Here is a 113,862-nt window from a genome sequence, read left to right on the forward strand (position 1 = left end):
AAAGGAAATAGAGTATAAAAGCAATAAAATATCATCAAAACTTAAAGTGGTATTTTTATCCTCAATGAACATAGATGCTAAAATACTCAAGCACTGCATTATCTCCAACTGTGGCACAGTCAAAAATCACTGCCACCAGGGAGGGCAGGGAACAATGTCACAAAGAGAAGGTTAAAAATGGCAACCTTTCTTCTGGCACTTGGCGCTCCACTTTGAGTGAACTCAGCCAGGGTAAGGAGGCATGGCTTTCTTGTGAGAGGAGATTTGAAGTGCTCTTCAATATACAGCATTTAGCATTCTCCTTTCTAACAGAGAACTATAGTTTACAACTTACCATTAACTAGGAATTAACAGAAGAGTGAATAGACATGTCCAGTTTTAATCCATTGTCAGAGAAAGAAATTTCCAAGTGAGCTTGTTTGAAGAGACAATGGAAAACAAAAATAAAGATGTTTTCTAACTTTATCCAATGTGTTTTACCAGTCCAGTGTACTGGTTTCAAATGCTAATGTATATAACATTAATAGAGAGAAAAATTGGGGAAAGTTATATACTAAATAGTTAACAGTAGTCACATTTGGAGATGAATTAGAAAAAGCAGGTACATTTAAAAGGAGATCTTTACTCTTCATGCATATCTACTATTTGAATTATTTGCAAGGAGTGTATATTCATATACACTTATGTAAGGGATGTGGGGTTTTTAACATGTTATGGAGGTTTATTTCTTATAGGTAATGGTTCTGCCTAAACATTGCCCAGTTTGTTATAAGCAGATATTATTAGTATAACTCTTCACAAACTTTTTTTGAAATTTTTAGAACCCAGCATTGATAATAGGGCTAGGTGTAAAGACTGTTTTCTAGATCTCTCTTTTTTTTTTTTTATAGCAAAAAGAGGAAAAAGGTAGGAAGGAAGGGAGGGAGGGGGTAAGAGAAGGAGGGGAGAAGAGAAAAGGGGAGGGGAGGGGAGGGCAGAGGAGAGAGAGAGGAAGGAAGGGTGAGGAAAGAAGGTTGGTCTAATCTTCTTCTCTTATAAATTTTTAAACAGTCTAATTTAAAAAATACCCCACTAACTCTATTAGTTCCTGCTAATAGTAGATGAGTTTAACAAGAACAAATACTGAGCATCATGGTGCTGTTTGCTTGCATTATTTTCCTTTTTTTAAAGCACTTTTATGGGTAACATAATTTTATAAAGAAATTGTACATCACATGGTACTTCCAAATGTTAAGAATTGCTAACGGTGCTCCTACTTGAATTCCATTCTTTCTTTAATATACAAACAACATCAGGTTACACAGATGGTTCAAAAAAAACCTAAGGAACCCCCCAATAAGTCACAAAAGCAAATTGGAAAACTTCCTTTAAAAATAATTAATGATAATGATAAACATTGTTTTCCTGGATATTCTGCCATTATTTTGGCCTTTCCTCACATGTTACCACTGGAATCTTACAGGAGCTGCTTCCTGCCAACATAAGCATTGTGTGAAGACTTTACAAACATAACTGGGAAGAACAGACCAATGACCTTTCTTTGACTTCTTAGCAACTTTGCAAAAGAGAGGCTGAATTTTATATGTGGATTTGGTGGTTTAACTGGCCTGGGCTAACATCAGGTCCACATGTAAGGGGGGCGCAGTGGCTCCCTACCCCATGGCACCAGCTCAGTCTCATGTGCCATGAGTCATAGTGGCGGAAGACAGCCTCCTTCCTGGTTGTCTTGACTCACTTGGGAGCAGAAGAGGATGCTCACTGGGGTTGTGGTCCTGTGTAATGTGAGAGACCTCAGTGAGCCAAACAGCTTCCCAACATGCAACCAAATCCCTCAAATTAGGAGAGAACAGGATGAGAGTGACCAAATTCACTGCTGGTTTGGGCTGGCAAAGTTCAATGAAGTTCTAACATTAGCTCTGGGCTCATAAAGCATGTTTTACTTTGTCTTTTCAACTTCTAACAGTTAAATTGCTGAAATTAAAGTTTCCTTTTCAATAGATTCTATAGGAATTTACATTTGTTTATGAGTGAATTCATATGCAAACTATCCCTTAGATCAGACCTAAATTCCCCAATTTGCCTAGGAACACATGTCTCTTTGGACTCTATGAATACTGCCAACAGCTATCTACTACTGCATTCTTCTCTAGATTAATGTACTTTTCATTTTTAAAATTGAAACCACCAATCCAAGGTTTTTCACCTTTCACCATTTTATTTATACAGCAGGATAATTTATTTAATTATTTAATAGTAACTATTCATAGTGAGCACTACATGCACTGGTGTTTTGTCTATTTATCAAATTACTAAACATCTGTCCATTTTAGACAAAAATCCTAAGATGATTTTAGTTGCAAACTAATAATAAAGGGCATACAACAAAAATGTTAGGACAAATTGAATCAATGCCCAGCCATAGGTCCTTACAGAATCTACAGTGATTTATCAATTTAGATGATTCAGGAACCTATAGTTTCATGTACTGCTAATCAAGGCTATCCCTCAAGGCTGCTCAGTTATATTGGGTGGACCCAAAAGTCTGTGTGGTTTTTCTGTAAAATAAAAGACACATTTCTCATTTTCACCAATAACTTTATTGATTTGGATATTTTCAGTACATCAGCTCTCTCCTGCATGGTATATCATTGATTATTTTCAGTTAATGTCTCCATTTGATCACTATCAACTTCAACTCGTCTGCCTGACCACAGAGCATTGTCCAGTGAGGAATTTCCAGCATGAGTCTTCGCAAAGCACTTTTGACATGTTTGATCAGTCATAGCATTTTCTCCATACACTGCACAAATCTTTTTTTGCATTTCAGTTTCACTTTTATCTTTTTGGAAATAATAAATCATAATATGCTGAAAGTGTTACATATTTTCTTTTTATCTTCAGTATTAAAATGGCTGTATAAAACTTCACCAATTTTGATGTTTTTTTAAATATACATGGATATGACAGCTGTCACAGTACAATCTAATAAAATTGTTTTGAGTGAAGTTAAAGACAACTAAGTGCTACTAGAGACATCTTATGGAAAAAACCAAAGGGATCTTTTGGCCTGTTCAATACATTGCTGACTCCCCTGGTTTTCCTATAATGCTGTTCTCCAACTTTCACCAGCTTTCTTCCTGCTTTGAGTTACAATTAATCTCTCTAAGTAAATGTGTGCATATTTTTCTTGTTTTATTAGGATTTTTTTCTGTTTTCTGTTAATTCTTGCTCACTCTGACAAAACTTCATTACTGGATCATTTTCAAAATACTTCTTGTGTTTTTTCTCTAGTCTTGCGTTCACCGTATCTGAATTTCGTTTTGGTCTCTTCTGCTTCCACCCACCCCTTAAATAATGATATTCCCTAGGATTCAGCCCTGGGTTCTCCGTCTTCAATCTGTACACTCTCCCTGGATGATATTGTCTTGAAGTGTCTCTCCTGAAAACTCCAGGTTTAGAATCTAGATGCCCACTAGACACATTGCCAAATGAACCATGCCTATTTTAAACACAAAATGTCCAGAAGTGAGTTTATAACGCAGTCCCTGTCCAATGCAGCTTTGCTCCAGATACCCTGATTTAAGTTAATGGCAAATTCTCCAAATAGTCACCCTTCTCCTTTTCCTATGTTTTCAAATAAAGTAAACTGTTACATCTTCTCCATTCTACCTCTTAAGAGCTTACATATTCATCATTTCCTTTCCAATCCAAACTAATATATATTACTGATTTGCATTATAAACAAATCTATTTTAGGACTTCAAGCTTTCATCACGTCTCATAACTAGTGGCAGTGTGGAGGATGGATTAGATGGGAACATTGTATTTGAATGACTTTATAAAATATATATACATTGCATCAACATTCAACAAATATTTAATTTTTTCAAATAAGATATTTTATTGTTGATATTCAGAAAATTTCATAAATATGCTTTAGCTGTTATATTGATACTTTTAAAATTTATTTTTAAATTACAACTTACAGTCAATGTAATTCTGTATTAGTTTCAGGTGTACACCATAGAGGTTAGATAATCATATACTTTACAAAGTAGTCCCTGGATATTTCCAGTACCCAGCTAGTTCCACACATAGTTATTACAATCACATTGACTACAATCCCAATGCTGTATTTTACATCCCCGTGACTATTTTGTAACTATCAATTTGTACTTTTTAATTCCTTCAGCATTTTCACTGAGACCCCAATACCCCTCACCTTTGGCAATTATCAGTCTGTTGTCTGTATTTATGAGTCTGTTTCAATTTTGTTTATTTCTTTATTTTGTTCTTTATATTCTGAATGTAAGTGAAATCACATGGTATTTATCATTCTCTGACTGACTTATTTCACTTAGCATAATACCCTCTAGGTTCTTCCACAAATGGTCACAAGTGGTAAGATTTCATTCTTTTTATGGGTAAGCAATAATATTCCTTATATAAACATAACCACTTGTTTTCCACTCATCTATTGATGGATACTTGAATTGCTTCCATATCTTGGCTATTATAGATGACACTGCAGTATACATAAGTGTACGTATGTCTTTTCAATTAGTGTTTTATGTTTCTTTGGATATGTACCCAGAATTAGAATCACTAGATCTAAGGAAGTTCCATTTTTAATTGGAGGTATTTCCACACTGTTTTTCATATAGACTGCACCAGTCTGTATTCCCACAAACAATGCACTAGGGTTCCCTTTTCTCCCCATCCTCACCAACACTTGTTTGTTGATTTATTCATGATAGCCATTTGGACAGGTGTGAGGTTTTAATTTGTGGTTATAATTTGCATTTCTCTGATGATTAGTGATCTTGAGTGTCTGTTCATATGTCTATTGTCCATCTGTATGTCTCCTTAGAGAAGGATCTGTTCAGGTCCTCTGCCCATTTTTAAAATGAATTATTTGGGGTTAGGGGTTTTTTTTTTGGTGTTCAGTTCTATGAGTTCTTTATAAATTTTGGATATTAACCCTGTATCACATGTGTCATTGCTTTTTCCATTCAATAGGTTACCTTTTCCCTTTGTTAATAGGTTCTTTTGTTATACAAATAAATTTAGCTTAATGCACTCCCATTTATTTATTTTCTTATGGAAAAATAATGCCAAAAAATCTCCTAGAAGTCAATGAGACATATAACTTAATTTAAAAATGGGCTAAGTAATTTTTTCCTCTTCCTGTCCTGGAGAACGCCCCACCCATCCCCCGTGTGGGAAGCAGCAGCAGTCATGGCAATATTTGAGCAGATGAGAGCTAATGTATTGCTCAAGCTGCTCAAAGGTATTGACAGGTACAATCCTGAGAATCTGGCCACTGTGGAGCACTATGTGGGGATGCAGGCCAAAGACAATGCCTAGGATTTGGAAGCCAACTTGGCTGTCCTGAAGTTGTATGAGTTTAACCCGGCCTTATTTCAGACCACAGTCACTGCCTAGATGCTGCTGAAGGCCCTCACTAACCTGCCCCACACTGAAATTTACTTTGTGCAAGTGCATGATGGACCAGGCCCATCAAGAAGAATAGCCCATGTGACAGATTTTGTACCTCAGAGACTTGCTGGAGACCTGTCATTTCCAGGCCTACTGGCAAGCCCTATAGGAAAACATGGACTTTTTGGAAGGTATAACTGGTTTTAAAGATTCTGTACAAAAATTTAGCTGCCATGTTGTGAGTATCACTTATCAGCACATTGATTGCTGGCTGCTGGCTGAGATGCTTGGGGACCTGATAAACAGCCAGCTAAAGGTGTGGATGAGCAAGGATGGCTGGAATACTGATGAGTCAGGCCAGATCTTCAACTGTAGCTAAGAAGAGAGCATTAAGCTCAAGAACATCATGGAGAAGATTAACTTTGACAGTGTGTCCAGCATCATGGCCTCCTCCCAGTAACTTTGGAGGCATTTAACAAAGATTTGTTGCCTTGACAAAAATGGGCAAAAGGTTTGAAGAAGCATTTTACAAAAGAGGGTATCCACATGACATGTGAACATGTGAAAAAGTGTGAAACTCTTTTTGTCATCCATGAAATGCAAATTAAATCCTCATGAGATACCCGTATATGTGTATCAAAATGTATAACAAAAAATCCCCCCTTTTTGCTATTTTTCATGGTGGTTGCTGCACCATTTTACATTCCCTCTTATAGTACAAGAGTTACAATTTCTCCATACCTTTGCCAACACTTGTTATTTTTTGTTACTATTTTTCCTAACTTGTATGAGGTGCTAGCTATCTCATGGTGGTTTTAATTAGCATTTCTCTGACAACCATCAGAGGTGGTTAAGCACCTTTTCATATATCTGTTGGTCATTTGTATGTCTCCTTGGGGGAAATGTCTATTCAAGTCTTTTGCCAATTTTTTAAATTGGTTTATTATTATTATTATTATTATTGCTAAAACATTGTAGGAGTTCCTTATATTGTTTGGAAGTTAGTTTTGAAAATATTTTCTCCCATTTTTAGGTTGCTTTTTCACTGTCAATTTTTTTTATCTAAGATTTTTAGATTGATGTAATCCTACTTGCTTGTTTTTCTTTTTCTCTTTTTTTTTGGTGTCATATTCAGAAATCATTGCCAAGATTAATGTCATGAAGCTTTTCTTATTTTATTCTAGAAGTTTCATAGTTTCAGGTCTTCCAATTAAATATTCAATCCATTCTGAGTTGTATTTTGTGTGTGTTGTAAGACAGGGGTCTATTTTCATCCTTTTACATGGAGATACCCAGTTTTCTCAGCACCATTTGTTGAAGAGGCTATCCTTCCTCATTATGTATTTTTGGCACTGTTGTTGAAGACCAGTTGCCTTTGTATGTGTGGGTTTATTTCTGAGATCTCTATTCTGTTTTACTAGCCTGCCTTTCTGTCTTGGTGCCAGAATCATACTGCTCTTACAATGGTAGATTTATATTATATGTTGAAATAAGGAGGTGTGGTGCTTCTATTTATGTCTTATTTCTCAAGGTTACTTGGGCTATTCTGTATCGTTTGCTAATCTATCTGAATTTTAGGATTGTTTTGCTATTTCTGTAAAAAAATGCCGTTGGAATTTTGATGGGGATAGCAGTAAACATGTAGATTGCTTTGGATAGTATGGATAGTTTAATAATATTAAGTCTCCCAATAAATGACAGAGTTCTAATTTATTTGTCTTTTCTTTAATGTTTTTCATCAGTGTAGTCTAGTTTTCAGTGTACAAATTTTTCACTTCCTTGGTTAAATTTATTCCTAAATGTTTTATTGTTTTTGGTGCCATTGTAAATGGGACTGTTTTTAAAATTTTTTAGAAGTAGCTCATTTTTAGTGATGGAAATAGATGGAAATACAACAATTTTTTTGTATGTTGACTTTGTATTCTGTAACTTTTCTGAATTTGTTTATGCTAAGAGGTATGTGTGTATATATGTGATTTTTAGGATTTTTCTATATGGAAGACCATGTCATCTGCAAATAGAGACAATTTTACTTCTTCCTTTCCTATTTGGATGCCTTTTTTTCTTGCCTAATTGCTCAGGCTAGGACTTCCAATACTATGGTGAATAGAAGTGGTGAGAGTTGGCACCCTTGCTTTGTTACAGACCTTAGAGGAAAACTGCATTTTTCACAATTGAGTATGATGGTAACAGTCAGCTTGTCATATATAGTCTTTGTTACATTCAGATGCATTCTCTCTATTTTGCATTTGTCCAGAACTTTTGTCATGAGGGAAAATTAAATATTTACAAGGGCTTTTTCTGCATCTATCAAAATGATGATATAATTTTTATCCTTCATTCTGTTAATGTGGTGTATTACATATATTGATTTGCATATGTTGAACCATCCTGGCATCCCAGGGATAAATTCCATTTGATCATGGTTTATGATCCCTTTAATGTGATGTTGAATTCTGCTTGCTATGATTTTTGTCACAGAGTTTTGCATCTACATTCATCAAAGATATAGACCTGCAGTTTCCTTTTCTTGTAGAACCTTTTTCTGGTTCTGGTATCAAGGTAATACAGACCTTTAAAATGAGTTTGGAAATGTTGCTTTTTCTTCAATTTTTTTGAAGTTTGAGATGTACTGGTGTTACATCTTCTTTAGATGAGATTGGGAGCTTTCAGGGTGGTATGGCCATAGACTAATTCTTCTTTAAATGTTTGGTGGAATTCACTAGAAAAACCACTGGGCCCTGGGCTTTTGTTTGCTGGGGGCGGGTTTTCATGACTGACTCATTTTCTTATGTGTTATTATTTTTAAAAAACATTTTATTAATTTATTTCTAGAGAAAGGGAGGGAGAAAGAGATGGAGAGAAACATTAATATGTGGTTGCCTCTCATGCGCCCCCTATTGGGGTGTGCATGACCCAGGCATGTGCCCTAAATGGGAATCGAACCAGCAACCCTTTGCTTTGCAGGCTGACGCTCAATCTACTGAGCCACACTAGCCAGGGCATCCTTATGTGTCATTGATAATTCCACTCATCAGTATATTAAAAATAATTGAAATCAATATCTCAGAGATATGTATATTGCCATGTTTATTGAATGATTCATAATTGTCAAAATTTGGAACCAATCCAAGCTTTTGTTAACAAATGGATAAAAATAATATGCATTTATACAATAGAATGCAATTCAGCCTTAAAGAAGAAAGAAGCCTTTCTATTTGTGACATCTTGGACCAGGAAAACATTGTGCATTTTTCAAGCATTTAAACAGTACAAGTGAATATTATCAATACCTGCACATTTTAATCAAAATTTATTTCTTATTTTAAATGTCTTTTTATCTAAATAACAATTGCTTTCACTAAAGCAAATGCTAAACCATGCATTTCTGGCCTTTCAAAATTAGTTGGGTGACAAGTGACTGCATTATCTAGTTCTAATTGCTTAAAAGGCACATGAGAGATCAGTTGCACAACCAGAGACATTTTCTTACTTTAACATTGCCTCACTTGTTTCAATCATTACTTTTTCTTTACAGCATCTGTCTTGTCTGGATAATTCCTAGAGATTTGTGAATACAAAATTCAGGGTTAAAACTTCTCCATGACCACCTGGGTATCAGTGGAGACCCAGAGCCTGAACCTGGAAGGGCCAGAGAAGTTCACAGGTTCAGGTGCTGGACCTGGGGGAATTCATGTGAAGGCTGGATGAGGCTGCACCACAGGGTGGGGAGAGGATAACTAGCAGTCCCAGTGGTGCCTCTTACCTACTTGAGGCCCATTCATGGCACCAATCATATGAAAGGCAGACATGGGAAGCCAACCTAGCTTTAGGCTTCCGAGGGATTTGGAGGAAGGAGCCAGAGTCTCTGTTTTGCCACGGAAAACATTATGCTCAGAAATAAGTCAGTATAGAACAAATACTGCATGATTCCACTTATACAAAGTATTTAAAATAATCAAACTCGTGTATACAAAGAATACAGTGGTAATTGCCAGAGGATGGGGGAGGGGAAATGAAGAGTTTTTCAATGGTGATAAAGTTATAGTTATATACAAGGTGATTCTAGAGATCTGCTGTGCATTATGTAGCCCATAGTTAATAGGGTGTTGTGCACTTAAAAGCTTGTTAAGAAGGTAGATCTCATGGTATGTGCTCTTACCACCATTTTTTTTAAATGAAAAAGCAAGGTAACACAAGAGATCTTTGGTCATGATGGATATGTTCATTACCTTATTTGTGGTAATAGTATCACAGGTGTATGCATCTGTACAAACTCATTAAAATGTATACATGAAATATAAGCAGTGTTTTGTATATTCAGTTTGATAAATAAAGTTGAAAACAAAAAAGAAGACAAACACAAATAACAGAATATCAGTATTGGCAAAGATGTGGAAAACTGGAATTTTCATTCACTGCTAGTGATTTATAAATTGGTAAACTAAAAAACAATGTGGCACTATTTTCTAATACTGAATATATGCATATCTTGTGGCACAGTAATACTAATACTACAAATACTACACAGTAATTGTTACCTCCTAGGTAACAACGTGCATCAACAGACTGGTACAAAAATATTCATAGCAGCATCATTTATAGCTATTCAAAAGTTTAAACAACCTAATGTTAAGCAATATTAGAACAGATAAAGAAATTTTGAGATTATACACAAACATGAAAGTGAATAAACTACTACTACATTCTTTAATATGGCTCAATCTCACAAATATATTATTGAGTGAAAAGGCCACACTGGAGTACACACTAAGTGTGGCCATTTATAAGTTTTTTAAAGCTGGCAAAAGTAATTTTGGTAAAATTCAGAACAGTGGCTATTTCTGTGTAGGCACACAATAACTAAGGAGCATATTTTCTGAATAGTTGGAAAACATTTCAAATCTTGATCTAGGAGGTGGTTACACAAGTTCATTCACTTTGCTACTAAGATATACAATTATGATTGTTGCAGTTCTTTCGTACATGTTATCCCTTAAAATTTTTTTCACACCCATTAATTCAGAAAATTTTAAATATTGTGTTTTATCAGTTTTTGCGAGGTGCGAGAGAAAGGTCTTCCCATATATTAGTGGTAGGAATGTAAATTGTAATAACTACTTAAAGGAGCAAGTGGAGGAAATCTACTAAGATTTAAAATGTCCACACTGAGCAGGCTAATAGCCTAATTTGTGATGGTTATGTGTAATTTAAAATTAATAACAAACCTTAGAATGTCTTTGGAAGAATATCCAAGATGTCAACAACGCTAGTTCACTCCAGTAGGTGAATTTAGTGCCTCGGAAACTAAAAATAGAAGATGAATTTTCACTGTATAAACCCTCGATTTCCCTAAATATTTGAAAAATATTTGTAGCATCTATTGGGGGAAAAGTTTGATTAAAATGTATAGATAAATTGAATTAAGACAATAATGAAAAGACACTATCTTAGGGGAAATATACACAAATATAATTAAATGTTACTACTATGAAGATCGCAGTGTCAGTTATGTGATAGGAGCTTAGCAAAAAAAGGTCTCCTAAGGAGATCTGGAGGACTTGAATAGAATTTAAAGTGGAGGTGAACCTTGAGCAGAGAAAGAAAATGCCCCACTTTCTCATTGCTGAATTGCTTAGTGCGAGATGCCCAGGGACCCTGAAATCCAGTCCCGCGGTTATTTTCCGAGAGCTGGAGACTAAATCCCCACTAACAGACTGGAGAAAGGTAGAAGCAAAAGTGTCGACGAGGGGAAAGCAGCCGCTTCATAAACTTCAGCAGTATCGGATTTAGATTAGCTAAACTAGCTCTGCAGTATCAAAGCTCAAATTCCAAATTCCCACCCTCTCCAAAGGGCAGGTCAGCCCGCCCTCTCTTGCCTTTCTACTTTGCTTACTGGGCAGTGGATGATTGACACATAGGTTCACCAATCAGTGACTCTTCTAGGTAGGCCCAAACCGGGTCTTCGGTGGCCTAGAGCAAGATGCGGCCTCCATGCGTCTACGTCAGCGTGATGACGTCAAGGGCCAGGCAGTGGGGGAGGTCTAGGGTGGCTGGCTTCTGGCTGCGGGCAACGGGCTAAGCGTCACCTGCCGGGCTGGATCTCAGGTCCCGCCCCATCGAGCCCGCCCCTGCCCCCTGGCTCCCAAGGCCCCTCCTGCGCGCGACCGCGGAGTTTCTGCTCGCCGGCCAGCCTGGGGCGGCCGGCCCATATCCACCCTATGAGGTAGGCTGGGTTTCTCCTCAACCTATTTGACAGATTGGAAAACTGAGTCAGTCACCCGGAGTCAGATGACTTACTTCCCGGGCCTCACTGGAGATCGGTCAACTGAGGCCAGAGCCCCAGCATCCGGTTCTGTTTTCTGTGTCCTGCGGCGTCCTCCGTAGAGGAGGAGGATGGGCTAGGCAAGGCTTTGTTTATAAAAGATACACAACAATGAAGTTGCAAATGCTTACTTAGCCCGTTTTCACTCGGATCTTGGGCTGGGATTCAGGGGATGTTTGCAGGAGCAAAGTCTCTGTTCTAGCACCCTGCAGACCCCGAGGAGTGCTGAGTGGGGTCCAGCCTCATGCTGGCACCCAGGGCCTTCCAGAGCGACCAAGAATGGTGACTCAGATGATGCCTGGGTAATACAGACAATTGTAACTAGCATCTTTTATTCATCAATAAAGCTGTGTTCAAAACAAAACGAAATTTATAAATTAAAGTACAAGTCATGAATGTGCTGGCTATGGTTTTAGTTAACTGCTTTGGCCACTCAGGGGCCACCTGGCCATATTTTGAAATCTCAGTAGCATGCTTACTTTGGTTTAGAATTAGAAAGGGATTTTTTTTCTCTTTCGTTAATACCTGGGTTAACATTGAGAACTTTACTTACCATTCCTTTACTGTGCCAATTGTTTACCATGTCATTTGTCTTTATTTCACAGATGGAATCACTGAATTTATCACTCAGTAATAGTTTGGATAAAATTCCAAATAGTTTGGATAAAAATAGTTTGGATGTTGTTACTTTGAAAGGTTTAACCTCTCAAATGTACAGGGATTAGTTCAGTTTGTTTATCTCAGAACTCTTTGTTCAGAAGCTTCTGAAAGATAAAGTGCCATCCTCATAACATCTACTAATACACTCTTTTTCTAGAAACAACATCTCACAAAACAACTTATGGTACTGTTGCTTTTTCCATAAAGTAAAAATGTGTTGTATAATTTATACATACCTATATATTTTCTATTATTTTGAAGAATTCATTCTCTCTAAATCTTGCTTTCTCAAACTTTGACCTTTAAAAATGGTTATTGAATAAAACTGCATTAAAGAAATGAAACTAAGGCCACTGCTGGGGACTTTTTCTAGCTTAGGTTTGCACAAGTATGGTAATTATTATCATTTGAATTCATCCTTTGGAAAATTTATCTGATGAGTGCATCATCTATGCCACGCTTTGTTATAGCTATTGGGCACTGAGTGCTGAAAAATTCAGATAAGGTTTCTGCCTTCTTGACAACTTTAGATAATGATCAATGCTAGAAAAAATATTACAGGTAAGAGACTAGAGAGTGACTGGGAGGTAGGAAGAAATTTAGGAACGGTGGTCAGTGAAGACTGCTTTGAAGATGTGACAGTTTGAGTGAGACCTGAATGTTTAGAATGAGTTGGCTGTGGGAAGATCCATTGGAAGTTTTTGGGCAGATGTACAAAAAAGCTCAAGGAAAAATGTTTGGCACGTTCCAGGGATAGGAGAAAAGCCATGTGACTGGAGTGGAGTAAACCTAGGGGAGAGTGGAGTTAAGGAACAGTGGTAGGAGATGACACTCGAGGTTGGCTGGAGTGGGATCATTTGAACCCCATATAAGAATTGTGAACAGGCAAAGGAAATTGGATTTGGGTACTGCCAAAGCCCTTTTGTTCTTTAGTGACACTCATGGACTCTAACCAGCTCCCTGCTTTATTTTGGTTATGAAATTATTGCAATAATTTGTTACAGTTTTTTTCATCAAAGGTCTTCTTTCTTAATGAAAAAATGTCTTCTTCCTTCAAGTACAGTATCCCATGTTTCTTCCTTGTTCATTGTTATTATGTGCAGGACTCTAAGCCTCTGTTTATCTTCAACTTCCTGGTTTTACCCTTCGTACTTCCAACCATGCGTCCTCTCCAGTATCGTTTTTATGTGCTTGCCTTTTGTAAAGGACTGGAAGTCAATTCCTGCTCTTCTCCAGGCTGAATTCTAGGAAACTGCATTGTGAAGTAGATAACCATTTTCTATTTTATTACCAACCAAGGACTTAATGTCTGCCTTTATTTAGTGCCTGCGGTGTGCCAGGTGCATTATGTACATTTTAATCCTTCCAACATATTGCAGGGGTAAGTATTAGCCCTTCCTTATGGAAAAGGAAACCTACACTTAAAGCCGCCAGCTAGTACTGAGGGAGCCTAGAGCTGAACACTCTAATTAGCCCGCCCCCAAAGCTAAATCAGTGCTACTCCATTGCTTCCCTGAGTGTATGACAGCCGTTAAAAATCTCTATTATTTCAAATCATATTCTATCACATGGCATTTGAAGATGATGATTCAGTACTCTTAGCTGAAACCTGGGGCTGTGGAGACTCATAGATGTTCACTGATTTTCAAAATGTAACTGACATCAAATTCTCTCCCTGCTGATTCTCAGCCTAACGTTTTTTGAAGGTTTCATCTCAGAGGATTTCTATAAATATAAAACTGTAGCATTCAACTATGAAAACTTAAACAAGGTAATTTTTAAAAGATTAAACAGTGCTGCTTTGGGGGCTAAAAATCCTTTGTTTTATTTCTCTTCCCTTTTCTAAGCACTAAACAAGTATACACTTTCTAGATGCAGCTTTGGTTTCTGTTAGGAGAAGGTGGATTTTAAAATAACTTTAAAATTTAAGTTTTATTGCTCATATCTTTGAAAGGTAATTTAAAGCTGTTACTGTTTTCTCAGCTTCAGCCTTATGCTTACAGCCTTATGCTAGTGGAATTAGCACCTTCTTTCTTAAATGTTGGAAGATACTTAAATTTAGACAGAAGAGAGCCTTTGATCATTAGCCTCTGCTATACGTTTTGACCTAGTGTCTCTGACCTTTCAGATCAGTCATGCAGCTAAATCCACATTCTGATGATCCAGGCTGTTGCGATTTGGCCTCAAATCATAGTGCCCCCCTTCCACCATGAACCCAGTGCTCCGAACTGGACTCATGGCCTTTCCAGCTTCAGTGCCATTGCTTGTACTCTGCTTGAAGCCTGGAATGATTTCTAGATGCACATATCCAGCCAATCAAAGCTTTACCTCTCCCTCTGAATCCATCTGTGCTACATTCTTGATGAGATATTTCCTGTGACTCTCTAATGGAAGTCTTCCCTTCCATAGCGCTTTTGGGAGTCTTTCTCTGTAATGCATGTTACCAATCTTGACATCTTTGGTAATGTACTATTTTATTCATGGGTGTTTAAATAAGTTTTGGCTTGAGCTTAAAAGAGATGTAACAATTTGTGTTATACACATGGCTGTTCAAAAAATGTTAGCTTGAACATCTATTTGATGAGACTTAATTCTAATTGAAAGAGACTTAATTCGTGTTATACATGCATAGTTTTTTGTGGATTGTAAATTTTTGTAGAGCTCTTTACCTTTAGTTTTATTTGTGTTTTTATTATCTCACATTTGAGAGAATCAGTGGTATGCTTTTCATGGCTTTGATTCAACAGAACTTTTTTCCTGTTTCAGTTAAGTGTCTAACCTTTATAGTTCCCAAGGTGTCCCTTGAGAGGAACTCAAATCTTAGGGTTGTAAATGCTGAAGAGAAACGATCGCAAATAAAAATCAGTGTTCTATGTGTTTATGGATAACAGCTGTTCCACATTTTAATATTAAAAATATGAAAACTGAGGCCCCAAGAGACTAGCCAGAGGCCCCTGCAATGTTGGGCTAAGAACCTTGGGCAGTACCCCAGGTTCACAGCGGCTGGAGTGTGTGCAGGCCATTGTTGGTTCCGACTCCTGAAAGCCTCTCCCAAGTATATAAGCACAACTCAGTCATTTCTGGACTGTTTTGCTTGCTTTTCTCGTGAGTTGACCTGGGTCTGGCAGATACCTCTTGTGCTGACTCAAGAGCAAAACAGGACCTCTAACCTTGGACCCCCAACTGAGCTGTTCAGTGGGGCAGGCGTTGGTGTAGTATCAGGTTTGGTGGGCTCTTTAATATACACTTGCTTCTCCTTCCCATTTTGTTAAAGTTTTCCAGAAAACCGTCTTGGGACTGGTGGGTATCTTCAGTGTATTAAACTTGGAGTTTGGACGGATTTGGCCTAGTGTCTTATAAGTTGTGGTAATCCAGGTTTTTGTGTCCTGTATTTTCCAGAACATTATACTTTTCACATATTGTGCATTGTTGCTTGCCAAAGTATATTCTTGTCTGCTTTTTGTTTCAGGAAAATATATTCTCATACTTCTATAATTAATCACTTGCTTTTTGAATTAATGATGTGGAACCATAGAATTTTAAGTATATTTTCTAATTTGTATGGTAGTTAAATTCATCAAAGGTAACACAAAGAGCTCTTGAGCTATTAAATGTTTCTTCAGCTGAGGTAGAAACACCAGCCAGGACTTGTCATTATTGATAGTAACTAACACAGAGAGCTTCCTCTGTGCTAGGCGCTGTTCTAAACGCTTTCATGTCCAGATTTCTCATCGTCTATTGATGTTTTGAGCTGGATGCTTGTTTGTTGGGGGGGCTGTCCTGTGCAGTATAGGATGTTTGACAGCATCTTTGGCTTCTACCCACTAGGTGTCAGTGACACTTCCCCGAATTGTGACAACCAAAAATGTCTCCCCATCCCCCGATGCCTTGAGAACCCCTGTTTTATCTAAACTAATTTTATTCTTCCCAACAACCCTCTGAGGTTAGTTGTATTATTATTGTCTTCATTTTATAAAAGGAGAAGCTGAGGCATAGAGAAGTTAAGTGACTTGTCTAAGGTTACACAACTAGTAAGCAGTAGTACGGATTGTGAAACTAGGCAGTGTCTTTGTGAATCCTATTCTAAGCGCAACTAGCTCAGACTGGACACCAACTGTTAGGGATCCAAAGACCCATGTATGTAAACAGGGAACAAGACACATGTCAGCAGGTACCACACAGGACTGTAAGTGAGGTGACTGGGTGGCAAATGGGGGAATATTGCCAGAATTACGTATTTCTAGAAATCTGGATTTTATTTGTATGAAAAATTCTCATCTCTTAATATAAGCAAAAATTTTGGTGTTTTAAAAACATTATTTAAGCCAGCAGATGAACACTGTTACCTATATACAGTGAACATTTGACCCCGGGCCATCAGTTTACAGTTATCTCTGTGTAAACTTCACGGCAATGTAACATTATAGAGAAGTGCACATTCATTTTATTCTGTGTGGAGAGCAAAAGTTTCCCTTCTTCGAAAGCTCTGGAAATGAGGATAGAGGGGGCTTCTAGACTAGATGTGCTTTCTTTTCAGCCAAAAGAATATGAGAATTAAAGTTGGCCATCCACTACTCTTTACCAGGGGTGCCCAACCTTTTGGTGTCTCTGGGCCACCCTGGAAGAAGAAGGGTTGTCTTGGGCCACATGTTAAATACATTGCTCCACGTAATCACCAATAAATTTCATAATGTTTTAAGTAAATTTACGATATTGTTTTGGGCCACATTCATAGCCATCCTGGGCTGCATGTGGCCCGTGGGTCACAGGTTAGACGCTCCTACAAACTGTCAGTGCTCTGCTGCTCAGTGCAGACTCAGCTTGAAAGTTCTGTACCTTTAGATCCTTTCGCAGCATCATTCCTATTTCATGACCTCTGCTTGTCCAGATGTTAATGTAAATACTTCATGGAACATTGAGAAAACATGAATTCTGGAATTCAATGGCTGTATCCTGGAGAAACGAACTACAACCATACTTCACTTTGTTGACACCCAGTAGACAGCTGAGTCTGGGTTTAACTCTCTTTGAATGACCAGGCTCTCTGCCTACATTTCAGGAGCAGAAGGACTCCCGATGGCCTTTGAAGTGTTTTCCCTTGTCCTCAGAACCCTGGCCTCTTTAGTTGAGCCTGTATGCCATCATCCCCCTAGTGCTGCTGTGAAAAATGAGCTCACATTCACATGCCGACTTTCCATGGCCCTTGTAATCTGTTCACACACTTATGTCCAGCTACACTTCCTGAGCCTCCCTCCTGTGCAGTCTCTGCCCAACTGTGGGTGGCTCACTGCTCCAGGACATGCTTCTGCTCCTGTTTTCTGTTTACTCTGGCCTACCTCTTCCTTTCATTACATTACCCTTTCATAGCTTTCAAAGTCATACATTTTCTCTCCAGCAAGCCTTTTCTGGTCATGTGACCTAAAGTTCAATCTTCTATGTATTGTAATTGTCTTGGGCTTTGATTTCTAATTGTATAATCATTTTTACCTCCTTTAAAACTGGATTCTATTTGAGGACAGAGACAGAGTCTCCTCTCCTGTGTACGGCTGCTAGCATAGTGTTTTACTTGTGCTAGATACTTACTGCACATCTGCATTCATTTGGGTGGGTTCCCACTCAGAGGTTTCTTTCTCTTTTTCCATATATTTGTATCAGTTTATATAGTGTGACATCAGAGTAAATTCACTAAATAGCATTCATTATATGTTAGGAAAAAATATGACCGAATTAATTAACTTAGGGAGGTTGGGAATTTTTATTACTGCTATTGTCATTTATAGTAATGAGAGATTAAATATTCTTGGTTTATCGAATATGATGAAACTCCAGACATGTGTAAACTTGCCTAACTTGAGTCACCAAGTACCCAGTATCCATACATTTATACAGTGCTATTTGTATACATTTATACAATGGTAATTCATGAATTTTACAAAGAAATTGAATACCTAACAAACACATGGCCAGGCATTTCCCTAGGTGCCAAGGATACAGAACTGTCTTCTAGGAACATCGGATGTACTGGTGAGAAAAAGACATGTAAAAATATGCGAAGTATAGATGAAAGATTACAGGTATTATTAAAGATATATGGAATGTATATTATATGAGTGATTTTCAACCTTTTTCATTTAATGACACACATAAACTAATTGCTAAAATTCTGCAGCACACCAAAAAATATGTTTTTGTACTGATCTGACAAAAAATAGGTATAATACTTATTCACACTGTGGTTGTTGTTGTATTGGCTGCTATCATGTTTTTGTTTTAATTTGATACTCTAAGGGAAAAGAGGTCAGTGGCCCTGACTAAATAGTCAGATGTTGCGCGTTTTAAAAATCGTGGTGCACTAGTTGAAAATCGCTGTATTGTACCATTGGGATCAGAGGTTTCACTGAGGAAGTGATACTTAAACTTCCTTGAACAATGAATAGGAAAGCTTATTTTTGCTGTTAATTGGTTAGTGGTTGGAGGAAAAGGCACTCCGGGCAGAGGGAGTATCAGGGCAGAAGCACGGATGGCGAAACCTCCGGGGACGGAGATACAAGGGAAGTACAAACAGGTTGGTACAGCTGGAGCACTGGGTGTGCAGGAAGTGGGGCTCTCAGTGGAGGGATGAGGGACTCGCTCAGGTTTCCATCCTAGAAAAACTAGCATGGTACCAGTGTGGAGGATGGTTTGGCGATGAGTGAGACAGCATCACTGGATTAGTGCGAATGAGTGATGATTGGGAAAACCGTGGAAAAGACCAACGGGAGATGTTAGGGGGAATGGCGTAGTCACAGGTTTGACATGTTTGGAACATGGAGTCAGCAGCAGGATCCACTTCAACATTGTTTTAATGATAAAAGCTGTAAATAAGATCTTAATTAGTTATTATTCGTTCATTTTTTCTTAACAATTTTGAAGTGTTTATAGGCAGAGTATGTATTATATATCAGTATCTGTATTTTTAAGTCATTTATCATTTCCTTTTTAATTTTGTAATTGCATATCTCTTGTTAAATAATTTGAAAGCAAATTTTTTGTGAGAAGAGCTAGTTTCAAACCTTCATTGAGAACTTTGTAATCTGAAAGAGATCCTACTACTTTTGTGATATTTTCTGCCTCTGTAACATGTGCTCTGAGCCCTTTTTCATTATTAGGCTATAATTCATAATCTGTTTTCTGGTTATATTGGCCTGTAGTTGCATTGAGCTTATGTTTATTTGATTTTATTTTTTGAAGCATGAGCTAGGTTGATAAAGTCATCCGATGCTGATCTGTTGAGGATCTGGTTTCTTGTGTGTCTGCCTAAGAAGTCTGATGAGAAAAGATAAGATTACTGATATTTTTTAAATCTAGGCATCAAGATTTTAAAAAAATTTTATTTACTTATTTTTCAAGTACAGTTTTCTGTCTATTTCTCCCATCCCAGCCCACCCCGCCCTGTGCTCTCCACCTCCCTCCCATTTCCACCTAGGCATCAAGATTTTAAGATTTCCTTATTTGTCACATGCACCAAACTTTAGACCTCAAACCTTCATTCATGGTAGAGATTAGTATTTTTTTAATGAACTCTGTCATCCTTGTATATCAAAGTATAGGGGATAATATAGGTAACTTCTGCCTGTAGATATTCCTGGGCAAAGGTGTAAATAGCTTTCCCTTTTATTGACTCCCTCTAGTTTGTGAAATAGGAAGTTAGCCTTGGAAAATTCCAGGGGCAGTCGATGTTACGTCTAACCTAACATCGCTGTTGGTGTACCACTTCTACCAACTCTAGAGCCACTGCAGGAGCAGTGAGGAGAAGATGGCTCTGTCAACTAGCGTGACCCGTGCGGGATCCCTTCTCTCTCCAGAGAAGAACTCTTGTGTTGTCGAATGAAAGGAAACCCAGTTTGACTCTGAATAGTCATTGCCTTGGCTTTGCTATCTACTTATCAGTTGGCTACTTGGTATTTAGCTTCTGTTTACTCTGTATAGAGAAAATAGGTCTGGGGAGGCTGTGAAGAATGTGGGACGAACATATTCTTAATTCTAGTCTTTAAGATGAAGAAAGTAGTTACTAAAAGAAGTGTCTACTTTTAGCTTTCCTCTTAGGAAGTTATAACTGTATTCCTTCCTCTTCCTGGAGAGCAGCGAGCTCACTGCCTTGAGATATTAATCACTAGTTCTATCTTTAGAATTGGGAGTATTTGTTTGAAAATTGCTTGTAGAAAACTGCTTCAGTAGTAAGTACTGAAGAAGTGGTGTTACATGGTAAAGAGATGTCCAGGTGGGCATTAGAAAGTATTTTGAGTTCCTTAGTTGAGGGACCTTCATCTGTCTAGATAGTAATGTGATTGTTGACTTGATCACAGCTAAAGCTGGCAACACATCTCTTAAGAGGAAACTTAATTTTTTAAAATATTTTATGAGAGAGGGGAAGGGAAGGAGAAAGAGTAGGAGAGAAATGTCAGTGTATGGTTGCCTCTTATGCGTCCCCTGCTGAGAACTGGCCTGCAACCCAGGCATGTGCCCTGACTGGGAATCGAACCGCGATACTCTGGTTCACAGGCCCACGCTCAATCCACTGAGCTATGCCAGCCAGGGCCAAGAGGAAACTTTAAATATTCATGAGAATATGTGCACCAAGAAGCAACATGATTCCTCAGCAGTTATCATCTGCTGGTGGGTGACAGTGTTAATGAGGTCAAAATTGGGAATAATAACCATCAGGTATTTTTTAAGTGATATATTGCAAAAACTTTTGTAAAAGAAAAACTAAGAGTAGATTTTGTTCTGTAGGGACAGGAAGAAGTTTTGGAAAATGATGGATAGTCAGCAACCAAAAAAATCAGCTGTCTTTTACACTTGTGGAAATGACTTTGTTGGCTGTGGAGAAAATATAGGAGTGTACAAGTTGGAGCTGAAGCTAAGAAAGAGAAAAAAGCTGCAAAATCAATTTGAGCACCAGAAGCGATCTAGGAAGAGAATCAGAGATTGGAGAGAGAGAGAGTAGAAGCTGGAGGAAGACAGCATAGTAACCCTGTGTTCCCAGTTATTCTGGGCCACTTGACAGCAGCTTCTGAAAAAGATGAGAAGTAAATGAAAGAATATTCTTGTTTTTCCCTACCCATCCTGAGAGAGATTTTTTTGAATATAGCTATAACATGCCAGCCATCTGATAGTGCTAGCTGGTAAAATGAGTATCAAATTATTAACCCCTGCAGGGGTGGTGAGTTAAAAACATAAACCACCCAAAAAGACTTGTCAGTCCATGGCATGCTGCCATTTTGCCAGCCTGTGATCCATGAAAGAACAAATACAAATTGTCAAATGTCCTTCCTCTATCCAGCTGGCTCATCTTCCCCTGGACCAACAGCATCCAAGTGGCATAGTTATTGTCAAGAGTATACACTTGATTTCTTTCCCCTCTCTTCAGTTATTCCTGTGGACTATTTCTCTCCTCTACTAGGTGGATGTTCTGCTGAGAGCAGGGGAACTCTTGCATTACCTTTTGAATCCTCTTGAATATGCTGTTTGAGTTTTCCATTTTGTAGGTGTTTATTGCTTATTATTTAATAAAATAGTGGACTTGAGGAGGGCCCACCTCATAATTATTTTTGTTCTACAAATAAATGCATTTTCTTTTTTCCCACCTTTTATAGAGAGAAGGGAGAACCTTCAAATTTCTATTATAGCTCAGGTTTTGACTTCTATGTACTGTTGACTCCCAAATTTCTATCTGTATCTCAGACCTCTCCTCTCAACTCCTAGTTTATATTCAACCACTCATTTTATCTGCACCTCTGTCTTCTCTATTTCAGTAAATAATCCCATCCTTCCTTTTCTTCAGGCTGTACATCTGGCAGTTCCTTCAGCCCCTCCTTTCTCCCCCGCACCATCCCCATTCCATCCCCAAATGCTTCGGGCACTGTATTTAGAACCAATCAGTTCTCACTACCTGCACTGCCACCACCCAAGTCTACTATGTCAATATGCCATTTCTCTTCTTGAATTATTGCCACAGTGTCCTAACTGGTCTTGCTGCTGCTTTGGTTCTTAGCTGGAGAGTCTCTTAAAGCCTTAGCTAGACCATGTTTATCTTCTAGTGAAAACCTTCCCATGACTTCCCATCTCATTAGAGGCTTTCCCATGGAGTATAAAGTCCCTGCCTCTTGCTGCCTTCCCTGTTACTGTCTGCTACTACTTGTCACTTAGCTCCAGCAGAGCTCATGGCCTGGATGAAGTCTCGTATGGCCAATTCTGCTTCTCTTCAGGGCTTTGCTCTTACCCTTTCCTCCACTTTTGGTGGTGTTTCTCCTTGTGCCTACCTGGCATTTCTCTCTTCTCTCCTGATGGTCTTTGCTCCATCTTCTCATTGAGCTCACCCTCACCACTCAGTTTAAAATTACACTGCTCTTTATTTATCCCGTCCCCTTACTCTAGAAGGTAAGTTCTGTGAGGGTAGGAAATGTTTTTTAGTTTATTTTTTGCTACATTCTCCAGTGCTCAGAGGAAGACCTGACACATTTTTGGTGCTCAGAACATATTTGCAGAGTAGATAAATTAGATGTAGTATATTCTTGGCAAACTCTGAAATTTCAAAAATTATCAAGTGCAGTTCTTACATCTTGTGGTATACATCTGGATTCAGTTTGTCAGTATGTTTTAGTTTGCTTCATAAACTATGAAAACATTGGTGTGCATTTATTCAACTCTCTTTAAAGCTTAATATTTCTATGTTATGTGTCAAATAAAAGTTCATTAATGTTTTAAGTACTACTATAGAAACTGGTCACTTAGAAATTAAGTTGCTATAAGAACAGGTTTGAGCTTGGGAGATAAATTAGTGTCTGTTAGAGGAGTGACTTAAATAGCACAACATACTTGTTTTCTGCTTTAATTTTTCCAGGTCATAATAATATTTAAGTAAAAATCTTGAAGCAGGTTGTCAAAAGGTTAAATTATGGGCACACAATTACTTTCATCAGCTGATATTAACAGAAATTAGTGGATGAGACAGGACTTAAGAAATGATGTAGAACTTTAGTGAGGAGCCTTTAATATGTGGGAGGAGGAGGGCAGAATGCATAGCAACATGACAATGAACACATTTATTGGGATGCAATGAAAGCTTTCATCCCATCCCAGACAAATGCAAACGGCACTAGAAAATATTTGATATAGAAAATAGATATTTTGAAAAAAACCACTGGAAATAATATATACAGATACTATTTTGTAGATGTACTTTTAAACTCTTAAAGAAAAGCAAGAGAAGGAACAGAGGGAAATGCTATTGAAATGTAGGTGGTACCAGTGTAGTAAATCAGTTGACTAAAACAGCACAAGGTGTTCCTGACCCTTGATGTGTGATGCCTTGCTTACCATTTTAGAGGAAGGGGAAGGAGAGGGAGGGGGAGAGAGACATTGATTTGAGACACAGCCATCCCTTGCCTCCAGTACAAGTGCTGATAGGGGACAAAACTGCAACCCTAGGCTGTGCCCTGAACAGGAATTGAACCTGCTGGTTTACAGGACGACACTCCAGCCAGCTGAGCCTTACTAATGGGTGGTGCTTTGTAAAAAATCAGTTTCCCTAAGAGTCCTAATGTATGGAACAAGTGAAGGACAAATTTGGCTTTTAAATGCTTAAAGTGGTATCTACACATTTTCAGTAAAGAACTGAGGAAACTAGATCCCAGGCTGGTGCACAGTGTATACTCCACTGTTTCGTTTAAGCCTTAAAACACTAATGAAAAGACCTTCTTAGGTACCTGACATTGGCTGAAGATTCAAACTGAATGACCCCTGTCTGCAGTCACAGCACTTTCGAAGCTTTTAACTTACACACTCAAATCTTCATTTGTGTCTAAGTGATTTAATAGCTACATAAAAGGCAGAGTGATTTGGATACCCAGAAATGTTACATGGTTTTTCATCTTAATCTATTATGACATCCCAAGCTGTTGTGAACAGAATTATTATACAAAGATGTGTACCAAATCCATGTCCATTCTATTTTATAGTATTATTTAAGAGGTTTTCTAGGTAATTCTGGTTCTTTAGTCTGCTTTTATAAGCTTATAATCATAGCACAGTTAATGATTTTTTTACAATGAAAATCTGCCTTTACTCTTTAATAATATGTATACTACATATGCATATGCATACTGTTAACCAAATAAGAGGTTTGGGCTGTAATAAAGAACAAAGGCATTTATTTGAGCAAAAGGATTGCAGTCTTGGAGATGCAGATTCAGCAACCCAAGATGTTCTCTTGACAGAACAAAGAAAGGGTTTATAAAGGCAAAGTCCACAAAATATAATTCATTGGCAAATGAGGGACTGCTTGCTAGGTTAACAGGGATTGGTTAGTTCTAATATGCAAACAAGGGAGGTGAAAACTACAAGAAGGGAAATGAATTCCATATATGTCCATGTAGCAGTTGTTCGAGGATGTATATGGCTCCAAGGATGTTTATGGTTTAGCAGGGTGCTGAGTTCAGCAACAGGTTTAACAACTTAATAGCAGCTCTAGGAACTGAGGCACAAGGTGTGCACAGGCCCCACTTCCTTTCTTAGCCTCCTGACTCTACTTTGTGTGACTTGCTTTGACAATATTTATTCCATTTTGTTTTTTCCATTATCAATACTATATACACATTGTGTTTAAGTATATTCATTGTGTACATATGTTTATGTATACTGGATGGGTGGATGAGTGGATGGTTGGACCGAGTGAATGACCCCATTCCAGTGAAGTTCTGTACTTCACGGCACTGACCACTCAGTACTCCAGCATTCACCTCCTAAGAATAAAGGCATTCACCTCCATAACTAGGATTCTGACCCATAATCAACTCTTCACTTGTCTTTCGTAGCTTTTTCTCTCTTTCTTCCTTTTTTTTTAAATTCAAGAGTCAGTTTTGGTTTGCGCATTGCAGTTGATGCTTGTGCCTCTTTATGCTTTTTTAAGTTTGAAGAGTATCCATCACACTTTTCCTTCTTTTTTTTTTTTTGTTTGGTTTTCACTCTCTTGATATCTCTTAACAGCCCATGATAACTGTCTTGTAGAATGCATCACATGCAGTGTTTGAGTATTTCTTTATGACTAAATTCAAATTAAACATTATTTGGTAAAGGTGTGTCATAGTATACCCTTGATAATTGATATAATGTACTTCTCACTGCATTACAACAGAAGGCAGGTGATGTCAGCCTGTTTTGGTATTGTTGATACTTTTGCATTACTTGGTTTAAGTGGTGACTGCAAGTCCTACCACTGAAAAGGTGTATTATCCCTTAATGAATTTTAGTAATCTGAGGGGTAATACTTTGAGATATAAAGATTCTATTCCCTAACAAGCTTTTAATAATTTTTAGCATATATTAAAAATCTTTGCCTAAAGCAGCAACTTCACCTGGGGGTTACAAACTGTTGATTTTTGTAATTTTATTATTTTTTTCTACCTTTTTTATTGGACATTTTTTCTGTAAAGGATAACTTCTCCATCTCACGTTTTTACTATTTTACTGGCAGCCGATACAGTTTTTTTAGATGAATATGGCTTTTTGCATCTTTTATAAGAAATCTTTGCCTTCCACAATGCTGTAAAAATATGTATTCTCCTGCATCTTCTTATTTATTGCATGTTGTGAGTTAGGGTTCTTTTTTAAATTTATTTTTTCAACTTTTATATCTGGTTAACCCAGCATCATTTGTCGAAAACACATTTTGTTTTCATCTTGGATTGCTTTGACATCTTTGTTAAAATCAAGTCATCATATTAGTGCTCTTCTAACTCTAGACTCTCCCTTATGTTCCATTGATTCTTATGTTAGTTTCACACTTTTCATTACTGAAGCTTTAGAGAAAGTCTTTACATTAGTGTGAATTCCAGTCTTGTTCTCTTTCAAAATTGCTTCGGCTCTTCTCATTTCCTTGTATTTCTATATGTATTTTAGTATTGCCTGGACAGTTCTACAGAAGATTTGATGGGATTATGATTGGTATTGAGTTGGATCTGTAGATCAGTTTGGGGAGAATTTAAATATTAACAATATGAATTATTCATACCCATAAACACAGTATATCTCTCGATTTATTTTTATCTTCTTTTATTTCTTTAAGTGGTGTTTTGTAGTTTTTAGTGTTAGGACCTTGCACATTTTTGTGAAATTTATTTCTTAGTGTGTTATATTGTAACTGAACAAAAATGGGAGTTTAGCTGCCTATCGCCCTGAAGACCAAACTAGTGAGGCAGATGCTGGTGAAAGAGGAAGGAGGTCCCATTTAGGTGCTGCACAGTCTGGGAGAATGGGGGACTCCTGTCTCAAAGCCCATCTCATCGGCAAGAGCAAGACAAAAGCCAATGTCTGTAGGTGTTGCTCCAATTTTAAGTACAGTTCTTTGGACCCCGCCGGCGACTGTTAGGTGGTCTTAGTTCCCATCTTGGTAGTTTAGCTTGTTCCTGGCTGCTGCTCATTTCAAGCTTCCGACTGGAACCTGTGTGTGGAGGCCTGTAGCCATGGCCTTGTGGCTGCTGGGCTGCACAGTTACATAGCCCCGGGCAAAAGAGCACTCAAGTGCACAAGCCAGTGCATAACCTGGTGGGCGAGAGAGAGCGAGAGGAGCTCCCTGCTAGAGGCACTGGCACATGGCTCCTGGAGAAAACAGGGGAAGGCACGGTGGGTGCAAGTCACCAGCAAGAGCAGCCTCTTTGTTCCCTAGGGAATTTCCCTTTTTTCCTTTTGATTCCTTGGGTGTGGGACAGACCAGGTGGTTTCTCCACATGACCAATCACCTTCCCAAACCTTCATGTGCTTATTAGAGTGGGACCACCTCCCAACTAATACCTTCTTTCCCCAGGCTACATTGACAGGCCATTTTGGTCCAGAACCTCCCCTGTATCATTTTGACTTCTGTGTGGCTTGTGCCTGCCTTCTGATCTGGGAGGGTGGGTGGGGAAGGCTTTTTCTCTATCCAGTTATCTTGCTAGGGCCCTGTCCATTGATATTTCTAGTTTTCCATGTGCTCATTATAAGAACCTCCCCCTGCTGCCATCTTGACCAATGGGGGAGACTCCCCAGAGCTCCAGACAGAACGTCTACCAGTAACAGTGGTATTTTTTATACTATTTTAGTTGCCCCTCCCCCCAATTTTCTTGTCTTTAGTGTCTTCCCACTTCTACAATGAAACTCAGAATGAAGGAACTGGTCAATAGGTGAATCACAACATCCTAAGTGAGCTGTGGCTTTTTAAAGAAAAAATGTAAAGCAAAAATAATCTTAATGTTGTATAATAGAAATTATTATAGAGGTCTTTGTGCACTATTCTCTGATAAGTGTGGAAGAAATAGTAGGAGGAAGCAAAACCTATAAGAAAGTGACCTTTGGGTTAAAGCTTGTAGGAAGAGTAAGAGCTGTAGAGATAAGGAGAGGAGCGCTCCATGTGGAGAGAAAAGTGCAAACAGAGGTTCCAGAGAATGTGACGTTTTTTAGGAAAGTGCTTGTTTTTAGTGTGGTGAAGTGGTACTGGAAAGTACATAGAAGTGGGCCACATGCTTGGTTAAGCAAGATTAAAGAGTTTGAGGTCTTTGGAAGGTCTCAGGAAACTAATAAATAATTCAATAACTTTAATTTGATTTTCCAAAAACTGTTAGGTGAGGTTTTTTTTGTTTTATCAATACATTTATTTTTCTTGTGTGCCTTGTCTTTTTTTTGCTTATTTTTCTAGTTGAGTTGTAAGGATTTCATTATGTTTTTTATCATTTTTGTTTTTTAATCATTTTTAAGTATTTACTTTTATGTTTTTTTTTAAGATAGAGAAGTTTTGATTTTTTATGTATGAGATCTGTTTCCCTTTTTAGAATTTTTTACAAGTAGAAGATTTTCTTCTCATCCTAAAATTATCTATTCCTTTATCTACAATGTCTTCTATTACATTGCCTATGCCAATGGTTACTTTATTAACTTTTGAAGAAAAACTTCAGTATATTTTGATGTTTAGATCTGATGTTTAGATCTTTCTCCATGTGCTAAAATGACTCTTTAATAGTTTTATTCCTTTGCAACTTAGTTTTGATGACATCTTTATCATCTGTAGATATTTTTTTGGTTTATACAAGGTTTTCTTCGCAGAAAACCTTAGGAAAGTAAAGGTTAGATGGTGATTTTTAAGTTATGAGTTTTCCTTTTTTTAAAAATTGAATTAATGCTTGATGCTTGGTAAATTTGCTCTCACAGTTCAGATTTCTGGCTTATACTGATAAATCACCAATGTGTCTCTGTCCACGTGTGTGGTCCATGAAGATCCCACACACACTCCTCTCCTGCTTGCCTGAGTTCCTCCCACGGCTCATTGTCGGTTGCCAATTTTATTTCAGCTTACACTGTTTTTCTTATATCACTAATGTATTTCCCTACATCTCTTTCAAATCACGGAGGATAAAAAGCTTGAGAGACACACCTTATAAGAAAAGTGCAACATCATAGAGGTCCAGCCAGTACCCGCAAATTAAAAAACAGTCAAAATGTAACAGTTTCAAAGCCTTTTGTCTTAAGTGAATTGTAAGTTTTGTTCATGCATGCTTTTGATTTTTAATGAAAAGAAACATTTTAATGGGTAAACAGAAAAATATCTGCCTTCCAATTAGGTGTAGAGTTTTTATTTACAGGATTTTGATTTAAGTGATGTTTCAGGAATATATTCTAGTACCTGTTAATGAAACATTTTAATGGGTAAACAGAAATATCTGCCTTCCAATTAGGTGTAGTTTTTATTTACATGATTTTGACTTAAGTGATATTTCAGGAATATATTCTAGTACCCGGGTCCTGTCTGTGAGAGCTGTTGTGAGGCTTAATATGTAAGTAATGTATGTTAAGTACTCACCATTGTGCATGACTCAGTCTTGGTGTGAAAACACTGTTGTTATTTTTCATTATGTTAATATATGATACACAGTGTTATATAATACATAGTAATAAGTTTTAGTTTATACTTTTGTTGTATCAAGTTCTTATGTGTTCTTGGTCAGATATGTCAGTATTATGCTACCTTTATTTAATGATAGGATAACTGTCATTTTAATGTTCTGGAACAGTTTATAGGATTTTATCTATATTTATCTTTTATTTCAAGTTTTGGAATATCTACCAAATTGCCTGACTCTAGTTCCTTTGCTAGGTTATTCTTTGTCAACTTTTCCCTGTTTCTTTTTGGCATGGATCATTCTATTCAGGTCATCTGTGTCTTCCAGAGTATTGACTTTATGATTTCCAAAAGTAATTAATGTAAAGTATCACATACATTTTGAAAAATAATTTTTCCTATAGTGGTAACTGCATTCCTTTCTTAATCTCTTCCTCCTTAATTTTTAGACTTGCCTATTTGCAGTTTTAAAAGACTGATTCTTGAGGGGTTTTTTTAGATATTTTAAATTTGTTTGTGGAAATGTTTATCCATGCACAAAACTAGAGTTTGGTATAATGAATCACATCTTACTCATCCCCCAACTTGGAAAAATTATCATCTTCCTTTGGATTTATTTATTAACTATAGTCATATTTTTATTTTGTATATTTTTCCCCCACAGGGTAGTTGTAGTTTTTATAACTTTATTAAATGTCCAATTCTTTAATTTTATTATTTATTTAAAAAATAATTTCAAAGAGTAATTCAGGCACTTTTAGGAAGTGAATTTGATGCTAAGCTCAAGTTTGACAGCTTCCCATTATTTTTACTGTCACTATTTTGTATAGGTTATTTACTTTTTAAATGTATTTAAATGTTATTTTAAATATTGCTGTGTTTTAAATTTCTATTTTGAGCATCGTTGGTTCTGTATATAGTTCCTAATTGCAAGACTTTTACATATTTTTAGTAGTCTAGTTTTATGAACAATTTTGTAGACTTGACATATTTTACCCTCAAAGAGTATGTAGTCTATGATTGTAGGGTTGTGAAAGTAATTAGGAACGTTAAAAAATTATAGTATTCAGATAATCTACTGCCAAGCAATAGTAATTGGCATCAATTAAACGCCAAAAGGAATCTCCAATTAGTGTGAGGTGAAGAAGGAAACTATTCAGTGAAGTACAAAACAGCTCAAATGTGACGCACCACATCTGTGAAAACAGCACTACTGTGATTTGGCCCTGGGGCCAAATTCCTCTCCCGCTAGACAGCTCTGCTCTCTCCCGGGCCAGTTTGCTTTGCACTGTGCTGGTCTTGCTATGCTGTGCTATACACTACTTTGCTTCATCCTGTGCCAGTCTGCTTCCTCAGTCTTTAGTCTTAAGGGGAAAGGTAAGCATGCTCCCCAAACTAGAGAGGAGCTGGCTTATATAGACAGAAGTCCCCACTCCTCTTCCCTAACTGGTTTATCCTCAAGGGAAGGGGAAACTCCAAATCCTCACACTCTGATTGGCCACTGTCCTGATTGGCCAGTATGGAGTTTCTCTGAAGAGCATATAGTTGTGCAGCTCTGATTGAACGAGGGAAGCCTCAGCCCTGTTGTTTGAAACAGGATTCCAGGAACTCCTTTGTAAGGGCTGGCTCAGATGGCAGAAACACAGTGCAGAGGCAGTTCAGTGCAGAGGAAGGTAATTCAAGGTAATTCAGTGCAAGCTTCTCCCTGAAGCGCAATTTATATGAGAGGCCACTATGCAGAAATGGCTGCTAGGCTCTGGGTTTTTTTTTTAAGATTTTTATTTATTTATCTTTTAGAGGGGAGAAGAAGGAGAGAGGAGAGAGGGAGAGAAACATCAATGTATGGTTGCTTCTCATGTGTCCCCTGCTGGGAACCGGCCTGCAACCCAGGCATGTGCCCTGACCGGGAATCAAACTGCGATCATATGGTTCGCAGGCTTGCGCTCAATCCACTGAGCTACACCAGTCGGGTGGTGCTGTGTTTTTTTTGTTTTTTTTTTTTTTTAAGTTTGAGTTCAGTTAAGCCACCAGGAGCCCTTCTTAGTAGGTATATTCTTTCTCAGGGTTCACACTACTATTTTCATACTTATATCTTTAAAATACCAAACCACTTAAAAAAGTAAACTGTCAAGACCTTCCATTTTGATCATAATCTATCATTTACTTAGCTTTCTCATTTTCTTCATTTTTAAAGATGCATTTTGTGTCTGTTCTTTCTGGTAAGACATACATTGATACAAATCTTAAACCTGATTTTTTAGAAATCTAAATATTAGATATATTTGCTGAGTTGAGAGGGTATATGTCAGAATCTTTAGAACTTACTTATGAATCCTGAGTTTTTGAAGATTGTGTGCTTATTAAAAACCTTTAGCTGAAATGTATAACTACTCTTCTTACTGGTTGTAATCAATATGAATTAGTAATCGGATCGAAATACTAGCAAGTCAGATTTAAAATAAGCAAGTGTTGCATTACCACTGCACAATCAAATTCAGGTATTGTAACGTTGATTTGAGCCTGGCAACTAGTTTAATAATTATACTTAAGGAAAGTTAATGGTGATTGGCATATTAGTTTATAAAGAGATTTTGACAGAATACTGTAGTGATGCTACAGCTTCTTATGATTCTGTTTTGAAACATTATCACTTGTGTATTGTATACAGAATATGCCAATATTTTGTGGTAGCTAACCAATACTAAGTTGTTATCTGAATAATATCTTTAGAAGTTTCCAAAGAGCACTTCTGTATCCAATAATGGTGTTGTGGGTCATCAGGAGATGTCTACAGTCTACTTTCAAAAAGCTTCTCACAAATTTTGACCTTCTTAGGGTTGGAGTGCAGCCCTCTTTATTGTTGAGTGAGAAACATGATTTACCATCTCTGGTTACGGAGCCTTGTGGCGAGTGGCTCTGCTGCATGTTGATAAACTCATGTCTCAGAATCTACAGTGAACATTATAGCTGCCATGTGAACTGAATATTTATTTCAAACTGACCCATCTGTTATTTCCCTACACAGAGTGTAATATTAATAAGACACACAATTTTAAAAGGTTGTGGGAGGCCTACAGGGAATTATTAAATTGTTTAGTGTCAAAAGGCATTGACAATACTTTTATGCCATTACATTAATCACAGGAATAAGCTGGCTACTGGACTAAGTGCCAGGCTGGGCATAGCTTCCATTTGCTTATGACGTTTCCAGATTTTCTTACTGGCAAATCCCGTGTTCTCCCCTTTAGATTGAAGTATCTCCTGTTACCTTATTCTCATATCATGGCCTGTGAGTCCGTTTGCTTCTTTAAGGACACAGCACGTCTACTCTTAATTCCTTCTGTGTTGAATTTATAGTTTAACTGTCACAGGGCAGAATTATTATTTTAGTTGTTTCAGAATTCTTCCCTGCCCCTTTTCCCATTGTAGCCTTAATGATATGGGCAGATCTGTAAAAAGCCTTACAGGATTTCATACATGCACACAAATCTCTTTTCTTTTTCTTTTAGAAGTATTTTATTAATTTTCTGTTGGCAAATTAATAGAGATCTGCTGGCAAAATTTCACTCCTTGTCTCAGGAAAGATTTTTAAGTAATATCAAACAGTTGGTTAGGTGATTTTTATTTAAGTGTTTTATACAATTTTTCACCTACTCTTTTGAAATAACTGATTTTCTTCTAGGAATCTGGGGTGAGGCAAGGTGATGGAGAGGAAAGAAGTGGAAGACCAAAGTTTTAAACCTAAATATCTCTTAGATGGGTGCTTCCTTATAATCCACATAAGGCCTTGGCTTCTTTTTATTTTAATCTGTAAGCAAACATTTATTTTATAGGCAAAAATAACTGATAACAAAAATGAAGACGGCTTTGAAACAACAGGATGAGAGACTGTCTTCAGGTGTTAATGCATTTCTTTGCCTGTAAAACAAAGGAGTGGGAATAAATTAGAGTGGAAAACTCAAATGCCTCCTGGCTAGGTCAAGACTGAGACCACCCCATGCCCCATTGGAGGAAGTCATCAACTTCTTGGCTTTTTCATCATGGTAAGGAAATGCAGGCCTGGTGATTCTGTATCATCTTACTTTTCAAGAGAAGCTGGAAATCTGGGCTTTTATATGAAAATTCACTATTTAAAATGTTAGCAATTAGTTTGAAATTTTTAGAAGCACTGTATAAGACCAAGCAAAACATGTCTTAAGCCAAATCTGCTTCAGATACCTTTGGATAAGATGACTGAGGTCTTTCTGAATTAATTTTTTTTTAATTTTTAAAAAATATTTTATTTATTTATTTTTATAGAGAGGAGACGGGAGAAAGAAAAGGAGAGAAACATCAATGTGTGGTTGCCTCTCATGTGTCCCCCACTGGGGACCTGGCCTGCAAACCAGGCATGTGCCCTGACTGGGAATCGAACTGGCAACCCTTTGCTTCACAGGCCCGCGCTCAATCCACTGAGCTACACCAGCCAGGGCTGAATTAAATTTTAAAATATTTTATTTATTTATTTTTAGAGAGAGGGGCAGTGAGGAAGAAAGAGAGGAAACATCAATGTGTGGTTGCCTCTCACATGCCCCCTACTTGAGACTTGACCTGGCCTGCAACCCAGGCATGTGCTCTGATTGGGAATTGCCTCGGTGACCCTTTGGTTCACAGGCCAGCGTTCAGTGCACTGAGCCCTACCAGCCAGGGCCTTAATTAAATATTTTTAATGTCTGTTATTCTGACATTCTTTCAGAGGAGAACATACAGTGTCATGGCTCTTGCCAGAATAGTACAGAAGAGTACAGAGGTTGGTTGGGTTGAGAGACTAGGTGTGACTCTTTATCCTTCTAGGAAGGGACAAGAAATTGTGGGAATCTAAAACACTAGCAGTGTTAGCTACTGCTCCAAAGAAGCTGCTGTTTACCATCTGGGTAGTATCAATTTTGAACTGAAGCAGCTGCAGCTAAAGTTTTGTCCCAGTTTTGCTAACTGTACAGTCTCCATTACAACAGATTATCTCTGCCATCTTAGTGTGAAAGCATCCATAGACAGTCTGTGTGGGGCCCTGGCTTGTGTGCCTCAGTGGATTGAGCACCGGATTGTGAAGCAAAGGGTTGCCAGTTCAATTTTTAGTCGGGGAACATGCCTGGGTTGTGGGCTGGGTTCCCAGTAGGGGGCGTGCGAGAGGCAACCACACATTGATGTTTCTCTCCTTTTCTTTCTCCCGTCTCCTCTCTATAAAAATAAATAAATAAAATCTTTAAAAAGAGTAGGTGTGGTGTTGTTCTAATAAAAACTTAGTGTTTAAAAACAGGCAAAAGGCCGTATTTAATCTACAGGCTATAGTTTGTCAATCTCTGATTGAGAACATTGATAGTTGTGCTAGATTGAAATGTTAATCAACAAATATTCACTTACCTATGCTTATTTCTTTGGATAGAGTTTACATCTGAGTTCTGCTGCCTGTGGGTTTGGCCTTGAGATGTATTTTGGCCAATAAAATGTGAGCAGACATGATGTTATATAGAGATTTTACATGTGTTTACATGGTCTAGCTACTCTTGCTAATGTGCTCTTGCTAATTGCCGTAAAAAGAACATGTGTCAGGCAGTCCTGATCCAAGGAGGCAGACAGATGTAGAAAGAAGACCTAGACCCCCACCCACCCAACAGAGTTTGAAGTTCTGCTAAGCACAGCCTGTAGCAGAGTTGTCTGGCTGATCTAGGCTAGGTGAGCTGAATTTACGGTAGCCTGCTGACCTGTCACCTTGAGAATAAATATGGATCGTTTTAAGCCATTGAGTTTTGGGATGGTTTAATACAGCATGAGTGTAGAAGTAGCTGGCTAATATAGCACAGTGGAGGATAATTATCCATTTAGATAAAACAATAACTACATGAATCTTGTTTTTAAAAACCTAAATAACAAAAGAGAATTCTCAATCTCCTCTCACAATGCTGAGAAAAAGATAAGGGAATATTTTTCTTTATTTTGTAATTCTTGACCCCACCCTTCATCCCCCATGCTTTCCCCAGGATTGGAGAACTCTTGAACTGTAGATTTTTGTTTCTGCATGTACAGCTGTTCAATACTTACAGAGGCATAACTTTCCTTAAGCCAGCCCCAGAAAATATCTCAGTGCTACCAAACAAAAGTAAGGTTCAGTTACCCGCTGTTGAACACAAGCATAAGACAAAGGTTGGTGGGGGAGGAAGAAATTTTTGTTAAAATGTACCATTTGGAGGAAGTGGGGATTCCCTTTCTCCAGGATCTTCTTTTAGGCAAAACACAGAAAAAAATGTTTGTTCCCCAAAAGACTGCAACCCCAAACCATGCCCAGAAATCCCCCTGCATTCTTAACTGCCCTACAAAGCCCAAGGCTGCTAAGTGGACAGCTCTCTGGCTTCGGTCTCCCTGGAGCCTGTGCACACAGCCTGCACTGCCACTGCTTCCCAAACTAGAGGCCCAGTGCCACAGGCACCTGCTGCAGCCTGTCCTGCAGGGGCTCCGTTCATGGGGCCTGTCACCCTGTCACCTGGCCATGTGGTTCCCAGGTCCCACTTGGTCCTGCAAGTGTTCTGGCCTGCGCAGCTGTACACAGATCCCAGAGGAAGAGAAGGGGCGAGTCTCTGGCCTCCCTCTACTTTAGTCTCCTGGCCCAAAATGCTGTGCGCTCTGGAAAGGTTCAGCTGCCCAGCCAGTCCTGTTCTTTTCCCAGGCAAGACTGGCAGGTCAGCACCTCCTGCTGCCACCATGTTAGCCTCTGGTACAAGTGCTGCTGTAGCCTGTGGTTTCCCCCTTTAATCAGGAACCGAAAGTGGGTAGGAGGGCTTGTCCCTTCATCTCTCACACTCTAGCCCTGTGCATACTCTGGGCAAGGCTTCCTCCTGCCACATCTCTGCCTGGGGCAGGGGAATTTGTCATTTGTCCCATCAAGCACAGCGCTAGGTTGGTTACAGGGGTGTTGTGACACTGCCCAGGCAGCTCGTTTACCCAGGGAACACATCCTCTCCTGCTACCTTGGGGCCCTTCTCCTCTGCCCAATGATCTGGCCAGATCTACCTGTATCAACATTACCAAGAAGTAAATATTTAATACTTAAATTATATGAGAAAATATCCAAACTCTTTCTCAGAAACAAACAGTTGTCTCAACGGAGGAGACTCAGCAGAGAATTTTGAGATACTGCTCTGTGCTGCCCTCTGTATTACATCTATTAGGTAGAATTTATTCAGTCAACTTCTGTTTCATTCCTGTTGTGTGCTGTGTACTGTGGTAGTCCCTGTGGGCACAGGGGCATGCAAATAAAAATTCAGGACCTTCTAGGACCATATCCCACAGTAGCAGAGACAGGCAAGTAAATGGATAATTAAGGTACGGCGTGGAGAGCAATGTAAGTGACATGTCCGCAATCCTAGGGAATCTTGGCGGAGGTACACTTGCCTCCGCCTGGGGATTGGAACGTGGGGAGTTTTCCAAGGAAGTATTCCTGAAGGAACTGACACTTGAACCAAACCTTTCTGAAGTCCTATAGCTGTAGAACATTAAGGGTCTCTCACTCTTAAGATTTCATAGAGTCAGGCTGCTCAGAGCAGTCTGTGCTTTGGATAACTTTGTTATTGAAGCTATGTAAATACAAATTCTAGCTAATTAGCAGTTATATTTTCATATAATGATTCTCATTTTCCCAGTCAAGTATATATCATTGTATAATGTCAGTTTTTTGTTCGGAATGGCCTCAGATTCCTAGGGTTAGTGATTTGCTTTGTTCTTTTTATTCATGAGAAGTGGGTTCAGGGAAGGAGGAATGAGTGAGACTAAGAATGATCTAATTACCTCGGGAATGATTTTCTTCCTAAAACAGTTCTGAGTGTTAATTATGGCTTTGTTGACTTTTCTGTGCCGTTTAATGGCTTTAAGATTTTAAATTAATTTTTTAACCCTTACCCAAGTATATATTTATTGATTTTATAGAGAGAGGAAGGGAGACAGAGAGAGAAACACTGAGAAACATTGTTTGGTTGCTTCCTCTATGTGCCCTGACTAGGGATGGAACCCACAATTTAAGCATGTGCCCTGACTGGGAATTGAACCCCTAACCTTTTGGTGTATGGGACACCACTCCAACCAACTAAGCCGTCCAGCCAGGGTTTGGAGGGGTACCAAACTACTTTTTTTGAAGGAATGGTATGAATGAAAGTGGATGATTCATACAAGTTATAGAAAAGGTAAAGGTAACTCCCACATGCATGTGCTGCTTGTACTGCTTTGTTGACCAGGGAAGTCACTCCTGTGGCTGTGGAAGGCAGCCTGAGGCTCAGCTGTCTGTCCTGCCTCCCAGAGTGTGCTTGTCAGAGAGATGCTGTGCCATGCCAGATTCTGGGGCCCCCAAACCGGATAGGTTGGGTTACTTGGTCACCCAAGTCTTTGATGGATTTCATCTGCTCATGCAGGTAGTGAGTCTCAATGAAGTCACATAAATGAGGGTCGTGTTTTTCAGTGGCCAGCTTAGGCAAGTCCAGTAGTGACTGATTTCACACTTTTTCCCAAGTGTAATGCACACTCCATTGTATTCAGCCCATCCTCCTAGTCATCACTGTCTGGTTCTTGATACACTGAAGGAAGATTCAGCCACCTCGTTGGTTCTACAGCTTTAATCAGTTTCTCAACATGTTTCCTCTCCTTATGAGATTGGTGAAGGAAATATTTGGCAAAGTTCTTCAAAGCCACATCATTGTGGTCAAAGTAGTAAAACATGGACAGGTAAACAGAGGAAGCATGGAGCTCCAGGCTGATGTGGCGGCTGATGGCAACTTCTGAGACCTGATGGTAGTTCTGGCACAGCTGCAAGGTAGATGCAGTTGTCATGGTGGGTGACTGAGGACAGGCGACTTCGTGGCACAGGAGCAGTGGCGGGGGCCTTGGGGAGGTCTGAGGATGCTGAGAAGAGGTGGCAGAGGGTGGATCTGGGCGTTGGCGAGGACGGGGTTGAACGCCAGGTTCTGTGCAAGCATTGGTGAAGCAGGAAACCACGGTGACGGAGACTATAAAAATTAATTTTTAAATATGGCTGCTAATTATCAGACTGGCTTAAAAATTATCTGAATTTCTTTTTCTTAATATAGCATCTGTTATTGCAGAAATATGTCTATCTTCCTCCAAGTTAGTCTTAGAGAATAGCTCATGTATCTTTTCCATTCTGGAATGTGTATTCCATTAAAGAACACATATTGCTTAAATTCATTTTTACTTTTTGTTTTAGGATTAACTTTAAAAGTTCTAGCTGATGAACTTGGTATTTTGCAAGATCCATTTTGAGAGCAAATGTTTTGGGGAATATGCCATTAGTATTCCTTCTACTAGGATGATGTTGATTCATTGAGACAAATTGTGCAGAAATACTTCAGTTTTGGGAATTTTATGTTTTCTTTTACAAAGCACTGAAGTGTATATCTGTTGAGCTTTTCACAATGCTTTGCTGATTGGCTGACTCTGAGGAGGCAGATTGAGTGGCTGAGGTGCTGTTATGTACTGTTGCCCAGATGAGTTAAAAAGGGAGAGAAGAGCATCAGAGTGTCCTGGGACATGTGTCCAGGATGCTAAAACAATTACATTGGAATTTTAGTTCCTCCTGTTGTAAATATAATATGTGCAAAATAAAAGATTAGAAAAAATAGAAAAAGCGAAAGGAGGGGAGGTATAATCTCATCAGTCAGAGATAGTATTAGTATCTGATATATTTTATAGGCACATTATTTTAGAAGTATGGTTTTGATATTTTACACAGTTATTAACATACTATGTGTATGTGTGTATTCCATTTAGTGTCCGGATTTTAATCTAGTTACCATTATAACACATTTTTCATGTTAGTATAAATGCTTTATAAGTATATTTTAATGACTGTACTGAAAGTATACCATCACTTATCTAATTATTCCCCTATTGTTAGATATTTAGGTTGTTGTCTAAATGGGTTATTATAGATATGATAAAGTCTTTTTTGATAGAGATTTTTATTGAAAGAGAACACATATACAATTCATGTATGTGTACATGTACATAAGTGTACAGCATTTGAATTTTTCACAGGTCAACACACCACTGAAACTACTGCCGATGCCAATACATTTTTACTAAGTGAGCACAGCCACTTCAGCATACTCAGGCCAGGAATTAAAACTTGACCAAGCTTGTGCCTCTTGTCACTCTTCCCTCCTTCTGTCACCAGGAAGTAATCATTAACCCCACCTCCAATCCCAAAGATCAAATTTTGCCTAGAAGGTCTACATTTAATTTCCTTCAGATTTCCGAAAGAGGGTTACTAGATTAAGAAGTATGAATACTTTAAAGTATCTGAGTTCATATAACAAATTGCTTTCAAAATGTCATGTTATTTTATTATCACACTGTATGAAAATATGGAAAGGACTTTTGTTTCTGAGTATGGGAAGGGAGAGAAATGAGGGTCAAGTGTAAAGTGACAGAGTTCTGGACTGTCAATTAAGAACCAAATGGGATCATATTACATTAGGGAAATTCCAGCAGAGTTTTGAAGTTTTATTTTACCCATCTTGAAAATGTTCTTATGTTCTTCTTGCTGGACATTACTAATTATTGTGGGAGAAAGAAAAGAGCCTGATGAACTGTGTGTGCACTTGTTCGTAAGATCTGGATTCAAGTGACGCACAGACTCCTGCCCATGTTACGTTGGCCAAAGAAAGGCTCATGCAATCAATAGAGCCAAAGGTATATAATATAATCTTCCCACAGGGAGAGGTGCTACAGGGAAGGAAGCGGGAATGTACGGCAAATAAAAATACCGATCAGCACACCTTCCATTTGATGGCTTTGCCTCCCCTATCAGGGGATCAGATCATTTAGATTACTGAGTCTTGCTGTAGAAGCACAGCTTGGCCTTGCAGGGAGGAGGTTCTGCATCTCCACATAGAAGTGTAACTCCTGTAATCATCGGCAGGGCATTTGCATGTTGCTGAACTTTTTGTTTTGCGGGGTGCATACTTGTTTCCTAAGGAGAGGCCCAGAAATGTGTATTCACTAAGAGGTGATGGGGAAATGCTTAATTTGGTGCTTTAGATACCTTTGGTGGAAAGCAGTTCCTCTTTAGGACGCAAATTTTTATAGCTGGTTTATACATACTGGCTACATGCTGTCTGGGAAGTGATTCAGTTCATGTTTCCCTACTCCCTGTGGAGTGACACAGGACTGTGGAGGTTTTTTCCTTGGCACAGCAAGAGAATTGGCTTTGCTTGTTCAGCAAGAGGCGCCAGGTTATCGGGCACACCTTTGTGTTGTGGTTAACATTCTGTCTTTATCCTTTACTGCTGTAAATTTACATTCTTTTTTACTGTCATTCTTTTAAATATAGCTACTTTGTAGTATTAATTTTTTATTTTTAAATACACTTTATGATTATGCTATTGTAGTTGTCCCATTTCCCCCCTTTATTCCTCTCTTAAGAATAGGTGGTAGGTAAGGCAACAGAGAGTAATGGAAAAATGGGGACAACTGTAATTGAACAACAGTAAAAAAAAATCTTAAAGAATTGTTTCTCATTTCACCTTCTCTCTGTGTCTTCACTGAACATTCTGATGCTCAGAGAAACAGCTACATGGTGGTTGGCGGTAATGCTGTGGTATTAGGTGAGCTCTGACTTAACATGGTGTCTCTCTTTTATTCCCTAAAGATTTCTTCTCTCCAGGGATGGTGAAGTTGGGAAAAGGCTCCTGTAACTCCCCTCCAGAATGAACTCCCTGCCAGAAGACATGGAGAACACTCTCACAGGGAGCCAGACCTCTCATGCTTCTTTGCGAGATGTCCACTCCATCAACCCTACACAGCTCATGGCCAGGATTGAGTCCTATGAAGGAAGGGGGAAAAAAAGCATATCTGATGTCAGGAGGACTTTCTGTTTGTTTGTCACCTTTGACCTCTTATTTGTAACATTACTGTGGATAATAGAGTTAAATGTAAGTGTTTTTTCCCCCATGACTATGTAAGAATTATTTCCAGAGACCAAACATAATTTTCTTATTTAAAAACATAATTTTCTTATTTAATTATTTCTTTAATTCTCACCTGAGGACATTTTTTCCATTGCTTTTAGAATGAGAAAGAGGGAGGGAGGGAAGTCGATTTGCCACTTTCTTATACACCTGACAACCAGGGGTTGAACCCACAGCCTGGTTATGTGCCCTGAGTGGGAATTGAACCTGTGTCCTTTTGGTCTGTAGGACGATGCTCCAACCAACTGAGCCACACACGCCAGGGCTCTTATTTTTTTCATCATTTCTGTCTCAGTGAATTCCATTTTTTTCCAGTTGAGGCAACATTGGTCTTCTCCAGCAGAGTTGGACATTTTTTTCTTTACTCTTATGCTTTAAACCAAACCTAGTTAATTTAAAACTCATTTTGTCTGGGATTTTGAAATTTGAATTCGTGGTGTTTTGCTGCATAACAAGAGTTGGCACACTACAGCCTGGAGGTGAAATGCAGCTTGACTGCTTTTATAAATAAAGTTTTACTGGAACACAGCCCTGCCATATTGTCTGTGGCTGGGTTTTATGCTGAGTGATTGACTTGAGTAGTTGTGACAGAGTCCCTTTGTCTTACAAAGGCAAAAATGCTTATTCTCTGGCCCTTTTCAGAAAAAAATTTCTGATCCTTCCTCCAAAGAAATGTAGCATGCTTCTGGAATCTGTTCTAAATGTTGCATCTACTTTTCTAATTCCCATACTTTAGAGTTTGCATGTATTTACTCTATCTTTTTGCAAGCAGATTATTAATTTATATTTTATCAAAAAATGTTCTAGAAACATTTGGAGGTTTGTCTATATTTTGTCAGGTTGATGCAGTTATATTGTTAAGTAATTGTCTAAGCCAGTCATTTTCAACATTTTTCATCTCATGGCACACGTAAATTGATTTCAAAATTTCTACAGCACACCAAAATATATATTTTTGGCCGATCTGACAAAAAATAGGTATAATTTTGGCTCATTCACATCAAACGACTATTGTTGTGTTGGCTGTTGTCATTTTTTTTTTATGTGACAATCTTAAGGGAAAAGAGGTCAGTCAGCGCCCTTGATTAAATAGTCAGGTATTGCATGCTTTAAAAACTCTTGTGGCCAGTTTAAAAACTCTTCTCTAGACCAGTTGAAAATCAATGGTCTAGACCAGTGCTGTCCAGTAGAAATAGAATGCAAACTTCGTGTGTTATTTACGTTCTCTAGTTGTTACATTTATTTGATAAAAGTAAAAGTAAACAGGTGAAGTTTACCCCTGGTGTATTTTACTCAATCCAAAATAATATGTTTTCTCCAAAAGCCTTGGTTTTCTGTTTACCTTTCTTATCAACAATAATAGGTAAACTCTTCCAAAATGCTTTTCTCCCAGGCAAAAGTGGTCTGCTTTCTTCATTTTCAATAGTTCATTTATTTCTAAGACATACTTGTTATGTCCTAGGTAGTAATAGTTATTGGTTGTTGTTTTTTTACAAGATTTTATTAATTTATCTTTAGAGGGGAAGAGAAGGAGAGAGGGAGAGAAATATCAATGTATGGTTGGTTGCCTCTTGTGCCTCCCCTGCTGGAAACTGACCCGCAACCCGGGCATGTGCCCTGACTGGGAATCGAACCGCCATTCTTTGGTTCTCAGGCCCATGCTCAGTCCACTGAGCTACACCAGCCAGAGCATGGTTATTGTTTTTTATTAAGAGGTTACTCTTTGCTAGGCATAGTGCTAGGTGCTTTATGAGAAATTTATTAAAATAGAAAAATATGAAAAGATGTTAAGATTCTTGTTTGAAAGGAATTTTTTTATTTTGCCTTTTTATATAAAGAGTCAACATCTTAATCTAAACTTCAATATTCTGATTCATAACAGCAATTTTAGTTCTAGACTCTTAGAAATTAGGTTAACTGTACTTATTGAATTTTACCTTAATAGAGAAACAAAACTATATTGGAAAATAAGATTTATTTCAGAATCACAGTAATATGCAGCATGAATCTGTTTACAGTTTCTGTTTACAGAGTTTTCTTCTGTTAATGTAGCACTATAGATATGCCTTATTTTTGTTTAAAAGCAACAAACCACTGATATGACACAGTAATTTTGTATCTCTTTTATTATGTGTTCCATATGTACACATTAAAGAAAGTATTTAAATTAATGTATATTTAAGGAGTAATACATTTTCAAAACTAAAAGCTATATAATGAGAGATGAGAGAGAGATGCATCTTTTGACAGGACAGCGTAGCAGCAGTTTGTAGGGGGCACACTGGAAAATTGGTCACAGCACAAATCAGGGGCCTCGTTGGTTTACCACTGATCTCACTACGTGCCTTCAAGTGACAGAGGCCATGAGACGGAGCTGTGATCACAGGCTCTCCCTTCTCACTTCTTTTTATCACTTCAAAAAAACTGAACTGGAAGTGCAGTGGACTGCACTTGGTCTCACTCATGAGACGCTATGCAATGTGTTATAAATGAAAAATCACCAGCCAAAGAATTAGGAAATGTATTTTTTATCTTCACTTTTCTGTTGACTTCTAGTTTCCCCGGTTATAAAATTAAAAGATCACACAAAGTATATGATCTCTAAGACAGTACATCATGACTTTTTAAAATACTATTTAAGAAAAATTAAATTCCTAGTTCAGTTTGTTTTAAATTGTCAATTCTGACTTGAATTTTTCACTACACACTGTACCATCCATTTTCTTTTATCTCTCTAAATCTCTAATCATTAAAATTAATTTTTAATTACTGTTTTTTTATTGTTGTTCAAGTACAGTTGTCTCTATTCTTTCCCCACCACTCTCCACCTCACCCACCCCCACCTCCCACCCTCAGTCCCACCCCCCTTTGGCTTTGTTCATGGGTCCTTTATACAGGTTCCTTGACTACCTTCTTCTTTCCCCCATTATTTCCCTCCTCCCTCCCTTCTGGTTACTGTCAGTTTTTCCTTCTGTACCTTAACTGAGTACCAGGTTACAGGCTGCTGATTCAAGTGTTACGAGTTCTACAGAAAGCTACATGAGATACAAAGTTTAGCTGAGGAGATATACATATCTTACATTGCCTCTACTGTTGGTCGTTAAAAAAAGAAAGAAAAAGCATAAAGGGTACTTAGGCCTTCAGAAGCATATGGGGACCAAACTGTTCTATGCAATCATAACAGTAACATAATACTTGGCTTTATGTATGACTTCTGCCTAGCCACTTGTCCTTGGTCCAGAGAGTCGACAGGCACGGACCCAGCCTGGGGTACGGGGACTGGTGAGGCTTATGCCACTGTGGTTCATTTTCCTGTGGAAGGCCTGAGGGCAGCTGATGTTTGGGGCCAGTTGAAGGGGTGGTTCTGCTTCTGTGTAGGGCCGCCTGATGCACCTCTGAGTAAACTGGATGCCCGAATGGGTCTGGAATTCACCAGGGCTTGAGTTCCCTGAGGACTGTTTTCTCTCCACACCCTTCTCCCTCAGGCTCTTTAGACTGATAAGGACAGGGATCTAAAAAGCAATAGAAAGGAAGTTGTGTTTTTTTTTTCAGCTTTTGACACTTTGATTGAGATTATGGTTCAAAAAAGGCCTTTGCTTATTTTATTATTTTCTAACTGGTATAGTAGAAAGTGTCAGAATGCTTCTAATTTGACCAAGAACAATCACGACTAGTTCTGTGGCCTTAAAAGGCAAGCCATTTGACTTCTCTAGGTTTAATACCTATCTTGCCTCCCTTGTGAATTCCTGTGAGGATCAAGTGAAAATATATCCTGTATAGCAGCCCCGTGGAAGTTTTAAAACGCTTCACAGTTATAGGTTATGTAATTTATTACTAACTGAAATAAATTTTTCCTTGTACGAGAGGGAAAATGGTTATTATTCTCTCACTATTGTTACATTTGTGTTTCAGGTACTTATTACCCTCCTGTTTCTGATTCTGATTTTATTACCCGCTGTCACTGTGTTCTGTAGTGACACTGTGACGACCGATGACGACAGAAATTCAGATTAGGGGAAAGTCAATGAGTTGGAATTATCCGAGGAGTAGGTGGAGAAGATGGACTGAACTGGATGTGGAAGGACGGGTGGAATTTGGGATAGAAAAAGGAACTGGAGTTAGTGTGGAAACAATGGGGGAAGGGTTTGGAGATCAAGGTGAGCAGAAGCACTGAGACAGGAGTGTGCGCTTATGCTGGTGTGTGTGTGTGTGTGTGTTGGAGGAAACGGACAGAGGAAGGGTATTAGCCTAGGTAAAAAGTATCTATAGAAAATGCCTGTAGAAAAATGAACTTGCATAGGTAAGCTGGTTCTAAACTATTAAATGTTCTTTCCTGTGCAGAAATGTTGCACTTGGTGTAATAGTGAGCTCTTACAGGTTCTAGAGAAGCCTAGAGACATGGTTTTGAGATGTTAGTGACTTGAGAAGTTAGTGACTTGCAATATCATGACCTACCTGCCATGTCCAGCTTGATGTTTGACCTAACATGGTCTCTCCCAACATACGTCCACTCCTGCCTTTCCCTTTCTTCTTCATTAGTAAACTATACCCAGACACTCAGGCCACAAGTATAGTCTCATTTCTGATTGAGTAGCTTGTTTTGTATTTCTCATGACCTGTATCCAGTCTGAAAGTAAGTTCTGTCAAATCTACTTCCAAGACCTAAAGCAGTAGAGAGTAATTTAGAAAGTGAGGGAAGCCCTTTTGTGAATTGTTTTCTTTCAGAGTATGTATTTCTAGGATTTTAAGCCTGGGCTAAGTTTTTTTTGCTTCTACAATAAAGTTTTAGGGCTTTTTTTAATTTAAAATTTTAGTTTGCCAAAATATGAACTACAAAAAATACATTGTTTTTCATTATACATTTACATTTGTTGAATGAATTCAGAATTAAGTGAGGACTGTGATTCAGCATTTTTCTATTTAGAAGTGTGAGGGTTCTATATCTTAGCATTTCTGGCTTCTGAGAAGACAGGCAGAAGAGTGTATGTGAAACCTTACTTGTATGTTTCTTGTATAACTTTCACATGTAAACCTCTTTTTGTTTTTACTTCTTCCTCTCTCTTCCTAGGTGAATGGAGGCATTGAGAACACATTAGAGAAGGAGGTGGTACACTATGACTTCTACTCTTCTTATTTTGATATATTTGTAAGTATTTTCTCCTGTATATTTCTTATATATTTTATTTCAGATACGATGAGTTAACCAAAAGGCAAATTATTTTTTAATAGACCTCAAAATTTGTGCAGTTCTATTTGTTTTCTCTCTTGAACTCTACTGTGTGTGTGTGTGTGTGTGTGTGTGTGTGTACTTCCTGGCCAATTCTGTGTTGTTTCTTTCTTAGAATTGTCTGTTCATCTCAAGGATAAAAAGGAATAATGAGAGGTGAGGGAGGCAGCAGAAGCCGTTATGATTTTCTTGGAGATAAGCCTTTTTTCTCTTAAATGGCTGAAAAAGAAGCCATTTAAGTTCCTAGTTAATACTAGGAATCACTAGAAGGAAAATTTATCGTTTTATGTAACAACATCATGAAATGCAACTTCTTTTCTGTCTCAGCATACATTTCAGTGTTTTTTAAATAACAGTGTTTCATTTTTCTCTGATGGAATTTGAGGAAAGTTATGTATTTGCAGCCTTGGACCACATTAGCCAGTCGTACAGTTACGTAGACGCACTTGTCTGCAGATGAGGCAGGCGTTTTAGTCAAATGCATGCTGGCAGCGTCTTTCTAGGAAGCACTGACTCTGGGTTTGCTACATCTCCATGGGCTCTCCTCATAGTGAAGGAAATCAGAGGTCAACATTGTGTTAGACACAGCACAGACAATTAAAATTCACAGTGAGTTCCCCCAAGTTCATTTTCACTACTCTATTCACTGTCTTTAGAAACTGCGTGCACAGTGGTCACAAATAGGACCCTTAAAGTCAGAAAAACCTGGGTTTGATTCACAGCATTAGGACTAGTTTTATATCTTTGAATACACTAGGTCTAAGTTTCAGTTTCCTCAGTATTTAAAATGAGATCATCAGCATTCTGAGAAGCTGGTGAAGTAATACATGGAAAACAGAAGCTCAAATAACCACCTGCAGTCACTGTCATCATCATTTATGGTTGAGAATTTTATTTTGTTTTTGTTTTTTAAAGATTTTATTTATTAATATTTATAGAGACAAGAAGGGAGGGAGAAAGAGAGGGAGACAAACATCAATGTGTGGTTGCCTCTGTGCGCCCCCTCCTGGGGACCTGGCCCGCAACCCAGGCATGTGCCCCGACTGGGAATTAAACCAACAACCCTTTGGTTCACAGGCCTGTGCACAATGCACTGAGCTACATCAGCCAGGTCAAGAATTTTATTAATTATATTTTCTAATGGTTTTCAAACAGCTCTGAAAAGTCTTGTTTTGTTTTTGGAGGGGCCTGCACAATCCTGTATGGGGAAAGAAGTAGAATTCTCAATAAGCAGAGGTCAGAGTTCCTCGTCATCATCCCCTTGCTGCCTGACTAGTTCCATTTTTATCTGCACAGTATGTTAGGGCTTATCTTTTATCTGTATAGTATCTTAGGGTTCATTTTTATCTGTGTAGTATGTTAGGGTTCATTCTTATCTGTATTGTATATTAGGGTTTTTTACAGTGTGTAAAGAAGAAAAGGTGTTTTCTGCTACAGAAAAGTGTTTTGGCTTCCAAAAGTGTTTGGAAAATTACTAATGTAAGAAATTAAGTTTCATGGTTCAGTGCCCTAGGTCATTGAAGTTGGTGGCAGAACATGTTATATTCCAAATCTCTTGATATTTATTTTTTGAAACTGTTGATATATAAACAACAAAATTAATTTTTCTTTTGTTCCCTTTATTGCCCTTGCTGAATTTACCTTAAAATAGCCAGAGTCAGGAATTGTCCGGAAGCCAGATTAATCGACCGGTTAGATCTCCATTGGTTGTCTGTACCCTAAGTTTAGGGATTACTGGACAAATAGGTAGGTAGGGCCTGTTAGCTTAGATGGGAAAAACTGCCATGGGCTCGGGTTTTTCCCAGCATGGCCTGGGAAAGGGGCACAGGGTCCAAGAAACCTTGGGATCTGGGAGACTTCAAGATAGAGACTTATCCTTTTGCCAAGTCCAGAACACAGAGATAGACTTTAGAATGAGCAGAGAAGCTAAATGATTAGGAGATTGTTGGAAAACAACAGAGTAAAAACAAAGCAGCAGAGTAAAAACAAATACAGCTTGGCAATGTCATTCATGTAAAAGGATCTTATGTGAGGTTATCTAGTCTACGGCAGAAAAAAGTTTAGCCTCCAGCCTTTCAGCAGTTTTGATTAGTAAGGAACTATTGGCAGACTCCGGCACTGAGTCTCAGAAGTCGGCCTGACTTCTTCCATCTCAGAATAAGCATATTTCCCAAGTAAATTTGGTAAACTTTATTCTGTTTATTTCCTAATCACTAAGGCAGCTGTAGTATAGTGGTTACGAGTCTAGTGGTCTTTGCAGTCAGGGTACCTGGATTCAAATCCTGGCTTCCTCACTGAGGAGTGTGTGGTTTTGGACAGTTTTTGTATCCGTCTTATCTGTGTAATAGGTTTGGTGATAGCACTTGACTCATGTGGTTTTTGTTGTGGGAATTACATGGAATAATAATACACTAATGAGTTTCACAAAAGTCCCAGAATTACCCTAAATAATCAGACAGTAGCTACTGGCACAGGCTGAGCTCTTGCAGTACCCCAGCACCCCAGAGCTTTCCTGTGGGCTTGACTAAAAACCTGATACCCTTCAAAATCGAGCATTTGTACCTGAAGTATGAAAGTCAACTTTTAAAACATCTTTTCCAACCTTAAAAGAATATCAAAAATATATAGGGACTCTAACAGAAAGAAAGAGAAGCATTTAATTTATGTCTTTTTGTTGAGGATGGGAAGTTGACTCGAACACTTATTTGGGTGGTGTTACATGAATTCTAGAGCAGGGGTCTCAAGTGCTAATCTGCAGACCAGCCTTAGTCTGTGGCAATCAGAATAACGAAGACACTTTGGTGGGTTCCTCCTAGATCTAAATTACTTACCTCTTGTATTTTGTATGTATTTTTAAAAACTTGTCTTTTTTTAATATAGCTTTTGGCAGTTTTTCGATTCAAAGTGTTAATACTTGCCTACGCTGTGTGCAGACTGCGCCATTGGTGGGCAATAGCGGTGAGTACACCCGGTGAGTGGTTCGTCTCCTTCAGTGCTGGTGGGCTGGGCCCTGCTCACAACAGGGCTGAGCCGAGAGGAGAGGCTGTTTCCAGCCAGGCTAAACTCTACCAGCTCTTCCTGAGTCCCTTTCCTCCACACTTCAACAGGTTTAACGCTCCAGGGCTTCTTTCCAGTGGTAGTGACTGACTAGGTTGGTTTGTATGGGTACTGAGCCAAAAGAGAAATCTAGAGTCCCAACAGGATTTTGGCCAAGCACCAACCTACCCTGTACCTCATTTTACAGTGAGAGGTAAGATCGGTACTTCTGTCACAAAGATACTTAGAAAATTTCCTGTGGGTTAAAACTGCTTGGTGATTTTTTATTACTTGCTCTCTGCTTATTTTGATAATTGCCTTCCTCCCTGTTTTATTCCTTTCCCTCCAGTTTTAAAAGGAAAAGCTCTCAGGCTCCTTTTTATTATTGCCTTTAGGCTTCTTTAATGCAGTGGCCTTTTTTTACTCATTTGTTTCATTGCATCTGGCATAGATCTTTGACACATGCTATTCGCCCTTAATAAATGTTTACTGATTTAAAGAGTTGTAAGCAATTCTGCATGAACTGTTTTTGCCATTTCCTTAGACTTCTGAACACTCACCTTTCTGAGAGCTCTGATAAGGCTGGTTGATGATGGGAGTGCTGCTTAGGAGTAACCCACGGTCCTGCTTTTGGAGTGTGAGACCGAGGTCTCTGTGTGTGGGTCGGCATAGGATTGTCCAGCAGTCCTAAGATACAGTGCACCAGTGGCCACCTCTGCCTGGGCGATCTCTTCTGAGCTTCCACAGAATCGTTAGACTATCAGTTGAGCCCCAGACTCCCGTTTCATGGATGTGGGCTGACAGTTTTAGCCAGTCTTGACTCCCTCTCTTAAATACGCTTTTACCAATATCGAATAGCTGTGGTGATTGTCCCTTTCCAATTTGCTATCATAGTACCTATTTGAGTCTCTTTAACATGCAAAATGCACTAGTATTTGTCAGTCCATCTGCTTCAGTGTTTTTTTCCCACTCAGAAAAGTGGTTGACACTCTGTGAGAGTTTTAAGAAACTTATCTACAATATCTAATTGTAAATGATCAAAGCACAGGTCAGATTTAGCACATTCCTTTTATTGTTTCTGATTTTTATTTTTAAAAACATTTGTAGAAAGGGTCCAGGCAGCCGAAAGAAGTGAGCCAGCATCTAAAGAGCACTTAGTTTACCCTGTAAAGTTAATTAGTATCAGAATGTAGAATGCTTCCTCCACAAAGTGGCTGGTTGTGCCTCCTGTATGTGCTCTTGTGCTAGCTGGTTGTGTTTTTGCTAACAAATACTGACTCTGTAACTGTTACTACTTACTGAGCATGACACCTGATATCCCCTGTCCTCCATGCTGTCAGTGAAGGCCACTGTTCAGCATTTATTTTGGTTGGGTTTCACATTGCTACAAATCTTAGAGGATAGAATGACAGGGGCAGGTCCTGGGCCATAATTCTAACCCCTAGGGGGAGCCTTGCCTCTGTGTTTCACTGTTCCTCCTTTGTGATAGTGTCTTTGGGTAAAACTGTTTCTCAACACACCAGCTTGCTAAAATGTGGGAGAAAGGAAGCCATGAGAGCCAGCCTGGGATGGTGTGCCACCTAGAAGCCCACTTCGCCCCAGCCTGGGCTTAGGGAATAGAGGTAAAGTGATGTGGGAGAGAGCCAGGCTGGGCTTAGCTTCCTCAGGCATTATGTGCTTCTGGCTCAGGTGGGTCTGGTGTGAAGAAGGTGCCCCTGCAGTGTACAATGTCTAATTTGAGTGGTGCTGAATTATGTGTCTTTCAGTTGACGACAGCAGTGACCAGTGCCTTTTTACTAGCAAAAGTGATCCTCTCAAAGGTATGGCCTGCTACTTTTTCTGAATAATACCACCTATAATGGCAAGACCTCTTTTTCCATTGTGAGCTCATGGTAACTGTTTCCCTCTGCTGGTTACATCTGTTCTTCCAGCTTTTCTCTCAAGGAGCTTTTGGTTATGTGCTGCCCATTATTTCATTCATCCTTGCCTGGATTGAGACATGGTTCCTGGATTTCAAAGTGTTACCTCAAGAAGCAGAAGAAGAAAACAGTAAGTTTGTCTCAAAGTTATCCTCCTGAGACTGGCTAGATACTCAGCTGGATTTGCATGGGCCTGCAGATGGGTGGAGTTAGGTGGTTATGATGTCTCCTTTGTTAGTGGGTATAGCAGAAATCACAAGAAGGGTTGGATGAAAGGATAGTGAGAGAGCGTGACTCCTTTCTTCAGCTGTCAGACCTGGCTTCCTTCGAAGAAGTGTGAACACTGGTGAAAAACTCATTCAAACAACAAAAATAGCCAACACCTCTTTCTCCTCAGACAGGTCAATTTTTTTTCTCCCTGTTACTATAACCTTCAGGTCACTAGGCGCTTTGTGTATCTAAACAGAACTATTGTCTAGGGACAGAGAAATATAAGACCGTTCCCAGGGGAGCTGAGTCAGCAGCTAAAAGTCAGTGATTATCCCTAAAGTTTCACATGGCTATTGATACAGCTAGTGGCTTTTAATGGGCTACAGTTAGAATGGTTGAATGCCTGTTGGGTTAATGATGAAGATGGAGTTTGGGAGCAGGAAATAGTAAGCCATGAAATGCCCAGCCACCTCAGGTGTTCACTGTCCTCCTCTGAGCAGTTGAGTGACAGTCAGCACTGCGGAATCCTGAGTCCTGCCAAAGCCCTTGTAGTCTCCCGGTGTGGCTTTGAGTGTCCCTGAATGGAGTAGGAAGGCTGAGTGATTCACTGAGCTTTATGATGGATTATTGGGCTGGAGTTCTTTTCTCAGTGATGACCTTAGTGGAAGCCCACCTACCCCATCCAGCCTCTTGGAGGTGACATGAAGCAAGCTCAACAGGAAGACTGAGACAGGATTAAGGCTGCTTTTTATGCTCTGTCAGTCCTCTAGCTCTGTTTGCTCTGCCCAATAGGAAAAAAGTCTTGTGTCTTATGTACAGTTAAACATGATTATAACCTCAAGGCACAGCAGAAGGGCAAGTACCCTTGCAAATGATTTTCTTTTGGAAAATCTCATTTACAAAAAAGAAATATCTAAGAAAAGAATTATTCAAGAATAGGTTTTAAACCACATTAATCAGACCAAGTTGTTTCTGTCTTGTGCTTTCTTTTCCTTAATGAAGGAAACATTGATGAAAACATTGTTGGGGAGGGACCTATAAAGTTAATGGGAGTAATTTTTTAATTGTATATAAAGATCAAATTGAACTTTATTGTAAACAGAACAACTGTTAATGTGACTGAGGCCTGAATGCTTATATGATTAAACCAAATTCAAAATAACTAATAAAGCAGAACACACAATTAATGAAAAAATTTACAGTAGCATTTATTTTCATTATCTGTAGCACATTTTACACACATACCTGATTCCTGCTATTTGGCCTGGGGCAATTTTCTGAATTTCTTTCTTAACTCAGGTTCTGTCAAAAGAACTCATTACTGACGGCCTCTCTCACCAGCTGTTAGTGTTCTTGACCTATCCACATCATGCTTCCTTTTCTTCTGTCTTTTTTTAAATGCCTTTCTTTTCTAAGGACTTTTTAATGGATAAATACTTCACCATCGTAATTATTCTTTTTATATTTATACAAGTCTGTTCATTTTTTCATGTTTCACATCTGGCTTTTCTCTAACCAAATACAGCCTATTGGCCACTTGTACGAGATGACCAAGTTTTGAATTTTGCTTTGTGTCTTGATTTTGATATTATTTCTGTAGGGAGGATATATTCTCATGCAAAGATTCTTTCAGTAGATACTGAAAGAATTGCATGAGTAATGAGGCAGTTTTTAAAAACTACTTGCAATCTGTTCCTACAGCACAGGTTCATAGTTTATTAATAAAACTTACTTTTTTGGTTAAAAGATTTTTAAAGTACTTCTTTTTGATAAGAGTTTTTAAAAATATATAATATTAACATCATTTTATTGTGGTTACTCTTGCATAGAAGCTACGGGAACAAATATCTCCTTCTCAGCATCTGAATTTCTTCTGTTTCAGGACTCCTGATAGTTCAGGGTGCTTCAGAGAGGGCAGCACTTATACCTGGTGGGCTTTCCGATGGTCAGTTTTATTCTCCTCCTGAATCTGAAGCAGGTAAAAAAATTAATTATCATTTGTGTTTTTGTGCATTACTCAAAAAAGTGCATGCCCCCCCCCTTCTACTTCTCAAAACACTTAGCAAACATTTCCTATACCGGGTATTTGGGATTTAAGAATAACTGAGAAATGGTCTTGATATGTGGTCAGTGGTAACAGAGATATAAAAATAAATGGAATAGAGTGCCAGAGACAGTGAGTCTTGTGATCTGCATCTCAAAGACAGGTGAACAGAGACAAGGATCTTGATGTTCTCTTACTTGTCACTCTATAAACTGACCCTCCAGGTTCTCCCATGTCTTAGAATTTCCAAAGTCAGAAACCAGAGCCTCCCTGGGGACTCTACCCATTTCTTGGCTCACATCCCATCATTAACCAAACCATTTGACTCTTTTTATTTCTGCTTCCTTCATCGCATTAAAATTGTACCACTTAATTTTGTCCTGAACTTCAGTTTATCCTTTCTTGCCTCAGTTTCTGCAACAGCCTCTCTCTGCCTTAGTTGCTTTCTCGCAACCAGCCTCCAGATGCAGTGTTAAAAATAACAATTGCATTGTTCTAAGTCACAGGTGGGAAACACAAGGCCTGTGGGAAGAATCCAGGTGGCACCTTGTCTCTACCCCGAGGCAGCGCCAAGAGCTCTCACTTTACTGTTATGGAGTAGTTACATTTGTACAGTCCTAAAATTACATTTGGCCCTTCGAAGGCAACCTTGAAGCTGATGTGGCCCCCCGGTGAAAATGAGTTTGACACTCCTATAAGTGTTCCTCATCACTACCCTGATAATAAAGGTCCCATTATTCCTATTCAGAGATGAGTGTATTGAGCCAAGAGAGGTGAAGCAATTTGTCTCACATCACACAAAGAATTAGAGGTGGTGCTAGGATTTGAACCCTGACTCTAGTGCTGGAGTCCTCGTTCAGAGCTGATAAATATACAGCTTTTTAATATTAATAAAAATTAAAAATTGATCACATAATTACTTTGCCCAAAAGCCTTCAGTGGCATCAAGGATTAAAAAAGTCACGAATCCTTAGCCTGGCAGAACACACTTGTGTGACCACGCTTACCGATTGTCCAGCCTCTCCGTTTGTCACTTCCCTTGTGTTCTCTTAGTTTTTCTGAAAATGCTGTGCGCCAAATCCCTCTCAAGCCATTGTGCCTCTTACTTTTCTCTGTCCTTAGCACTGCATCTCTGGAATCCTGGTCTCCTCTCACAAGTTCAGAAGGATTCTCCCCATCTCCCACCTACGCCCCTGGCTCCTGGCAGTGGTGGGCAGTGCATCCTCTCCCTTTGCCTGGTCTTTGGAGCCTGTCCCACAACCCTGTCAGTCTTCATGGTTGTATGCACTGTCTTCGGCAGCGGCTTGGCCTGTTTCTGTCACTGAGATACAAACTTCAGTTTGAGGCTGTGTTATTTTATTCCCAGCATTAGGCTTAGTCAGTATTTTAAACACACACACACGTATGTGCAGTATAGTAAAACACACTCCAGACAAAAGAGACACGTGGAGGTCAAAGGCACAGCAGTGAGACAGCATATTAGGGGAACCTGATGTTACTTGATACTCTGGACTATTTGTGTTGGATTTAAAAGCAATATAGAACACAAAAGCATAGAGTCAGATGATATATGGATTTAACAGAAAAGCTCTTTCTCAGCAGAAACTATTAGAGGTAAATAAACTTTTCATTACCTCATTATGAGGATTGTTTCATTGAGACTTTAGCCAGTCATAGGACTCATTCCTTTAAAAAAAGTAGGTCTTTTGCACTATAGTTCATACTTTTGTGTAGCTTTTATTTTTATAAGATTAATGAAATTTCTCAGTAATAATGTATTTTCCTAATTAGTTCTGAATTACTAATTAAGATAATAATGTGAGGAATACTTCTCAAGCATTGTTCAACAAGGAACCCATTGGTTTCCTGCTGGTGCCCTTTACTACCACCTAGTGGTATTTGAAAATATTACTGTTTCTGTGGCTCATGATACTGAACAAGAACAACAGATAGTTTTGTAGTGTTCCCCTGGGGAGCTGCTAAGACAAAATGCAGGTTAGTAGAGACCAGAGAAGAAGTGTATAATACAATATACAATATAATGTATTATATTTTATCTTATGTTCTATTATTTTATTGTCTGAATACTCAATTTAGAAAGAATTAAAATGAAAAATTATTGTAATCAGTGTACCTAGTAAAGAAGATTCTACTCTCAAGTTTTCTCAGGAGGCTAGTAGCTTTGTATTAAACAGTTTTTCAGCAGCAGAGTTACAAGCTTCTATTGTCCCAATATAGCTCTGATTGGGCTGTAGAGGTAAGAGGGTACCTGGGACTGCTTGCCTTTTTTTATCTTGCTTTTTCTAGCACCTAGTACAGTGCCTGGCACATAGTAAACTTATACATTTTGAAGAAACAAAATAAAATAAAAGAGAAAGGTATTGCAGGCACTAAGAATTGTAATGTTAGCATTTTTCCTTGTAAAGGAATGACTTGAATTTTAATATCACAAAGATTTGGAAAATTAGCACATTTTAGTAGATATATATTTAAAGTATATAAAGGTGGTTTGTTTGCAGGTTTGCTCCTGGTCTAGCCATTTCCTGTTTGCCTGTATATTAAATGAAAAGGCCAATGAAGCACGGTCCTTTCTCAGGTGATAGGGTTAAAATTGTTACATGTGGTTAGACAGCTTAACTGAAGTAGTTGTGATGCTGGGCACAAGGTAATTCATTACCTCCTAAATCACTGAAACACTGACTTAAAATGAAGAGTACCTCAATTGCATGATACAGGGTGGGGCTAAAGTAGGTTCATAGTTCTTTGTATGGGAAATAATACAAAAATTAATAAATAATAATATAAGAATAAACTCTGTTTCCTGAACTTAAAACTGTAAACCTACTTTTGTCCCACCCTGGATAATGTGTGCTGAAAAAATTTAGATGAAGGCATTAAAATTTGAATTTAACACTTACTAAAAGTAACCATACATTTCGGTCTGCCTGCGACAGTCTCGGTGTGCTCCTGTGGCCCCAGGTGATCATTGTTAGAATTCCTCTTATTCTGTCAGAAGGTTCTTCTGGATCATCAGTTATATAGTCATCCTATGTATAGCAATAATTTGAAACACCATTTTTTCACTTTTTCATTAAAATTTTGGAAATTATTGAAAAATCATAGTTGAAGATACTAGGTAACATTCATTGTTAAATATTTATTTGTATTTTTTATTGAATGGTTGGGATTACCGGTTTCAAGTGTACACTATAAAACATCTACACACTGCATTGTACACCCAGTGCCTCGAGGAAAGTCTCTTTCCATCCCCATTTTCCCCACTTTGCCCACCTCCACTCAGCCAACTCTTCTACCCTCTGGCAATAAGTATAATGTCTGTGACTATGTGTTATGTATATATCTACATTTATATTTATATCTATATCTGTAGATCTACCTATATGTTTTTGCTTTATCCCTACACATTTTTCATCCAAGCACCCTTGCCCCTTCCCCTTTCACAGCTGTCAGTCTGTTCCATGTGCCCATGCCTCTGTTTCTATTTTTTGTCAGTTTATTAGATTCCACACATAAGTGAGATAATATGGTATTTGTCTTTCTCTGACTGGCTTATTTTACTTAGCATAGTGATCTCCAGGTCCATCTATGTTGTTGCAAAAGGTAAGATTTTTTTTTTTTTTTTATGGCAGAGTAGAATTTCCTTGGGTAAATGTACCACAGCTTTTTTATCCACTCATCTATTGATGGAGACTTGAGCTATTTTTGGAACTTGAGTATTGTAAATTATGCTGAAATGGACATAGGAGTGCATATATTCTTTTGAATTAGTGTTTCGGGTTTCTAAGAAGGATCCCTGGGTTGAAAGGCAGATCCATTTTTAATTTTTTGAGGCATCTCCATACTGCTTTCCACAGTGGCTGCACCAGTCTGCATTCACACTAACAGTGCACTAGGGTTCCCCTTTCTCCACATCCTCACCAACACTCGGTGTTTCTTGATTTATTGTAATAGCCATTCTGATAGGCCTAAGGTGATATCTCATTGTGTTTTTAATTGCATCTCTCTGATTATTAGTGATGTTGAGCACTTTTTCGTATGTCTGTTGGCTATCTGTATGTCCTCTTTGGAGAAGTGTTCGGGTCTTTTGCCTATTTTTTAATTGAATTGTCTTCCTGGTATTGAGTTCTACAAGTCCTTTATATATTATGGAATATATATATTTAACCCCTTACCAGATTTATCATTGGAAAATATGTTCTCCCATTCAGTGGGTTCCCTTTTCATTTTTTTGGTTTCGTTTGCTGTGCAAAAGCGTTTTAGTCTCATGTAGTCCTATTTGTTTATTTTTTCCTTTGTTTCCCTTGCCTTAGGAGATATATCAACAAAAGATACAGCTCTGACAGTTGTCTGAGATTTCACTGCCTGTGTTTTTTTATGGATTTTTATGGTTTCACAAATTACATTTAAGTCTTTTACCCACTTTGAGTTTATTCATGTATATAGTTTAAGTTGGTGGTCTAGTTTCATTATTTTTTATGTACCTGTCCAGTTTTCCAGTTTTGATGAGTCTGGTTAATGATGTATCAATTTTGTTTATCTTTTTAAAGAACCAGCCCTTTGAATTATACTTTTAGTCTGTATCTCATTTAATTCTGCTCTCATTTTGGTTATTTCCTTTTTTTACTCGCCCTGTGCCTTGTTTGTTGTTGTTCCTCTAGTTCTTGTAGATTTAGGGTTAGGTTGTTTATTTGAAATGTTTATATCTTTTTTAGGTAGACCTGTATTGCTATGTACTTCCCTCTCAGGACATGCAATATTTCATAGCATGTTATTTAGTCTCCATGATTTTGAGTTTCTTGAGATTGTTCTCTAGTTTCGAGCTGTTGTGATCCAAGAAGATGCCTAATATAGTTTCAGTTTTCTTGAATTTGATAAGGCTTGTTTTGTGTTCTACCATGTGATCTGTCTTTGAGAATGATCCATGTGCATTTGAGAAGAATGTGTATTTTGCTTCTTTGGGGTGAAATGTTCCATAAATATCAATTAAGTTCATTCAATATAGAGTGTTGTTCAATTCTGCAATATTTTTGTTGACTTTTTTCATGTGAAAGATCTATCCATTGTTGATGTTGGATTGTTAAAATCCCCTACAATGACTGTATCACTGTCTGTCTCTTTCTTACAGCCCTCCAATATTTTCTCTATATATTTAGGTGCACCTACAATGGTTACATTGGTTTATAAGCAATGGTTTACAATAATTATATATTCTTGTTGGACTACTCCTTTAAGTATTATGAAGTGACTTTCTGTGTCTCTCATTGCTTCTGTTTTCAAGTCTATTTTGTCTGATGTAATATTGCTCCCCAGCTTTTTTTCATGTCCATTTGCATGGAATTTTTTTCATTCCTTCACTTTCAGCCTATGTATATCTTTTGTTCTGTAGTGGGTCTCTTGTAGATAGCATATATTTATGTCATGTTTTCTTATCCATTCAGCTACCCAGTGTCTTTTGATGGAATCATTTAGTTCAATTATATTTAAGGCTATTTTTAATAGGTAGTCATTCGTTGCCATTTTCCCTTTTTACCTGTGTTTCTTTTCCTCTCTATTGCTTCTTTTTCTTAAAGCAGTCCCTTTAGCATCTCTTGCAGTGCTGGCTTGGTGAAGATGTATTCTTTTCGCCTTTTTGTCTGGGAAGCTCTTTATTTTGCCTTCTATTTTAAATGAGAGCCTTACTGGATAGAGTAGTGTTGGTTGCAGGTCCTTGCTTTTCATTACTTGGAATATTTCTTGCCATTTCCTTCTGGCTTGTACAGTTTCTATTGAGATGTCAGCTGCTAGCCTTATTGGAGCTTCCTTGTATGTTACTAGCTCTTCTTCTTTTGCTACCTTTAAAATTCTGTTTGTCCTTAAATTTTTCCATTTTGATTGTAATCTGTCTGGGATGGGCCTCTTTGGGTTAATCTTGATTGGGGCCCTCTGTGCTTCTTGGACTTGTATGTCTTTTTCCCTCACCAAGTTAGGGAAGTTTCCCATCATTTTTTTCCAAACAGATTTTCCATCCCTTGGTCCTTTTATTCTCCTTTTGGTATGCCCATGACACAGATATTATTGTTTCATATTGTCTCAAAGCTCCCTTAGACTATCCTCATTTTTTTAGTCTTTTTTCATTTTGTTGCTCTGAATATATGTTTTTTACCACCTTGTCATCCAACTAGCTGATTTGATCCCCTGCGTCATGTAGCTTGCTCTTAATTCCTTCTGGTGTGTTCTTCATTTCATATATTGCATTCTTCATTTTCACCTGGCTTTTGTTCAAGGTTTCTATGTCTTTTTTCATGCTGATGTAGGTCCCACTAAGTTCCTTGAGCTTCCTTATGACCATTACTTTGAACTCTATATCTGATAAGTTGTTTACCACAGTTTCACTTACTCTTTTTCTGGATATTATTTCTTTACTTTCATTTTGAGGTTGTTTCTATGTCTCCACATTTTAGTTGTCTCTTCGTGTTTGTTTCTATGTATTAGATTGATTTGCTTTGACTCTGTGTCTTGTGGAGTGGCCTTGTATGTTAGGAGTCCTGCAGGACCCAATGGTGCAGACTGCCTGATCTCCTGATTTGGATGCTCTAGGAATGAGCTCTAGGAATGGGTTATGTAGACTCTCCTGTTGTATTTGGGTCTTGATTGTTACTGGCCCATTCATTGTTAGGAGCTACTCTCCATCTGGATGGCTAAGAGGTCTCAACTTCCACCATGTGTTTTATGCTGTTGTGTAGGTGCTGACAGAACAAAGCAAAACAACACAAAACAAGCAAAACCTCCGACCTACCACAGCAATATAAACAAGGGAGCAAAGAATAATAAAAGCAAAGAGAGGAGTGGAATAGTAGGGAAAGGAGAAAATGAAAAAGAATATGAGAAGACCAAAGAAAGAAAAGTGATTATGAGAGGAGAAAGGAGAAGAGAGCTACTACTCATAATGAAAGAGAAAAACAGGGAAAAGGAACACAGTATAGGTAACAAAAGAAGGGAACAGTGGAGTACTCTAAGAGAAGAGTAGAATAGGAGATATGAAAGAAAATTTAGAGCACCAAAAATAAAAAAATAAAATAGATAAAAAGTATAAGTAAAATGGCTATGAAAAAGAAAAAACAGTTAAGATAATGAAAAAAGAACCAAGTAGATTTGTCTCAGCACAGATTAAATCTTCCCGCCTGGTTTCTCCTTTTGGATACTGCTGTGATGTCTGGGTCTGGTGTAAGCCAATGGCTGGGCTTTCCACTTCTGGCCCTTAGTCACCTTTTTGAAACTACAGGTGATCCACAGTTTATGGCTGATGCTTCTGGGCTTGGCTGCTCCCAGGTTGGGCCAAGCTGCTCTGCAAAGTTGGCTTTTATTAGTTCTGGGTCCAGGAGCATGTCAGAAATTGTCCCAAGTCTCCACAGAATCCGCCTCTGCCTTTCTCTATCTGCTGGTCTGTTGTCAAAGTTATTCTAATTGTAGACCGGACTATTTCTGGGAGGGTTTCTGGCAGAAACAAGGGGCTGTGATGCCTGGATCTCCCATGGCAGGTTCTTTTCAGACTTTAGGGAAGATGGAGGGTTTGTTCCCCCTCCCCGAGCCACTAGTCTGAGTCTGTCCACGATTATTTCCCTGAACTTGGCAGGATGGGCCCCCTATTAGAATTACTGTGCTCAGATTTTAGGTCTGCCAGATGCCAGAAATGTGTTTTTGTGGGTTTCTCATGAGTGGGGAGCACCAGCGTATTTCCCAGGATAGCATATGTATGGCTTTGCCCTAGTCTCTGATGATCCCTGAGTCTGTTTACGTTGCTGTCTCCTCAGCAAGGGCCAAGATTCAAGATGGGAGAGAAGGCAGGTAGAAACAGAAAAAAAAGAACACTAAGCAAAATGACAACAGAGCAAAGAAAAGTAAGGAACGGAGGAAGGAAGGAAGGAAGGAGGGAAGGAAGGAAGGAAGGAAGGAACAAACGAACGAACGAACGCTGGATGTGCTGAGTGAAGTGAACAGGTTTATAGAAGTTGTGGCAAGGGGATTTCCAGAGGGTAGGGGGAGCAGTATTTCATAGGTTGAGGTGATTGATTTTCTTGTGGGAGGGTCTAGCTCTTCTCAAGGAAGATGATTATTGTGGAGCCCAGGTATATCAGGGCCCCAGAAATCTCACAGTGGCTCTCCCAAGACTGTCCCCAGTGCCTCCCGCTCCAGACTTGCCTTATGTGACTCCAGATTGCATCATTCTCCTTTCCCTGGAGTCCAAGGTGGGTGACAGCACACAAAAATCTGTGCTTTGACCCTTTAAGGGAGAAAAAAAAGGTGGGTTTGTCTCCAGCAGTTTTTGTCTCTTCCCAAGGCAGAGAACCTATTTATTGGTGGGAGCCTCCTCCATCTGGCCAAGGGGCTCAGCTCCTACCATAAGCTCCTCTGCTTTGGGAAAACTTCTAGGTATGGATTAAATCCCTAGATGGGGCACATACTAGAGGTTACCTGTCCAGGCTTTTCTTGCATACCCATGCCTCTTCCCCTCTCTCCCAAATTAATAGATTATATTTTGTATGCATCGTCTTCTTTTAGGTTTCATGTCATTCTGATAGGGTGGGGAAGGAAGGGCCAAGTGCAACAGCTATATTGTAACATTGCTGTGTGGTTGGTGGTGCTTGTACTGCTTCCCTCCAGTGAGTCAACTTCAGGCTCCCAGTGCTGGGCTGGGCTTCCACCGCTGAGCTATATCAGCTGCACCACTGTGCTCCCTGGTGGTCTCTGCTGCCAGCTTCCTCAGTCATTCTCTGCCCCATTCACTGTTTCTATGATGCCCTGGGTGGTGGAGGTGACAGCTCCCTCTCCAGTAAGTTCCATAGTCTCCGGACCCTGGCTTCTGGCTACATTGGGATGTGCAGCCCTGCTCGGGGTGGAGGGTACTGAGACAAGTCTGGGTGACCAGGTGCAGGCTCTCTGGAGGCTACTTCCTGGGTAGGATATTTTAAATTCCTCATGTTGGCTCCTGCCCCAAATCTCCACCTCCAGAGGCCCTGGGCTGGGCAGTGGCAGTGGCAGCTGCTTCAACAGGAGAGCCCTGGCCACTTTCACATGTGCCCACACGCTCACCCATATACATGCTCACTTACACACACTGTCACTCAGGTGGATTTTTGAGTTGATTGCTCTTTGGTTTAGTGTGGGGCTGGAAGCAAGTGGACAGAGTTTCCATTATTCTACAGCCATTTTGGACATCCCCTGATTTTTTAAACGTATTGCTGGATCCAGTTTGCTAATAATTTTGTTGAAGATTTTAGCATCTTCGCTTATCAGGGATATTGGTGTATAATTTTCTTTGTGTGTCTTTGTCTGTTTTGGAATTAGGATAATGCTGGTATTATAAAAAAAGAACTTGAAAACTGTCCCTCCACTTGAATTTTTTGGAATAGTTTGGGGAGGATAAGTATTGGTTCTTCTTTGAACGTTGGTGTCAGGTTTTACTCAGCCTATTTGGTTACTGAGAAGGTGACCATGATCACCAAGCATAACAATGATGAGCAGTACACATGGGCGTCCTCTGCTGAAGGCTAGTTTGCAGTTTGGATCGACACAGGGGAGCCATGGGATGCAGAACAAAGGTCCTGAACCTGAAAGAGGACCAGCATGAGTACCTGGAGGAGCAAAGGATAAAGGAGATCGTGAAGAAACACTCTCAATTTATTGGCTACCCCATTACTTTTTTTGTGGAGAAAGAATGTAATAAATAAGTTAGTGATGATGAAGCAGAAGAAAAGGAAGAGGAGGAGAAGGAGAAACAAAAAGGAGAAAAGGAGTCTGACGACAAGCCTGAAATCAAAGACATCGGCTCCAATGAAGAGGAGGAAGAGAAGAAGGATGGCAACAAGGAGAAGAAGATCAAGGAGAAGTACATCAATTGAGAAGAGCTGAAAAAAAACAAAGCCAATTTGGACCAGCCACCCTGACAACATCACTAATGAAGAATACAGGGAATTCTATAAGAGCCTGACTTAAGACTGGGAGGGCTGCTTGGTTGTGGAGCATTTTTCATTTGAGGTACAGTTGGAATTCAGAGCCCTTCTCTTTGTGCCAAGACATGTTCCCTTTGACCTGTTGAAAACAAAGAAAAAACAACATCAAGTTGTACATCCGCAGAGTTTTCATCTTGGATAACTGTGAGGAGCTGATCCCTGAATATTTGAACTTTATTAGAGCTGTTATGGACTCTGAGGATCTCCCTTTAAATATTTCCTGGAAGATGTTGCAACAAAGCAAAATTTTGAAAGTTACCAGAAAGAATTTGGTCAAAAAATGCCTAGAACTCTTCACCGAACTGGCAGAAGACAAGGAGAACTACAAGAAGGTCTACAAGCAGTTCTCCAAGAACATCAAGCTTAGAATACGTGAAGACTCTCAAAAACAGAAGAAGCTCTCGGAGCTGTTATGATACTACTCATTCACTTCTGGCAATGAGATGGTCTCCCCTACTGCACCAGCATGAAGGAGAACCAGAAACACATCAACTGTATCATAGGTGAAGCCAAGGACCAGATGGCCAACTCGGCCTTCGTGGACCGTCTGCAGAAGTGATCTACATGATCGAGCCCATCAATCAGGACTGCGTGCAGCAGCTGAAGGAGTTTGAGGGGAAGACTCTGGTGTCTGTCACCAAAGAGGGCTTGGAGCTTCCAGAGGATGAAGAGGAGAAAAACAGGAAGAGAAGAAAACTAAGTTCGAAAACCTCTGCAAAATCATGAAGGGCATCTTGGAGAAAAAAGTAGAAAAGGTGGTGGCGTCAAACTGGTGACATCCCCATGCTGCATCGTCACAAGTACATATGGCTGGACAGCAAACATGGAAAGGATCATGAAGACTCAGGTCCTGAGAGACAACTCGATGATGGGCTACGTGGTAGCAGAGAAGCACCTGGAGATAAACCTGGACCATTCCATCATTGAAACCTTGAGGCAAAAGGTAGAGGATGACAAGAACAAGTCTGTGAAGCACCTGGTCACCTGCTGTTTTTCGGCTTTGGCCTGGAGGACCCCCAGATGCCCGCCAACAGGATCTACAGGATGATCAAGCTTGGCCTTGACATCGACAAGGATGACCCCACAGCGAATGAGAGCCGCACTGCTGTGACGGAGGAGATGCCACTCCTGGAAGGAGATGATTACACATCACCCATGGAGGAAGTGGACTAGGCCCATCGGGAGGAGGGCCTACCCTGCCCATGTGCTCCGTTCTTTACCTTCATTCACTTGGGTGATATATTTTCAAGGACTGTTTTATTTTTGTTAACATCTTAAAAAATCTGTATGGCATGACAGTAACTAATTAAGGAAAGATAAGGTTTCTTTCCACTTCCTAGTGTATGATGCTGTTACACTTCAGACCCTGAGCAGAGCTAGTTTTACAGTTCCACATTGGGCTTATTTTAACAGGATGAGATTCTGTTTGCTGTATGGTGTATGTGGTCTGACATTTGTCAGCTTTCTGATCCTTGATCTTTGGCTATTGACGTGTTGAGGTAAACAGCTTCTGTCCCCTAGGATCGACTTTGCAAAGGTTCTGTCCCCTGTAGTTGCCAACTGCATGTACAGCCTCCAGACGTTAGTGTGTCACGTCAGCTGTACCCTCTTGGTGGGAGTGACTCTCCACAGGGCTTGTTCCCAAAGACAAGTACTGTTTAGCAGAACTGTAAGCTGACCAGGCATGTTGTAAAGCAGTCTGGAAGTTGCTCAGAGTTTTGTGAATGGAAAGGTATTGCTCAACTCATATTCTGCTTTAAAAGGTTGTGACAAATACACATGGATTAAAACGGAGAAAAACAAATAACTGTGCCTAAAGGTACACTCTGAACAAGGCCCAAAGTCTTCACCTGTGTGAATGTGGCACAGACAGGAGTTGGGTCGTGACTGGGACTTAAATTCCCATGAAGCGCTCTGGTTGCTGGCAAGCTTTTCGATTGCTGCTTCAATTTCTTCAGTTGTATTTGGTCTGTTCAGGTTTTCTTTTGCCTGACTGAATTCTGGATGATTGATTGTATGTTTCCAGAAATTTATCCATTTCTCACAGGTTGTCCAGTTTGTTGGCATATAGTTGTTCATAGTGTTTTCTTACAATCCTTTATATTTCTGTGCTATCAGTTGTTACTTCTCCCTTTTCTTTTTTATTTTATTTACTTGGGACCTTTCTCTTTTTTTTCTTGATGAGTCTGGATAAAGTTTTATCAGTCTTATTTATCTTTTCAAAGAACCAGCTCTGGGTTTCATTGATCTTTTCTGGGGTTTTTTTAGTCTTTATGTTTTTTATATCTCTTCCCTGATATTTATTATTTCCTTCCTTCTACTTACTCTGGGCTTTGCTTGCTTGTTCTTTTTTAGTTCTCTTAGCTGAAAAGTTAGATTGTTTATTGGATATTTTTCTTGCCTCTTGAAGTAGGCCTGTACTGCTATGAACTTTCCTCTCAAGAGTGCTTTCTCTGTGTCTCAGATTTTGTATTGTTTTATGTTCACTTTCATTTGTTTCCTGGTAACTTTTGATTTCTTCCTTAATCTCATTGTTAACCCATTTATTATTTGTTAACATGTTATTTATCCTCCCTGTGTTTCAATATTTTTTATCTTGTATTTGATTTCTAATTTTATATCATTGTGGTCAGATAACATGCTTGATATGATTTCAGTCTTTTTAAAATTATTAAGACTTATTTTGCATTATAACATGTGGTGTATCTTTAAGAATATCCCATGAATACTTGAGAAGAACATATATTCTGCTTCTTTGGAATGAAATGCTCTGTAAATATTAATTAGATCTATCTGATGTGGTGTGCCATTTAAGGGCACTATTGTATTGTTGGTTTTCTCTCTCTTTTGTCTGAAAGGTCTATTCATTGGTGCCAGTGGGGTGTTAAAATTCCCTGACTGTATTGATGTTGATCTCTCTCTTATGTCCACAAAGATTTTCTTTACATATTTAGGTGCTACTATGTTGGGTGCATACTCATAATATGTTTACAAGGATTATATAATAGTAATATTCTTTTGGTGGATTGATCTCTTTGGTAGTATATAGTGACCTTCTTTGGCCTTTGTTTTAAGTCCATTTTGTCTAATACTAGTATTTTGACCCAGCTTTTTTGTTGTTGTTGTTTGTTTGTTTGTTTGTTTCTATCCCTTCAGTTTCAGTCTGTGTGTATCTTTTGTTCTGAGGTGGTTCTCTTGTAGATAGCACACACACACACACACACACACACGTACACATATATATTATATTTTGTTTTCTGTTCAGCTATACTATATCTTTTGATTGGAGCATTTAATCCATTTATATTTAAAGCTATTATTGATAAATAATTACTTATTGCCATCTTATTCTTTATACCTCTGTTCCTCTATCTCTAATTCTTCTTACAGCAGATCCTTTAAACATTTCTTGCAATACTAGTTTAGAGGTAATGAATTCCATCAGGTTTATTTTTGGTCTGGGACTGTGTTTATCTCAACTTCAATTTTTTAATGATAGCCTTGCTGGATACAGTAGTCTTGGTTGTAGGTTCTTGCTTTTTGTCACTTTTAGAATTTCATTCCAATCTCCTCTAGCTTCAGTGCATCAGCTGACAGCCTTATGGGAACTCTCATCAGTAACAGTCTTTCTTTTGCTGCTTTTAGGACTCTCTCTTTGTCTTTAACCTTTGCCCTTTTAATTGTGATGCATGCTGGTGTGGGCCTTTTTGGGTTCATCTTGCTTGGAACTCGCTGTGCTTCCTGAACTTCTTTGACTTTTTTCTTTACCAGGTTAGGGAAGTTTTCAGCCATTATTTCTTCAAACAGGTTCTCTGTCCCATACTCTTTTCTTCAGGTAAATCTATGACATGGAAGTTGTTACACATGATGTTGTTCCAGGTGTCCCTTAATCTTTCCTCATTTTTTTGAATTCTTTCTTTTTTATACTTGGGATGCTTGCTATTATCTTGTTCTCTAAATTGCTGATTTGATCCTCTGCTTCATCCAACCTGTTGTTGATTCCTTCTACTGTATTCTTCATTCTGTTTGGTTCTTTCAGTTCTCACTGAGATCATCTGTTCTTTCCCTAAGGTTCTTAAACATCTTTATAACCATTGTTTAAACAAACAAACAAAAAAACCCCACTCTGGCTGCTGTGGCTCAATGGATTGAGTGCTGGTCTGTGAACCAAAGGGCCTCTCTGGTTTGATTCCCAGGGGAAGGGCACATGCCTGGGTTATGGGCAAGGTCCCCAGTAGGGGGTGTGCAAGAGGCAACCACACACTGATGTTTCTCTCCCTCTCTTTCTGCTTCCTTTCCCCTCTCTCTAAAAATGAATAAATAAAATATTTTTTAAAAACTCTACATCTGGTATTTTGATTGCTTCCTTTTCACTTAACTTTTTGGGGGTCTTTTGTTCTTTTATATGCAGTATATTTCTTTGTATCCCCATTTTTTTTGCTTTTTGTGTTTGTCTCTTTATATCAGGTAGATCTTCTGTGATTTAAGCTTGTTATGAGTGCCTTCTCATGTAGGTGCTTTATGGATTTCAGTAGAGCAGTCTTCCAGGTCACCTGGGCTAAGTGCTCCAGAAATGATTTTTTTTTTGTGGGTTAGGTGTTCTCTCCTGTAGTAGTTGAGTCTTGAATGATGTTGGCCTATTCATGGAGCAATTTAGCCCTGAGGATGGCTTTCTGTAAGAATATACCTTATTCACCTTGTAGAAGTCACTCAGGGGCTGTCCCTGAGCTATAGTAATTCTCGACAGTGCCTGGTGTCTGCTAGAAATCTCTTTGGCTCTGCCATTAATGTGGCTAGTTAGATTGAGCTCCGGCGTTCCCCACAACGCCCCCCCCCTTACTACCCATCACACCTGTCTCTCCTTATCTTGCAAGCCAGGCTGTGTACCAGGATTGGCTTCCAGAAGCTCTCTCTGTGCCAGGGGCAGATCAATAAATGTCCAAGGCTCCCAGAGATTGGTATCTGCCTGTTGGCTACTCTACCCTCCCCTCGCTCTGAGATTGCCTGGACTTCCTCCAGAATCCTATGAGCAAAGGCTGTGGAGTGGCCCAAGTTGGCCATGCTCCCACTTACCCTTCTACAGGACTTAAGCTAGACTGGGTTGGGAGAACAGGGCTAGTGGGCCCCCAACTTGGGGGAATTGTGATCAGGTGCTCAATCAAGAGAATACGGTCTCTACTCTAGAGCCAAACTACTCAGTCTCTGCTGGAGTCTTCAACTGTAGCTCCCCCAGGAGGAGCTAGATATAGCCCTGAGGATTGTGCCACAGGCTCAGGTTGTATGCAGCCAGCTGTCAACACTGCAGGAGCAAGCTGCATAGGGCCACTGGGACTTAGGAAAACAAATCAAGAAAGCCTGCTGTTGGGGATGGCCCCGGCCAAAACTCATCCCCTTAGCTCTGTTGCTGTGCTTGCTTGAGCCCCAGACTGGAGCCTCTGAGGGGGATGCACTATGAATATCCAGGCTCTGAAGTGAGGTGCCTTCCGCCCACAGTGTGGGGTGAGAGGGACTTGGAGGAGCAGATCAAGGCAGCCCTTCGCTGGTGGTGGCACCAGATCTCAAGAGGCAGGTGAGCTGCATGCCTCCCATTAGCTCTGCAGCCATGCTGCCTGTGACCCTGACAAGGAGGCTCTGAGTCCAGCAGGAAAGGTCCAGCAGAATTTGGGAATGGATATTAAGGCAGCCCTCCACTGGGGTTGATGCAGGCCTGTGGGAGGGGGTCAGCTATACACTGCCACTTAGGTCTGTAGCCATGCTTCCAGAGATCCCAACAAAGGAATCTGCTGTTGGGGGTGACACCTGCTTCACCCATGGGAGGTGGGAAATATTGGCCCCTGTTCAAAGCCACACGGTCCAGTGACCATCTGGGTCTGCCTATAGTTTCTCTGGAAAAAGAGCTTACCTCAAGTCCCCTGTTAGATATAGCCAATAGTCCTTTCTGCTCGATCTGAACTTAGCAGGGTGGTGTCCTCAGTATTTGGAGGGCAGTATTAATGCACTCCCCTAGCTGGTGGTGTAGTAATAGGAGTGCCCATCCCTGGAGGATTATGCTTAGGGCAGTGTGGGATGCTGCCTCAGGACCAGGACCTCAGTTGCCAACCCTCCAGATTTCTCTCCAGAGCCAAATCACCCAGATTTCTCCTTATGGTCTACACATGCCCTGAGTTACCTTCCATCTACTACAGCCTGGGTGAGTGCCCAAGAGTGAGCTCCTATCCATTGGCCCTTTAAGAGAGCACCTGAGATTCTAGTAGACTCCCTCCTCTACCAGCGGACAGTTTTTGCTGATTTTTACTGCCAGCTGCTATGCAGACTCCTCTTCCTGGCCCTGGTGATCTGGTTTGAAGGTCCTGGCATGGGTTTGAGATTTCATGCTCCTCAGGGGTGACTTTTGCTTCTGAGATATCCCTCTGTCTTCTCAGACCCAGACATGCCTACAGGCACCAGCCCTCTCCACATCTTGCCCCTTCTTTACAGTCTCTGTGTAGCTTCCTCTGTAAATCCTTGGATGTAATACTGCTCTTCAGCTGTCCAGTTGGTCATTCGGGTTGATTGTACTATAATTTAGCTTTAAATCTGGTCTATTGCCAGGGGGAGGTATGTGTCGCCTCTACTTACTCTGCAGCCATCTTTGATCTCCAACATTCATTTCTTTAAAATTCATGTACCATAAAATTTATACATTTTACATGTGCAATTGCACATGTTTAGCAAACTACTGTTTTTCGACCAATATGACAGGACAATTTTAGAACACTTTTATCATCCAAAAAAATTCCTCTACACCTGAACAGACACTTCTCCAAGGAGGACACAGATAGTTCAGAGACATATGAAAGGATTCTCAGCATCACTAGCCATCAGAGAGATGCTTAAAATCTCAGTGAGATACCACTTCACACCAGTGAGAATGACCATCATAAACAAATAGATAAAAAACATGTGCTGACAAGGTTGTGGAGAAAAGGGAACCCTAGTGCGCTGTTGTTGGTGGGAATGCAGACTTGTGCAGCCACTGTGGAAAATAGGATGGAATTTTCTCAAAAAACTGAAAATGGAACTGCCTTTTGACCCAGCAGTTCCACTGCTGGGATTATACTCTAAGAATCCTAAAACACCAATTATTGAAAAGAACCCCATACACCTCAATGTTCATAACAGTGCAATTTACAATAGCCAAGTGCTGAAAACAGCCTAAGTGCCCTAAGTAAAGGAGTGGATCAAAAACCTGTGGTACATCTACACAATGGGGTACTATGCAGCAGAAAGAAAGGAGCTCCTTCATGACAGCATGGATGGAACTGGAGAGCATTATGCTAAGTGAAGTAAGCCAGGTGGTGAAAAACAAATACTATATTATCTCATCTTTAAGTGGACCTAATCAACAAAACAAATAAGTGAGCAAAGTAGAACCAAAGATGTGGAAATAAAGAACAAACTGACACTAATCAGAGGGCAGGGGAGAGGAGGATAACAGAGGAAAGAAGGGGAAGGATCATCAAGAAACATGTATGTAGGACCCACAGACAAAGCCAGCCCAGGGGGAAGGAAAAATTGATGTGGGAGTTGGTGGTGGGTGTGCAGGGGAGAGTAATAGGAGGAAAATGGAGAGAACTGTAATTGAACAACAATAAAAAAAGGAAACTACCTCTGGAAAAACTTGAGAAGTGTAAAATAACTTTTTAATTATGGTATTATATGATGTCATAAAAAAGTTCCTTTAATTGGAGTTAATCCCCACTCATACACAATGATCTTTCTATCTTGAAAATGGTCCCTTTTTGATCAAGTAATATAAATGTAATCACGCAATATATAATTTTTGCATCAGACTTCTTTTATCACGTTTTTGAGGGTCATCATGTTGTAGCATTTGTCAGTAGCTTGCTCCTTTTTATGGCTGAATACTATTTCATTATGTGGATATACAGTTTTTGTTTTCACAAGTTGTTGGATATTTGGACTGTTTCCAATTTTCGCTATTATGAGTAATCCTGCTGGGAACATTTCATGTACATGTCTTTGTGGGAACATAAGATTTTATTTTCTTTAGATAGATTCCTAGGAGAGGATTTGCTGAGTCATGTGATAGGTTTCTGTTTAACTTTTTAAGTCATTGCACACCGTTCTCCAAATTTAACTATTTCACATTCCCTCCAGCACTGTGTGAGAGTTTGTTTTCCATACACTCACAGATACTTGGTGTTGGCTGCCGTTTTGAGTGGAGCCATTCTAGCAGGTGTCAAGCAGCATCTCCCTGTGATTTTAATTTGCATGTCCATAATGACTGACAACGCTGAGGACCTTGCACGGGCTTACTGGCTGTTCACATATCTTCTTTGGACAAATGTCAATTTTAAGTCGTTTACCATTTTTGTTTAGTTACGTTGTTTGTCTTATTGAATTGAAAGAATTCTTTGTGCATTTAGATAAAGGTCCTTTATCAGATACATGATTTGTAGATGTTTTCTTCGATTTATAGGCTTTTCATTTTTGGAGTCTTTTGAAGCATAACTTTTTAATATTGATGTTCAGCTTATCAAGATTTATCCTTTTATGGGTAATGTGTTTCAGATTGTGTCTAAGAACTCTGCCTAACCACTATGTCACGAAGATTTTCTCTGACATTTGCTTCTAGATTTTGTAGTTTTAGCTCTTTCAATTAAGTTCATGGACCATTTTGAACTAATTCTTGTGTATGGAGGTAAGGAACTAAATTCATCTAATTACCTTTGGATATCCAGATGTTGCAGCACCATTTGTTGAAAAGAGTAACCTTTCCCCATTGAGTCAATTCAGCACATCTGTCAAAAGCCAGTTTCCCTTATATATAAGGGTTTATTTCTGGGCTCATTTCTCTTCCACTGACCTGTATCCTCTCTTTGCACTAGTACCACACCAGCATCATTGCTGTGATTTTATTTTCATATAAGCTTTGAAATCAGGTCCTATGGGGTCATATTTGAAAAGCCTGCACTACTGTCCCCAGATACCTCACTGGTATAAGCAATAAACCCCTTCATATCCTCTCCAGTATCCTGTTCTGGTATATGGCAACATCAGCTTGCACATCCAAGTCAGATTTTAGGGTAGTTTCCCCGACACACTGTTTATATGGGGTGACCATAACAGTCTTCCAACTTCATTCTTTTTTTAATGTTACATTTTTTAAATATTTATTTTTAGAGAAAGGAGAAGGGAGGGAGAGAAACATCAGTATGTGGTTACCTCTCACACACCCCCAACTGGGGACCCGGCTCACAACCCAGGCATGTGCCCTAACTGGGAATTGAACCAGTGACCCTTTGCTTTGCAGGCGACACTCAGTCCAGTGACCAACATCATCCAGGGCCCAAGTTTATTCTTTTTCAAATTATTTGTACTATTCTATGTCTTTTGAGTTATCAGATAAATTTTAGGATGTTTGTTAATTTTTGCCCACATAGTGTGCTGCACTGTATTTTAGATCAATGTGGGAAAGAGTACCATCGTGAAAATACTGAATCTTCTAATTCATGAACATGATCTCTCTACATGTATTTAGGTATTTTTTCAATTTTTCTTTTCATTGTTTTGTAGTTTTCCACATACACATTTTGTTCTTTTGTTAATTCCTAAGAACTTTATTTTTCTCAGTTTTATTTTGAATGTAAATGTTTTCGCTCATTGCTAATGTATAGAAATACACTTTGTATTTTGTGTATTGAACTTGTATCTTGTGCACTTGGTAACCTGTTTTAGTTTTGGTTTAGTGTGTATTCCATGGAATTTTCTAAGTATGGGATCAAGTCATCTGTACATAAAGACTATTCTACCTTTTGTCTTCCAATCTACTGGAAAGCTTTAATTTTGTTTTCTCCCATTGCACTCTCTAGAACCTTCAATACCATGTTGAATTGAAATGGCAAGAGCAGATATCCTTGTCTTGTTCTTGGTCTTTAGGGAAAAACATTCAGTCTTTCAGCATTAAGTATGGGACAGCTGTGGGTTTTCATAGATGCCCTTTATGAGGCTGATCCATTTTATTTCTAGTGTGTTGAAAGTTTTTATAATGAATGAACATTAGATTTTACAAATGCTTTTTATGCATCTGTTGAGGTAATCAGGTGATTTTTGTTCTGTATTAAATTAATATGGTGTATTACATTAATTTTTTGATGTTAAATAAACTGTACATCTGGGATAAATCCCACTTGATCATGTTATATAATCCATTATGCATTTTTTTTGCCTTTGATTTGCTAATACTTTTGGAGGATATTTGGCTACCTAATTGTGTATAGTTTTCTTATTATATCTTTGGCTTTGTAAAGAAATTTTGAAAATGTAGAACTGTATGGAATTCATTTGTATGACTTATATGTAAGTCACAAGTATGGTTGGTTGCTTCGGTCTTTCTGATTGGCACACATATATTTAGTTTTGTTTTTATCAAATATGATACAGTTTTTCATTACATATTTATTTTTTATTATATATTATACATATTCCATGTTATAGCCTATATAAATATAACTTTAAATGGATGCATAATTCATGGAAATGTAATAATTTTTAACCTCTGCTGTCAGACTTGGAATTTCTTTCTACTTTTAGAGAGAAATCTACATAATAGAAAATAAGTACTGTTTTCTTGGAGTTATAGCCTAAGGAAATAATTCAGGTGTGGAATGATTGGGTCAAATGCACAACTAATATGAGGCTCACTAGACATTGACCCAGAATGGTTGTAACAGTGTTCACTGGTAACAGCACATGACAGTGACCCTGTGGCATCACCCTTGGCATTAGGAAGACCTCACTGCTTTCTCACTGGGACAGAGTGGTTTTTTTTAATATGTAGAGTAAATTATTTGTACCCAAGTTCCAAGTTATTTGCACTTGAAAAACATGCAAGTTTGTCAGCAAGGAGGTGGAAGATAAATAGCCTGGATAATAATTCTTGTTTTGTATGAATATTTTAATAGAACATAAGTAAAATTCTCTTTGACAGATTAGTGCAAGTGATATTCTATTTTACAGGTTTTCCTCCTATAAGAAATAATGTAAAACTTTATTTTACAGTTAGTTTTGTTCAGCTAAATCTTTTGAGGGTTAAACATGTATCTGTCCTTTAAAATATGTGCACATATATTGTATTTTTAAAGAAATCATGTGTTTCTTTATTGGAAAGCAACATTTTAGCCCTGGCTGGCGTAGCTCAGTGGATTGAGCGCGGGCCTGCGAACCAGAGTATCGCGGTTCGATTCCCAGTCAGGGCACATGCCTGGGTTGCAGGCCAGTTCCCAGCAGGGGACTCGGGAGAGGCAACCACACATTGATGTTTCTCTCCCACTCTTTCTCCTTCCCTTCCCCTCTCTCTAAAAATAAATAAATAAAATATTTAAAAAAAAAAAAAGGAAAGCAACATTTTTTCTCCTGTCTCTTTCTTTCCATGTAGGATCTGAAGAAGCTGAAGAAAAGCAGGACAGTGAAAAACCACTATTAGAGCTATGAGTACTACTTTTGTTAAAGTAAGTCTTCAAAAATGAAACTGTAGCAACAAAGTGCTGAAATAGGAAGCGTTTCTTCCTGTGGATTCAGGGTAAAATTCAAAGAATATGAGTCTTTATGTGTGGCCAGGTTAGTCCTATTTACATGAATTTGTCAGTCACATTTTGATTTCTGTAAAATTTCTTAATTTCCATATGGGAATAAATTGGCGAAGCATGAAAAATAGCTCCTAGTCCAAAAATTTCTCCATACGATGCATTCCTTTTGGTTTACTTAGCCAGGTCTCCATGGCAGACATTGTTTAAATACAGACCCTTTATGTGTGCTGTGAGGGTAGCAGTCCTCTGAGGCGTGGTACTGGTATTGCCTGCGTTTATATTTGAGGCAGATGAGACTTGGGAAGGGAGAGTAACTTGTTCAAGGTCGCATAGCTTGCAAGTGGCAGAGCCAGCATGCAGGCCCTCCCGTCTGGTAGCAGTATTCGCTCTGGCCCTGCACCAGGACGTCTCTCAGGTTGTTGCAGCTCCTGAGGTGAAAGATGGGATGGAGTCACTCAGAGCAGTAGCACTTGACAGTGCCTCGAGGTGGGGGCACATCGTCAGAGGAGGACATCTCAACCTCAGAAATACAAGAAGATAAACATAAATTGTGGTAGTAGTGGCTCTGCTTAATTATTTAAACATAGAAGGGAAAGGAGAGTAGAACTTAAATGTTCTCATCACAAGAAATAAAACAATTTTGTAACTATGTATGGTATAGGTGTTAACTAGATTTGCGGTGACCATTTTGTAATATACAAACATTGAATTATTATGTTGTATACTTGAAACTAATATAATGTTAAATGTCAGTTATACTTGAACAAAAGAGTAATAAAATATCAAAAAAGGAAAAATTTTAGACAGATTCAGTGCAATTGGGAAACCAGTGTAGAGGCGGATGGGCTGGCAGACACAGCGGGGTCCTGGCCAGTGGGGCCTGTGCCTGCATCAGCAGCACGCAACACTCTTTGGTCCCTTCTTTCCCCAACAGTGTTGGGACAGAGGAAAAATGTGGGCACGTGAAGAGTCGATCTTTTCTAAAATTCGCTGAAACAAATTGTTGTGTGCCCACACTAAATGTCTTTCACTGTCTGTAACACAGACAGTACCATCCAGGTATACACAGACTTCGTTATAAAAACATAAGGCAATGCATATTTATTTCTGTGTCTTTTGTTTAACTTTTTTCATCTGTTTGATCTTCTACTTGACATTAAGATACATCCCATAAAGTTTTGAACTATGAAAAAAACATAAGGCAAAGTGTAGCATTTCTCCCTGTAAAACTACTTCTCAAATACTTTTGTGTTCTCTCTTTCTCAAAGTGTGAAAAACTGAGTGAAAATGACTTGAAGGTACAAAGGACTGGAGATGGGGTCTCCCTATGGAAAGCTTGAAGTGGTGACCCTCCACTGCTGACTGACTGACTGGTGAATAAAGGACCCATTTGTTGTAATACCTCACAGACACTGTACCATATTCACATGCACTTAGTAATCTGCTCGTGGCAGGTGAGATAACGTGATGATCCATCCTCTGTGCGGTGGCACTGAGTCTGATCTGTAATGAAAAGTTGCAGAGGTCTTATGCTCTATTCCTAATCGACAGACTTCTTAATATATTATAGTAACACAATTTTAGTAAGCAGAATATCTTTTATTTGGATTCACAGAATGGAATTGTTTTGTTTCATGTCTCAGATTTCCTTTGTATTTCTTTTTTAACATCCTGCATTTCCTTTGTGTTTTTTAACTCATGCACATGTGTTCTTTGTACAAATTTAAAATGTAATAAAATCCCACATATCAAAGTCACTAGTTTTATTTTTCTTGTTTTGCATATGAATTTTGCCAAAAGTGTTATATTTACCACAGGGAACAAGGTGGGGTTATAAATACATATAAAAAGTCACCAGACATTTTGTATTTTTCTCTTAGCAGACTGGTTCTGAAGTAGTCTGAGGCATCTTGTGTGAAACCACACTATGAAATCATTGCCATCATTTTCCCTTTGTGTTTAGCTAATTTGAATTGAAGTAAATAGCTGTATTGTGAGCTAATTTTAAAATGTGAAGTATTACTTTAATGCCTCACAGGAAGGCAGCATGTCTATTTGCTTTCTTTTATTCACGTGTCATTTAAGAAAAATGCAATTGTGCATCCTGGTCATAGTGCCTGTTTGGGTAGGAACTGGCCGCTGGTGCAGATCAAATCAAGTCCATCTGTGCTTGTTCTAAGAAAGGGCCAAATGACAGAAATGCCACTGAGAGGTGGGAGCCTAACCAGGAGTAGCTTCCTATGGTGGAGAAAGGGTGATAGAAAGCTCCAGGGTTGGGCCTTGGGACAAAAACCCCAGGAACTAAATGGTATTTTCACAGTGAGCATGCTTTATCTCGGGAGTGGAATGACATACACAGCAAGTGTTCAGATGATGCTCAAGCTGGATGTCATTGTATTAATTTAACCTGAGAAAGACCTCTCACTCAAACACACTAGGCTGAACCAGGAGGATACAGCCAAATGTCATAACAAGCCAAGGTTCCCAGTAGTTGCACAGATGAAGAGTGAAGTATCTGATGTGTATGTGTCATGAAGTCAATTATGAAAGCCTGAAGCTTTGATCTGCACAACAGAGCTATTCTTCCCCCAGAACTACACAGATTGAGTCCAGGGCCTAGGTACTCACTCCATATTATGCCAGGGCAGGGTATGGGTGGGAGTATTTGGCCTCTATGTTCACATTGCTGAACAGCCCTCTTCTACTTGACCCCAATCACACTTTTTTCTGATGTTCATATCCTCTATGCTCAGGTCAATCTTTGCTCAGGTTGATGTTTTTTGTCCCTTTAGAGGGACTTACATGATTCAGTATATGACATTCAGTGACACAGTTGAAATTAGGGCCTTGCTGTCTCTGTGTTCCTGTGAAGGAAAAGCTCATCCATGTTGCCCACATCTATAGTCTGTCTATACCATGAGGTTCACAGCCATGGGTCTTGAATCACCCTGTGTACACTGAGAAAATGCAACTCAAGGCACAAGCCTCAGTGTATTAAATTCCATGGAAAAGCAGAGGTATTTGGTGTAATGTTCAGGATTAGCTTAGTGCTCTCTGCTCTTTCCTGCCAACTAGGTAGGTTCATGTTGGACTGATGGTGCAGCATCTCATCAGTCCTGGGCATGAGATTTCCACCTCACATAGTAGCTAACTGGAGCCAACTTTGCATGTAAAAAGTGGGGAGCCCCTATCCACTCCTAAAACTGTGTCTGATAACCACCTGCATGTGTATGCAGATGGATATTTTCTTTACCTGTGGCCTCTTGAAAGTAAGCGAAGTTAGTTGTGGTTTAACTGCCTTTTTTATCTTACAACACTTACGCCACTGCTTGCACAGACCCAACAGTAGGGGCCGGTTTGACATTGAGCATTTTCCGCAAATTAACCACATTTGCTAGAGCATGTCAACAAAAGGAGCCTGAGAAACTAAATCACCATCAACCACAGCAGCGCCCTCCCACCAGCCATGCTGTGGCCTCCACCGTCTTTGCTCTCCCTCCCTTACTGCCTGTTTCAGGGCAGCCCAGGTTGAGCTGAGGAAGGAAGTTGCTAAGAAGTTTGGTGGGCAGGAAATGCTGCCTCGTAGTGCTCAACTGTGAAATTGGCTGCACAAAGTGTTCAGGGATTTTCAAGTGTCCTCTACCTTTCCCAGCACACTAGTTTCAACTAAGTAAGAGGTTTTCAACCTTTTTCATCTCATGGCACACATAAACTTAAAATTCAGTGGTACTCGAAAAAATATGACTTTACTGATCTGACAAAAATTAGGTAAATTTTGATTTACAGAAGAATAATAGTAGTAATTGTCTAAATTACTATTTCTTTTTGCTTAAAGTGACTTTCATGAAGATTTCTGGTACCACGACTTAATGAATCCGTCACAACTTTATTGTGTGATGTGTACAATGTGATGCAAGTCTGTTATATAACCTATATATAGTTATGGTTCAAGACAGAGCATTCACTCTAGAGGGCTATAGTTTTGTTGGCTGTTGTCTTTTTTTCTTTTTGACAATCTAAGAGAAAGAGCTCGGTGCCCCTGATTAAACAGTCAGGTATTGCATGTTTTAAAAATTCCTGTTGCACACCATTTGAAAATCTTTGCTTTACATAGCAAAGTATTGTCCTAGTATTTGTCCTAAAGGGGTCTTGATCAAATTTATGAGAGCCAAGGAGTAGATCTAAGTAAATTTAATCTTTGTGTCAGGTCTTATTTTGGTTTTGAATGAGAACCTCTACTGGATTTCCAAAAGAACCTGTTTCACAGAACCTGAAGCTGACTGTAATGAAACACATTCTTTCCAGTTTTAAATCAGACATTGTTTAAATTCTATGGTATAAGTTTTTTACTTTTAAAGGGTTTATTAGAGTAAATAAAATTATATACAATCTCTTTTTTTACCCACCCACCGTATACACTGAATGTTTTGTTTTATGCCTTTGTCCATAAACACACACAGACACAGGTATTGTTAGTATTGTTAATAGAAAGTGGTCAAAGCACATGAACAAATAGTTGTCAGAAGAAGAAATATAGGCAGACTTTAACATATGAAAAGAGCTTATCCTCACTCATAAAAGAAAAACAAAGTAAAGCCATGATGATGAGGCTATTTTTCTCTTGTCATATTTATCAAGTTCTGACATTTGGCAGCACACTCTGGGCATTCACCTACATTGTGGTAGAAATTAGCAGTGCACGTGTTCAAAATGACATGAGCACTATTATTTCAACATTTTTTATAATAGCACAGGGTTAAAAATAAGCCAATAATTTATCATTAAGAATTGGTTTTATGAACTATTGTACATTCACCAGTGAAATATGCAGCTAAGTGTTCTTATATACTGACATAGAGCTCTAGGATGAGTAAGTAAAAACAGTAGTACAGAATATACTGTCTACTACATTTGTGTACTAAGGGAAAAAATTTAGACACATGCATATGCATTTATATGTGTACAAGGTCTGTCTGGAAAATGTCCAACCACTGCTAATATAAGGAGAACAATTTTCACAAAGTTGCTGCAACCTGGCAGTCAAGGAGAGTGGACTGTAATTCATGTGCATGAACAATGACAACTTCACAATATTTATCAGTGGGGGCAGTAGACACTGTTAGTGAGCATTCATACAGTGTGGTCATCACATTCAAAATGACTGAGTGAGTAGAGCAATGAATTTGCATCAGATTTTGTGTTAAGCTTGAACATTCCTCTATGGAAGCTATTCGGATGATTCAGAAAGCCTCAGCACTGTGCAACTTATGATTGGAGCTTCATCATGACAGCGTTCCCGCTCATGCATTACATCTTGTGCAGAGTTTTTGGTGAAACATCAAATTACCCAGGTAACTCGGCCTGCGTACAGCCCAGATTTGGCACCCTGAGTCTTACAGCTTTTTCCAAAACTAAAATCACCTTTGAAAGGGAAGAGGTCTCCCACTGTCAATGACATTTAAGGAAATATGACAGGGCAGTTGATGGCAATTGGAACTGTGTGAGGTCCCAAGTTGCCTACTTTGAATCATTGTCCTAGCTACCATGTTTCTTATATCTTCTTCAATGTCTCTTTTTCATAGTACATGGCTGGGTACTTTCTGGACAGCCCTTGTGCATTCATACCTGCAGAATAAAAACTAAAAGGATGCCCAAGAAACAAAAGTGTGACCTGTAAGAGGTTGGGGAGGTAGAAACAGAGGTTGAAGCAAGAATTCACAATGCATTTTTAGAGTGTTTTAGTTTTGGAGGCATGTGAAGGTATTATCTAATAATTTTAGTAGGGTTCTTCTTTGCACATTAATTTCCAACAACACTTCCTGATTGATATTTTATTTCTTTAAGTAGTCTACATGTTTTGAAGATGCATAGTAATTTGTCACATGACATTCTTTTGTTTCTTCTTTTAGTTTCTTATTGGGCCTTTAAAGCCCTCAAAATACCTACGAGTTTATGAAGAAAGGAATCCCAAAACAGTGGGGAGAATTCATAATGGGAAAAACGAGAATGGTTGCCTTGAAGTTTGCCTTTTTTTCTGGTTGAGAAGTGTGTGGAGTATGCTAGCTCTGTAAAGATTAGAGACAAGTGCTTTTGTATGGCATTGTATAAATCTTTGACCAGCTGTTCCTTTGTACACCTTTGGATGCAGCCCCTTGTTCTGGTATTTCTTTTATCCAACCAAGTGGCATGCACTTTAATGATAGATGTGTGATTGGTGGGTGGGAGGCCACCATTTAAAAATGTTCCCAACACGAAAAATTGTGTGGCAGGTTTGTTAGAACCCTGTAATTGTTTGAACAGGACAGGAGTAAGGAGAGAAATTATATACAGGGAAAGAGACAGTTCTCTTCATCGGCTCTTAGTTTAATAAGAAGGATATTTTCCAATCTTAATTCAAATGTAAAGGAACCTGTTTGTACTCTAGTAACAAGTCACATAGAAATTATCAGCAGAGCTCCTGTAGCCAGGTTTTTTGAGTCCAAATCCCAGCTCTACTTGTTATTAGCTGTCTTAACTATGGGGATATTCTTTATGCCTTCTTTGCCTCAGTTTCCCCATCTGTAGAACAGTCATAATTGTACGTGTTTCGTGGGGTTCTTGTGCGATACAAGTTAACACATGCTTAGACCAGTACTAGTAAGCACTGTGCAAGCATTTGTTTAGTACTTCATTAGGGTCCTTGCATTTGTAAATTGTGATAGAAATCTGAAATTCTTTAGAATTTGAACACTTTCTTCTACAGATGGGTAAAAATAGGCACTATGACATGATCAAGAACAAATGACACAGCCAGTTCAAGCCAGACCAAGTATATGAGGCTTTAAGTATGGAGCTTGAGGTGAGAGTTCTGGCCCAGTGTTCCTCCCACCACGCCAGGTGGCAGTGTTATTGTGATGGAAAAGTACTGGACCAAAAAGGAAGTACACTCACCTCCTACCTCAGAAATGCCCACAAATAACCAGAGGCACCCACAAGGTGACTCTTAGGGACTCTGGACATATTCAGTCAAAGACAGGAGCTGGAATGTCAGAATGGTGCACCTAGTGACACCGTCAAGGACTTGCTTTGCCTGAGACTCTCAGCTCATTTTGTTAACATCCCCAAAGGGGAGCTGCATATCTAGGACACACATAAAATAAGGTAGGATTTCATACCAATGATAATAAAGGGAACAATTATGGTTCTACAGGGTACAGAGATGAGGAGAAAATACAGACGCACCCACAAGTCCCTAAGAAAAGTCTCACTGACTTTGTTCTCCAAAGCAGTGCATGATTTTTCCTTCCTGGAGAAAGTGGGTGAAGGAGAAGGCAACAAATGTGGGCTCTGAGTTTAGAGAGACCTGGCTGAAATGACTTGTGGACAAAATGGTGACCATGAGCAGATAACATAATCTCTCCGATCTATTAACTGTGGACTACACCTGCCTCCAAGGGCTCTGAGAGGGGTAATGGGATTGCCTGGTGCATAGCAGAAACTTACTGAGTCCCTATTCCATCCCTGTCTAAGCTGTCTTCAGGGAAATATGATTAGAGATGATTGTCAGGGGGTGTGTGTGTGTGTGTGTGTGTGTGTGTGTGTGTGTGTACCCAATCAATTATTTTGTAAAGTCAAGCAACTAACAGCAGCTGTTGAAGACTTGCATGTACCAAACATTATTAACTCATCTATTTGACACAACTCCAGGAGACCAGAAACTGTTACTTCATCTTACACGTGAGAAAGTTATGTCACATAGAGTCCAAATAGTTTGTCTGAGGTCACACAGATACCAATACTAGACCCAGGTTTCAAATCCAGGCACTTCGGGTTTGGAGGGGAGGGGCCAACCCTGCACCGCACTGCCTCTCCAGTGTCAGAGCAGTTCTCCTGGGTCATTGTGAGGCTCAGGAAACCTGAAGCTTGTGAAACGCTGCTATAGATCTGAACACAGAGTGCCAGTCATGGTAGATGTTACACTGTCACCACTGGAATTTCCCAAACCAATGAGTATGAGTATGAATATGGTGACCTTTGAGAGAGAAGTAACCTGGCCACCTTCCTTTGGCCCTGGCCCCCCTTTGGACCCATGCCCCATAGAAAGGATTATAACTATAGTCCCAGGGAAGGAAACACAAGGGTAGTATTGACCATGATGACATTGCTGAATCTGATAGCTCATTTGCCATGTTCTCTCTTATCTGGGACTTTCACTAAATGTATCTAACTAAAGTAAACAGGCAAAGCAAACTTTTGATTAAAAAAAAATTTATTGTGCCAGTTATAAAACACAACATACAGAATAAAAGTAACTGGAAAGGTAGCTTCTGGGTGTGAGAAATGGACAGCTTTAAGGCAGGTCCCTGGTTAAAGAGCACTGAAGAATGGGACTAGGAGCTGCATGCTGTCTGTACTCAGAAGGCATGGTTACCTGGCTTGGCTAGAGGAGCTGATAGAGATTATGGGAAGGGTGGTGCTAAAGGGCACCCTTGGGCCCTGCACCAGAGGCGTGGCCAAATTGGTTATTGTTACAGAGAGAAATTGTCTTTTACCCAGTGTTTTGAAAACCAGTATGGGATAATGATGTGATAGAAAAGTGCATGGGGACTGAAATAATCCAAACCCAGATAGGAAGACCAGCTACACCCTCAGCAGACACGTCCAGGGAAAAGAAATGAAGAAAAATTGGGCCATCATGTGTTATGCAGTCTTTCCAAGGCCACAGACTGCTGTCCTCCTAAACAGACAGAAGGAAATGATGGCAAAGTAGACCAGGCTCTTGAGGAAGAGGAGGAGGTAGGTGTAGTAGGCGGAGGTATTGGTGAGCTGCAACCGCAGTAAATCTAGGAGAAATAATTTAATTAGTTTCATCTGTTCTTTTGAAAGGATAGGAGACATTAATGGAGGAGCTGTAATCATTTAGTTTATGATCTACATTGAGGTGACACCTCCACACCACCAAACCCCCAAATATACACACATCTGCTACCACCACCACCAAAAACAACAAGAAAACTTAGAATGACACTTGCAGGCCATGTCACTTACAGCACTCCAAATATTAAAAACTAAAATTGTGTTTTTAATGAGAGTGTCCAATGAGAAAATAGAATTTGTGGTAAGTAATTTTGCCATTTCTTCACCACTACTCTCTCTCCAATTAATAATGAAAGTTCATTAATGTTCTTCATTAACCACTAACCAAATCACAAACACTCTGTGAACTTTTATTAAAAACTTTAATATTATGTAATTTTATAGTGATCTGTGAAATTATTATTTTAGTTTCCATTATAAAAATAAAAGAGTGACACAAAGAGAAGAAATTTGCCTGATGTTATGCATTTAGTAAGTACCAGAATTCAGATTTCAATCTCAGCAACATGACTTCACAGAACACATTTTTATTCCCTCTGTAATTGTGTATCTCCAAGTTCAATGAATAATACCCTGACATCAAAGGGTTAAGGGTTATTATAAAGTTGACTTGCTGGTTTAGAAGCATCTGAGTCATTGCATGTGCAGGCAATACAATTCCTACTAACGGTACAGTCCTTGAACATATATGGTGGTGGTCACAGCAGGTGGCTGCCGGTTTTAGCAGAGGACATTATGTTAATGGGAAGAAAGTGGGTAATCCAAATGCTCTGCAACTTTAAGATGCCACAGCTCTCTCACCTGTCTTTCCTAAGTATCCTTCATTGTGGCTAGGACACTACAGGATAATTGCACTTAATATCTTTTAAATTTTACAAGAAGTATATGATGTTGAAAAATAATTAATGATAGTGTGCTGGGATCAAATGCTACTCAATAAACCACAAAGCCAAAGTCCTTTCCTGTGGAAATTTCCCTTTGACAAGCTTTCTCTCCATAGTGTCAGAACTTCAGGATCATTAGTACTTGGTGTGGAAAGGGACCTCAAGTGCTGATGTGCTTAGAATTCCTTTGTGTTGGTCAGGTAAGGTGTTAGCTGAGGTCCACAGCCCCCCTTATATTTGAAATGGAGGAGAGCTCTGGAGAGCTAGAATAAATGCTTCTAGGGGCTTTCTTTGTACACATGCAGGGAGAAAAGGCCAGAAATTTGTACATATTCTATGCCAGCTAAATGAGATAGCCTATGCTGGACTTTCCACATATGTAAACTTCTCTCCACAATAACTGAGTTTGGTGTAATTATTCCTGGTTGGCAGGTGAGAAAAGTATTTCAGAAAGTGTAAGTACCCATACTCATGTCACTAATAATTTAAAAAACTGGGGTTGAAGCCCAGTCCATGGAAGTGGGAAGCCAGGCACTGCCCCCAAGCCCTGCCCCTGCCATTGTGTCTTGGGGTCTTGGCTTTGGGCTTTCTTGCTCTGTGACTTGACTGTCAGGAAGAATAGAAAACTGAATAAGTGTATGAGCTCTTGATTCTGATGGCCTGGATTAAAACCACAGATCTAGCTGCTTGTCTTGGTGTAAGGGATGTCATTTTATATCATTGCTCTCATCTGTGAAATGGGAAAATATATTGTACACTCCACAGTATTACGAAAATTAAACAGGTCATTTAAGATTATTACTACTAGCAAAGGACCAAAGGAAAAAAATCTAAAAGCAAGTTGATATCCCATGTTCCCTAGTCATTAGAAACAAAAGCCATACAAATGAATAAAGTCAGTGTTGAAATAATCCCGAGCATATCACAGCACCCTCTGATTCACGGACATCTCACGCCAAAAGCCAGTGTTCATTGTGTGAAGATGGCTACTAGGAAAGGATGGATTGGCTTAAAATAGCAGTTGGTCTATTCTGCAAAATCCAGCCATTCTCGTTATGCCATGTTAAGCCATAGAAATTCAAAACATGTTGATCAGGAGCGAACAATGCAATGACATTATGTAAAAGAAAATATATGCAGATACTTACCAGTTTTATCTTCCAGACAATCATCTACTGTAGAATTCATACCAGCAACCTCTACAAGAAATGAGAGCAACCATTAAGGATTTGTTTGTAATCATTACTTGATAGCTTGTGTCTGTGTGTGGAAAGACAGACATATAGATAGATGATAGATAGATAGAGATAGAATCTGCCCACAGGGAGGAGAGAGTGTTAAAAATATGAGTTCCCCATTTGAGGAAGAGATGCTCAGACTCCATGTAATTCAGTAAATCGAATTCACATATTGTGTTTCTGCACATGAAAATGCTGCTCATGAAGAGCACATTCTTTCTTTTTAATCATAACAGGAATGGACAAGACTGCCTGTTTCCTCTGCAGTCATTGCTCCTAGCACAGTGTCCACCACAAAGCAGCTGTTCACTAAAAACTTGCTGAATGGAAAAAATAAACAGAAAAAGGAGCTGCTCTACAGTCTTCAGCATGCACTGCTGACATGAGCAATTGCTACCCAAATTAATTCGTTTAATCATAGAATCCACAACAGAATCTTACATACTTGAAATAGTCTTATTTAGGAAAATTTCCCATCTAAAGCCATACCTTTCCCATGCACACATATCCCCAGTGACCCCAGCTCATGCACACAATTTTCTGGAGCTGTGGTCTTCGTGGACACGACAACAACATTAACGAAAGCTAATGTCGAGTGATTATTACTGTGCGGCATAGTGTATGTTAAATGCTTCAGATATTATCTCATTTTATCTTTCAGTAACAGTGAAGTGAGTTGTATTTTGGAGTCCAAGTTACAGGCAAGAAGATGAGGTGCAGAGAGTACCCGTAACTTGCTGAGAGTCATACCAGTTCATGGCAGAGCCACCATTCAAAAGACCGTAGTGAGAGAGTAAATAAAAGAGAACATGTGGAAAGTACCCCGGACAACAATCCATAGAAATAGAAAATAATCCATAGAGACAACATAATTCCAAGATATTGGGCACTAAAACATCATCTCTTCCAGATATCTTAATTATATTTAATAAATGACCATTTTATTTCAGGAACTCTGCATTTCAGTGAAATACTATCCAGGAGTAAAAGATAAAATAAGTCACATTTATAGTTCTCTGAATATATAAAACATGAGATGACAGTTGTAATTTATCTACAATATTTTTTAAAAAGGTAATGTACATACAAAGACAAAATATCTTTAATAGTTCATTGATCATTGGAGGAAAACAGTAGCAATGGTTGCTGTAGTTTATCCTTTTTCACTATATTTGTTGGCCATCTGGATACAGTTCCAGTTTGCAATTCTATGTGCTCACGAAATCTTTTCTTGGTGTGCACTAAAGAAATGGGTGTGAGGTATATAGCCTTTGGGGTAAATCCCAAGATTGAAAATGTTAGTATAATCATGTTTAGATGTTAAAATAGCATCAAAAACTCGCTTTATTGTCTCTTAAAATTCTCTTATTTTCCTTAGAGTGACTTTATTCATTAAAATAGAAGTAAAAATATCACTGTTATGTATTGCTTGACATAAAAACAATAAATGATCAATTTTTCATAATAAAATCTATGGGTGTAGCCTAATACTTTTTCCTAATCTATTCAAAAACTTCAACCAGAATTAGTTTCATATCTCTTCAGAATCACTTCATTGATTTGTACTTAAATGTTACAGTTTTAGCTTTTGTCAAAAAAAACAACAACAAACTTCCAAACAGCATTAGAAATTTGCCACAGAATGACGTTAAAAAAATGCCCTCATTAGCTTTGTTGCCATGTTGCAGAAATTAAATGGCAAATAAGCACCGTATAAACTGAACCTTCTCTTTTTTAAGATAGTCACCCCTGATCACTAGAAAAATGAAAACATACTAGAACACTTAAGCCCAGTGATTATATTAAACTTGTGCTTTGCATATTTGCTTGGTCTCTGTTTCTTAGCTGTAGAAATAGAAAAATTAAAGCTGGTTTGGCAATCTTACTTTAGTTTTAGGAAAGGATATAAATAAATACTTATATATAAATAAATACATCCATGTTGTATTTCTAAAAGCAAGCATTTTCACTGACATGATTTCATTTGCTCTTTAGCACAGCCCCAGGAGAAAGCCCAGGCCAGGGTTCAAACCTGATTTCATCACTGGGGAAACTCAGGACTGAGAAGGAAAAGCTTACTTCCGAAATTCTGACTGGTACACAGCAAAGACCTTAGCACGCCTTGTTACGGGCTTGTTCCCCACTGCTTAAAAGGCCTTGTTAACCATGGGGAACAGCACCAACTGATTCCTTCTTATGGGCACTCTGGGGCCTTTGGTCTGATTTGTTAACACTCAGCACTTTAAGTTCTGAGTCTAGGGAGTTCCCAGACCACTGCTGGGGCTAGAGCACATTCAGCATTCTGCCCACAATGTCTAAATATGTACGGAATCTGAGTCAAAGGCCCTCCTTTGGGACAACATGCCTGAACCTCGAGTGGCCCTGAATGTTTAGGGAAAGAGGATATTCTCTTCACTGTGTGCACCTTCTCGGGGCAGCAGTTCATCCTAGTGTGTTTGTCCACAGGCTTCCTGGCCTGACTCCCGCCACTACTGCATTGCCTGTGTGTTTCCCATGGCAAGATACACGTGCGCATTATGCAGGATGGAAATCTGTTTCTACACGTCAGCATCACCCAATCTTTAATTAGGAAATTTACCTACAGTGGTACATGAAATACGAACCTAAAAAACCTAGGAGCAGAAAAACACCCACCGCAGGGCTAAATCATTCCGTTTTTGTTGAATCTTGATCTAGTTCTCTCAGAAGGATACCACCTGTTGCCTAACAATTCATTGATTTTACTTTGAGTATAAGTAGCACTGGAGTGATTGTGACTTTGTGGCTCAGGAGAAAATTCCTGAAAGATATGTAATTCTTCTTATTTTCTGATCAAATGAGATCATCAAAGGCAGAATCTCCCCTGGCTAGTGGCTCAGTGGATTGAGTGCCAGCCTGCAAACTGAAGGGTCACCAATTCTATTCCCATTCAGGGTTCATGCTTGGGTTGTGGACCAGCAGGGAGCTCACCAGAGGCAACTATACAGTGATTTTTCTCTCTTTCTCCCTCCCTTCGCCTCTGTAAAAATAAATAAAGAAAACATTTTTTAAGGGAAATCTCTTTTTGAACATTTATTGTGTGATAAATTGCTAGGTACTTTCATGTATGTTGCTTCATTTAAACCACACAGCAACCATAAAAATCATCATGTGACTTTAATATTTGGATGATAAATTTGAATGATAAATTATTTAATTCCTTACCTTTTAATGTTCCAAAGAATATACTATTTTAATTCTGCGGGAAAATAACAGGATATTTTGCTACTATTAATTGTAGCAACATTTAAGAAAGATTTATATATCCTTTTATTAATACCTGACAGACACTTGGGGCAGTCACTCTGGGAACAGAAGTGTTCTGGGAGGTGATATGTGTATACACATACCTTTATTTATTGAAGGAAAAAGAATCTCTTGATCAACTCCTCTTTTATTATTCTCGTGTTTGACGATGCATTTGTGTTCTTTACCCATTGACTTTGCAGTCACGGTCAGCCAGCTGAATTTCATGTACGTGTCCTTAGTCTTCATGGTATTTCCCTGCTGGGATGCCAGAATTGCATTGCCGTTCTTTTCCTTCCAATATACCTTAATAACATCGGGGGAAAACTTCTCAAGGAGACAAAGATATGTCCCAGCCTTATGAAGGTTTATTTCCTCAACTGAAGGAAGAAAAATCGTGGGCTTAGGAGCAGTATCTGATGAATAGAGGCTTCTCTCTGTGGGGTGAAATGGAACAGTAATTAAGAATTAGAGAAACACAGGATTGTGTGGTGTGGAACAACCTGGCGTATAGTAAAAGGAAGAAAAGCTGCCATTGAATTAGTGCTTATAATGGCTTTTCATCCATGATATATTGTGATGTATTGATTATTGTTTTTATTTTCAGAGGGGAAAAGAAGTTCAAGAGATTATGCAACTCCCCCAAAGCCATAGCTATTAAATGGCACAGCCTGAATTACATCTTGACCTTTGTTCTTTTTCCACATGATAAAATGGGGTGTGACTTTTAACAACTCTAACATTTCTGAACTTGTTAATTTGCTTTAATGTGTTTGATATTATGACATATGGGAGGTAGATGATCAGAATACAAGAAAAGACCTGGAGGTAACTGAGATTATCTCTTTTCAGATGAGAATATTTAGTGGCTTATAAAGTGCAAGAAAAAAACCAGACACAGAAACAGTATGATGACTGCCAGAGGGAAAGCGGGTGGGGGCCACCACCAAGAGAGTGGTGATGGAAGGATACTTGAGTTTGGGTGGTGAACATATGATACAGTATACAGATAAAGTATATTATAGAGTTGTGCACCTGAAACCTGTATAATTTTATTGACCGGTATCACCCCAATAAGTTCAACAAAATAAAAAAAAAGAAGAAGTACTTATCTCTCCCCTGGAATTTTGTAACATAAGCTCTCTTTGGCCACACATTCTCGTGTTCTGTAACTCTGTGGAAAATCACTCTCCATTCAGCTAATTCTGGAATGCAATATATTATCTTTTTTCCATAAAAATAAATGCCTGGAGGAAATTTTTATTTTTTTCTAAACAATACACCATCGCTTGTTTTAATGAGAATCTACATCAAGTTATTCTCTTAGCTTCAGATATGAATCTCATCTCCAGCTCTGAAGTGACAGAATTCCTAATTGATTTCTAATTCTATACAACATCTTATTTTTACATCTGAACCACTCCAAATTTTGGGGGACAGTGTTTAAAACTGCACTTCCAAATTTTTCATGATTCCTTGAATTTAGAAGCAAAATAGCAATATTTTCAAAACTGCTGTTAACATTTTTATTGATTTTTTCAGAAACATTTATATTAATCTAGGGAGTAAATGCCCTTAGCAGAATTGTATTTGGCCTAAAAAGGTTCACCAAAAGTGTGTTTTATTTTTGAATTTCATTTGCAGATTAAACATGACTATTGTACCATCCTTTAAATACACCCTATTTTGGCCCTGTGTGTCTCCCCTAAAATTTATATCTACCATATCTGGCTGCTGAGCTAATTTTAGAGCTCGATCATTTTCTTTATATTTATCTGCCAAATGAAACACATACATAATTGGAGCAATGTAAAAACTTAAGGTTCTAAAGTTTTTTTCAAATATAATGTAAAATATATAATGAAATATTATATATTTATAAAGGCATATCACATGAATCCTGGAATGTTACTTGCTTATACATTTATTATTAATCTACTGTTTGAAATTATAAATGTTAGAACCCTTTCCAATTTGATTTCTAAATAAAACACAAATTCCTTACTACATAATCTTTGGGCTAGGTTGGAGTTAGTTTAGCAATTCAATGGGCAATTTTTTAAGAAAAAAAGAATTGGATTTCTCATTTGAAAAGAAAAGGAAAAAAATTCTTGAGTAATTTTGCCTCTGGAGCAAAGCTCCTGATTTTTATACTTAATCAGTAAACGAACAATGTTGAGTTTTCTTTTATCATTTTGAAAATATAATTAAGTCATAATGTACTTATTTTAATTTTGTGCATCTTGCTTTTACTTCAATAGCATTTTATTAATTATAGTAGTAAAATTTATTTTGTATATTTCTCCAACCATATACTTCATTTTATTTTAAAATCTTATTATGTAAAATAATATTAATTTAATTGTACATTGTAAGTACAATTTAGTCTCTAGTCAATACATTAAAAATAACTTTTTTCATTATAGTAATACTTCTGGTTTGTTATGGTAAAGAAATTGAAAATCAAATGACAGACTTGTAATATTTCTGCATGGTAGCACAGCATTCTCATTGCCTGTCCCTTTTCCTTCACTAGATTCTTTGTGTGTCCTTCTTTTCAAGATAAAATGAGTCTTGAACTTCCATACCTTTCTCCATGCAACAGTTACTGAGTATTAATAGTGTACTTAGTTATATACATGGTTAGTACTTACAGCTGGATCATTGTATTGCATGCTTTCTGTTTAAACATTTTTTAAATTCATTAAAAGTGTTTTTATAGTCAAATCCTTTTCATGATGCATAAATTAGAAACAAGATAAAAATTAAACAAGCTTTCTAATATATTTCTATAAAGTCATTTGTATAATCAAATATTATACCTGAGTTAAATTGCCTGAGTTGTTTATATTTATTTACATGCAGCAGCTAGATTTCTATTTAAATTTACCAAATTTTACATAAATGTCAATGTCAACTACATTTTCAATTGAAATTATTATATTTCAAACCTACATATTAATATTTTCTTAATTTTTCTTGTCAATATCCTGTATCAAATAAGTAGTTATAGCTATTTTGTTTATGAATTTCAGTTATGAAATTTCTAATTATATTTGATTGACTTCATGTATTGATCATTTTCTGTATGATTTTAAGCTTTTTAAAATAATTATGAGCATAAAGCTCAAACTTATTGACTATGATATTTGAAACCAATAAATGTTGGTGTTAGAAATAATATCATTCAAGATAAAAGATTAAAATTTAAAGCACATAAGCCATGAATAAAAATTAAAAACAAACACATGTTAATAACCTCTTTTTTCTTTTGCCAAGGATAAGAACAGTGGTGGGAAAGATAAACCAATATCTCCAGACTCATTTTTTCATGAGGAGTTAGAAGTACAGCTGAATTCTCTGGGGCATTTCTACCCTGCCAATGTTATTGGATACAAGCAACTCTTCATACTGAATACAATTCTCCTTTACATTTCAGTTGAGGGAACGGACTATGTGCAAGTACTTTATTTACACTGTCTCAGTCAATTCCCACACAAAAACTCTGGATGCACACTTATCCTATTTTATGAATTACAAAGCTGAGGCCACAGAATAGTTGCCCAAGTTCATGGAAGCAGTAAGCGGTGGAGCCAGAGCTCCATGTGATCCTGACTCCAAAGCCCAGGCTCTTTCACAACATCATTCCGCCATCAGAAATGGCAGTGTGTCAAAACTGACCTATGGTTTGGGCCAAATGCTTCCCTGATAATTCCATACATTATTCATGAACATTTTGTACAAGTTCATATGTACACAAAAGCCAAACCCAACTACGATAATTGCACCAAATTGTCTATGTGTGCCTGTTAGAATTTGTTTTACAGTCTCTCCTATGATTTCTACATCTGATCCCCATCACATTCCTGTGTTATCTAAATATCCTTACTGTTGTTCCAATTTAACTGTTTCTTGCTTTCACTTTATTATTTTGAAACATTGCATTCTTCTGATACCTACCTGTGATGACAAGTTTTGTTCCATCACCAAAGAGTTTTCTATCATACTTCCACAGTGATTTGACCAGTATCAAAAACTTTAGACTAATTTAGCATTTCTGAGTTTTTCAAATTCTGTGAATCTATGATGGTTTGCAAATCAAGGGTTCAGTGTTCTGCTTCTGGTTCATTTTGCTCATAAAAAGTTCTGTGACTGAGCTACTAAAAAATTAATGTTTTTGGTGCTTTATTTATCTGAAAACAATGATTTGAGTGTAAATCAGTTCAACATCACTACTATTGAGACCAAAATGAAATAAAATATGAGAAGCAATTCAATTAAAAATACTATGGAAATAAGAGATTATAATAATTATTAGCCATTTGATGATGATGACTTTGCGCTCCACCTGACTTTTTAATCTCATAGGACCAAACTTTGCCCTTACAAGTAGGAATTCAGCACTTCAGGATTGTTGCTAAATCCCTGGCAATGTATTCCACATTGCTCTAATATGTCTGGAATTCTCAAAGCCATCACCATAGGAAAGATGCCTTTCACGTGCTTTTTTGACACGCAATTATTTGTCTTGTCTTAACCACATTTTCAGGGTTGAAAGTAATTAAAGAGAACATTATGGCTAAAGTTTAATATTATGCAGTCAGTATACACAGCTGCTTCACTTGTGTTGTCCAAAACAAAGAGCTCTTTCCCCAATCAACAAATAGCATAATCTATTTGCATTCCAAGTTTTCCCCAAAATTTCAGCCTCAACCTGACATCTTTCCAGCTCATGCTGAAAGTTCAGCTTGAAGCTCCTGGCAGTGGCCTTCAAGCCAGAATGACAAGAGAAATGGCAGAACACCTGTCCTCAAATTTTCCTATTGTCAGGTTAGATCAACAAACGTTACCTGCCTGATGTTATCTGCTGAGGGTCACCAGCTGTGAATGATAGCAAATGCTCTAATGCCCATAGCATTGAGACAATGGTAGTATAAAATGGGTTTGATTAAAGACCATTTCTTCCATTTTACACAATGGATGTTGAAGACAATATTCACTTTACTTTCCTCCTAATAGACTCATGCACTGAGTCTATATATGAAATCACTTTCTAAATATATAGTAAAAAACTGTTTGAAAATTGGGTAGAATGCTTCATTTTATCAATTAATAAAAAGTATGTACTCCACTACAGTTTTTGCTACATTTTTAAGTTCACATTTGAAAAATTGAGAAAAAAGGAGATTGACATAATCTCCTATCTTTGAGTGTAAAATTTTATCCCATGCTTCATGCTGGATAATTAATTACAGTCCTCTTTTCTTCTGATTTCTGTAGTACTTTTGATCTTCTATTCTTATTTCATGGTCTGACTGCAACTTTGATTTAGGTCTTCTCAAACAGATTTTGGAAATGGGCAATTTCAATAAATGACAAATAGCCTGTTTCTTTCTGCCAGTGGGGGTGATAGTTTAATAAGGTCTAACTCAAAGATGACATGAGGGATGAAAGGACATGTTCCTAAATCCTTGCTCTGTGAGGTAGATGCAAAACATGTGGAATTCAAACAGACTGAATGTGGCAGAACATAAGGTGAGGCCTTCCTTCCCAGAATTATTCCTCGCAAAGCAGGAGCTGCCTTATATTTCAGTTCTTGTGCAATCTTTCATAGTAAAACATGTTCTTCCAATACTGTGCTCTGATTTAAAAAAATACTACTTAGACAAGATATCAAACTAAATCAATTTTTTAATTTATTTAAAAACTCAATACTAGTTGTAGAGCTAGCATTGATTGATAATAAACAATAAAGAAATTTAACATGGATTTGATTACTAGAGACTAGTAATATTACTAGAGACTAAAGCCTGAATGGTTTATGCTTATATTACACTAGTATAGAATAACAGATTAAGTAAAAAAAATGCTTTTCTTTTATTTTGTAAATAGTAATTGTTTCTTCACATTAAATTTCCAGTGACATCATTATACAGGGATTCCAAAACACTCAGTAACTTTGAAATTGCTCAAAAGTAGATGTTTTACATGCATGAGAAGAATCTGAATAAAAATTTTAATGAAATATGAGGGCAAAAAATCACCTGATATTTGTATTGATACAACTTGTATTGATATTTCTCACTTGATATTATATATTCCAAGTGAGTTATAATATAACTATTAACTTTGTAGCTATAATCTGATTAAAAACTAAATGTTATAATTGGATATTTGACTTTAATCTATGATGCTATAGATTGATATATGCAAGTTGCAACCCCCTTTTTTTACTTCTAGAATATTTCTACTGAAAAATGAGCAATCACCTTATATTTGAGATAATGTTTATCATATTTTAATCATTTTTAGAAGCATGTAACAATTAGTCTTGGAAATTGAAAGCATTTTGCAGATACTGACCATTTGTCTAAAGGAAACTGCAGCCTAAATAAAATTAGTGTATTTAGCTGTACTCCTGATTTCATAAAGAACTCCAAATGGTGGTAGTGTGAATTCCGGAGAATTGACATTTTAATCACTGACCATGTCCCGACATTTGTGGTAGGTAATTTCCATGTTTAATTTCATTTAATCCTCACAACATCCACTTCAGATGGTTGTTGCATATGTAGAATGAGTGGACAGCAATACATCAAAATAGTACAAGTGATGTGTCAATATTAAATTTTAGTTTATATTTTATTTTAAAAAATTTAATCACTTTTAAATACTCGAAATATTTTAATAATTTAAAATATTTGACATACAATTTTATATTAGTCTCAGGTGTACAACATAGTTATTAGACATTTATATAACCTACAAAATGATCACCCTGATAAATCTGGTAACCACCTGACACCAGACACCATACATAGGCATTACAATATTACTGACTATATTCCCCATGCTGTACTTCACATCCTCATAAAAACTTGTAGAGAATTTTTTAACCTTTTTTATTGTTGTTCAAGTACAGTTTTTCCATGTTTCCCCCACTTCTCCCTACAACCCCACCCATTTCCACCTCCCACCCTCGATCTTCCGCCCCTTTGGCTTTGTCCATGTGTCCTTTATACATGTTTCTTGACGACCCTTCCCCTTTTTACCCTGTTATTCCCTCTATCCTCCCCTTCCCCTCTGGTCACTGTCAGTTTGTTCTTTATTTCAATATCTCTGGTTATATTTTGCTTGCTTGTTTGTACTGATGATTAGGTTCCACTTTTAAGTGAGACCAAAAGCCAAACAGAGGATATGCCTGGAAGCAAGATTCTAACAAACTCAAAAGAAAACTGTTTTCTTTTTGTTACTTAGTTTTTGAATTTTCCAATTTTTCCATGATAGGCATGTACTATGTTTATAATTTTAATAGAGCAAAAAACACTGAATCAAAATTCATTTGCTAAAGATTCATTTTATAGAAACTGATAGATCCAGAGTCAAAGTCTGTGAATTGCCCTGTCTCACACTCCACTAAAAACATTTTTCAGGACCCTCATGAATTATACCTGTCACCATTATTTAATTTGATTGCCACAGTTCACATTGTGTATATGGAAAGTTGGAAAAACAGAGGACAAGAAAAAGTTGCTTTTCAATTTTTTATGATCATAACCACTAAGAAAAGCAAATATGTCATTTCTTTTTTTCAATGCTTTATTAACTTTGTGAAAATTTTTTGAAAAGTCTTTGAAAAACCTTCCTTTGAATGAATCTGGTAGGCTAGAACATGCTTATGACATGTACTCTCTCATTCAATCAGGCAAGATTTCATTTTTAAGGGTAATGAAGAATGAAGAAATTTGCTGGACGTAATTTTTTGAATAAAACAAATCCAGTTTATGACATTCTTAACACAGTTAAATATTTTGATATTAATTGTCCTCTGATCAAATGACAATTGTAGCAAGTTTTTCCAAATTTTTTCTTTGGTTATTTTTGGTATCAAATAAAAAAAATTAGATAAGTGTCTTTAAAACCCTTTTAACATAAATATACCAAACAAATGGAACATCTCCACTATTTAGGTTCCCAGAGCTGCTCTTACTAGTTCATTCCTTATTGTTGCCTGTGCTAGGTCAGGAGAAAATTGCCTCCCAAAACCTGGATGGAGCCATTAGCCTCTCTGGAGATCATCATGATATATAACAAAACTGGGACTGAACCCAACAATTCTGAGCCCACACCCACAGCCAGTCTGCAGCACCTGCATTACCTGCCTCCCCTCCCTGCCCTAGCTGAAGAACCTAAAGAAAATTTACCTGAAACAGTGAGCTGTGTGCCAGGACCAAATACTTGGATTCTCTTGACTTCATTTGCCCACTATCTGAAAAGCCTATCTTTAAAGAAACATCCCTTTGTACCTGTTGTAAAGTTGTGCACATATTTTTCAATAGTTATATAAACATATAAAAATTGATCCTGTGACATTAAACAAAGATGAAGCTCAGGAAAAAACACATCAAATATAAATGCAGTCCAGAACTAAAGAACTGGCCCCTCTCTGCCTGGGCACCTTGGGTTATGTCCTTTTATCTTTTCTCACCATTTTTCCTGACTCTTCTACCTCTCCTCCCTGAAAGAGTTTTCATGTGTAATTTGTTTTTGCCTAGAGTATAATGTAGAGTTAATATTTCTTAGATTTTCGAAGAGAAACAACAATAGAAATAATATATTGGAGTATTTAATAGATGTATTTCAATATGTTTTACAGGTGTTTGTTATTTATATGTATCAATATTAAGAGGTGGGTATCTGGATTAATTTTAAAGTAACTTCTTTCTAGAATCCATTTCACACTGATAGACCAGATGTAAATTCTTAATGACCATCTATTGAGCTATTTATTGCTGAAAGACTGTTCCTTTGGACTTCTTACCCTTACAGTTTCCAGGGCATTTACTACAGCTGCTGTGCTGCTTATCAGATGCTCTAGTTCAGTTTGGTATTTCTGCAGCTGTCCCTTCCTGAGTGGAAAGACAGCGATGAGTTATGCAATTTAGTTTGTAATGCAATTTACTACACTGATGTAGTTCTTTTTCCAGCTATAATATTTCTAGTAAGTTTGATGCCAATATAGACAGAAAGTTGAACAGAATGATGTCAAAGTGACTTTGCATTTTATATAAATGCCATGATAATTATATTTTAGGTATTTAATAAGTGCATATTCAACATGACTTACTTGGTCTTTTGGGAGGACAGAAGGGTGGTATAATTAGAAGCAGAAGCATTGTTTTCACACAAGAATAGTGACACAAAGTATGAACTATTACCAATTAAGTAATTAATTAAAGATTCCATTCAACAGTCAGACTATAGAAGAGTAAACATTCAGAAAAAAATGATAATATTTCTAGTATCATACAGTTGTCCCAACAATGCACTTTGGAACAGACAAGTCTCTATTGAATTCTAAACTTTGCCATTGAAATGTCATGTGACCTAAGGCAATTAACCAAAATTTTCTAAGCATCAGTTTTCTTTCTATGAAATGGGAATAAGATGATCCCTGCACAGGGCTACTGAGGAATTAGATAAGGCAATAAAAGTATTTAACACGGTGTCTGGCCTTCAGTAAATAACGACTAATATTATTTTCTTTAATGATATGGTCTGGGGCCGTTTTATTAATTTCTTCCACAAAGCATGACATATGTATTTTATAAGCAATAACTGCTACATAAATTATGAAAGGAAACAACTCATGAACCCAAGACCTTCTGCATCTATGATAGGCACAGGTGAAAGAACATGGGGCCTAATCAAGCCAAAATATAGAATACTTAGACACTAGACTAGAAGTTTTTTGAGGGTTGCGACTATGTCTTTTTCATTTCTTTATCTCCAGCATTATCCAGCACAGATACTGCCTCCTCTGAATGTTTGCTGACACAATGACCAAACAAACGAGGATATAAAACAATGAAAACTCGTTTCATAGATTGTGGAACTGAAATGGTTTACTGAGCTGAAAATTGCACTAAACTGGTCCATCTTTACTCAAAATAACAAGACTAGTGGTAGCATTCATTGGGATGCTCTTTGCTCATTCACTGTAAGAATTAAATTTTTGCATGGCTGCTAGGGATGAGGTAAAAAGCAAATAATTTGTCAAATTGTTAAGAGAATAGAGCACTATGTTTTATCTCAAAATAAGCAGATCATTAATAAAAGTGTCTCTCAATTAAAAGACTGCCTACAGGAAAAGTATTTTAAATGCATGACCTATATCAATGCTTTACAGACATGGTACTCAGCATATTTTAATTTCTAGTCCAAACCTACCCTTCCTTGTGTATGCACATTCTAAGAAAAGAATTCCTATCAGCTGACAAGCAGAGAAGGAAATAAACCACTTATAAAGTAGTTCTGTTTCCATATACAGTGACTAGTAGCTGCAAAATTGCTGTTCATATGCTGAGGCTGAGAATGTGGCAGTAAGAGCAGGGTGACCCTACATTGTTTTTATCTAAATAGTATCTACCAGTTTTGAAAAAACAGAAAAATAAGTTACTTACCATGGGGGATCACTATGAGTTTAGTCCCTTCTGCAAATACCTTGATCCAGCCTGAGTGATCACACTGGTTACAACTCTTACAAAAAACCTTACATTCTTCTAAGCTTCATGTTCTGAACAGCATTGCAAAACAAAACAAAAAAGCCATTAGATCTTTTGGGTTCCTGTGGAAACCCTTAAATATAGGTTTTATGTTTTTCTCATATAAATTGACCCAAATGTCTGTTTTCTATCAAGACTAATTATTGAAAAGAAATGATAGAAAATGAAAAGAATAAAATCAGGAAAAGAAACAGACCAGCCCAACTGGTCAACCACAGCTTTTCTAAATTACCAGGAAATGTATTCAGAGAATTCAGACTTTTTTACTTCCAGCTGTTCTATTGTGTGAACCTTCTCAGAGATGGCATCAAAAGGAAAGGCCCTTCCTCTGTCCTCACAATCATCAGGGCTGCTCCTTTACCAGTTTGGGAACATGATTCTGAAAGGAGGAAACTCTCCACTAACTGGAAAAGCAAATTTGCAACACAAATATACTTGATAAATGTGATAAACTTCATTTTTAATAAAGCTGCATTTATCATTTGACATTGTGATAATTTACCAGGCCAAAATAAGAACATTATTTCTTGGTGACATTACTATTTCTGGAATAAAGAAGAAATATGTGGAATTCTATCTCTTGTGAAATAACAGATGTCTTATTTAAAGTAAAATTTAAAAACAAAATCCAGTTCTATGATGTATTCAGAGAATAATCCTCTTGGAAATTGTTCTGTAATCTTATACCTCTTATCCTGGATCAGGGGAAAACAAGTGGAGAGAAGCTGCTGAGTGCTCCTGGGCATACAGATGATTTGCCCATCTGCCAGGACTCAGAGAGGACAGGCCCTGGTGACTCCCATGTGCACATCAATTCCAGGTCCAGACCTGGGTCCTATGAGCAAACTTTGCCTCTGTCCCTGAGAATGAAGCTGTGACATGGTCCTGGTGGTAAACTGTGCATTCATAGCACAACCTAAACCCAACACAATGGGAGAGGATGTGGGGGTTGGATAAGAAATATGTTTTAAAGATTATTTTTTATCTGAGCATGTCAAGTTATTATTACTTAGAGCTATCAAATACATTTTGCACCTATTGTAGTTGTAAATAATACCCACCCAATTTCTTTCTAATAATTTTCCTCTTTATTTCCTATTCTAAGACAATAGCAAAATTATTTGGAGCTTTAAGAGTTGTCTGTATTTCATGATCCATGATGAATTTAAGTAATAAAATGCAAGAAAGTAAGTAAGGAGTTACAAAATCTTTTATTAAATTTACAAGAAAAAATGAGAACTATATGAAGAAAACAGTATAAGATTTTACAAACGGACATAAAAGAAAACCTGAAAAAATGATAGATACACCATATTCATGAAGAAAAACCTCAAAATAAAAATAATACTAATCCTTTTTAAATTTAAATATATGAATTGACTGCTATTACAATCAGAATTATGACAACATTTTATATTTTGTTCTATGATGTAGAGTTAGGGTGGGAAAGGTAATTTGATTTTAAATGGTATTGTGGAAAATAAATATGAAATAATTAAAAATAATGTTTGTAAGATATTAGTGAATAGACATTGGCACTTATTACAAAACCACTGATATAACATGATAATGGTATAGAATATGAAGCAAAATAAAACAGAAAGCCCTGGCTGGTGTAGCTCAGTGGATTGAGCTCGGGCCTGCGAACCAGACAATCGCCGTCCGATTCCCAGTCAGGGCACATACCGGGTTGCAGGCCAGTTCCCTGCAGGCCAGTTCCCAGCAGGGAACGCAACAAAGGCAACCATACATTGATGTTTCTCTCCCTCTCTCCTTCCCTTCTTCTCTACAGATAAATAAATTTAAAAAATCTTTTTAAAAAGGTTTAAAAAATAATAATAAAAATAAAACAGAAATTCTCCACAAAATCTTCCAAGTATATGTTGATATTAGAATATGATATGGAATATTAAAATTGTATGGATGTGATAGATTATTTATGCTTTCACTTTTCACTACTGATGATCAGCTGTGAAAATAAAAAGAGCTCTCTACCTCACATCCTATAAAATAGCTTCCAAGTAGATTAGTATTTGAATTAGAAAGTATCTGGAGATATGAGCCAGAAAGAACAAGTAGGGGACTCTTTGTGTCCATTGTTAGAGGAGCTTTCCATGGAAAGTGGATAGGAGATATTTTTACTTCATAGTTAATTTTGAAGAAAGAGGAATTTAATGGCAACAAAGAAGGTAGGAGCAGAGCCCACTTCCCCCTGTGTCCGGCTGGAACACCTAGCCGATCTTCTGAGGAACAGAGTGAACGGCCAGTGGAATCTCTGCTTAAATAAAGTTTGGAGGCCAAAAAATGCAGAAGACATTGGAAAACAGACGGTGAGGAGACTGCACTGGGATGGTAAGGTCCCTGGGATCTGTGCAGGGACCTAGGCTGCTGTGGGCCCTGGCCCGGTGCCAGCCGCTATGGTGGGCGGTGACAGCAGGATCTTTGGAGGAAAGCCAGATCAGCAGCTCTGTCCCGTACCAAAGCTGGGAAGACAGAAGGACACTAGGAGAGACCTAGATGCTTGAATTTGCTGTGGGGAATAAAGACAAATTGGGAGAAACACAGAAGCAGTGTTCACACGCTGGGACTGCAGTCTAGGGGTAGGTCATTACTAGAGAAACTGGCGACACCTGGAGAATGTAGGACCCTGGCCTGGATAGTCTTCCATCTGGTTATAAAGTTGGGCAGTGTGAAAAGCCAGGCACTTGTTAAGAACAGCAAGCTTAAACAAGAAGATTTTACTAAAAAAAAAAAAAAGGCTCTCGGCCACTATTTAGGGAACTCTGGCACAGCGGCTGGCCAGCAAAGAGAAGGGAGGATGAATGCCACAGGAACAGTTTAAAGGAGGGCAGCAGGGCCCAGGGAGATGGCAGTTCCCAGAGAGATTTAATTTAGTGGGGGAACTGAACTGGCCTGAAGAGACTTTGAGAGTGCACAGCACCCAGGCCAACAAAGAGGAAGGAGGTGGTATCTGAGTTGCCCCTAATCAGTGCAATTCATGGGTGGCAGGACTGGTGGATTAAAGGTACCGACTTGGTGCAGATGGAAAGTGGGGGCCCAGCAACATACAGAAGGCCTGGGCTAGAGGCTGGGCAACAGTGAATATTATGGCCCAGACCTGGACTCCATCCTCTAAAAACCACAGGAAGGGAGGAAAGCAAAGCACAGCTCCTCTCTGCCTGGGCATCCAGGAGGACCAACAGAACTCCTTGGTGGATTTAAAGTCAGTAGGAGGCTTTTCTTTTTTCTTTCTTTCCTCCCCTCCTGCACCCCCACCCTCCCACTGATGCAAAACAATAAGACCTAGAGCAGTGAAAGGGACAGAGACAGACCCAGAGAGGGAGCACAAGGCTAACACTGGCAAGTGAGAAACTGAGACAAATTTCACTCTGCTATCCTATAGAACTTGCTTTTTATTGTTTATTTGTATTATTATTTTTTCAGTATTTTTACTTCTTTTATTTTATCAACATTTTTTATTTCTCTTCTTTCTGTTTAGTTTTCTTCATTTAGTTTGTTTATTTAATTGCATTGTTTGACTGGTTTTCCTTGTTCTTTTTCATATTGTATTTTAATTTTTCTTCCTTTATTTCACTTGTGTCCTCATAACACACTACTGTTGGTCATGTACTTTCTATTCTTGTTATTCAGATCATATATTTCTTGTCATATTATTGTTGTTTCAGTATTATTGTGAATAATTCTTCCATATAATTGTAAATATTACACAGCACCCCTCCCTGGTCTTAGCCCATTTCACTGTCTTCCAAAGCTTTATTACTATTTTGGTTAACTCTATTCTCTCATACACTATGCCTATTTTCTATCCTTTACTCTCACTATAGCTCATCCTCTAACCTTTCACAAACTCTCTGTTTTCTGGATTCAGCTCATAATCACCCTCCCCTCTAATAAGAGTCTTATCTCTCTTTCACCTTTTATAAAAAGTGGTAAGTTGGGTTAAATATCATGGTTAACATTGTGCATATATATACAAAGGATCCCCTGTTTCTTCTCTACTTGTTGGTACTTTAAATGCCATGAAATACTCTCCCACTGTCTTAATCCATTTTGCCTTCCTCCTGCCACAGGTCACATACAAAATTGGTTGGGAGTTGTGAACACCAATATACCTGCGGGAGAAGAGTAACCCACCAACAGATGAAGCAATGACAGGTGAAAACCCAAGTACAACAAGAGTGCCCAAACAAACAGAAGAAAGGGCAAACCTAGAGCATCCAGAAAAGGAGATCAAAGAGACCACACCACTAACTTTCATAGAAGTTCGCCCTACAAAGACAGCTGACAAAGTGGAACATCAGGAAGTGTAGAAACAAACAAAAAGAGTCGCTTAAAATGAGGAGGCAAAAGAAAAGAACCTGCTATCAAAATGAATGGAAGACTCCCCACTAAAAGGGCTAAATGAAATGGAGGTAAGCAAACTATCAGATATAGAATTCGAAAGAATTGTTAAATGAATGCTCAGGAACTAACAGGTAACTACAAGGAACTGAGTGAGAACTATAACAGTATGAAAAGGGAAATAGAAACTATAAACAAAACCAGGAAGAAATGAAAAATACAATTTTGAAATAAAAAGCACACTAGGAGGAATTACAATCAGGCTGGATGAAGAAAAGGACCGAATTAGTGAGCTGGAAGACAAAGTGGAAAAAAACACCCAGGTAGAGCAACTGCACAAAAAGACACAAAACATAGGACAATAGCTTAAGGGAACTCAAAGATAACATGAAACATAACAATATTCAAATCATAGGAATACCATAAGGAGAAGAAAAGGAATAAATGATAGAAACCCTGTTTGGTGAAATGACAGAAAAGTTTCTGAATCCAGGGAGGAAAAAAAGCCATGCAAGTTCAGGAAGCACAGAAGGTCCCAATCAGGATAAACCCAAAGAAGCCTACTCCAAGACACATCATAATTAAAATCCCAAGCTTTAAAGACAGTGAGAGAATCTTAAAAGCACCAGCAAGGAAGAAACCAGAAGTAACATAAAAAGAGGTTCTGATGAGGCTATAGCTGATTTCTCAACAGAAACACTTCAAGCCAGGAAAGGATGACAAGAGATACCCCAAGTAATGAAAAGCAAAGAACTGCAACCAGACTATTCTACCCAGTGAGGCTCTCAGTTAAAATGGAAGGAGATATAAGGATTTTCCCAGACAAAAGAAGGCTCAAAGAATATACCTCCACCAAACCAGCACTACACGATATGCTAAAGGGACTGCTATAAGAAGAGAAAGGAAAAGAGTGAGAGAGAGAGGAACACGGGTACAAAGGGGGGGGGAATGAATAAATACCTATCAATAATAACCTTAAGTGTTAATGGATTAAATGCTCCAATCAAAAGACATAGGGCAGCTGAATGGATAATAAAACATGGACCATATATCTGCTGCCTACAAGAGACCAAACTGAGAAAAAAAGAACTACGCAGAGTGAAAGTCAAGGGTTAGAAAACAATATTCTAAATGGACAGAAATAGAAAGTGGGAATATCAATACTTACGTCAGATAAAATAGACTTCAAAACAAAAGCCATAAAAAAGACACTGAATGACACTTCATAATACTCAAAGGAAGAATGCATCAAGAATACATAAACACTGTGAACATATATGAACCCAACATAGGAGCACCCAAATATATAAGGAAACTCTTGGAGGACTTCAAGAAAGATATTGACGGCAAGACACTTATAATAGGGCATTTTAATACCCCACTGTAAACAATGGATAGATCTTCCAAACAAAATATCAACAAGGATATTGTGGCATTGAACAAGGCCCTAGATCCAATGTACTTAACAGATATCTACAGAACCTTTCATGCCAAAGAAGCAAAGTACACATTCTTTTCAAATGAACATAAAACATTTCAAAAATACACCACATGGTAGGACACAAAACAAGCCTAATCAAATTTGAGAAAATTGAAATTATATCGAGCATTTTCTCATACTACAATGGACTAAAACTAGAAACCAACTCAAGGCAAAAACTCAAAAACCCTCAAATTCATGGAGACTGACTAGCATGCGATTAAACAGTGACTGGGTTAATAATAAGATCAAGGAAGAAATGAAAAACTTTCTGGAAACAAACGAAAATGAACACACAACAGTCAAAAAATTATAGAACACAGAAAAGGCAGTCTTGAGAGGAAAGTTTATAGTGATACATGCTAGCCTAAAAAAGATAGAGATATTTCAAATAAAGAACCTAATTCTACCTACACAAAAACTGGAGGAACAACAACAAAGAAAGCCCAGATCAAGTAGAAGGAAAGAAAGAACCAAGATCAGACCAGAATTAAACAATGTAGAGACTAAAACAACACCCAAAGGATCAATAAATCTAGGAGCTGGTTCTTTGAAAAGATAAAGAAAATTGATAAGAATTAAGCAGATGCATCAAAGAAAGAGGGCTCAAATAAATAAAATCAGAAATGAAAGAGGAGATGTTACAACTGATAACAGAGATACAAAGGATTACAAGAAATTACTATGAACAACTATATACAAAAAAATTGAAAACCTGGGTGAAATGGACAAATTTCTAGAAAAAAATATAATCTCTAAAATCTGAATGAAGTAGAAGCAGAAATCTTGAACAGACCAATAACAGCTGATGAAATTGAAGCAATAATAAAAAAAATTCTTGGCAGACAAAAGCCCTGGACCAGATGGTTTCACAGGAGAATTTTGCAAAGCATTTAAGGAAGAAGAACATTTAAGGAACCCTTATCCTGCTCAGAGTATCCCCCTAAAACAAACAAGAAGAGGGAAGACTCTCAAACGTTTTTTATGAAGCCAGCATCATCCTAATTTCAAATCTAGATAAAAATGCAACAAAGAAAGAAAACTATTGGCCAATATTGCTGATGAACGTGATGGCAAATCCTCAACAAAATGTTGGCAAACTGCATCCAGCAATACATTAAAAATATTATATACCATGATCAAGTAGGATTCACCCCAGGGATGCAAGGATGGTACAACTTTCTCTAGTCAATAAACATAATACATCACATAAACAAAAGGAAAGACAAAAATCACATGACAATATCAATAGATGCAGAAAAAGCATTTGATACAGTACAGCATCCATTTATGACAAAAACACTCAGCAAAGTGGGAATAGTGGGAGTATTCCTCAAAATAATAAAGGCTGTATATGAGAAACCTACACCCAGCATCATACTCAATAGGAAAAACTAAAAGCTTTCCCATTAAGATTAGAAACAAGAAAAAGGTGTCCACTTTCACCACTTCTATTCAACATAGTATTGAAAGTTTTTTAAAAAATATATTTTATTGATTATGCCATTACAGTTGTCCCATTTCCCGCCTTCATTCTCCTCCACCCTGCACACCTCTCCCCCACCATTTCCCCCCTTTAGTTTATGTCCATGTGTCACAAGTTCTTTAGATTCTATATTTCCCATACTATTCTTGCCCTCCCCCCCGTCTATTTTCTACCTACCGTCTATGCTACTTATTTTCTGTACCTTCTCCCCCCTTCTCCTCCTCCCACTCCCCTGTTGCTAACCCTCCATGTGATCTCCATTTCTACGGTTCCACTCTTGATCTAGCTGTCCTCTTAGTTTGCTTATGTTTTAGGTGTGGTTGTTAATAACTGTGAGTTTGCTGTCCTTTCACTGTTCATGTTTTTTATCTTCTTTTTCTTAGATAAGTCCCTTTAACATTTCATATAATAAGGGCTTGGTGATGATGAAGTCTTTGAACTTGACCTTATCTGAGAAGCACTTTATCTGCCCTTCCGTTCCAAATGAAAGCTTTGCTGGATAGAGCAATCTTGGATGTAGGTCTTTGGATTTCATGAGTTAGAATACTTCTTTCCAGCCCCTTCTTGCCTATAAGGTCTCTTTGGAGAAATCAGCTGACAGTCCGATGGGAACTCCTTTGTAGGTGACTGTCCCCTCATCCCTTGCTGCTGCTAGGATTCTCCCAATTTTAATCTTGGCTAATGTAATTATGATGTGCCTTGGTGTGTTCCTTCTTGGGTCCACCTTCTTTGGGACTCTCTGAGCTTCCTGGATTTCCTGGAAGTCTATTGCCTTTGCATATTGGGGAAGTTCTCCTTTATTATTTGTTTAAATAAGTATTCCACTTGTTGCTGTTCCTCTTCCCCTTCTGGTACCCCTATAATTCGGATGTTGGAATGTTTAAAGATGTCCTGGAAGTTCTCAAGCCTCTCCTCATTGTTTTGAATTCTTGTTTCTTCATCCTTTTCTGTTTGGTCATTTTTTTCTACCTTCTGGTCCACTCCCTTGATTTGAGTCCCAGTTTCCTTTCCATCACTATTGGTTTCCTGTGCATTTCACTTCATTTCAATTAGTTTAGCCTTCATTTGCTCATCTAATTTGTGACTAAAATCAGCCAGTTCTGTGAGCATCCTGATCACCAGTGTTTTGAACTGTGCATCTGAAAGGTTAGCTATCTCTTGGTCACTTAGATTTATTGGCTCTGGGGTTTGAGCTGTTCTTGAGCCATAATGTTTTGGTCTGTTCACACCTGTTATGTACGAGGGAGCGAACCCTTAGGTGTTCACCAGGGCGGGACAACCAAGGTGGCTGGGTTGTGACACTGTATGTGGGGGCGGGGTCAGAAAGGGGCAATTCCGTTTGTTCTACTTTTTCTCAGATTTCTGTCCCTTCTGCCACTTCCCACCGGCAAATTGGGCCCTTCTGGTGCTGAATCCCAGGTGTGTGGGTTGTGCACCCACCAGGACCCTGTGGGTCTCTCCAACAAACTCTCTCTGAGCCTGGGAGCTTTTCCAGGAACCTCAACCCTGAAAGTCTTTCTAATTGGTTATTTTAGGCTCTAATTCTCATCACCGGGGCCCTGGCTTGAGCAGTCTGTCTCACTGCTCGCTCCTTCACTTGGTTTATCTGCACGCAAATGTGTGACTGTGGTCAGCCAGCCACCTTGCACCCTCACTGGGTCTGCCCATTGCCACCCCACGCCTGGGATCTGCCAACCACCACCTGTGCTCCTGCACTCCTGGGCTCCTGAGCTCCTGGGTCAGTCCAGCTGATCTTTCCTGCTGTACCCTGCTCTGCTGCTGAGTCCTCCTCTCTTACTGGTCTGGATGAATAGTTTGTTGTTGTTGGACTTCCATACAGTTCAATTTTCTGTGTTTTGGCTGTGTTTTTGTTACTAAAACTTTGTTGTCTTTAAACTTGGTTGTGCGAGGAGGCACAGTGTTTCCACCTATGCCTCTATCTTGGCCAGAAGTGTGGAAGTTCTAGCCATAGCGATCAGACAAGAAAGAAAAATAAAAGATATCCAAATTGGAAAGGAGGAAGCAAAACTGTCACTGTTTACAGGTGATATAATAGTATACATAGAAAACCCTATAGACTCCACCTCAAAACTACTCACCGTAATAAGCAAATTTGGCAATAGCCAAGAGTTGGAAGCAACCTAGGTGCCCATCAGTAAATGAATGGATCCAAAAATTGTGGTACATATACACAATGGAATTCTATGCAGCAGAGAGAAAGAAGGAGCTACTACCCTTTGCAACAACATGGATGGAACTGGAAAGCATTATGCTGAGTGAAATAGGCCAGGTGCTGAAAGACAAATACCATATGATCTCACCTTTAACAGGAAGCTAAACAACAAAACAAACAAGTAAGCAGAAAAAAAAAACCCAAAAAACAAAGACACTGAAATAGAGAACAAGGGGATAGTGACCAGAGGGGGAGAAGGAAGGGAAGTTAAGGGGAAAAAGGGGGAGGGATTTGGAGGAACAAATAGGAAGGACACAGGGATGAGAACTAAGGGGGGGGAGGAAATGGGAGGGAGGTGGGGAGCAAGGGGCAGGGGAGGCTGGGATGGGAAAAATAGACAAAAAACTGTACTTGAAAAATAACTAAATAAAATTAAAAAAAAAAAAAAGAAAAATCAAAAGCATTTCAGCCAGGGCTGGTGTGACTCTGTGGATTCAGCATTGGCCTGAAAACCAAAAGGTCACTGGATCGATTCCCAGTCAGGGCACATGCCTGGGTTGCAGGCCAGGTCCCCAGTGTAGGGTATGTGAGAGGCAGGCACACATATTAATTTTTCTCCCTCTCTTTCTTCCACACTTCCCCTGTGTCTAAAAATAAATACATAAAATCTTTTAAAAAGTCACAGGTGTTTTTATAGTCCAATAATGAAAGATCAGAATCAGAAATCAGGGAAAAAATCCCATTAAGGAAGACACAAATAAATGGAAGCATATACCATGTTCATGGATTAGAAGAATCAACATAATCAAAATGTCCATATTACCCAAAGCAATTTAACACAATCCTTATTAAAATACTGACATATTTCACAGTATTTTACACAGGATGTGTAAAACAGATATTGAACAAACATTTCAAAAATTTATATGGAACCATACATGACCCCACATAGCCACACAATTTTGAGAAGGAAGAACAAAGTAGGAGGGATCACAACACCTGATATCAAACTATATTACAAAGCCACTGTAATCAACACAATATGGTACTTGTATAAGAACAGACACAAAGGCCAATGAAACTGAACAGAGAACCCAGAAATAAACTCACACCTTTATGGTTGATTAATATTTGATTAAGGAGGCAAGAGAACACAATGGAGTAAAGACAGTTTCTTCAATAAGTGGTGATGGGAAAACTGGACTAGTACATGCAACAAAGAAAAAGATACACCATCAACTCACATAAATTGGAACAAACTCAAAATGGTTAAAAGACTAAAATATAAATTGTAATACCATAAAATTTCTAGAGGCATGAAATTCCAAAGGCAGTAAGTTTCCGGTATCTTACATAGCAATAATTTTTGCCCATGTTTCCCATTACAAGGGACACTAAGGAAAAAAATAAACAAATGAGACTACATCAAATTTAAAAAGTTCTGTACAGCTAAAGAAACTATAATCAAAGTGAAAAGGGAATCCATTTTATGAGAGAACATATATGCCAATGATACATCAGATGAGGGTTTAATTTCCAAATTATATAAAGAATGTATATGACTCAAAATGAAGATACAAACAATCCAATTAAAAAAACCCTAATAGACCCTAATAGACACTTCTCCAAGGAGGAGAATGAGATGGCCCATAGATATGTGAAAAAATGCTCAAAATCACTAATCATAAGAGAGGTGTAAATTAAAACCTCAGTGAGCTATCACTTCACTCCTGCCAAAATGGCTACAATTTAATAAACCATCAAACAATAAGAACTGGTGAAGATGTGGAGAAAAAGGGATATTAATTCACTGTTGGGAATGCAGACTGGTGCAGCCACTGTGGAAAACAGTGTGGAGTTTCCTAAAAAAATTATAAATGAAACTGCCTTCTGTTTTAAAATTTTTATTTACTTATTTTTCAAATACAGTTTTCTCTCTATTTCTCCCATCCCAGCCCACCCCACTCCGTGCTCCCCACCTCCCTCTCATTTCCACCCCCCTTAGTTCTTGTCCTTGTGTCCTTCATACTTGTTCCTACAAATCCCTCCCCTTTTTTCCCCTTAAATTCCATTCCCTCTTCCCTCTGGTCACTGTCCCCTTGTTCTCCATTTCAGTGTCTTTGTTTTTGTTTTGCTTGCTTGTTTGTTTTGTTGTTTAGCTTTCTGTTAAAGGTGAGATCATATGGTATTTGTCTTTCAACACCTGGCCTATTTCACTCAGCATAATGCTTTCCAGTTCCATCCATGTTGTTGCAAAGGGTAGTAGCTCCTTCTTTCTCTCTGCTGCATAGAATTCCATTGTGTATATGTACCACAATTTTTTGATCCATTCATTTACTGATGGGCACCTAGGTTGCTTCCAACTCTTGGCTATTGTAAATTGTGCTGCTATGAACATTGTGGTGCATAGGTTCTTTGATATTGATGTTTTAGGATTCTTAGGATATAACCCCAGCAGTGGAATTGCTGGGTCAAAAGGCAGGTCGATTTTTATCTTTCTGAGAAAATTTCATACTGTTTTCCATAATGGTTGTACCAGTCTGCAATCCCACCAACAGTGAACTAAGGACCCCTTTTCCCCACACCCTCTCCAACATTTGTTGTTTGTTGCTTTGTTTATGATAGCCATCCTGACTGGTGTAAAGTGGTATCTCATTGTGGTTTTAATTTGCATCTCTCTGATAGCTAATGATATTTAGCATCTCTTCATGTGTCTCTGAATGTTCTGTATGTCCTCCTTCGAGAAGTGTCTGTTCAAGTCCTTTTCCCATTTTTTAATTGGGTTGGGTGTCTTCTTAGAGTGGAGTCATGTAAGTTCTTTGTATATTTTGGAGATTAAACCTTTGTCTGAGGTATCATCGAAAAATATGTTTTCCCATACAGTGGTTGTCTTGCTAATTTAATACTGTTTTCTTTAGCCACACAGAAACTTTTTATTTTGATGAGATCCCATTTCTTTATTCTTTCCTTTATATTCCTTGCTCTAGGGGACATATCAGTAAAAATGTTGCTGTGTGAAATATCTGAGATTTTCCTGCCAATGGTCTCCTCTAGAACTTTAATGGTTTCAAGGCTTATATTTAAAGTCTTTTATCCACCTTGAATTTATTTTGGTGTAGGGTATAAGTTGGTGCTCAAGTTTCATTTTTTTGGACGTAGCTCTCCAGTTCCCCTAACACCGTTTGTTGAAGAGGCTATCTTTACTCCATTTTATGTTACTGCCCCCTTTGTCAAATATTAATTGACTGTAGAGAGTTGGGTTTATTTCTGGGCTCTCTGTTCTGTTCCATTGGTCTATGTGCCTGTTTTTATGCCAGTACCAGGCTGTTTTGATTACAGTGGCCTTGTAATACAATTTGATATCAGGTATTGTGATTCCTCCTACTTTTTTCTTCTTTCTCAAAATAGCAGGTGCTATTTGGGGTCATTTATGATTCCATATACATTTTAGAAGTGTTTGTTCTTTGTCTGTGAAATATGCCATTGGTACTTAAATAGGTATTGCATTGAATCTGTAAATTTCTTTGGGCAGTATGGACATTTTGACGATGTTAAGTCTTCCAATCCATGAACAAGGTACATGTTTCCATTTGTTTGTGTCTTCCTTGATTTCTTTCTTCAATGTTGTGTAGTTTTCTGCATACAGGTCTTTTACCTCCTTGGTTAGGTTTATTCTCAGATTTTTTTTTTGTTTTTGCTATATCAAATGGGATTTTTTCCTTGATTTGTGCTTCTGCTGTTTCGTTGTTGGTATACAAAAATGCCTTTGATTTCTGGATATTGACTTTGTAACCAGCTGTTTTGCCAAATTCATTAATTAGTTCAAGCAGTTTTTTGGTAGAGTCTATAGGGTTTTCCATGTACACTATCATGTCATCTGCAAACAGTGACAGTTTTGTTTCCTCCTCTCCTATTTGGATACCTTTTATTTCTTTTTCTTGCCTAATTGCTGTGGCTAAAACTTCCAATACTATATTGAATAGAAGTGGTGAGAGTGGACATTCTTGTCTTGTTCCTGATCTTAGTGGAAAAGATTTTAGTTTTTGCCCATTGAGTATGATGTTGGCTGTAGGTCTTTCATATATGGCCTTTATTATATTGAGGAATGCTCCTCTATTCCCATTTTGCCAAATGTTTTTATCATAAATGGGTGTTGTA

At 38.4% G+C, this 113,862-nt stretch overlaps 2 protein-coding genes and 3 pseudogenes across 3 annotated transcripts; 3 read left to right on the forward strand and 2 right to left on the reverse strand.

The window, feature by feature from the left end:
• Positions 1 to 5,238: 5,238 nt before the first annotated feature.
• LOC119054697 (eukaryotic translation initiation factor 3 subunit K-like) lies at positions 5,239 to 5,899 on the forward strand (annotated as a pseudogene).
• Positions 5,900 to 11,462: 5,563 nt separating this feature from the next.
• Positions 11,463 to 77,122, forward strand: STARD3NL (STARD3 N-terminal like). 2 transcript variants are annotated; one of them, XM_053655121.1, is made up of 10 exons: positions 11,463 to 11,665; positions 33,164 to 33,373; positions 41,020 to 41,302; positions 46,407 to 46,484; positions 49,446 to 49,523; positions 51,368 to 51,421; positions 51,533 to 51,650; positions 53,613 to 53,708; positions 75,225 to 75,297; positions 76,644 to 77,122. In XM_053655121.1, exons 3-9 carry the CDS (start codon positions 41,078 to 41,080, stop codon positions 75,278 to 75,280), a joined length of 705 nt encoding a protein of 234 aa, XP_053511096.1. In that variant the 5' UTR covers positions 11,463 to 11,665; positions 33,164 to 33,373; positions 41,020 to 41,077; the 3' UTR covers positions 75,281 to 75,297; positions 76,644 to 77,122. The 2 variants fall into 2 exon arrangements, with proteins under 2 accessions (XP_053511096.1, XP_053511095.1); XM_053655120.1 differs by lacking the exon at positions 33,164 to 33,373.
• On the reverse strand, positions 37,630 to 38,340 carry LOC128625831 (ferritin heavy chain-like; annotated as a pseudogene).
• Positions 61,881 to 64,957, forward strand: LOC128625760 (heat shock protein HSP 90-alpha-like; annotated as a pseudogene).
• Positions 77,123 to 83,635: 6,513 nt separating the features above from the next.
• Positions 83,636 to 94,556, reverse strand: LOC119054766 (T-cell receptor gamma chain C region C10.5). The gene is made up of 5 exons (XM_053655119.1): positions 94,489 to 94,556; positions 93,599 to 93,681; positions 89,743 to 90,075; positions 86,264 to 86,314; positions 83,636 to 84,197 (listed from the first exon to the last, which is right to left on the reverse strand). The coding sequence occupies exons 1-5, from the start codon at positions 94,554 to 94,556 to the stop codon at positions 84,055 to 84,057; spliced, it is 678 nt and encodes a 225-aa protein (XP_053511094.1). The 3' UTR covers positions 83,636 to 84,054.
• Positions 94,557 to 113,862: the final 19,306 nt, after the last annotated feature.

This window comes from Artibeus jamaicensis, unplaced genomic scaffold (assembly GCF_021234435.1).
Source record: "Artibeus jamaicensis isolate MK-2021 breed Jamaican fruit bat unplaced genomic scaffold, CSHL_Jam_final contig_924, whole genome shotgun sequence".
NCBI classification, from domain to species: Eukaryota; Metazoa; Chordata; class Mammalia; order Chiroptera; family Phyllostomidae; genus Artibeus; species Artibeus jamaicensis.

Excerpts from the sequence above, each read along its gene's own strand:
- STARD3NL (XM_053655121.1), top strand. The coding sequence starts at position 41,078 with ATGAACTCCCTGCCAGAAGACATGGAGAACACTCTCACAGGGAGCCAG. Across the intron at positions 49,524-51,367 it reads GCCATTGGTGGGCAATAGCG|TTGACGACAGCAGTGACCAG; the intron begins GTGAGTACACCC and ends TGTGTCTTTCAG. Across the intron at positions 51,422-51,532 it reads CAAAAGTGATCCTCTCAAAG|CTTTTCTCTCAAGGAGCTTT; the intron begins GTATGGCCTGCT and ends CTGTTCTTCCAG.
- LOC119054766 (XM_053655119.1), bottom strand. The coding sequence starts at position 94,556 with ATGCTATGGGCATTAGAGCATTTGCTATCATTCACAGCTGGTGACCCT. Across the intron at positions 93,682-94,488 it reads CAGCAGATAACATCAGGCAG|TCTAAAGTTTTTGATACTGG; the intron begins GTAACGTTTGTT and ends ATGCTAAATTAG. Across the intron at positions 86,315-89,742 it reads TTTTCCTTCAATAAATAAAG|AGGTTGCTGGTATGAATTCT; the intron begins GTATGTGTATAC and ends CATTTCTTGTAG.